Source organism: Tachyglossus aculeatus, chromosome 11, assembly GCF_015852505.1.
Source record: "Tachyglossus aculeatus isolate mTacAcu1 chromosome 11, mTacAcu1.pri, whole genome shotgun sequence".
NCBI classification, from domain to species: domain Eukaryota; kingdom Metazoa; phylum Chordata; class Mammalia; order Monotremata; family Tachyglossidae; genus Tachyglossus; species Tachyglossus aculeatus.
Genome location: NC_052076.1, coordinates 48,511,038 through 48,625,914, shown reverse-complemented (window position 1 = coordinate 48,625,914; position 114,877 = coordinate 48,511,038). Strand labels below are relative to the sequence as shown.

General features: G+C 44.6%; 2 protein-coding genes across 2 annotated transcripts; one reads left to right on the top strand and one right to left on the bottom strand.

The window, feature by feature from the left end:
- The first annotated feature begins 19,849 nt into the window (after positions 1-19,849).
- Positions 19,850-89,846, top strand: FANCA (FA complementation group A). Its single transcript, XM_038754634.1, has 43 exons — positions 19,850-19,918; positions 23,477-23,586; positions 24,410-24,506; positions 26,791-26,933; positions 27,073-27,168; positions 28,241-28,314; positions 29,737-29,849; positions 31,142-31,224; positions 32,033-32,066; positions 34,224-34,287; positions 35,004-35,116; positions 40,227-40,303; positions 40,992-41,133; positions 42,191-42,324; positions 44,872-44,982; positions 47,650-47,745; positions 48,273-48,332; positions 49,524-49,612; positions 50,451-50,511; positions 50,627-50,676; positions 53,522-53,598; positions 55,105-55,212; positions 56,166-56,302; positions 56,595-56,665; positions 57,383-57,482; positions 58,247-58,425; positions 59,077-59,173; positions 60,215-60,391; positions 62,748-62,821; positions 64,795-64,923; positions 70,454-70,538; positions 73,187-73,359; positions 75,466-75,568; positions 79,488-79,547; positions 79,981-80,085; positions 81,260-81,372; positions 82,260-82,401; positions 84,632-84,694; positions 86,097-86,202; positions 86,714-86,789; positions 87,113-87,254; positions 88,497-88,589; positions 89,249-89,846. Exons 1-43 carry the CDS (start codon positions 19,861-19,863, stop codon positions 89,354-89,356), a joined length of 4,323 nt encoding a protein of 1,440 aa, XP_038610562.1. The 5' UTR covers positions 19,850-19,860; the 3' UTR covers positions 89,357-89,846.
- A 110-nt stretch (positions 89,847-89,956) lies between these two features.
- On the bottom strand, positions 89,957-114,124 carry ZNF276 (zinc finger protein 276). Its single transcript, XM_038753920.1, has 10 exons — positions 113,811-114,124; positions 110,373-110,428; positions 109,849-110,250; positions 107,822-107,900; positions 105,483-105,566; positions 101,061-101,171; positions 100,893-100,968; positions 97,175-97,292; positions 91,752-91,851; positions 89,957-90,480 (listed from the first exon to the last, which is right to left on the bottom strand). Exons 1-10 carry the CDS (start codon positions 114,104-114,106, stop codon positions 90,186-90,188), a joined length of 1,617 nt encoding a protein of 538 aa, XP_038609848.1. The 5' UTR covers positions 114,107-114,124; the 3' UTR covers positions 89,957-90,185.
- Between the last annotated feature and the right edge of the window lie 753 nt (positions 114,125-114,877).

The following is a 114,877-nucleotide window of genomic DNA, read 5'->3' as shown; positions in this document are numbered from 1 at the left end:
CTGGGATTAGAACCCAGGTCCTCTGACTCCTAGGCTCCTACTCTTTCCACTAAGCCATGCCGCTGCTTTGCAAGCTGAAAGGAGGAAAATGCACCTTGAAAAGACATGGCAGTAAAAGGGCAGGGCCCTCCAGTTCTGCCTCATCTACAGGACAACGACAGGGACCTATTTGGGGGAAAGAGTTGCCAAAGTTGCTCTTCTGGCATTAATAGTCCTTTCCTGATCTGGCATCTTCAAATAAAAATCCATCTCTAAACAGGAGGGAGTTTGGAAAGAGGGCTGGATACACATAGCAAGAGACAGATTCTTGGATTATTTATAATTAAATCGTTTCAATGTTCTTCAATTTTTTTAATGGTATCTGTTAAGCACTTACCATGTGCCAGGCACTATACTAAGTGCTGATCCATCCTTTCCTCTCCATCCAAACTGCTACCCTGCTCGTTCAAGCTCTCATCCTATCCTGTCTGGATTACTGTATCAGTCTCCTCTCCGATCTCCCATCCTCCTGTCTCTCCCCTCTTCAATCCGTTCTTCACGCCACTGCCCAGATTGTCTTTGTGCAGAAACGCTCTGGGCATGCTACTCCCCTCCTCAAAAATCTCCAGTGGCTACCAATCAACCAACGCATCAGGCAGAAACTCCTCACCCTGGGCTTCAAGGCTGTCCATCACCTCGCCCCTTCCTCCCTCACCTCCCTTCTCTCCTTCTCCAGCCCAGCCCTCACCCTCCGCTCCTCTGCTGCCTATCTCCTCACTGTGCCTCGCTCTCGCCTGTCCCGCCGTCGACCCCCGGCCCACGTCATCCCCCTGGCCTGGAATGCCCTCCCTCCGCACATCCACCAAGCTAGCTCTCTTTCTCCCTTCAAGGCCCTACTGAGAGCTCACCTCCTCCAGGAGGCCTTCCCAGACTGAGCCCCCTCTTTCCTCTCCCCCTCTTCCCCCCTCCATCCTCCCGCCTTACCTCCTTCCCTCCTTCCCTTCCCCACAGCACCTGTATATATGTATATATGTTTGTATGTATTTATTACTCTATTTTATTTGTACATATTTATTCTATTTTATTTTGTTAATATGTTTTGTTGTCTGTCTCCCCCTTCTAGACTGTGAGCCCACTGTTGGGTAGGGATCGTCTCTATATGTTGCCAACTTGTACTTCCCAAGTACTTAGTACAGTGCTCTGCACACAGTAAGCGCTTAATAAATACGATTGAATGAATGAATGAATACAAGCTAATCAGGTTGTAATGTACAGACTTTCTCAATTTCTTTATGCTATCCATTTCCTTTCTCTAAGAGAAAGAGAGAGGAAGTGACATGCTGAAAGTTACCTCCTAAGTAAATGGGAGAACAAATTCCCAATTATGACCTTCTTCAAGAACTTACTCCCATTCTGCTCCCTGGCAGTGAGTCCTATTCATACCCTACAAAAATACCAGAGATCTGTTATTCATTCAATCATATTTATTGAGCGCTTACTGTGTGCAGAGCACTGTACTAAGTGCTTGGAAAGTACAATTCGGCAACAGATAGAGACAATTCCTACCCAACAACGGGTTCACAGTCTAGAAGGGCGAGGCAGACAACAAAACAGGTAAGCAGGCATTAGTAGCATCAAAATAGATCAATAGAATAATAATAATTATTATTATAATGGCATTTGTTAAGCACTAAATGCAAAGCACTGTTCTAATGCTGGGGGGGTACAAGGTGATTAGGTTGTCCCACATGGTGCTCACAGTCTTAATCTCCGTTTTACAGAGAAGTTATTTGATTTGCCCAATGTCACACAGCTGACATGTGAGGGAGCAGGGATTAGAACCCATGACCTCTGACTCCCAAGCACGTGCTCTTTCCAGTGAGCCACACTATATGGGCTGGACTGGAGAGAAGGGAGGTGAGGTAGGAGGGGACGAGGTGATGGAGTGCCTTGAAGCTGAGAGTGAGGACTTTTTGCTTGATATACAAGCAATCACTCTCTCAACCTTCAAGGCCTTATGATATATATACACATCATTAATAAGAAGCCTGGTAGCTAAGATACAAAGCCCAGAAAAGGGGTTTGCAAAGGATGAAGAGGGCTTATTGTTCAGGAGAATTAAAGGATCCATACAATCCATGCAAAAGCACCGAATCTAAAGAGCTTAGGAATTGTATTTATGTGTAAGAGCCTTCAGGCACACCCTGGCAGTAGCAGTGTTTGCAGGAGGTTGGGCCACTGGCTAGACTGAGTCCAGACTCCTTTCAGATTCAGCAGGAATAACATCCCTTCGCTGGGAAACATCTCAAGTCAGATTTGCAAAGCCACATGTGAATCACTTCTCCTGCCACAGATGGCTTCGGCCACGCAGCTGCATCTGGGATGGAGCATAGAAGCTTGTAGAACAGCTGGGTTGGGAGCATCACACAGCTGCTTAAAGAACAGGAATGGAAAAAAAGGTTTGGACACTGCAGGGGGGGAATCTGAGAGGAAGAATGCATTTGTCCCAGTGCTTGGCACCTAGTAAACGCTTAACAAATGCCAGCATTATTATTATTTGTCCTAATTAGGCAGGGGCATCTTTCTTCTTTTGAAAAACACCTCCGGAACCTCAGTGGTGAAGGATTTTGAGATTTCAATTGATAGGACACATAGCAGTAGTTTAAGATTGACTAAAAGACATCTATTTGTTGATTCACATTGTCTGCCATCTCTGAATGTTCTTTAGAGGTCATTTGGGGAATAGAATCATTTTTCATGTCTCTATAGAGCTTCTTTCACCTAATGCCTCAGCGCGCTTTTCAGGGAATGTTCACCAAGCCTCAGGACCTGAGGATATTAATAATTAAAATGACCCTAGAGTCCCACCCTAAGAACTGATGACATGTTTTCCTAGTGATGAGGAGGAGCTTTAGAAAAATGAATCTTTTTAGTTTGCTGTTGCTGTATGAAATGAATCTTCTTTTCCTTAGGCTAACTCGTGTGTTCTGCTGTTTTCCTTGCACCTTTTCAAAACAGGAGCTGGATCAGAGAATAATAATAATAATGATGATGGTATCTGTTCAGCGCTTACTATGTGCCAATCAATCAATCAGTTGTATTTATTGAGCGCTTACTGTGTGCAGAGCACTGTACTAAGCACTTGGGAAGTACAAGCTGGCAACATATAGAGACAGTCCCTACCCAACAGTGGGCTCACAGTCTAGAAGGCGGAGACAGAGAACAAAACCAAACATACTAACAAAATAAAATAAATAGAATAGATAGGTACAAGTAAAATAAATAAATAAATAAATAGAGTAATAAATATGCACAAACATATATACATATATAACAGAGCCAAACACTGTTCTAAGAGCTGGGGTAGGTACAAGGTAATCAGGTTGCCCCATGTGGGGCTTACAGTCAATCCCCATTTTACAGATGAGGTAACTGAGGCACAGAGAAGTTAAGTGGCTTGCCCAAGGTCACAGCTGACAAGTGGCAGAGCCAGGATTAGAACCCAAGTCCTGTAACTACCAAGCCTGTGCTCTTGTCACTAAGCCACGCTGCTTCTCTAAGACCAGAGCAGGGAATCAGTTCATTTTGGCCTGGCGCAGCAGCTGGGAAGAAGCCAGGTGGCTAATATTATTATTTCCACCTTACAAAGTAGGAAACAAGAGAGTGACTTGTAAGTTTCTTCGCACAGTAAGCACTCAATAAATATGACTGACAATGAATGAATGAAAGTCACCCAGTGAAGTATGAGGATGATTTCAGAATTGAGGACTCCAGATTCTCCATCCAGGGCCACCCTGGCCCACTAGATTCTTGGAAAATGCCCAGGTAGATCAGTCTGGGTCTCTCTGGGCTGTATCTGATTCCGAGCGCCACTTTACTTGCTCGTAGCAAGCGAGAACATGCTTAGAGTCTGTTAGGAAAGCCGTGGATGGAAGTAGAGGAGCTCTCACTTCTCACATCCCTCCCCACCCCTCCAGTGTTCATGTTAGGATTTCTCAGGAACAATTCCTGAGCCAGTCCAGTCCTGTTCCCATCCATGATTTTATGACTTTGACAAGCCTCAGCTCTTTTGTCTGAACTCACCCAGTTTAGCAGGTGAGACTGCCAGGGATAGACATTCATTCATTCAGTCGTATTTATTGAGTTCTTACTATGTACAGAGCACTGTACTAAGCACTTGGGAGAGTTCAGTACAACAATATGCATATGCATTCCCTGCCCACAACGAGATTACAGTCTAGAGGAGGAGACAGACATTAACACAAAAATAAATGACAGATATGTACTTAAGTGCAGTGGGGCTGGGAGGGGGAATGAATAAAGGGAGCGAGGCAGAGCAAGGCAGAAGGGAGTGGGAGAAGAGAAAAGGAAGGCTTAGTCAGGGAAAGCCTCTTGGAGGAGATGGGCCTTCAATAAGACTTTGAAATGGGGGAAGAGTCATTGTCGGAGTTGAGGAGGGGGAGGGCATTCCAGGTCAGAGGCAGGATGTGGGCGAGGGGTCGGTGGCAGAGATAGATGAGAATGAGGCACAGTGAGAAGGTTAGCGTTTGAGGAGTGAAGTGTACTGGCTGGGTTATAGTAGGAGACTGTGAAGTGAGGTAGAAGGGAGATAGTTTCAGTAGTTTAGAATAAGTGATCAGATAGCTTTGAATACTTCAGCAGGTAGCTTAGAATAATTCTTGGACCTCACATCAAGGCAGAGTTCATTTTCACCTCCCATCCGCGGGCAGACTAATTTATACAAGCCATATGCCTTTCGTTAAAAATGGGTCATTGTTCTAAGATGGGGTAGGCTGAAGTTTCCTGAAAGTTACTCACTAGGGTAAGTTGATACAAACCCGCATTACATTGCCCAGGGTACAGATCAGATGCCTCTTATTGTTTATTGAGTAAAACAGTATCCTGGAAAAATGCTCTGGGGTTAGCATAACTTATAATGATCCTGGGAACAAGGGAAGAATTAGGACAGTAAAAAGATTTTAGACATTTGAGAATGTAGTGCTAAAACTTAGGATTCAGAGTTGACAGAGTTCCCAGCTTCAACTCATGGGTTGATTAGTTTTAAGCAATAAAGATTGGACCCTTTCTGGAGTTAGGAATATCACATGTAGGAATTCATCAAAAATGCTTTGGGTTAAAAGTCATTATTGTTACAGAAAACAATTTAACATTGTTATCTGCTCCTAAAATGATCTTTCCTTCTATATCAACCTCCCTGTAAATAGAGATTGTGGCACTGTTTTACTGAGAGAAATTCTGGAAATAGCCAATGCAGAGGGTTGTTCGTCCTTGTCAAAGACCTTAAAGGAGAGAAAATAATTCATAACTCTTGCATCATAGGCAGAAATTCACTCAGTTCCCACAGCCCGCTGTTGGGTAGGGATCGTCTCTATATGTTGCCAACTTGTACTTCCCAAGCACTTAGTACAGTGCTCTGCACACAGTAAGTGCTCAATAAATATGATTGAATGAATTAATTTTAAAAAAGCACTACTTTTAGGAATCAGCAACATGAGCAGACAGGGAGATGTGATTAAAAGAGGAAGCATTTCTCAATCATTTAATGGTATTCATCAAATGCTTACTTCATGCAGAGTTGGTAGACAGGTTCCCTCCCCATCACAAGTTTATAGTCCAGAGCGGGAGACAGACATTAATGCAACTAAATAAGTTATTTGTAGTAAGTAAATACGGTATGTATGTGATGGAAAGCTGTAGGTTGAACTGATGCCCCAGGTTGACTATTCTTGGAAGGCACAGATGAATCTGGAGACCAGACCAAAAATAATAACAATAATCATATTTCTTAAGTGCTTGCTATGTGCCAGGCACTGTTCTAAGCACTGGGACGGATACAAGCCAGTCAAGTTGGACACAGTCCCTATCCCCACATGGGGCTCACGGTCTCAATCCTCATTTTACAGCTGAGGTCCAGAGAATTGAAGTGACTTGCCCAAGGTCACACAGGAGACATATGGCAGATGGGGGATTAGAATCCATAACCTTCTGAGTCCCAGGTCCATGCTTTATCCACTATGCATACTGCTTCACTAATTGACTTTATATTACTGGATATCACTGAGGCAATTGGGGAGTTGCTCACGGACCAGGTGTTGAGTTCAAGGCTTGAGTGAGATCATGGTTAAATGAGCTAATTCAGAGTGTGGGGCTCTTGGGTTCCAAGTCAGGGTGAAAGGCATGGGCCCAGAATAAGCTGCCTGGCAGCGATCTACGATAAGATTAAGGGCAACAGCTCTGGGTGGAAAGGGGGTTCAGGTGTAAAGCTAAGTACTTAAGGAAAGCAAAATGGGTTCAGGTTGCTTTTGGCATCAATTGGATGACTATTGCTAGGAAACAGCAGTTTGTGGGGAGCCTCGTATATTTCCTCTACACATAGCATGTAGTAAATGGAACATGATAGTTACGGCTACTTGCCAAAATAGAGGAGTAAGTTACATCTTATTGAAGTCCTTTTCATTCATAGAAAACAAGTCAGGTTCTCTCCAGGGACTCTGCATTCAATTGAGTGCCTGGGCCTTGAGTTATCCTATCAGAAAATCCTCTGAATGCTACCTTTCTGGAAGCTGTGCGTTACTGCTCCCAGGTGTTGGGGAGGGCTGGGAGTTAAGGATCTGAGACGAAAGCCAGATCTGATCCTCAAAAATACCAGGGGGTGTTGCTTTGTTTTTGAAGTTTTCATTCATTCATTCAATTGTATTTATTGAGCGCTTACTTTGTGCAAAGCACTGTAATAAGCATTTGGGAGAGTATAATATAACACCAAACGGCCACATTCCCTGCCCAAAAAGAGCTTACAATCTATAAATTTGAGGATAAGAACAGACGAAATGGAAGAGTAGTTAATCATAAGAGTCGTGCCTAGGCCAAGCACAGTAAGAGTTTGGAAAGGGGCCTGGGGTAAATTTTAGAAAAAGGGTCATGAGAAGCAGTGTGGTCTAGTAGAGGTGCACAGGCCTGGGAATCTGAGGACCTGGGTCCTAATTCCACATATACCAATTGCTTACCGTGTGATTTTGGGCGAGTCACTTAGCTTTCCTGCCCCTCAGTTCTCCCTCCTATTTAAACTGTGAGCCCCATGTGGGACAGGGATTGTGTCCAACTTAATTCACTTGTATCTACCCCAGTGCTTAGAGCAGTGTTTGACACAAAGTGAGGGCTTAATGAATATCATAAAAACAGGCATTTGGGGAATGTGCAATACAGGACAGACATTCCCATCCGCAGTTACTTAAGCGATCCAGCCAGGGTAACGGAGGCAAAAAGTGAAGGAGAGATACCCATGCCAGAAAGTTGGGTGAGAAAGGAGAAATAGACCTACCAATTAATCCATCAATCAATGGTATTTATTGAGAGCTTACAATGCGCAGAGCGCTGTACTGGGTTCTTGGGAAAGTAAAATACAACAGAATTAGCAGATACATTCCTTGCCCATAACAAGATTTCAGTCTAGAGGACCTATGGCTGTGAAGAACCAGGTCTGAGCAAAGGAAAAGGATTTTGGGACCAATTCTAGCTGATTTAATCCTGGGGAATGTGAGTCTCAAGTCTCGCTTCTTCTGTCCCACTTGCAGATTTTCCCTTCCATTCAGGTTCATGGCGGGTAGCTTTTCGCTTGCCCCCAGCTGTCTAGCTGCTCAGCTTTTGGGAAAGGGCCAAAGCGGCTTCCATTCACTTCAAGTAGCACATATGAGAGTTGGCAAGCCTGCCCTAGAACCATTATCTGGACGCCCTTGCTGACTCTGCTACATTCCTTCTCTGGGGTAATGCACTGATGCCATGGAACTGAAAAACAATAGTTCTTCCTATACGCTCTATGTGTTCCAAAGTGGAATGACTGTGCCTTCTTGCCGTAGCAGACAATGTCCAGGCATTTTGATATAATCAAATTCCAAACTCCACATTTTCCCCCTCTTTAGTGCATTTAATGCAATCATTTTGGGAATAGACATGGCTCAGCTTTTTGACTTGTTTAGCTCTAGCTGGGGTGAGTGGGAGACTTGGGAGCAAACATGGCTAAAAGATTACAGTAACCGGCCGGCTCTCCTTTTCATCCCATCTTCCTTTCCTGTTCCGTTGGGATCCATTTGTCCTTTCACAGACTGCTGCATTTAGCCGCAACTTCCTCACCCTCCAGGACTGTGGGATAAAGCACCTTTTAAAGTACAGTACGTGTTTGTCAAGTGGAAGAAAGTCCACCCACTTAATTCCAGAATCAGACTCTTTCGGAGAGTGCTACATCACTTAGGAAATGTTGTTCAGAGGAGCACAGGTGTTGATTAGGTGAGATCTTGACAAAAGGCATTTCAAAATGCTCCGGCACTTCAGTGGGAAGACCTGGCAGACACAGTCTCCAGCGGTGTGGTGTTATAGAAGATGATTTATAGTTGGAATAGTCTTTAGCTAAGCCAGTTCCTCTCATCTGATAACCATTTGAGGAGTGAAGGATCGTTTACTTTTAGACATGTCCTCTTTGTTCACTTCAGACTGGCTGTAGGATCTGGATTAGCCTCTAAAATAAGTGTCAGATTTGGCCCCCAAAACAATGCCCAGTACTTCTTTCTGAAAATGCCGAAGCGTCAAAAAAGCCCCACCAAAACACACAAATTTCACTTTCTGCAAAATAATAATAATGGCATTTGTTATGCGATTGCCAGGTGAAAAGCACTGGGGTAGATACAAGATAATTGAGTTGGACTCAGTCCCTGTCCTACATGGGGCTCACCATCTAAGTAGGAGGGAGAACATGGATTCGATCCCACTTTTACTACTGGGGAAACTGAGGCACAGAGAAGTTAAGTGACTTGCCCAAAGTTACACAGCAGGTAAGTGGCAGAAGCAGGATTTGAACCCAGGTCCTCTGAATCCCTAGTCCATACTGTTTCCATTAGGCTACGCTGCTTCCCACAGAACTGGGTCCTAATTCCAGCTCTGCCACTTGTCTGTTGTGTGACCTTGGGCGAGTCACTTAACTTCTGTGTTTCAGTCACCTCATCGGTAAAATGGGGATTAAGACATGAGCCCCACGAGGGACATGGACTGTGTGCAACCTGATTAGCTTATATCTACCCCAGCACTTAGTACAGTGCCTAGTATATAGTAAGTGCTTTATAAATACTAGAAAAAAACAGCATTTTAATTTCCATTTTACTGAAAGAAAAACTGAGCCATGGAGACCTCCATTGCCTTGTTCATCATAGTGCAATTCAACAATAGAACTCCAAATGGAACCGTGTTTTGGATCCTAGCCTCCTAGTAAGCAGAAGTATTGAGGAGAAAACAGTTGAAAAGTTTGTACAAAGTGTGTTTGAAAAAGAACTAGTGAAATACGAATGAATCTCAAATATATACCACGACATTGCATAAGAGAAGCAGGAAGGCCTAGTGGATAAAGCATGGGCCTGGGAATCGGAAAGACCTGGGTTCTAATTCTGGCTCCGCCACTTGTCTGTTGCGTGACCTTCGGCAAGTTACTTAACTTCTCCATGTCTCAGTTACCTCATCTGTAAAATGGGGATTAACTCGGTCAATCATATTTATTGAGCACTGTACTAAGCATTTGGGATAGTACAGTATAACAATAAACAGAAACATTCCCTGCCCTTGACGAGCTTACAGTCTAGAAGGAAAAACAGAGGATACATTTCACGGACCGGGAATTGAACTCCGGCCACGGTGGTGAAAGCGCCAAATCCTAACCACTAGGGCATGGGCATGGGGGGAAGAAGGACCTGGGTTTGAATGCCAGCTCTGCCACTTGTCTGCGGTGTGACTCTGGGCAAGTCACTTAGCTTCTGTTTGCCTCAGTCACCTCATCTGTAAAACGGGGATTAAGACTGTGAGCCCCCTGTGGGACAGGGACTATGTCCAACCTCATTAGCTTGCATCTCCCTCAGTGCCTGGCACATAATAAGGGCCTAACAAATACCATAAACAACTACAATATTTTGCACCCTACATGTCTCAGTCCACTGGAATTCACCCCTCTCTCTCAAAGCCCACATCACAGAGAGCTTTAACTAAACAATACGTGCAATGTGGTCCGGAGTGAAAGATTTCACTCACAAAAGAAACAGAACAAAAGCAGTGACTGTTTCTGTCCCTGGTTGCTAATGGACTTTAAAGCCTGAAGATGAATTTTTTGTTAAAAGTGGGTCACAAAAATCAGAATCGGATGGGACGTTAAGTGATCTCAGTTTTCTATTCCTGGCCTAGACAGCTGGTACAGACGTTCTTCGTATCCATGCTGTTTATTTTATAACATCCCTTTATCCTAGACTTGTGAAATGATTCAGGATCTTCCAGGAATTTTAAGTTGTTGAGCCTACTCTCCAGGATTTGGCAAGCTGAGCCAGGTAATCCTTTTAAAAGAGCATGAGTGCCTATGATCTCTATAACCAATTAAAACAAGCAGTGCTCCATTGCCCAATCTCCAACAGTGGTTCAGCTAATTAAGAGAAGAGTCTCTCGGGAATCACCTTGAAAAAAAATGGAAATAAAGTTCTCAAAACGGGTCTACAGAACCCTCATTGGTGGAAGCTGCCTGGGGTTCTGGTTTCCACGTCCAGTAATGAAAAATCTGCCATCTTGGCCACTACCAACAGAATTAAATGGCTTTCTCAAAGAGGGTGGGAAATAGTTGTTTTTTTATGGTATTTGTTAAGGGCATACTATGTGCCAGGCACTCTACTAAGATTCTACTCCATCATTCTATGATTCTGAGCCCATCTGGGGCAGGGACTGTGTCCAGCCTGATTATATTATATCTACTCCAGCACAGTGCTTGGCACAAAGTAAGTTCTTAGCAAACAGGAAAGGCTAAAGGAGGCAAAGTGAGCTAGGGATGGAGCGGGCCACATAAGACTGTTGTCCTAAGGAAGGATTGTGATTTCCCTCATTCTTCTGGTCCTCATGCACTCAATTACAGTCCTGGACAAGAGCAAACCAGTGGATTTGTCAATTGTCTGCAAAGGGCTTAGGTATTTTTTTAAATCAAAATTTTTGAAAGTTCATTTCCTTGACCGCTTTTTTATTGTCAGTTCTATGCTATAATCCTGAATCAAAATGTTGTCAAAAGCCACTGTGCCTATAAGCATGGCTTGGACAGTCACACGGCAATAATACATTTGGTAGATAATATAGTACCGGCTTTTGGTTCTTGTTTATTGTTCTCTATGTTTATTATGTACTCTTTCCAAATAATAGATGACCTATACCATAACAAATTATGCTATTGGGTCCCTCCAATTTAGTTCTTGGCCTCCAACAATGGCAAGAAGGAGGCTTGGAGGAATAGGGTAATAGAGGTCAAGTAGAACAACTATCAGTCAATCAATCAATCATACTTTTTGAGCGCTATATGCAGAGCACTGTATTAAGTGCTTGGCAAAGTACAATACAACAGAATTAGCAGACATGTTCCTTGCCCCTAATGAGTTTACAGGCTAGAGGACTGTAACCACTTTCCTAGTTAAGCCTTGCAAATATTTTAACCCTGTAAATAGAATCACAAAGAATGTTAATAAATAACTGCCTCTGTGCTAAGTTGTAGTCTAATGAGTCAGAAGAAGTATATAGGCCAGTAAGGAAAACCCACATTGACAAGCAAGCAGCTAGAGATACCGTAAGGTTAGGTAGTAAAAAGATAGTTGCATAAACTTGGTGATTACTTTTAGGAATTTTCAGAAGTTGCTGCATCTCGAACTTTCAAATCCCGGCTCTGCCAACTGTCAGCTGAGTGACTTTGGGCAAGTCACTTAACTTCTCTGTGCCTCAGTTCCCTCATCTGTAAAATGGGGATTCAGACTGTGAGCCCCCCGTGGGACAACCTGATCACCTTGTGACCTCCCCAGTGCTTAGAACAGTGCTTTGCACATAGTAAGCGCTTAATAAATGCTATTATTATTATTATTATTATGGTGACTGGAAATTCTGGGAAGTAGTGATGACCTTTAAGGACCATCCACTTTCCCAGAGGTATTCATTCCTATTGATTTTTCAATATGGATTCCTTTCCATCTGCCTCTACCGCATCAGGCGTGGCTGTGGTCTAATTATTAATTCAGGAGACTTATTCTTGTCACGGATCCTTGTTTGAACTGGATCAGCGTCAAAGCGGAACTCCCTTTTAACAGTGTTTATTTCCCCACCTCTTAAAATTCCTCTCCATACCAATGATGATTGGTTTACTTGTTGGGTCACCGATCAAGCGTTACACTGCTCAACAGATATAATCCCTCTTCTCCCCTCTCCACTCTACGCAACCTCCTTATTGGGAGAAGAGTGTTCTTGGATATGGTTCCGTTTAAGAGTTCAACTCAAGGGCTGTTTCCGTGCTCATGGGAAAGTCCCCGAGGTGTAAGGATGATTGGAGGTAATCTGCAAAAATAAATACTCTCATCAAACCAAACTCAGATTTTCTGATACAGGTCCACCAATAAAGCAATCACAGTTACAAGGAGAAACACAGATCACAAAACAAATAGCGCAGTGTGGCTCAGTAGGAAAGAGCCCGGGCTTTGGAGTCAGAGGTCATGGGTTCAAACACCGGCTCCGCCAATTGTCAGCTGTGTGACTTTGGGCAAGTTACTTAACTTCTCTGTGCCTCAGTTCCCTCATCTGTAAAATGGGGATGAAGACTGTGAGCCCCCCGTGGGACACCCTGATCACCTTGTAACCTCCCCAGCGCTTAGAACAGTGCTCTGCACATGGTAAGTGCTAAATAAATGCCATCATCATCATCAAGTCAGGGAAGGAGCTTACCAAAGGCAGTGTGGCCTGGGAGTCAGAAGGACGTGAGTTCCAATCCCAGCTCTGACACTTATCTGCTGTGTGGTCTTGGGCAAGTCACTTAACTGCTCTGTGCCTCAGTTACCTCATCTGTAAAGCGGGGATTAAGACTGTGAGACCCATGTGGGACATCATCATCATCATCAATCGCATTTATTGAGCGCTTACTATGTGCAGAGCACTGTACTAAGCGCTTGGGAAGTACAAAATGGCAACATATAGAGACAGTCCCTACCCAACAGTGGGCTCACAGTCTAAAAGGGGGAGACAGAGAACAAAACCAAACATACTAACAAAATAAAATAAATAGAATAGATATGTACAAATAAAATAAATAAATAAATAGAGTAAAAAAATATGTACAAACATATATACATATATACAGGTGCTGTGGGGAAGGGAAGGAGGTAAGATGGGGGGGATGGAGAGGGGGACGAGGGGGAGAGGAAGGAAGGGGCTCAGTCTGGGAAGGCCTCCTGGAGGAGGTGAGCTCTCAGCAGGGCCTTGAAGGGAGGAAGAGAGCTAGCTTGGCGGATGGACATGGATGTTGTCCAACTTGATTAGCTTGTATCTAGCCCAGCACTTAGAACAGTGCCCGGCACATAGTAAGGGCTTAAAAAATGCCATCGAAAAGGAAACAATAAAAGGCTTGGGTCACTGCACTCATAATTATTCCAGAGCCACTCAGCTCAGTGTTTCTAACTTTGTGAAAGCTCTGCTGTTGGTCCAATGGGAAGAGTCCTTTTCTAGGAATCAGGAGACCTGGATTCCAACCCCAGCTCTATCTGTTGTGGGTAGGCTATCAGTAGTGAAGAATTCTGACCAAAGCACTGTCTACAGTGTTTTATGAGGTACATAGGCTCAGCGGGAATTCTGAAAAATAACTAGCTAATGTAAATGGCAAAGGTCATAAATGCTACCAGTACTTAAAACAGTGCTTGGCACATAGTAAGCGCTTAACAAATACCATCATTATTATTACCAAGGAAACCACCCGTCTGGTCACTGCACTACGTGTGGCCTAGTGGAAAGAGTCCAGGATTAGGAGTCGGGAAATCTGAGCGCCAGTGTTGGCCCAATCGCTCGTCTGACGTGTGACTGTGGGCAAGTTACTTCCCTGAGGCTTCATTTTCCCCTCAGTAAATTCGGGGTAAAATAGCAGTCTCCGGAGACTGAGCCCAGTGTGGGTCCAGGAATTGTGTCTTTTGTATTTACCAGAGTGATTGGCAGTGTGTTGTAGTTATTTTGGCTTTAAAGGGATCGTGCAAATAAAAAAAAGCAACCCCATTTGCATCAAAACGTGTGACCCCCGCGTTGCCCACCTACTTGCTTGTTGTACTCCATGTCCCAATGGGAATACAACTGTTAGGGCTGAGAAGGTAAGAGGCATTACACAAACCACTAGCACTACAGTCATATCCGTGTGCAGATTCTTGATCCAGAAGTCTATGGTCCAAGGCTTGTCTGCTGTTCCCAACGGAAGATTTCACCGTGGTAGAATGTTTCAATGAATAATACTGATATTTTGTGTTTATTATATATATATATATTTTTTTTTTTAATTAGTGGCAGAGATCTTCATTCCCAGATGGACAAACTGAAGTGGAAAAACATTCTTGCTGCCTCAGAGCAAAAGAGGCTGTCTTTTCACTTCAGAGAAATGATACAGATCCAGTGATATGCATCAATCATAGTGGTTGGCAGTGTGCTGTAGTTATTTTGGCTTTGGAAGGATTGTATTTTAAAAGGATGGTATTTTTTGAGTACTGATGTGCAGAGCAGTGTACTGAGCACTTGGGAGAGTACAGTACAGAATTAGCGGACACAGTCCCTGCCTATAATGAGCTCACAGTCTACAGATATCGGAGCCAGTGGAGGTGGATATATACATATCTGGATAATAATATTGTAATAAATATAATTGGTATATATGTGCATACATGCATCTATAAATGCAAATATGTCCAATGGCTCCTATTTTATTCATTCATTCAATCGTATTTATTGAGCTCTTACTGTGTGCAGAGCACTGTACTAAGCACTTGGAAAGTACAATTTGGCAACAGTTAGAGACAATCCCTTCCCAACAGTGGGCTCACGGTCTAGAAGGGGGACAGACAACAAAACAAGCAGGCAGGCACTAATAGCATCAAAATAAATAGAATTATAGATATAGACACATAATTAATACAATAAATAGAATAATAAATATGTACGTAGATTCATTCGTTCATTCATTCAATCATATTTATTGAGTGCTTACTCTGTGCAGAGCACTGTACTAAGCGCTTGGGAAGTACAAGTTGGCAACATACAGAGACGGTCCCTACCCAACAATGGGCTCACAGTCTAGAAGAGGGAGACAGAAAACAAAACAAAACATATTAACAAAATAAATAGAATAAATATGTACAAATAAAATAAATAAATAGAGTAATAAACGCGTACAAACGTATATACATATATACAGATGCTGTGGGGAGGGGAAGGAGGTAAGGTGGGGGGGATGGGGAGGGGGACGAGGGGGAGAGGAAGGACGGGGCTCAGTCTGGGAAGGCCTCCTGGAGGAGGTGAGCTCTCAGTAGGACTTTGAAGGGGGGAAGAGAGCTAGTTTATTTTATATAGTGTATATATATAATGTAAAAAGAAAGAAGTAGCTATTGAAGGTGTCAGGAGCAAATTACTGACACCCAACTTAATCGTCTTTTCACCGAAACAAAAAACTCTTCATTTCCAAACTACAATTTGTGGTGTCTGCTCCTCCTCCCTTCCCCATTGCTCCCTCTGCCCTACCCCTTTCTCCTCCCCACAGCACTTGTGTATATTTGTACAGATTTATTACTCTATTTTATTAATGATGTGTATATAGCTATAAGTCTATTTATAGCTCTCTTCCCCTCTTCAAAGCCCTACTGAGAGCTCACCTCCTCCAGGAGGCCTTCCCACACTGAGCCCCCCTTTTCCTCTGCTCCTCCTCTCCTTCCCATCGCCCCGACTCCCTCCCTCTGCTCTACCTCTTTCCCCTCCACACAGCACTTGTGTAATTTGTACATAATTATTACTCTATTTTATTAATGACGTGTATGTAAATATCTATAATTCTATTTATCTATTTTAATGGTATTAACGCCTGTCTTTTTGTCTTGTTGTCTGTCTCCCCCTTCTAGACTGTGAGCCCGTTGCTGGGTAGGGATTGTCTCTGTTGCCGAATTGTACTTTCCAAGCACTTAGTACAGTGCTCTGCACACAGTAAGCGCTCTATCAGATTGATTCATTATTCATTCATTCATTCATTATTCATTATTTATTTTACTTGCACATATTTATTCTATTTATTTTATCTTATTAATATGTTTTGTTTTGTTGTCTGTCACCCCCTTCTAGACTGTGAGCCCATTGTTGGGTAGGGACTGTCTCTAGATGTTGCCAACTTGTACTTACCAAGCGCTTAGTATGGTGCTCTGCACACAGTAAGCGCTCAATAAATGCGATTGATTGATTGAATGAATGAATGAATCGATGATTGGTAACAGACTCTAACAGACTGAATCTGTTTTGATGCTATTGATGCCTGACTACGTGGAGAAGTCTGGAGAAGCAGCATTCATTCATTCATTCATTCAATCGTATTTATTGAGTGCTTACTGTGTGCAGAGCACTGGACTAAGCGCTTGGGAAGTCCAAGTTGGCAACATCTAGAGACGGTCCCTACCCAACGGTGGGCTCACAGTCTAGAAGGGGGAGACAGACAACAAAACAAAACATATTAATAAGATAAAATAAATAGAATAAATATGTACAAGTAAAATAGAGTAATAAATCTGTACAAACATATATACAGGTGCTGTGGGGAAGGGAAGGAGGTAGGGCAGGGGGATGGAGAGAGGGAGGAGGGGGAGAGGAAGTAGGGGGCTGAATGTGGGAAGGCCTCCTGGAGGAGGTGAGCTCTCAATAGGGCCTTGAAGGGAGGAAGAGAGTTAGCTTGGCCGATGTGCAGAGGGGAGGACATTCCAGGCCAGGGGGAGGACGTGGGCCGGGGGTCGACGGCGGGACAGGCGAGAACGAGGCACGGTGAGGAGATTAGCGGCAGAGGGTGCGACCAGAGGTGGTATAGAGGATAGAGCATAGGCCTGGAAGTCCAAAGTGGTGGGTTCTAATTCCGCCTCTGCCACTCATCTGCTGTGTGGCCTTGGGGAAGTCACTTCACTTCTCTGTGCCTCAGTTCCCTCATCTGTAAAATGGGGATTAAGACTGAGCGCCCCACGTGGGACAGCCTGATCACCTTGTATCTCCCCCAGCGCTTAGAACAGTGCTTGGCACCTAGTAAGCACGTAACAAATACCAACAGTATTATTATTACTTGTTTTGCTGTTTGTCTCCCCCTTCTAGACTGTGAGCCCGTTACTGGGTAGGGACTGTTTTTATCTGTGGCTGACTTGGACTGTCCAAGCGCTTAGTCCAGTGCTCTGCCCAGTTAGAGAAGCAGCGTGGCTCAGTGGCGAGAGCTCGGGCTTTGGAGTCAGAGGTCATGGGTTCTAATCCCGGCTCCACCACTTGTCAGCTGGGTGACTTTGGGCAAGTCACTTCAGTTCTCTGTACCTCAGTTCCCTCATCTGTAAAATGGGGATGAAAACTGGGAGCCCCACGTTGGACAACCTTGATTACCTTGTATCCCTCCTCCGCGCTTAGAACAGTGCTCGGCACGTAGTAAGCGCTTAACAAATGCATTCATTCATTCAATTGTATTTATTGAGCGCTTACTGTACTGTACTAAGCACTTGGGAAGTACAAGTCGGCAACATGTAGAGACGATCCCTACCCAATAGCAGGCTCACATATCCCAACATCGTTATTATTATTAGTAAGCGCTCAATAAATACGATTGAATGGCCGTGCAAAGAGCTTTAATCCTATTTGTTCTGACGATTTTGACACCTGTCTCCATGTTTTGTTTTGTTGTCTGTCTCCCCCTTCTAGCCTGTGAGCCCATTGTTGGGTAGGGACCGTCTCTAGATGTTGCCGACTGGTACTTCCCAAGCGCTTAGTCCAGTGCTCTGCACACAGTAAGTGCTCGATAAAAGCAGCGTGGCTCGGTGGAAAGAGCTCAGGCTTTGGAGTCAGAGGTCATGGGTTCAAATCCCGACTCCGCCACATGTCAACTGTGTGACCTTGGGCAAGTCACTTCACTTCTCTGAGCCTCAGTTCCCTCACCTGTAAAATGGGGATTGACTGTGAGCCCCCCGTGGGAAACCTGCTCACCTTGTATCCCCTCCAGCGCTTAGAACAGTGCTTTGCACATAGGAAGCGCTTAAATGCCATTAGTATCTTCTAGACTGTAAGCCCGCTGTTGGGTAGGGACCGTCTCTATATGTTGCCAACTTGTGCTTCCCAAAGCACTTAGTACAGTGCTCTGCACACAGCAAGCCCCTCCCCATCCCCCCGCCTTACCTCCTTCCCCTCCCCACAGCACCTGTATATATGTTTGTACATATTTATTACTCTATTTATTTATTTTACTTATACATATTTATTCTGTTTATTTTATCTTGTTAATATGTTTTGTTTTGTTTTCTGTCACCCCCTTCTAGACTGCGAGCCCACTGTTGGGTAGGGACCGTCTCTAGATGTTGCCAACTTGGACTTCCCAAGCGCTTATTACAGTGCTCTGCACACAGTAAGCCCCTCCCCATCCCCCCGCCTTACCTCCTTCCCCTCCCCACAGCACTTGTATATATATTTATATATGTTTGTACATGTTTACTACTCTATTTATTTTACTTGCACATATTTATTCTATTTATTTTATCTTATTAATATGATTTGTTTTGTTGTCTGTCACCCCCTTCTAGACTGCGAGCCTGTTGTTGGGTAGGGACCGTCTCTAGATGTTGCCAACTTGGACTTCCCAAGCCCTTAGTACGGTGCTCTGCACACAGTAAGCGCTCAATGAATATGATTGAATGAATGAATGAATGAATGAATGAATCAATGATTGAATGAATGACTGATTGATTGAATGAATGAATGAATGATTGAATGAATGATCGAATGAATGAATGATTGAATGAATGAATGATCGAATGAATGATCGAATGAATGAATGATCAAATGAAGGATCGAATGAATGAATGAATGAATGATCGAATGAATGATTGAATGAATGAATGGTCGAATGAATGAATGATTGAATGATTGAATGAATGATCGAATGAATGAATTATTGAATGAACGAATGATCGAATGAATGATCGAATGAAGGATCAAATGAATGAAGGATCGAATGAAGGATCGAATGAATGAATGAATGATCGAATGAATGATCGAATGAATGAATGATCGAATGAATGAATGAGTGAATGAATGGATAATGATTGAATGAATAAATGAATGATTGAATGAATGACCGATTGAATGACAGATTGAATGAAGGAATGAACGAATGAATGATTGATTGATTGATTGATTGAATGAAGGACTGAATGAATGAATGATTGAATGAATGATCGAATGAATGATCGAATGAATGAATGATTGAATGAATGATCAAATGAATGAATGATCGAATGAATGATAGAATGAATGAATGAATTATCGAATGAATGAATGAATAATGATTGAATGATTGATTGAATGAATGATTAATGAATGAATGAATGTTTGAAATGAATGAGTGAATGAATGAATAATGAATAAATGAGTGAATGTTTGAATGAATGAATGAATGATTGAATGAATGAATGTTTGAATGAATGAATGAGTGAATGAATAATGAATGAATGAACGAACGAACGAACGAATGAATGAATGAATGAATGAATGAATGAATGATGTCCCCCACTCGTGCCACTTCCAAGATGGCCGACAGACTCCCCCCCCCACACACACACTCGCTCGAGCCACTACCAAGATGGCCCCCGGGGTTCAACCAATGGCGGAGTCGTATTCTCCCTAGGTGGGCGTGGCTTGGGGATCCTCAGCCAATGGCCGAGCTGGGTTGGCGCTGGCCAATAGGGAGGCAGCGCGGGCTCCCGGGCCTCGGGCCTTCGGCAGGAGGGCCGGGCTGGGCCGCTCGTCATGGCGGCCCGTGAGGTGATCTGTGAGGGAGGGGAAGGGACCCTCAGCGAGCTGCTGGGTAGGTGGGAGCCGAGCCCACCCCCCCCCCGCCCTCCTTCTCTTCACGACTCCTCCCTCTTCAGGTTCTAATCCTACCTCCGCCACTTGTCTATGTATTAGATTAATACAGCTGTGTAATAATAATAATAATAATGGTATTTATTAAGCGCTTACTATGTGCAAAGCACTGTTCTAAGCGCTGGGGAGGTTACCAGGTGATCAGGTTGGCTCGCAGTCTTCATCCCCATTTCACAGATGAGGGAACTGAGGCACAGGGAAGTTGTCACACGGCTGACAATAGTAATAATAATAATAATGGTATTTGTTAAGCGCTTACTATGTGCAAAGCACTGTTCTAAGCGCTGGGGAGGTTACAAGGTGATCAGGTTGGCTCGCAGTCTTCATCCCCATTTTACAGATGAGGGAACTGAGGCACAGGGAAGTTGCCACACAGCTGACAATAGTAATAATAATAATAATGGTATTTGTTAAGCGCTTACTATGTGCAAAGCACTGTTCTAAGCGCTGGGGAGTTTACAAGGTTGTCCCACATCAGGGGCTCCCAGTCTTCATCCCCATTTTACAGATGAGGGAACTGAGGCCCAGAGAATAACAATAATAAAAATGATGATGGTATTTGTTAAGCGCTTACTATGTGCAAAGCACTGTTCTAAGCGCTGGGGAAGTTGCAGGGTGATCAGGTTGGCTCGCAGTCCTCATCCCCATTTTACAGATGAGGGAACTGAGGCATAGAGAAGTTGTCACACAGCTGGCAATAGTAATAATAACAATAATAATGGTATTTGTTAAGTGCTTACTATGTGCAAAGCACTGTTCTAAGCGCTGGGGAGGTTACAAGGTGATCAGGTTGTCCCACAGGGGGTTCACAGGCTTCATCCCCATTTTACAGATGAGGGAACTGAGGCACAGAGAAGTTGTCACACAGCTGACAATAATAATGGTATTTGTTGAGTGCTTACTATGTGCAAAGCACTGTTCTAAGCTCTGGGGAGGTTACAAGGTGATCAGGTTGTCCCATGGGGGGCTCCCAGTCTTCATCCTCATTTTACAGATGAGGGAACTGAGGCACAGAGAAGTTAAGTGACTTTTCCAATATAGCAGCGTGGCTCAATGGGAAGAGCCCGGGCTTGGGAGTCAGAGGTCGTGGGTTCTAATCCCGGCTCTGCCCCTTGTCAGCTGGGTTACTTTGGGCAAGTCACTTCACTTCTCTGGGCCTCAGTTCCCTCATCTGAAAAATGGGGATGAAGATGGTGAGCCCCACGTGGGACAATCTGGTCACCTTGTATTCTCCCCCCGCCCCCCCCGCAGCACTTAGAACAGTGCTTGGCACATAGTAAGTGTTTAACAAATGTCATTATTATTATTACAATTCTATTTATTCTGATGGCATTGACACCTGTTTACTTGTTTTGTTGTCCGTCTCCCCCCTTCTAGCTTGTTTTGTTGTCTGTCTCCTCCCTTCAATAATAACAATAATAATAATAATAATGGCCATTAGTATCTTCTAGACTGTGAGCCCGCTGTTGGGTAGGGACACAATATAGGCCCAGACCCTGTTCCTCAAGGGGCTCATAATCTGAGCTAGGATTTAGTTTTTCCTGCATCTCTGGTGGCTGTCTTATAAAGCGCCTTATTAAATATTTAGGAGAATGGGTATTTTTGAATCATGGCCCTTGCCAGGCAGAAAATCCTCCTATATTATCTCCTCTTTGTAAATCATTTTCTGTCTGGCCTTAATTTTTTCAATTTTTCAGTCTTGCAGATCGATTCTTAATGTATTCATTGTACAGAAAGTCTACCTTCATTCATTCATTCAGTCGTATTTATTGAGCGCTTACTGTGTGCAGAGCACTGGACTAAGCGCTTGGGAAGTCCAAGTTGGCAACAGATAGAGACGGTCCCTACCCAACAGTGGGCTCACAGTCTAGAAGGGGGAGACAGACAACAAAACAAAACATATTAACAAAATAGAATAAATATGTACAAGTAAAATAGTGTAATAAATATTCATTCATTCAATCGTATTTATTGAGCGCTTACTGTGTGCAGAGCACTGTACTAAGTGCTTGGGAAGTACAAGTTCATTCATTCAATCGTATTTATTGAGTGCTTACTTTGTGTGGAGCACTGTACTAAGTGCTTGGGAAGTACAAGTTGGCAACATATAGAGACGGTCCCTACCCAACAGTGGGCACACAGTCTAGAAGGGGGAGACAGACAACAAAACAGAACATATTAACAAAATAAAATAAATAGAATAAATATGTACAAGTAAAATAGTGTAATAAATATTCATTCATTCATTCAATTGTATTTGTTGAGCACTTACTATGTGCAGAGCATTGTACTAAGTGCTTGGGAAGTACAAGTTCATTCATTCATTCATTCAATCGTATTTATTGAGCACTTACTTTGTGCGGAGCACTGTACTAAGCGCTTGAGAAGTACAAGTTGGCAACATATAGAGACGGTCCCTACCCAACAGCGGGCACACAGTCTAGAAGGGGGAGACAGACAACAAAACAAAACATATTAGCAAAATAAAATAAATAGAATAAATATGTACAAGTAAAATAGAGTGATAAATACATATTATATTATTATAACTATTATTATAATATATTATTATAATTATACTATAATATTTTGTATTTTATGATTATTATTATAATATATTATAAATAAACATATATCCAGGTGCTCTGGGGAGGGGAAGGAGGTCACCTTTATGCCACCTGATTTAGTATTTCATTTTGTCTAGTGTTGAGGGGAATGCTAAACTCTGCAAAGTGGTGTGTAAATACAACTCAAGACTAAATGTGTCATCTTCACAAAGTGCTTATCTTCCACTTGAGGGTGGATGTCTGATGCTACCTACTGTGAGATGCCTTCCCAAGTGTGTAAGAAATTATATTTTAGGTGGCAGGCCTGAATGAGCATGGGCATGGGCCTTAGAGTTAAGTGATGGGGTTAGGAGGGGAATGATTTTCTAAAGAGAGAGATCTCTCATTTCTGGGATAGAACAACGGTTCATCTGATCTCCAATGGTAATGGGAGAACAATGTGATAGTTGTTCTTGATATACATCCTAAAGGTTAGGGATGTTTCCTCTATTATCCCTAACTCTTCGTCTTATCACATACCTGTGCCTTATTTTCTTTACCAGGGAAGTGGGGATATCATTATCAGATAACCTCACAGGGGGCTTGCAGTCATTCTTACTTTTAGATAAGCATGTTTATCGCTGGATTCACAAGGGGTTTTTATTTGCGTGAAAATCATTCCAGTGAATTGGGTTAATGCAATATACCAAAGGTCTACTCTATAGGACATGTCCTGAGAGGCATTTTTACTGGGTACCCACAGTTGATCTCTGATGTCCATCTAAAATCAGGAAAGATCACAGATTAGCATTTAATCGGGTTTTAATGAGCTGCATGAGCTGAGGGAGGAGATTTATGTTCACTGAAGATGAGGGAAAAAGTGGATTTGAGATTATTTGTGTAGAAACATAATTGAGGGTTTTGGTTTTTAAATTTACATTGTTTTATCTTAGCGGAAAGGGCCAGCAAACAAAAATGCAAATCTGATAGGAGACGGAAGCTCCAAGAGGCAGCTGTGTACCTGCTAACCCGCCATCAGAACTTGAATGATCTCTTGCTTGAGGTAAGAAAGTTCATTGCTTAGGTAAGCATGTTGGGACAATTTGGGCTTCTCTGAGTCCAGATGAAGCAGCATCCGTTAAATATCTGTGGGAAGACAGAAAAAGACAAAAAAAAAGACAGATTAACTGATAAAGAGGATGAATACAAAGTAAGGGAATAAATAATGCTTGTGTGTCACGCCCTATTTTAAGCACTGCAGAAGATACAAGCTAATCAGGTTGAACACAGTCCCTGTCCCACATGGGGCTCACAGTCTTAATCCTCATTTTACAGATGAGGTAACTGAGGCACAGAGAAGCAAAATAACTTAAATTCCTGATTAATAGTTAAGAAAAGTCCTAGAGATATTTCAGAACAAAACAGACTTAAATTTCAACTGTTTTAAAATATGCTTACCAGCTGTGGATTCTGAAATTTTTAGAAATGGTGTGTTTTGAAGAATTCGATTAAATTTCAGAAACTCCAGTTTACCTGAAGATCAAAATAAGAGTAGGCCCTGGGCAAGAGGGTCAAAAGCCATTGGGGATTATTTCTTTACCTTGAATTATTGTCTGTTAATTGCAATAGGATTGTTGTTTCTCATTTTCATCATTTACCAAGTATTTTGCCATCCTCAGGTTGGTGGGAGCAGAGGGTTAGTATGTAGAGGGTGTAATCTCAGGAGCTCTGTAATGTTTTTCCTCTAGGCCTCAAAAATGACCATAAGGCTTCATGTCTACATTTTTCAAGTATTTGTTCCCTCAAATAACTGGATATCAGAACAGTCGGACATCATGTTTTCATAGCTTGCCTTTAGAAGACTACTTTTTTACATTTTTTTCCAGGGAGAAAGTCCACCATGTAAAAAATCATTATGCCTTAGCAAACTTACTGATGCCAGCAGTCCAGACTCATTAGAAACACCTTCCAAGTCACTTGTAGGTGAGTCTGTCCTATATTTTTTAAGTGTTTAAGGCCCTAAAGTCATGTTTATAGGAGGAAGGTGAACTCAGTTTTTCTAGACCTGCTTCTCTACTTATTGTTTTCCTAGGTTTCCTGGTGTTTATGGTGACTATCATTTGGTTTGTTGATATATTTCTCTCCAATAATTTTCCAGAGTTTGTATTAAGGAGCAAATCCCAAGGTGCTTAATAAATACTATTACTACTACTTAATAAGTATTCACTTGGAAAGTGGAGGGACAAAATGTAAATGCCATTCATAAATGAATACCTAAAGCTCTCCTTTCCTTTACAGCACTGAAGAATCTTACCATTTACTTAATACTATAATATGTGTCATTCTGTAATTTTTATTGATCACCTAATTCTGGGCAGAGCATTGTCCTTAGGAAACAGCAGTCGAAATAAAAGACAGTCTGTGCCCTCCAAGCTTACAGTCTAGTGAAGCAAACAGGCAGAAATAAATTGTTATAAACAGTGGGAGCAGGCGAAAAAATGTAGATTCAAGTGGTAATAGCAAGAGAAAGGGAAAATGAATTAATAAGTGAGGTACATAAATTGATACTACATACAAATAAATGTTGAATGACTGAATGACACTACCCAGGCTCTTTGCTAAGGGTGTTAATTTAGTATAAGATGGAAGGTGGAGAAAAATACGCTTGCTTCTGAACAATAGACTACTTTGAGTCAAAATTTATGGAAGTGATTCAGAGGCGGTAGTGGAATACAGGCCTAAATTGTAGTTCCTGGGGTCAATTCATTCATTGTCGTATTTATTTTCTAATTCTATTTGTTCTGATGACTTGACACCTGTCCACATGCTTTGTTTTGTTGTCTGTCTCCCCCTTCTAGACTGTGAGCCCGTTGTTGGGTAGGGACCGTCTCTATATGTTGCCAACTTGTACTTCCCAAGTGCTTAGTACAGTTCTGTGCACACAGTAAGCGCTCAATGAATGAATGAATTTATTGAGGATTTACTGTGTGCAGAGCACTGTACTAAGTGCTTGGGAGTGTACACTATAACTGAAAGACACATTCCTGCCCACAACGAGCTTAAAGTCTAAATTACCCAGATTTGCAGTCTAAATTGCTCAGGCATTGGCAAAAAAGCCCCTTACCACAGTTATGGTGGGTAATGGCTGCTTCTTCTCTAGCTGCTGGTTTCCCTGGCCTCAGAGTTGAAGCAGGAACCACAAATAACTTTTCTCTTTGCCACCTTCACGGGCATCTTCCTCCAGTCATCATCATCATCATCAATCATATTTATTAAGCACTTACTGTGTGCAGAGCACTGTACTAAGCGCTTGGGAAGTACAAGTTGGCAACATATACAGTCCCTACCCAACAGTGGGCTCACAGTCTAAAAGGGGGAGACAGAGGAAAAAAAACCAAACATACTAACAAAATAAAATAAATAGAATAGATATGTACAAGTAAAATAAATAAATAAATAGAGTAACACTTAAGGACTTACCTTTTAGAATTCTTCTGGGCCACCACACTCAAGATGCTTGCCCCACATTTTTCTGAAACCCAAAGCGGTTATTTTTCTTTGGGCAAAACATTTCTCTAAGCGATGGGGAAAGATTCCAGGAAAATGAAGAAGAAACCATTCCTAGCTGGCTCCGTGTGGGCAGGGAATGTCTGTTGTTTTATTGAACCCTGTACACTGTATTAGCACAGTGCTCTGCACACGGTAAGTGCTCAATAAATACGATGGAATGAATAAATGAATTAACAGGAGCCTGGCAATATAGAAGGCTGCCTTTTTCACTGATGCTGGAGGTAAGTACACCCCAAGGGCAGGAGTAGCTTCCCTGCATGCAAGTAGAAACACTCTTGTGACCGTGTTTTTGCACAGTTACTACTGTGTCTAATTGTGATGCCGTAGCTAAATTAGTGGAATTTATAAAAAAGTGCCGGAGAAATGATCTGGAAGTCCAAGGCTCTAATTAGTTGAACTAGTCGTAATTTTGCCTCTGTTCAGAAGTTAGTGCTAAAGTTATGGAAAAAGACACTTATTTTCGTGAAGCAGAATTATTCAATTCCCTTCTTTCGGCTTTTGAGCTATTCCTCCCCATCAAAATCTAGTTGTTGTTTTTTAAATCAAATGCTTCAGGATATTCTTATTACCAAGTATGTAGAACCGTCTGAATTCTGCCTATTTTATTCGTAGGGTTTTCCCTACAGTTTTCAGAAGAATGAAAACCCAAACACAGGCCTTAAAAGATAGATACCTTTGACTTTGTTTTGCATTTCAGTCTCTGCTTTGCAGGAAGAAGCCTCAAGGTTAGGGGTACCTGTGGGAATCCTATCAGCCAGAACCGCCGCTTCCAGTATTGAGCAGATCTGCCGGGCTTCAGCGAGTTCCAGCCAAATTGCACTGCTGAGCTGGGAGCCAAGGGTGAGGTGACAGTAGAGATGAAAAGGATTGGAAAAAAGAAATGATGGCTTCTAAACTTTTGGGACAATCAGTCATTCTCTTTAATATTCAGTTTATGCTGATTAGGTATCTTCACTACCCATGCTTTTATTCTTTTCAGAAGAAATTATCCGCTTTGTTGGAGACAATACAGAGTTTATTGGTTCAAAATGTATTCTGTCGGCCCCTCTTTTGTCAAGAATTGTGGAAAGTGCAGGTAATCTTTCTGGATGGCTGCTGTGGTCCTCTGTAGGTGGGTGGGAGAATATTTTGGCAATATTTTGTGGGAAGCAGCGTGGCTCAGTGGAAAGAGCCTGGGCTTTGGAGTCAGAGGTCATGGGTTCAAATCCCAGCTCCGCCGCTTGTCAGCTGTGTGACTTTGGGCAAGTCACTTAACTTCTCTGTGCCTCAGTTCCCTCATCTGTAAAATGGGGATTAAGACTGTGAGCCCCACGTGGGACAACCTGATCACTTTGTAACCTCCCCAGCACTTAGAACAGTGCTTTGCACATAGCGCTTTGGAGTACCGTGTTAAGGTTCTGATTACTGCTGAGGGGGTTGATCTGATGGACTGGGAAAAATTTCATGTCTGAAAACTTTCAAGCTATGAAGTTTTTTTATTCTAAAAATAAATTGCAAGCGGCTGTGGGCTAAATATTATTTGAGGACCTCAGGAAATCCTAACATCTCTAAAGGTAAAAGACTAATTTCATAAGCCTTTCAGGCAAGTGTTTGAATTTTGGTTTCATTTTCACATAATGGAAACCCACGTTCATAACCCAGGCATCTGATGCAACAAATGCATTACTTGTATCCACATGTAATTGGAAGATTTGGGGGAGGGCAACGAAATCATTTTTGAAACTTTTATTCTGTTTCACTTTTGTTCAACCTAAGGAAAATAGAAGTAGCATGGCTTCGTGGGTAGAGCATGGGCTTAGGAGTCAGAGGTCATGGCTTCTAATCCTGGCTCTGCCACTTTTCAGCTGTGTGACTTTGGGCAAGTCATTTAACTTCTCTGTGCCTCAGTTACCTCATCTGTAAAATGGAGATTAAAACTGTGAGCCCCATGTGGGGCAACCTGTATCTACCCCAGTGCTTAGAACAGTGCTTGGCACATAGTAAGTGCTTAACAAATACCATCATCAAAATAATGATGAACTAGGTAAAGTGCCCCATTGTTACTTAATTAGGACCTTGTTTTGGATTATTTTTTAAGCTGCTGTAGTTGACTATGTGGAAGGATGAGTAAAGTCCCATGTGCCTGATGGTAGTGTTATTCTCCACAGAGTTCGCTGGTGCTGGAAGCTTTGTGGCATCTTCACACCAGTAATATTGTTGGCCTGGAAGAACTGCTGGATAGGTAATATATGTTTGCTTTGTAAGAGACTAAAACATTCAATAGTAGTGAAAGTATTTATAAGTCTGACAGTATTAGTATTTTGGATTCAGCCCTTCTGGATAAACATTTATTTTGCTGTAAAAGGAAAAAAATGGGGGCTAAATGGAACCTCACAAGTGCTTAGAGGGCCTGGTAACACTTTTTTTGCAAGGAAAAAAAAAACCAAATCACAGTTACCCCTTTAAGAAGTTGCTTCTGATAAACATGGTAATTAGAGTGAGGGACCATACTTAGGAGCCCAAATGTACTAGAATGGAAAGTAACAAGTTTGTGTGGAATAATGGGCTTGGGGGAAATCAGTAATTGAACGTCTTGTTCAGAGCTTGGTTCTCTGACCTGGGAATCATCTCTCAAAGGAACAGGGCAGCTATTAAACAGTTTTAAGGAAAGAAAAAACATATTATTTTACAAATTAGAATTTTTAAATGTTCTTAAATTGGTAGTGGCCCCCGTGGTTAATGTCTTAGGATCCGTTTGCCATTCTTCCCTTGTAGAAGACACTGCAACTTTGAGCACCATTAGTGAGATAGGTATGAAATGAACCAAGTGGGGTGGTTTGTGCCATGCTATCTACAATCTTGTTTTCCTTTATTTTCAAAAGCATACATAGGATGCTGGTGACAGGCATGAAGTTGCAGTAAATGAAAGAATAGTGACAAAAGGAAAGAAAGGAGCCTAGATTGGTGATGCTGACAGAGGGTAGATATCAGTTGAGCATTGCTTCAGGAGGGTGATCCAGTCAGCTCCGAGGAGTTTAGTTTGAAGCTGTGAGAGTCTAGAGGCAAGAAGACCAGAGAAGAAACTGATCCAGTAGCCCAGGGTAATAGCTGATGGGGTGGAGAGGAATGGGCGATTAGGAAAGTCAAGTCACTTCACTTTTCTGGGCCTCAGTTCCCTCATCTGTAAAATGGGGATGAAGACTGAGAGCCCATGTGGGACAACCTGATCACCTTGTATCTACCCCAGCTTAGAACAGTGCTTGGCACATAGTAAGCGCTTAACAAATGCCACCATTGGTATTGTGGGCTTCTGAGACAGGGAGGAAGACTGAGCCCGTTGTTGTTGGGTAGGGACCATCTCTATATGTTGCCGATTTGTACTTCCCAAGCATTTAGTACCATGCTCTGCACATGGTAAGCGCTCAATAAATACGATTGAATGAATGAATGGTAGTGGCAGCAGTGATAGATGGGAAAGTTGGGAGGAAAAGTGATCTAGGAGGGTAGACGAAGAGTTCCATTTTGGATACGTTACGTTTGAGGTGCCAGCGGGACATCCGAGTGGGGATGTCCTGGAGACAAGAGGAAATGTGGGATTGTAGGTTAGACGAGCCATCACGGCTGGTGTCTTTTACGTAGTGGTGAGCCTGTTCTGTGTCCCTAGTCATCCAGATCCCAAAACCCTAGAGATGTGGCTCTCTAGCAACCTGCACCTTCTGTGTCAGCAGACAGAGGAGTCTACTGAAGTTATGGAAGTCACCAGGAACATGCTCTCAGGTAAGCCAAAGTTAACGTGAAAGGTCCCAAAGTCCTTATCATGAGCCGGAAGGTCTTTGTTATTTTGATCTGTCAGAGGAATAACCCGTCACCCAGCCGCAAATCCCCAAAATACAGGCGTAGGTGAATATTTTTGCCTTTATTGAAAATGGTGGATCCCTTATTTTGTATTTTATAGATGACTTAGTCCATATAATTTTATCAATCAGAGGATAAGATAGGGATCCTAGCACTAGCCATTGAGCTGTGGAGCTCTTTTACCCTCCAGCTCTGTCTGAAATCAAATTATTCCGAAGTAGCCTGAATCTGCTCATCTATAGCTTTTAAGAGGACAGTAGCATTCCAAGGGGTTTCACTTGATTAACTCCCCAATTGCTGTTGGACATATAACTAATTTGGCCCTTTATTCAGCCCACTTTTAGGAGCAGGGCTCTCAGCTCCATTTTGGTCCTTTTATCTTTGGGCCCCCAAAAAGTGGATGGGATCAGCAGAAGCCCATCCATAAATTAGATCATAACAAACCACCCCTTTGCCTCACTGATTTCTTCTGAAGCGACTTACGGACAAAGCAGAGAAGTGGTCTGAGCTGGGGTAAGGGAGTGAGACTGATGAATATTTGGGGGCATTGGGATTAATCAATCAATGGTACTGACTGAGTTCTTACAATGTGCAGTACAGTGTACTGAACGCTTTAGAAAGTACAGTATAACAGAGTTAGAGGACAAGTTCCCTGCCCTTTAGGAGAAGCAGTGTGGTCTAGTAGATAGAGCATGGACCTGGCTTCTAATCCTGGCTCTGCCACTTGTCTCTGTGTGACCTTGGGCAAGTCACTTCTCTGTTCCTCAGTTACCTTATGTGTAAAATGGGGATTGGCACTGTGAGCTTCATGTGGGCCATGGATGGTGTCCAACCTGATTAGCTTGTATCTGCCCCAGAGTTCAGAATAGTGTCTGGCACAAAGTAAGGGCATTAAAAAAAAAGAACCTTGCAGTCTAGAGGGAAGGAAGAGGAGGGAGCCATGTACCTTGGACTAGGAAGATAGAGGCAATGTAAAGTCAAACTTCATTTTGTCTCGGTTTTGTTGCAGTTTTCTCTTCCCTTCTCTTTCCCTCTTTCTAGCTTTTAACCACCATTTGGCGAAAATGATTTCACTTTATGGGGCTAACTCATTAAGCGTGCCGTAATAGTTATACACCGTATTTAGTGTTTGCTCCGGAAAGGAGCAGAGTTTCTTCTTTCTGTGGCCGGGAAAAGATTATCCATTTTTTGGTGGGTGGTTTTTATTTCCCCAGATTTTATGAGACTGTTTGTTCAGAGAGGATTTCAGCAGGCTTCCAATCTGGAAAGAAACAACGAACAAGAGAAAACATCCCAGGTGAGAAGAAAAGCAAAATGAAGACCTCCTTTGAGTGCAGGGAATTGGGGCTTTCAAAATCCTTCAGTTTAATGGTGTGAACTAAAAGGTGGTAAACTGGTATTATGAGTCCCCCTGGGTTTTTTTTCTCAAGAAAACAATTCCTAGAAACTGTAATTTTTTTCTGGAATCATCACCAAATAGCTGGATACAATGATGCCATTTGTGTTGAAATTTTATTTTTGCTTGTTCTGAGATACCCACCAAGTACTTAGTGTCTCTCAGGCCCAATAGAGCAAAGAAAATTGAAATAGAAGCCTAGAAATTTCCTGTAATATCAGATCATCTCATCCTTGGTACTGTTGTCAGTTCTGAAAATTCCCAGACCAATTCAGAGCCTGTGGTTTTCAGAATAAAGAGAAATGCAATCCATTACTACAACATGGGTCTAAGATGAGGTGAAGATACTGCAGATAGCCCCTACTGCTTTCTTTGTGTTGCCTTGCTACAAATAGTGCTTTATCTTTTTTCTGGTACTTGTGCAAGGTGAGCCTCTGTAATTATGGGAGATCAGACTATGTGCTGGACCTCTAATCCTTCTAAATCCCTCACTAATTGTCCTAGCTGGGGAGTTTGGGGCTCTCCATTGGTTTCCACCTGGGGTCCTACAACAAAAAGACTGCGCTGTAGAAGCCTGCCATGATTTTGATTTGATCTTTTTAACTGCAGGAGCTCCTCAAATTGCTTCAGTCAGTTTACTTATTTTAAAAGCATTTGAGTGTCTTAAACGTGATTGAATTTTGATCATTTGTTTTTCAAATTTCAATAGGTCTTTGTCGCTGTACTACAGAGAATGCTGACATGTAAGTAATAGCTCTAAGTCCTACTTCATAAAAAACTTACTGGGCTTGTTAGCAATTTTTCCACCAGCAGTTACCCTCGTTCCATTTAATGTATTTCCTCTGTTCCATTTATCTTCCGTCTTCTAATCTTAGAGCTAGGAGGATGTTCTTAATTGTAACTTACCATGAGTTTACTCTCTTTTTCACTGTTTACCTGCCAGCAAATTTTACATCCTTGTTGATCACGGTGACTTATTTTCCAAGGTATTAAGTTGTTGTGGATGAACTACTTATTTTGTGTACAAGTGATCCATAAACAACCGCTAGCATTTAAACACCTTCTACATGTGAGTGACTTTTTTCTGAAAAAATAGATGAACAAATAAAAGGATTATGTTATGTAGTACAATATGGATTTATGTGCTAAGGTACTTGCTGGGGTAACACTATGTGAGGTGGTGAAAATGTGTCTCCCCGGAGAGGGAGTTTCCAGTACTCTACCAGTCTTGACTTTGGGAGGGAGAGTCAAGCAGAGGCCCACCCATTCCTAGCTTGGAGAGTGGCTAGCAAGTGGAAGGCAATCTGATACAAGTCAAAACTCACCCGTGCTGGGCAGCAGCAGCACGGGAGATACTCGAGGGCGGAGACTCAAGTTTACTGTGCGGAAGGAAGCAACGGTAAGGAAGCAACGGTAAACCACTTCCGAAATTTTGCCAAGAAAACTCTATGGATCCACTACCGGAATGATTGCAGATGGAGGTGGGGCATTCTGGGAGAGATGTGTCCATGGTGTCACTATGGGTCAGTAACGACTCGACGGCATAAGGCAAAACAAAAAATTGGTCAGGAGTGCCTTCTGGAAGGAGTTTGATTTATGGGCCCTGTGAAAAGGGCTGTGATTTGTTGATAGTACTTGGAGAAGACTTGTTGGAGTCTCCCCTTTTAGACTCCCCTTTTAGACTGTGAGCCCACTGTTGGGTAGGGACTGTCTCTATATGTTGCTAACTTGTACTTCCCAAGCGCTTAGTACAGTGCTCTGCATGAAGTAAGCGCTTAATAAATACGATTGATGATGATGATGATGATGATAAGGGCTTTGATGGTGGGGAAAGCTATGGTCTGTTAGATTAGAATGGTAAGAGAGTTCCAGCATGAATGATCCTGGCAGCAGTGAAGCAGTGGCAGCAGACTGGGCTAGGAAGAGACAGGAGGCAGGGTGGTCAGCAAGGAGGCTGATGTAATAATCAAGGCAGGTTAGGATAAAATCCAGGATTAACGTAACAGTTTGGGTGGAGAGGAAAGGGTGGATTTTTAACGAAGTTGTGAAGGTTGAACCAAGAGGCTTTTGTGACAGTTTAACAGTATGTTAAGATGAGTTAAGTATCAGAAAAGACTCCAAATCTACAAGTTTCTGGGACCGGAAGGATGGTGGTGCTTTCTACCATGAAGGAAAATGAGGAGGATTAGAAAGAAAGATGAGCTCGGTTTAAATCATATTCAAGTTACCGTTCATATACGAAAAGATATCCTGGAGTCAAGAGGAAACCCTTGAGGTAGGTGAGGTAGATTTGAGAAACCATATCCACCATATGAGGATTAGAAAGAAAGATGAGCTCAGTTTAAATCATATTCAAGTTACAGTTCATATACGAAAAGATATCCTGGAGTCAAGAGGAAACCCAAGTGCAGGTGAAGTAGATTTGAGAAACCATATCCGCCATATGAGTGGATGAGCTCACTGAGAGGGTGAGTTTATCCAAATACAGTTAAAGGTAGTGTTTACTCTGGCTTTGGCAGAGCCACAAGCTATCTTTCAGTCACTCTAGTGACGAGAAATAAAGTAAACTCATTGGGGATTCTTTGGCAGTTAGGTGTTCATTTATTTCAAGTATAGATTATAGCTTTTTAAATTGAATCAGGGCTTTTAGGTTTTAACACTGGGTGTCACTGTGGGAGTTTGCTTCAAAAAGTGAACTTTGAGGAATAGGCCATTTTCTCCCCATTTCCCTAATGGAGTTAGTTACCTTACCTTCTTAAAGGATATACTCAGAAGCTGTTACAGTTGATTTCTCTCTGATGGTAATGGCATGACCCTTTCCATCACTCTTTTGAGCACAATATTACCAGTCCTTATTTGCTGTGACTTTCTTGTTTACCTTTTGCACTTTTGATGATCAGATGTTCTTGATGCTGTTTCTATCGAAGAGCAAGACAAATCTACATCCAAGGCAGTGAAATGTTGGTATGTCTCCATTTGTGGCTGTAATGATGTTTTTTTATCCAAGTTTGAGGTGCAGAGTAGTCACATTTCTAAAGGGTGTTCTGAATTTTGGCATGCATTTCCTTTCATTTGCATAGGCTGGAAAATAGACATTATTATGTATAAATTTTGGTTAGATTTTAGCAATATTTATCTTCCTTCCCATCTCCCCTTATCTGCTGTTCAATGAGAATACTGCTCATTATATAAATCTTAGGTCGTGAGCCCCTTGAGAGACCAGAACTGTGGCTAATTTTCACCTCTGTATACTTTCCTAGCACTTAGTATAGTACTATGCCCACAGCAAGCGCTTAATAAAATACTATTATTACAATTTATCCTTTTTTGGCCCATGTTAATCTTTCCCTTTTCCTGCTTCCCAGTCAGCATCTGTTTCCCTTCCCCTCCATCAATTATCCATGGCTCCTCATTTACTCTGGCCTGTAGTCAACCATTAATTATCCCCTCTTCCTTCCTGAAGTCTTTCGTCCTCTTGTACTAGCCTATTCCACTCCAAATCCTATGCCAGTCATCTTTTTGGGTCTTTCTTCATGTTTCTCTAACTGGAGTTGACTAGAATCTGATTAAAGCTGCATATTTACTGAGTAAGTTTTTCTTCTGAGGCAATACATTTGTGACAAAGAATGCCTAGCAACTTCACCCATCTGAGAATATTTTCTTCTTGATTCTTTTGGCAGGTTAAACGTATACAGTGTTTCCATGTATGGCAGTTTGATTTCTCCAGATTCTTTAAAGAGATTTTTTACTCATACGCTGACTCAGATTTTTATCTACAATCCTGTTCTGAAAGGTTAGTATCAAACAAAGGATAGGGGTTGGTTTCTGGACCAGTTAACATATGCATCCTTTTATCCTGATGAGGAAAAGTCAGTTGGTTTATTAAAATGAGATTACTCATGCCAGGTGGTTAGTATTGATTGCACTATCAATTTCTTTGGGTAATAGTGCAGACAGGCTAGATTTAAATGTGAGGCAAGGGATTGGTAGGATTTTCTCCACATATAATGAGTAGGTATAGTTTAGTTGGGATAGTGCATGCTCTGATATTTGCTCTAAACGGAGGGCTGTCTACGTGAATTTGAATTTGAAAATGCAGACCACAGATTGACTGCTTCAGATCTCAGCTCGTCCCCAGTTTCACCAAAGTGAGCTCAGAGACAGATGTCTACATCCCCAACATCTTGCATCATGCTGTCTTAATAATAATAATAATAATAATGGCATTTATTAAGTGCTTACTATGAGCAAGGCACTGTTCTAAGCGCTGGGGAGGTTACAAGGAGATCAGGTTGTCCCACGGGGGGCTCACAGTCTTAATCCCCATTTTACAGATGAGGGAACTGAGGCACAGAGAAGTTAAGTGACTTGCCCAAAGTCACACAGCTGACATACTGCTATTTTGGGCATTGCTCCAACAGCTCTCAACAAAGATTAACGCCTAGATTCTTTGGGGCGTGTGAAGAAGAGTGAAAGTCAGCAAAACAAATGACACCTGCCTAAATCTGTAGAGCAGTCCCTAGAGCTGACCATATCACTGAACAGAATGACCCACAATACATGATTGCATGTGAGAAGCCTAGACCCAGGGTGGGCATGCTCTACGCAAGGTAAAAAATCATCTGGAGTCTTCATCTGGCCCATCTTCCCAAATGTCGTGTCTTACCTGATGCGGGTGACCTGTCTTTTGAGCAACAGAAGAGCAGTTGCTACGGCAAATTTACAAGTCGGGTGCCCAAGTTTCTTTCTCCAGGGAAGCCGTCCTTTCTCATCTTGACATTTTTTTCCACAACAGACAGATTCCTTTAAAAAATTTTCATAAATGACAAGCTCTTTTAGTCTTCTCATACTGCGGAGTCCAAGAAAAACCACTAGTAATCATCTTTGGGTTACCTCGTAAGGCTCCAAATGCCCTTTTGCATTTACAGAATGCTCTTTCGCAGTTGCTGGAGACAATCAGTAGTATTTATTGAGCATTTACTTTGTGTAGAACCCTGTGCCAAGTGCTTGGGAGAGTACAGTACCCTGCCCACAAGGAGCTTACAGTGTAGAGGGAGAAACACATTAAAATCAGTTGTGGATGGGTACATAAGTGCTCTGAGGCTGAGAGTGGGATGAATATAAAGTTCTTAAAGGGAACAGATCCAAGCGCAGAGGTGATGCAGAAGGGAGAGGGAGGAGGGGAAATGACAACCTCTTGGAAATGTGATTCTTATGGTCCTAAGTGATGATTCCCTGGTCCTAAAATGACACAAGCACATCAGTTGATGTCTTGTATTATTAAAGTGCCTGGCAATTTATTTTGGAAGGGACATTGCACGCATTCAAAGTAAGTCCTACCTGAATACTATGCAAATGAGTCCGGCCAAAATTGCAGTTTGGATAATTATAGCCCAGTCTTTCCCTGCCCCAACTGACAAGTTTTAAGCCTCCCCTGGGAAACAGGTCTTCAAGATGGTCCCGGAACAAAGGGAAGTGGAAAGGCTGGGTACTAATAATGATAATATTTGTTAAGCGCTTACTGTGTGCCAAGCACTGTTCTAAGCGCTTGGGGGGATACAAGGTAATCAGGTTGCCTTCATTCCCATTTTACAGGTGAGGGAACGGAGGCGCAGAGAAGTTAAGTGACTTGCCCAAAGTCACACAGCTGACAAGTGGGGGAGCGGGGATTAGAACCCGTGACCTCTGATTCCCAAGCCCGGGCTCTTTCCATTGAGCCAAGCTGCTTCTCTTAATACACACTCTACATCAGATTTTGCTTTGCTTTAATAAAAGACCCTGATAATTGATTTCTTATGCTTAGGGCCTAGTTCAGGGAAGTATGGATGCATTCTTTAGCTCTACTTGGAAACTCAAAATCACTTGGAAACTGAATCGAGAAATCCTCTGTCAGATTATTGCCCTCCTGCAATTTCCACCACCCATGAGCATGTTGAATCCAAATCCATACCCTATTTAGTAGTATACATCATAAGACAGTTTATGAAGAAGCAGCGTGGCTTAGCGGAAGGGCCCGGGCTTGGGAGTCAGAGGTCGTGGGTTCTAATCCTGGCTCCGCCACTTATCAGCTGTGTGACTTTGGGCAAGTCACTTCACTTCTCTGTGCCTCAGTTACCTCATCTGTAAAATGGGGGTTAAGACTGTGAGCCCCACATGGGACAACCTGATTACCGTGATCTATCCCAGTGCTTAGAACAGTACTTGGCACATAATAAGCGCTTAACAAATACCATCATCATTATTATTATTATTATTATCTGAGGCCACAGACACTTTAGGAATCAGTAGTAGGAGCCCTACTTGGTTCACCAGGCATCTTTTGATGCCAGCTCCTTTTGCCCTTAGTACAGTGCCTGGCACGTAATAAGCGCTTAACAAATGCCATCAACAACAACAACAAAAAGGTGGAGTTCAAGTTATTTGAAAAACTTCATTTTTTAACAGTTAATAGAAGCATTCATTTCGGTCTCTAGGATGAGCAATTTCCAAATTTTGATTCCAGGGACAGCTTGTATGATCTACAAAGATAAAGAAGCATCAGCTCAAGACCCATTTTGCATTCCTTCTGATAGTATTTCTCAAACTGCATATTTTCACTGGTAGGGGTATTACCATCTGTTATATCTAGTTGGAAGAAGGCACTGCCCCCCATACCCAAGATGCTGAAAAGATATAATACTATTATTTGGGTAGAACTAAAGATACTAGGCACTCCCTACGAGTGTTTGTGACTTAAGATGCTAACGAGCCAATTTGTAGCCAAGCATATCATCCTATCTTATTCCATCAGCATTATGCATGACTACCATCTGGCGCGATTTCACAATAGCATGTCAGGCACAGCCTGCTTAGGGCGGTTGGCAGCAAGGAAGCAGGAGGAGGAGGAGGAGGCGTTCAGCTGGGGCCATCCCATGCCTGCCTCCTCCAGCGACTTGGCTTCTTTTGGGTCAGATTCCACTCCTGGGGGCTTCTAGCATTTTGGGGACTGTTTTGCACATTCCTTTCCCTCCCTCCTTCCCCTGTGCCATTGGAAAGTTTTCAGTGCCAGCAGCACTTAGGAGGCAGCTTGGTCTTGGGGAAAGAAGCAGCGTGGCTCAGTGGAAAGAGCCTGGGCTTTGGATTCATCTCATCCCAGCCCTGCCACTTGTCAGCTGGGTGACCTTGGGCAAGTCACTTAACTTCTCTGGGCCTCAGTTACCTCATCTGCAAAATGAGGGTGAAGACTGTGAGCCCCCCATGGGACAACCTGATCACTTTGTAACCTCCCCAGCGCTTAGAACAGAGCTTTGCACATAGTAAGTGCTTAATAAATGCCATTATCATTATTGTAACCTCCCCAGCGCTTAGAGCAGTGCTTTGCACATAGTAAGTGCTTAATAAATGCCATTATTATTATTATTCATTCAATCGTATTTATTGAGCGCTTACTATGTGCAGAGCACTGTACTAAGCGCTTGGACAGTCCAAGTTGGCAACATACAGAGACGGTCCCTATCCAACAAGGAGGCTCACAGTCTAGAAGGGGGAGACAGACAACAAAACAAAACATATTATGATCAAGAGCATGGGCCTGGGCGTTAGGGGAACTAGGTTCTAGTCCTGGCTCTGCCACTTGCCTGCTGTGTGATCTTGGGCAGGTCACGTCACTTCTCTGTTCTTCAGTTTCCTCATCTGCAAAAGAGGAATTCAGTACCTGTCCTCCCTTCCCCTAGGCTTTGGGACTCATGTAGGTCAGGGACTGTGTCTAAACTTATTATTTTGTATCTGTCCCAGTGATGAATACAGTGTCCGGCACATAGTAAGTGCTTAACAATTATTATTATTAGTGACAGTGACACTTTTAACCCAGAGCCAGGAGCCAGACTGTTGGCAGAGGTCTGGGAGGTGAATTCTGTTGCATCTCTCCTTTTATGAACCAAAGGGAAGATAAATTCCTGTGGGTGACTATGTCATGGAAGGGGGCTGGGAAAGAGGGAGAGAATTTCTCTGTTTTATCATTTCCTACCTACTTTTTCCATCCTGTTCCTGGACAGGATTAGAGGGATGCACATTTGGAGAATCAGTGCAGCGTAAGTGGAAAAGAACACGGGTCTGGGGATCAGAGGACCTGGGTTCTAGTCCCAGTTCCACTACTTGCCTGCTGTGTGACCTTGAGCAGGTCACATCACTTCTCTGTTCTTCAGTTTCCTTAGCCCTAAAAAGGGGATTCAGTACCTGTTCTCCCACCTTAGACTGTTAGGCCCTTGCAGGACAGGGACATTGTCCTCTTTGATTAAATTGTAGCTACCCCAGCACTTAGAACAGTGCTTGACACCTAGCGCTCAACAAATACCAAAAAAAAAAAAGGATGCTGTTCCGTAGAAATCCGACCTCCTGACACCGTCATAAATTAATAAAAATAGTTCAATTTGCCAGTTTCATTTCCTTTTCTATTTAATAATAATATATTAAGTTGCTACTTTTATTACAAATAATTTAACGGTGTGGCAAATTATTAATCAAGTGCGGCTTGAATATGAACATTTGGCTGTAGAAGTGGCCTATCTACAGGGATTAGCTTGACAGCCTGGTCTATAACGAGAAGCACAGTTACAGATAATAATCCCTACTTACATGTAACCCCGCACCATACACCTGCTCAAATAACATGGGGTGTTATTTCAGTATTAAGACACTAAATGAATTTTCAGACATCTTTTTAGTTTATCCAGTGAATTGATTTGCCATTTTCTCATTGCACTTGAGTCCTCGGGGTATGAGGTTTCTGGAGAGACTCGATATTCTTGGATGTAATATTTAGTAGTTGAAACAACTCAGTGAAGGGGAGTGTGTTGAACATTTTTCTTTTCAAGCCAGTTGTGACACTTTCTAATAAAAGCCATTTGTCTCTCCTCTGGCTGCAGCATCTGATGCCATTCGAATGCAAAGGGAATGGAGCTTTGCAAGGACCTGTCCTCTGCTCACCATGATCTATCGTGGAGTAAGGCCGTTGAGACCAGGACCTTTCTGATGATTTTGAACTTTTAAGAAACTCTCACGCACTGGAGCAGGGCGGGTGGTGGGGGCTTTCAGAAATTATTAAATATATTTGTCAGGTTTAAGACCACTACTAGGGATTTATTGGAACTTTTCGTATGCTGACTTCAGAAGAAATCTTGTGGCTTAATGGTCACCATGTTAGGAGGCTTGGGTCTGATTCCATGTTCTGGCAATTGGGTGGTCATTTAAACTCCTGAGCCTTCACTTTCTCCTTCTGTTAATCAGAATTTGCAGTGCCTCCAATTAGTATTTGAGACAGCTCTGTATGAAAGGAAATTTCCAGATATTTATACAGCCCTAGGATTTAGGGAGAAGAAGAAACTTAAGGTCATGTTTTGCCCCATATTCCTTTGATGAATTCCTTTTGTAAGAACCCCAGCAACTAACTGTGGCTGAGGGGGAGAAAGAAGTGAAAATCCTTCAGAGTCTCTGATTGTAATTAGTACCAAAGATTAAGCAAGAAATATTCTCATTTCATTGATGGGTAAAATTAGCTTTCGGCTTTGTGGGGAAATTACAGTGATGAATTCAAGAGTTAGCGTTTGCGAAGTTTGTGGTGGATTTTGTTTTGTACTCTAATGGATGAATTTACTTCAGGCACTAAAGAAGAGGATTTGCTTCTCTTCCAGCTGTTTGTCGTATTTAGCCCAAAGGAGCTGGTCTGTCATTTGCAGGAAGTCCTAGAGACATATGAGGTTAATTGGCAGCATATTCTGTCTTGCGTATCTACATTGGTCGTCTGCCTGGCTGAAGCCCAACAACTGGTTAAAGGTGCAAAACTTTAGGAGCATTATTGCTTTGTGGGGGTAACATATCTTGCCTGTCTATTGGAACACATAAAATGGTGCATTTTTAGCTGTGGTGTGAACAACTGGGAGTGAAGTTTTAAAGTGAAGACTAGTGTACTTGGGCTCTGTTTCCTGACTCCCAAAGTCATTATTGGGCAAATATTTCACTGGTTCGTGGCTCAAATTACATTTCATCTCTTTATAAAAGTACATTGTAAGATTTAACAACTAGATGCTATGAAAACCTCTTTTAGAGCTTAATACGAGTGTGTATAAATCATTTTTTTAACTCTTACAATTTTACAATTGGGTGAAAGAGAACAGTCCTTAGGAAAGTGGCCACTGATTTTCAGGAATAGGAAACGTAGCGTTTCGAACAGTAGGATTGATTTTTACCTTATTGTATACTACCTCTTCTTTGTGTCATAGGTCTAAGACTGGGGTGTAGCAGTGTCAGTATCAGTCCCTCGGTAGAAAATTCCACTTGTAACACCAATTATACATTATGAAAATCAAATGGAGTAGCTAAGTCCCTTTCGACACAGTTTAATGTGTACGTATCTAAAAAGCACTTGCAAAACCACTTGGCCTTTCACATACACCCAGTAATTATTTTGGTTATTTTGCCTTATTATTAATCCGTGCATGTGCCACATTATGAATTTTAAGTACAGAAGTAAAAACGGCAGCATTTACTACCTTTTAACTGATTTCAGTAACCAGGTCATGACTCAGTATAGTGTGTATAGCTCTGCTGTTAGAACGGCCCCTTTGATCCCATAATTAATTTTTTTTAAGAGGGAGGTCAAATGGTAGTTTCTCTCTGGCTCTAAAATACATCGAATCTCAATTAGAGGTGTCATTTATTGGACCCTAGTTCAGCTTCCTAAGTATCATCCATCAGCCTGTTCTGTTTTGCTTTAGCAAAGAACTGAAACATCATCTCTATGGAACCTAGAACTGTTGTCTATTTCTAAGATCTGTTTCTGATTCACCTTGCAATTCCCTAACGATTTGTATTTTTAATGACTCTGTCCTAGATTGGTTGGGCTGTTTGATGATCAAAGCATTTGAGACTTACGATTTAGAAAGCATGATCACTGCTTTTCTGATAGTTCGTCAAGCAGCTCAGGAGGGTCCCTCAGTCTTCATATCTTATGCGGAATGGTTTAAGGTAAGGTGAGCACCAAATACAGCGCTTCGAACCTGGTGAGCACTTGATTAAACGTGAAGGGAGGAATGAGAAAATAATCTTCTTTGAAGTTCCCCAAACTATCTTTTGGGAGTAGGTTAGGGTAGGAGTCACACTGGTTCCCGATGCCTAGATGTATGCTTTTCTCTGCACCTGCTTCAAATGAATAAAAAATATATGGCTCTTGAACCACATCAATCAATCAATCAATGGTATTTATTGAGCATTTACTGTGTGCAGAGCACTGTACTAAGCGCTTGGGAAGTACAAGTACAACCACATCTAGATTTTTGTGCTGTGAGGGCAATTCTATTCATTTTTCTGCAGAGCTTACTGGGGAGGAATTATCTTCCTAACCCCTTTAGTTCAGAAAGGGGCTGAGGAAGGAGTCAAGATGGTAGCTTCTGCTGGCAGGATGTGGCCCCGGCCTGGGGAACATTGGCCGGATGGCAGAACAAGCTGGTACCACTCTTTTCTCCTTCTCCCCAATCCCCCGTGCCTTAAACAAGTGGTCAGACCCCAGGGCGAACACTGGCCTTTGGATGAAGTAATCTGGTCCACAGATGTATTTCCCATTCCTGTCTCCCAGTTCGTTCCTATCTTCTCCCCTCTTCTTCTAAATAACTGAGATTCAGCGTGGTATCTGTTGCTGCCGATGCATTCCTCAGAGGGATCTGCTACATTGGTGCACCAAAGGTGTTTGATTATCAAGAAATCCTGCACCTGCATCCCAAGTTTCTGACCATTCAGTATATGTCCTGACAATCCTCTTGAAGGGTGGCAGGACTGAGAAGACAGTTTTTCCTAGGGGAGCATCTGGGAAGGTGGTAAATAGGGAAGAGACACATCAGGGGAAGTTAGAGGAAGGCCAGCGGATCTCTGCCTAGGCCTGTTGTTTCTCTTCCCTGGGCTCTCTTAGGGTCAGGACTCTCCACTGTGTCAGCTGTCACCACTACTCCTGCCTCATATTATGCCACTTGATGAGGGCCTTAGACTGGTCTTTAATGAGTCCAGTGCAACTGCTATCCTGGGTTAAAATGATTATGTAAACAAAATGTGGCTATAGCATTTAAAGCCAGGGGAGAGAGGGGATGGAGATTTCTGGGACTTTATCTTCTCTGATTTACATCATTTGGTTTTTAAAAGACAGCTTATCCCTCATTTTAAGGAGTTCTGTTGTAAATGGAGCCAAAATATTCTCCAACAAGAACTATTCTTCATTTTAATGTGGACATCAATGGCGTTTTCTGGAGTAACACAGGACAGCACAGATCCAACAGTCATCCAGAATTATAAATTATCTGAAAATGCTTGTACCAAATTCAAATTCTATTTTCTGTAGGTTTTTTTTTTTTTTACTATTTTCTCTGCACTCTGATTGAATTAATGTTCGTACCAAGAGAAAGGAATAGTTTAATAGGGGTCATTATTTTGGATTGATGGTAATGAACGTTTCTGTGCTTTGACGGGGGTCATTAGGAAGAAAATAGGAATGTAGATGAAAGAAAAAGGGCTTCAAAAGTCTAGTGTTCATTTAAGTATTTTAAATTAAAAAGCATAAAGTACCCTGTGAGAGGTTAGGATTTAATAATGATGCCCCCACCTCCCTTCTGCCTATTGAAGTAGCCTGTTAGATAACATCAATTAATCAGTCATTCAATCAATCAATCAATCAATGGTATTTATTGAGTGCTTACTGTGTGCGGAGAAGCAGCATGGTGTAGGAGAAGCAGCGTGGCTCAATGGAAAGAGCACGGGCTTGGGAGTCAGAGGTCATGGGTTCAAATCCCAGCTCTGCCAATTGTCAGCTGTGTGACTTTGGGCAAGTCACTTAACTTCTCTGGGCCTCAGTTACCTCATCTGTAAAATGAGGATGAAGACTGTGAACCCCACGTGGGACAATCCGATCACCTTGTATCCTCCCCAGCGCTTAAGACAGGGCTTTGCACATTGTAAGCGCTTAACAAATGCCATCATTATTATTATAGAGCATGGGCCTGGGAATCATAAGGTCATGGGTTCTAATCCTAGCTCCACCTCTTGCCTGCCCTGTGACCTTGGGCAAGTCACTTGGCTTCCCTGAGCCTCAGTTACCTCATCTGTAAAATGGAGATTGAGATTGTGAGCCCTGCCTGGGACAGGGGCTGTATCCAACCCAATTTGATTGTATCCAGCCCGGCGCTTAGTAAAATGCCCGGCACATAGTAAGTGCTAAATGAATACCGCAATTACTATTATTATACTAAGTGCTTGGGAGAGCACAGTTCAATGAAGTTGATAGACATAATTAAGGAGCTAACAGTCTAGTGGGGAAGACAGATATTAAAGTAAATTACAAACAGGGAATGCAGTAGGGAATAAGGATATGTATATAAGTGCTGTGGGATTGAGGTGAACATCCACTTGCGTAGGGGGGACAGGTCATTCGGTGATGTGATGCTAGATTGTGACGGCTGGTGGGATGTCCACTTTTGAATAACAGGCCCCTTTAAAGCCAAAGAGCCACATACATCATCTTTTCTCTTTCAGGCTTCCTTTGGGAGTGCTAGTGGTTACCATAGCAGCAGTAAGAAGGCTTTGGTCTTCCTGTGCAAGTTCCTATCGGATATAGTGCCCTTTGAAGCTCCCCAGTACATGAAGGTAACTTTATCCCATAATCGAGAAGCAGCATGGCCTAGTGGAAAGAGCACAGGCCTGGGGGTCAAAGGACCTGGGTTCTAATCCCAGCTCTACCACTTCATTCATTCATTCAGTCGTATTTATTGAGCGCTTACTGTGTGCAGAGCGCTTGGGAAGTCCAAGTTGGCAACATATAGAGACGGTCCCTACCCAACAGCGGGCTCACAGGCTAGAAGGGGGAGACGGAGAACAAAACAAAACATATTAACAAAATAAAATAAATAGAATAAATATGTACAAATAAAATAAATAGAGTAATAAAATACATACAAACATATATACATATATACAGGTGCTGTGGGGAGGGGAAGGAGGTAAGGCGGGGGGGATAGAGAGGGGAAGGAGGGGGCTCAGTCTGGGGCCCCCACTTGTCTGCTTGTCTGCTGTGTGACCTTGGTCAAGTCACTTTCTTTCTCTGTGCTTCAGTTTCCTCATTTGCAAGATGGGGATTAAGACTGTGAGCCCCATGTGGGCCATGGACCGTGTCCGAACTGATAACCTTGTACTTCCCAAGTGCTTAGTACAGTGCTCTGCACACAGTAAGCGCTCAACAAGTATGATTGAATGAATGAATGAATAACCTTGTATCTACCCCAGTGCTTAGAACAGAGCTTGGCACATAGTAAGGGCTTAACAAATATAATAATAATAATAATGCTATTTGTTAAGCTAGAAGCAGCATGGTATAGTGGATAGAGCACAGGCCTGCCTGGGAGTCAGAAGGTCATGGGTTCCAATCCCGGCTCGGCCACTTGTCTGCTGTGTGACCTTAAGCAAGTCACTTGATTTCTCTGTGCCTCAGTTACCTCATCTGTAAAGTGGGGATTGCAGCTGTGAGCCACTCGTGGGACAGGGACTGTGTCCAACCCGATTTGCTTGTAATAATAATAAGAAAAACGATGGCATTTATTAAACGCTTACTGTGTGCAAAGCACTGTTCTAAGCGCTGGGGAGGTTACAAGGTGATCAGGTTGTGCCAGAGGGGGCTCACAGTCTTAATCCCCATTTTCCAGATGAGGGAGCTGAGGCACAGAGAAGTTAAGTGACTTGCCCAGAGTCACACAGCTGACAATTGGCAGAGCCAGGATTTGAACCCATGACCTCTGACACCAAAGCCTGTGCTCTTTCCACTGAGCCACTCTGCTTCTCCTGTACAGTGTACAGTACAATGCCTGGCACATAGAAAGTGCTTAATAATAATAATAGTGATAAAGGTATTTGTTAAATGCTTACTCTGTGCCAAGCACTGTTCTAAGCACTGGAGTAAATATAAGGTAATCAGGTTGTCCCACGTGGGGCTCACAGTCTCAGTCCCCATTATACAGATGAGGTAACAGGCACAGAGAAGTTAACTGACTTGCCCAAAGTCACACAGCTGACAATTGGAGCCGGAATTTGAACCCTTGACCTCTGACTCCAAAGCCCATGCTCTTTCCACTGAGCCATGCTGCTTCTTCTTGTAACCACCCCAGCTCTTAGTACAGTGCCCGGCACATAGTAAGTGCTTAAAAAATACCACAATAATAATAATAATAATAAGTAAAATATTTAATAATATAATAAGTAAATTATACAATAAGAAGTAAAATCAGCATTCACCACTGCCTGTCTTGGGCACATGCTTATCTTCAGTGCTGCTTTCTGAACTCTAGACCTGATGGTATTGGAAGTGTGATAATATGGCATCTGTAGGCAACAGGCATCGGAAACACCTGACACACTGGCGTTTCTGGTGTTTGGATGCCAGCCTCCAGCTAGCACTGGCAGAACGATTATTATGATTCTTATCCTCTTTTGGAATCCACATCTTCCTTTGGAGGCGATCCCTTGACTGTTGCATTTCTCAGTGCTGTCAGGGTAAAAGATCTGAGATTGCTCCTGTAGCAGCAGATGCTACCAAGTTTTATGGCCTTGAGGATTCCAGTACAGCTACTGGGGGCCAGTGGGCACAATTTATCTTTTGCCTCAAATCCACCGTGGTTCCTTTCCAGCTGTTGTCACAAAGAAGCTGTCTTATTTTATTGAGGATTTCAAGTTGCAAGTTTAATTTTTGTGATCACCTCAACTCACTGTCGTACTCCATACTTCCTCCTAACTACCACTATCTGCCCTCTGTAATAGGACTTTTGTGTCCTTCGCTCAGTCGGTCAGCGGTATGTATTGAGTGCTTACTGTGCAGAGCACCATGCTAAGCCCTTGGAAAAGTACAATACAATAGAGTTGGGAGGCATCATTCCCGCCTGCAAGGAGCTTACAGTTTACAGGCAGAGACAGACATTAAAATAAATTACAGAATAGGTGATTTACATTGGTTTCTACTGAGGCTCTCCCCCAGGTCACTAGTATCCTCCTTCTTGCCAAGGCTGTGTCTGTTTATTGTTATAGTGTACTCTCCTGAGCGCTTAGTACAGCGCTTTGCACACAGTAAGCGCCCAATAAATACAATTGAATAAATGAATGAATGACGGAGTCTACTTAATAATAAAACCCAGGTTTCCTATCTCCGAGTATCATGTTCTTTCAACTAGGCCACACTACCTCTGATGTTAAGACTATTTAAGTCCCTATTCAAAAGCCGAAAACTAACTCATCTCATTTAATAACCCTCTTCTGATCCTTTATTTTCAGGTACATCTCCTTCACCCTCCATTGGTACCCGCCAAATACCGATCACTGCTCTTAGACTACATCACCTTGGCCAAAACCCGGTTGGCTGATCTCAATGTAAGTCAAGGATGTAACTCTTGCTGAACTCCGTATTTAATTTTCAGAATACTAACTACTGTAATGCATCTTTAATGCATTCAGAACAGTGGTTTAAATAAATGCTCGTTATGAGGAAAATCAGCATTTGCGCAGTATTGTTTCAGGGGGTAAAAACGGAATACGTTGTAGTCTAGTCTGGTCTTCAGAAGGTCATGGGTTCTTATCCTGGATCCCCACTTGTCTGCTGTATGACCATGGGCAAGTCACTTCACTTCTCTGTGCCGCAGTTAACTCATCTGTAAAATGGGATTTGAGACTGTGAGCCCCATATGGGACAGGGACTTTGGCCAACCTGATTTGCTTGTTTCCATCCCAGCACTTAGTACAGTGCCTCACACATAGTAAGCGTTGAACAAATACCACAATTATTAGTCTGATCTTCCCCTCTAGACTGTAAGATCGTTGTGGGTAGGGAATGTGTGTGTTTATTGTTATATTGTTGTTTTTGAGGCACTTAACTGTTTTCTTCCTCTAATCCTATAAAGGTTGCTATAGAAGACATGGGCCTATATGAGGATTTATCATCACCAGGAGAACCATTGAAGGTAATTGGTGATCCAGTGTGACCTGGACAGAATCTGCATTTGGGCTGGGCAATTTTCAGTTGTGATGGAAAGCGTGTTTTTCTCAGCGAAAGTTATGAGTAGGCCTGGTTTTGACAGTTTACTGTCTCTTCCCTGCTCTTACTAATTAATCAAAATGCTTTCTTGTTGCGTGGGCACCTTTCAATAGTGTGAGCTGAATTCTGGTTCCAGGAAATCCTGGGGTTGATTTCTTTGAGACAGTTCAAATGATAAAATTAATTAGAAGGAAACATTTTAAATTTGATTCCCCTTTTACCCTTTGGACTAATTAAAACAGCCGAAAGATTGCTATTGCGAAGATAGCAGGAAGTAGAATGTTTTTTAATTGGTAAATGAAATGTGGCTCAAGGAAGAAAGGGACTTAGTATTAGGAATCATGGTTTCAGATAAAGTTTTTGGTGGTGTTCTGGTCTTTGTCAGTAATTACCTGACAGAGTGGCCTAGCCAATCTGAGAAATCCAGAATTGTTGCGGTGTGGGTTACAGGTCAGGGTCAAATTTTACCACTGAAAGGGAAATCCTGCCCCCCATTTTGTGCCTGACGATGGTCCATTTTGTGACTATCTCTTCACTTGTAGGAATGGACTTCTTAGTAATAATGGCATTTGTTAAGTGCTTACTATGTGCGAAGCACTGTTCTAAGCGCTGGGGAGGCTATGAGGTGATCAGGTTGTCCCAAGGGGGGGCTCATAGTCAATCCCCATTTTACAGATGAGGTAACTGAGGCACAGAGAAGTTAAGTGACTTGCCCAAAGTCACACAGCTGACAGTTGGCGGAGCCGGGATTTGAACCCATGACCACTGACTCCAAAGCCCAGACTCTTTTCACTGAGCCATGCCTTCATATCCCACCTAAGAGTAATTCCTAAAGTGATTAAACACTGTAAGCAAACGTAGGATTTAAATCCATTGTTTTGGTTTTCAGTGGTACTTGAGACAGTTCTTGTAATGGATCCAATTTTTATAACTGCGTAATACAATTGAAATATATTTTAGTCGCCTTGCCAATTTCATGTATCTGCCATTTGTATAGCTTGTATAGTTTTACAGAGGTGATATTCATTGCAGAGTGGAAGACAAGTCTTACCTTGTCACGTTTAATGCCGCTGAATCTCTCACTCTTTCATCTTCTTCCATGTGCCTGTATCACCAGCCCCAGTGCCAGGCCTTAAAAGATGTTGAAAAGGCCATTAAGGTTTTTGAACAGACTGGAAAAATCCCTGCCCTTGTATTGGAAGCCAGGTGGGACATCATTTTCAGAACTTTTTTTATGGGCACATCATCAATCAATCCGTCGGTCATTGTCATTTATTGAGCATTTACTGTATGTAGAACACTGTACTAAGAACTTGGCAGAGTACAATACAACAAAGTTGGCAGACAAATTCCCTGCTCACAGTGAGTTTACAGTCTAGTGAAAGAGACATTAACATAAATAAATAATTTATAATATATCATTTAAATAAATTTAAATGTATCTAATTTCAAGATCTGTATGTTTAGTGCTGTGGGGTTGAGGGTGGGGTGAATATCCAATGCCCAAAGGTCATAGATCCAAGTGCATTGAGCACATGAAACTCAAACTCAAGACAATATTATTCTTTATTTAATCAAACTCTAGTATTTAGGGAGTGTCGAGTAAACAGTAGCCAAAAATGGAAAAGCCCGATTGAGACCCTTAAAAAGCAGGTCCAAAGCTGGCAATGAAAATTCGTCCATTAGTATCTTAAGGTGATGTTCAGTAGTATTGTTCAAAGCGTATGTACCCAGCAAAAACCTACTCTCCAGAAGCACCTGAGTCATTTTTTTAATCTGCTGATTTTCTTGCTTCAGATACAGCCAAGATGTGGACAGGGAACGTGTCTACCAACACTATTGTACTCTCTCAAGTGCTTAGTACAGTGCTCTGCACACAGTAAGCATTCAATAAATGCCATTGATTGAGAGAGAAACTCCTTGTCAGTTCCATAAGTTTATCTCTGCTTGATAAATTGGTTGCACTCTCATGTTCTGATCTACAATTTGTAATAATGTCTTGCTCTGTGGCTTTTGCTCATCAATTCTGTTCTCTCCATTCCAGTATATTTAGACGACCTTACTATACTTCCCGCTTCCTCCCAGCTCTGCTGACACCACGAGTGGTTGGTATTGTTTTTGTTTTACCATTTGGCATTGAGTTTGTGGAGGACATGTGTGACTCTTTTTTTTGTTGTTGTTGTTTAGCCTGTCACAGTAACTCCTTTCTTTATTGTACAGCTCCCTGAAGTACCTGATTCCCGGATGACTTTTATAGACTTCCTAAAGAGGTACGAAAATCACCAGAGAAGAATGGGGCAATACATTGTTTTATAATGCCACTCAAACTGGAGAGCCAGTGTTATATCTTGGGAAGGAGAATCTCCCACCTCTTTCTTTTGTTCACAAAGTGTGATAGAACATGGCTGGCCTTTTGTTTAGGGTTTTTTTGTGGGGGGGGGAATTAACTCCCTGTCCTCAGTGGTTTGTATTATTCAGTTTTCTACAGTCCAGAAGCTAGCCCAAATGGCCTCTCAACGTCCCTTTCAGTTCTCTGATTCTGTGATTTCTCTTTAAGAAATCTTAGCTTGACTCCACCCTTAGCATTCTGCATTATTCTGCAGTGAACCTGGGAGATGATTGATCTCTAAGATATAATGGCGTTGTAGGTTGTAAAGGTCAGTTCGCTTGACCACAAAAAGTAGTAGAATGTAAGCAAAGGAAAAAATGAAAAGGAAGCTGATATTCCCCCCCCAAATTCCCGTCAAAAGTGCAGAATCCAGGTGGAAAGGCAAAAGCTGAGAAGAAGAAATTGAAGTTTGCAAAATCATGAAGGATATGTCTTGGTCAAACCAATCCGTCCATTGTATTTATTGTATGCTTACTGTGTGCAGAGCACTGTACTAAGTGCTTGAGGGAGCACACTATAACAGAGTTGGTAGATGTTCCCCACCCACAAGGAGTTTACAGTGTAGAGGGGGAGACATGTATTAAAATAAATGAATAAATTATGGATCTGTGTATAAGTGCTGCGGGGCTGAGAGTGGGGTAAATTAAGGGAGCAAATCCAAATGACAGAGAAGGAAGTGGGAAAGATGAAAAGAGGGCTTAGTTGGGGAAGGCTTCTTGGAGGAGATGTGATTTTAATCAGGCTTTGAAGGTGGGGAGAGTGATTGTTTGTCGGATATGAACAGGGAGGGAATTCCAGGCCAGAGGCAGATTGTGGGCAAAGCGTTGGCAGTGAGAGAGAGGAGATTGAGGTACAATGAATAGTTTGGCATTAGAGGAGTGAAGTGTATGGACAGGGCTAGTAGGAAATCAGAGAGGTAAGGTGGTAGGGGGCAAGGGGATTGAGTGCTTTAAAGCCGATGGTAAGGAGTTTCTGTTTGATGAGGAGGTGGATGGGCAACCACTGGAGGTTCTTGAGGAGGGAGGAAATGTGGACTGAGCATTTCTTTGGAAAAAATGAACAAGGCAGCAGAGTGAAGAATGGACTGAAGCGGGGAGAAACAGAAGGCAGGAAAGTCAGCAAGGAGGCTGATTCAGTAATCAAGGCAAGGTTTGGATATGTGCTTGAATTAAGGAGGTAGGGGTTTAGATGGAGAGGGAAGGGTGGATTTTAGCAAAATGGTGGAAGTAGAACTGATAGGATTTGGTGACAGATTGAATTTGTGGGTTGAGCGAGGGAGGTGAGTCAAGGATAACACCAGGGTCACGGGCTCGTGAGATGTGGAGGATGGTGCTGTCTAGAGTGATGAGAAAGTAATGAGGAGGACAGGGTTTGAGTGGGAAGATGAGGAACTCTGTTGCGGACACATTGAGTTTGAAGTGTCTGTGGGACATCCAAGTACAGATGTCCTGTAAGCAGGAGGAAATATGAGACTGCAGAGAAGGACGAAGATCAGGTCTAGAGCTTCAGATTTGGGAATCATCCCCATAAAAATGGCAGTTGAAGCCATGGGAGTGAATGAGTTCTCCAAGGATGTAGATGGAAATTCGAAGGGAATCCAGAACTGAGCCCTGAGGGACTCCCACAGTTAGGGATTGGGAAGTAGAGGAGGAGCTCCCGGGAAAGAGACTAAGAATGGGTGGCTAGAGAGATAGGGAGAGAACCAGGAGAGGACAGTGTCAGTGAAGCCAAAGTTGGATAATGTTTCCAGGAGAAGGGGGTTGTCCACAGTGTTGAAGACAAAGCTGAGAGGTTGAGGAGGATTAGGATGGATTAGAGGCCGATGGACTTTAGTTTCAAAAACTGCATGGCCTAGTGGAATGAGCATGGGCCTGGGGGATCAGAGGACCTGGGTTCTAATCCTGGCTCTGCCAATTGCTTATTGTGTCACCTTGGGCCAATCACTTCTCTGTGCCTCAACTCTCTTGTTCTCCCACCTGTGACTGTGAGCCCCAATCAATCAATCGTATATATTGAGCGCTTACTGTGTGCAGAGCACTGTACTAAGCGCTTGGGAAGTACAAGTTGGCAACACATAGAGACAGTCCCTACCCAACAGCGGGCTCACAGTCTAGAAGGGGGAGACAGAGAACAAAACCAAACATGCTAACAAAATAAAATAAATAGAATAGATATGTACAAGTAAGATAAATAAATAAGTAGAGTAATAAATATGTACAAAAGTATATACATATATACAGGTGCTGTGGGGAAGGGAAGGAGGTAAGATGGGGGGATGGAGAGGGGGGTGAGGGGGAGAGGAAGGAAGGGGCTCAGTCTGGGAAGGCCTCCTGGAGGAGGTGCACAGTGTCCAACGTAATTAACTTGTGTCTACCCCAGCACTTAGTACAGTGCCTGGCACATAGTAAGCACTTAACAAATACCAGTTTAAAGAATGGAAGAAAGGAGTTAGGCAAAACTTGAAAGATGGGAAGGTCTGCCAAGGGAAGGACTGGTTAAGCCCTTTCCTCTCATGCCCTGGCTTTCTGTAGCAGCTCCAATTTTAATGTTTTTTTAGAGCAAAGTAAAGCCAGTACATCTCTTTAAATGTGACTGCTTAGTCACTGAACGTCAGAAAACAAAACAAGAACTGAACTGTACGCAGGCTTTGGGGATTGTATGCTTTAGAATTATTAGAATCTTGAAAGAAATCATTAATTTGATTTCAATTTTTTTTTCTAATCCAGGTCTGATAAAATTCCAGCAAATCTATATGACAGTTACCACCAAGCATGTTCTATTGCAGAAGAAAGGCAAGATGAAGGTAAAATGAATAAGAATGAGTTTGCATTTTTCATTTGATTTCATTAGCCAAGGTAAAAGGATGGCTTCTTCCCAGGTGATAATGGTTTATCATAGAGCAAAACAGTTCATATTTAAAGTTTCTGATTAATTTTTTAACTATCCAGGGTTTTTTTGGCCTGTAGCTTCTTCCCTACTTCTAGCAAATAGTGTAAATATGTACTATTTTATGAATTGGAAGGTCTGGGGGTAGTTGAGCACACTGGTCATTTGCATAAGCAGCATGACTTAGGGGAAAGAGCCCAGGCTTGGGAGTGAGAGGTCGAGGGTTCTAATCCTGGCTCTGCCACTTATCAGCTGTGTGACTTTAGGCATGTCACTTTACTTCTCTGTGCCTCAGTTCCCTCATCTGTCAAATGGGGATTAAGACTGTGAGCCTCACGTGGGACAACTTGATTTCCTTGTATCTACCCCAGTGCTTAGAACAGTGCTCAGCACATAGTAAGTGCTAAACAAACACCATTATTATTATTATCATCATCTAGTGTACCCAACTACAAATGAGTATGGGAGGGTTATAGTAAGAGAATGCATAAATGTGTAAAAGATGATCTCTCATTGGCCAGGGATTAACATTCTCAGAGCTAACACAATGTTGTCTTGCCGAAATTAGTATGTTGGTTAAAAAAAGTGTTTTGAGGCAGTGAAATTAGGGTGAAAACTCACCCAGGGATGTAACTGATTCCAAATCCTTGGGCAGCTATGATTCAGGGTTTTGTTCCTCACCTGAGAAAGGAATTCTCATCTCCATCAGTTTTGCTTTCAGAATTTTAAAGCTTTTCCTGATATCTTAAATTCATTTTTAATATGTCCATGGACTCTTATGTGTTCCCATTATTTCTTGTGTTTGCTCCATAATGTTCAATGTTGCCTTCTCCTTGGAGCTCTCTGTCATCTCTATTAGTTCCTTAACATGTCCAGTGAATGTTGATTTCTCCTCCCCTACTCTCCAGAATATGGGAATGTTGTCTTGGTTTCTTGCTTTAATACAATTTCCAGAATTGTCGTTTGGAAATTTGTAGTTTTTATTAACTTTCCAGAATGGCCAGAAGTGAAGAACCGGTTGGTTGTCCAGAGTTGTCCATGTAAAATTCCTCCTGTAGCTTATCTTCATTAGGCTGTAAACTCGTTGTGGGCAGGGAATGTGTCTGTTTATTGTGCTGTTGTACTCCCCCAAGCGCTTAACACAGTGCTCTGCCCACAGTAAGCGCTCAATAAATAAAATTGAATGAATTTCCCATTTCATTTGACCAATAAAATAACACATTTCAGAATATCAGAAGGGAAAACGTCCTGTGCTCAGGAATAGATTTCTAGTTATTATGGGGTATACGCTATATTTACCAAGATCAGATGTGAATTTGCTCTTTTCAAATGGACTACACAAAGGAAAAAATCCCTATTGATCGAAATATGAATTCCAGCTTTTTAAAGTGGCTAAATCATTGGAACTTCTCATTTTACCTAGATGCTGCTGTGGAAATGGAGACTGACTCTGCTGAGGGGCCTTTGGATCAATTAAAAGCTGGACTAAAAGATCTGAGAACGTTGATAGTAGACCCCACCGGATATGATGGTGAGATAGAATTACGTTCCTTTAGAAATACGTACTTAGAAAAGATGGATTGTGCTGCAAAAGCAGCCAAGCCGATACCTAATAAACTTGAGTCTTTGTGTTCTGGAAGAACCAAGGGAATGGAACAGGGGAAAAAGAGAAACTTTGGGCCACTGACAGCTTCCAAATTTAGTTATTCTAGAGCTGCTAATGGTTTCTGTGCATCTAATAGAGACCCCATCTCTAAGGAGAGAGGAGTGGTAGCAGCAGCCAGGGTAGTTTCTTTTACTGTACATTCGTCTCTTTTCTCTCCCTCTCTCCTCTGCCCCAAACAGGCTTTTGGACATATTCCCTCTCCCTGAAGCAAGGGATTTCTGTCGTGGGCAGGGAATGCATCAGTTCTTTTGTTACATTGTACTCTCCCAAATGCTTAGTTACAGCGTTCTGCACACAGTAAGCACTCAATAAATATGACTGACCGACTGAATAATGGAGGGTAGGAATGATAAAAGAAGCCTGTGGTCTAGAGACTGTGCTTCAGCAGTCGAGATGAAAGTGATTTCCGTGGTGACTCTTACACCTTACTTAAATTTTCCTGCGTTGGTTGGTTGCAGGGTTCCAACATTCCCGGCTAGTGGGATTCCTGGGGTTCTGCCCTGGTTTGAGAACATCTACATGGAATTCATATCACTTGAACATGGGGAAAGTCAGGAGCAAGAGAGGCGGGCAAAGGGGAGAAGGATGAGGAGAGGAAGAGTAAAAGGTAGAGAGAAAAGGGAATGAATACCCGAATGTTCCAGCTGAAGCTGTCATTTTAAAGGGAAGAAGGGAGTGCGGTGGAAAGTGTTTTTAAACACTGTAATCACCAATAACCATTCTGCCTATTCTTTAGAAGTCCCTATATTTTAACATTTCACGCTCGCACCTCCAGTTCCCCTGTGTTATATTATTTTCATGCTTGTTTTCATCTGCAGCAATGGCAGCTCAGATTGCAGTGATCTCTGAGAAACTGCGAATTGTTCTGGGGCATAGTGAGAGCAACACTGAATGTGAGACTCTGAGGGTTCATCTTAACTTTCATGCTCCAAAACTTGAGCAGCTAGAACAAAGTGTGAGTATGAAATGGCCCGGAATGAGGAATAGGAAGGTGTGGAAGGATGCGGACAACATAAAGTAGCTATTATCCTTTGTCTGTGAAGAATATTAAGTGTATTGGGCTTTAGTATACTGGACAAAGAGTAAATGTTGGGTTCTGACTTCTGAAAGTCTTTGTGGAGACTGGGGATTATTTTGTGCTATGTGTTTCAGCAATCAATAACTGTAAATTTCATGCCTTGGCTTCCTTTTTGAGGTTTGGGGCCTAAATCCCCCAAGTGATTCTAAAAATATACTTTTTGTCCTAGGTCACTGATCTATTACTGTCCTCTTTCTGCCAGTATTTAATGGCTTCTTCAAGTCTCAATCCTCCGGACAGGTATGTTATCAGACTGCATTGCCTTGTAGCTGGCAGTTTTATGATGAAATTATTAGGTCATCTGCCTTTTTTAATCTTGAAAAAATCAGAATAAGACTAATCCTATAGTCATTAACTCTCAGCCATGTTTCTGAAGGTAAGGGATAATAGTTCAGGACCTACTATGGGAATTTACAATAAAATCGGTTTTCTTAGAAATCCAACTATTAAATATTCTTCAGAGCAACACATCATTTTTATTCAGTGAGGATTGCAAAGTTGTCACCGAGGAAATGCCTTTGGTCCTCATCAATGAAACAGTTTAAAGAAGTATTTAATGCTTTTGGTCCTCATCAATTAAACAGCTTAAAGAAGTATTTTCCTGCCTTGGTAGAATTTGGGTAGTTGTAGCTTGAGAATACAATTTTTGAGCCCTCCCAGTCTCCTTTAAGCCCCTCTTCTCCCTCAGTCTTCCTAGATACTGAAAATAAATTGTAGAATTGCATCGCTCGGAGAGTGAGGTAAATGGTAGGTTACATTTATCAACTAATCGATGGTATTTATTGAGAACTTTCTGTGTGCAGAGCACTGCACTAAGCGGTTTGGAGAGCACAATACAACAGAGGTCGTAGACATGTTCCCTGCCCATTTATCTTTAAAACATCCTCTCTACTCCACTGGGGTTAAAAGCAATCTGGACAACCACTTGTCTCACATGATTTCTTGGCTCTGTTGCAGGCAAGGCCCCTGGCCCTCCCTCTTTGTGAAAATGATGTGTGGACACAAGCCTCTCCTTCCTGCTATGATCACCAGACTCTGCCAGCTTATTTACCATCAGGTTAGATTTCCTGACCCCACCTCTCCGACACTACAGGGAAGGACTCACTAAACAATGGCCTGTTTCTTTCCTTACAGTGAGGGTGGGGAATTGTCATTCCTTGAGGAATGTTTGTTCACTCCAGATTCTAACAAGCAGTCCCAAGGCGCACCTTTGCTCGGCTTTTTATTTCCAGGGAGAAGGAGTGAAGGGAAAATCAGCCTTACCTCACTCTAATAACACTCAGCAACTCAGAGATTTCCCATCCATTCCATTTGCTGTTTTCTTCTTCTTGGCAACTGGCATGGATATCGCCCTTTGGGAGATGAGAAAACCTCCAGGTTGCATCAGGACTCGCCGTCCAGATTGCGGGGAGAGGTTTGGGTTGATGCAACGCTTCCAAGCACCCTGTGAAAACACCTCTAATCTGAACCTCTCAGAGGAGTTTGATCAGGGAATAGTAAAAGGACAGGAAACTTCCCTGGAATTCTGAATCAGCAGAATGGCAACTGCTTAAACGGTACAGAATTTTCTTATTTAAGCGACAGAAATTCTTCTAGAATAGGTCAGGAATATCAAGGGCACCGGAAAGGGAGAAAGTTGTTGACTTGAGGAGGGTTCTTCTGCTTTCAGTGGGATTTAGTGAGTTCATTTGGAGGCCCAGTTTCTCCTCTGGCAGTTTTAGCCTGCTGCCACCTGTTATGGTCAGGCTCCATGAAGGATAGCTGCTTGGTGACACGTGCTACATTTCTGTCCTTTCAGCTGTATTTACGTTTTGGTTTCAGGGGCCGAGTCTGAGCGACGCCCATGTTTTAGGGCTGGCTGCCCTGGCAGTTCATCTGAATGAATCCAAGACTTTCTTTCCGGAAGTGGATACCTCCTTTGCAGAGCATCTTTCTGTAGCAGAATACTGGGAGCATCTCCTGACCTGCAGAGCAGGGCTGTCTTTATCCTTTTGCATGCGGTGAGGAACTTTCAGCCAAGGCTCAGTTGCCCTGATTCGTTGGCCAGGGACGGATTGAGGATGAAGCAACAAAAGTGAATTTTCTGTGAGACTTATGAATCTGGAGGGCCCCCAGAACTCCATCCAGTTGCTCTTATTTCTGTTTTAAAGCTAATTTTCTATCTTCTCACGTGACAAGTGTTCTTGTATATGTAAGCAGGCTTCAAATTAGGTCTCTGAGCCGTACAGTCAGTGGCGGGGGGTCTTCCCAGCAGCTCAGGTTTCTCCTCCTAGTCCCTCATCCTGCTACCCTGCTGTGTCCCCGAGGCTGCTTTAGTAGGGGAGTGGAAGGATTGGAGGGCTAGGACCTTCCCCTGCTCTTTCTCCCTCTCCATATTTATTTTTTACGACTCCTAGGACAGCTGGAACCTCAGGGACAGAGGGCAGGGTATTAGAAGGCTCCCCCACTCCTCTTTCACCATCTGTCCGAAAGCTGTCCAACTCCTTATCCTCAATCCACAGGTCCCAGCAGCCTCTTTATCCAAGGGAATGAGGAAGAAATTTTCCCTCAGGTGTCCTTAGTTCATCTTGTGAGGCTGTGAACCAATTGTTTAATTCAGATATTTGTTTAAAATCCTTGCAATTTAATTTGTTTTTTTTTTCCACTTTTAGGTTTTGTACTGCAGCAATTTCTTATTCGTTATGCAAGTTTTCTTCCCACCCATATGATACTCTTTATAGCTGCGTTCCTTCAGGATTCATAAGAAAGGTAGAGGCGTTAATTCCTACATTTCCGTTATCCTTTACTTCACTTCCCTGAAGCCAGCTATGCAGAAGGCAGCATCCCCTTGCTGCTTTGAGCTTTTTTTTATCTTAATGTACAGCCCTCCAATACATTATTTATCAGGGCAATCTCATCAGAATGGCCTCAGCTGTCTCCCCAAGCAGCCATGAAGGAGGCTGTATTGCAAGCTGAATGCTATATTTTGCATCGTGTTCTCTAATTGGAGAGGTGTAGTATTACATTATGTTCTAATTTTTCTGAAGATGAGCTTCATGTGCCTAATTTTGAGGGAGATAATATGGTGCTTATGGGAGGGTACAGAGGATTGTGCAGAACCTGAGGCCTCTTAGAAATATGCTCCTTTGTGCCTCCTAAGAGCACTGTAATTCTTTTGTGTTTTTTTTACCATTTCCTTAAACTCCTAACTTCCATTACTGTCCTTGCTTCAGATCAAATTATTCACTTCCTATGAAAACGAACATCAACCCATCCTGGCATCTGTAAGAAGTTTGGTTTCTTACCTGTCAGTATCCTATGGTGATTTGAAACCTGTAAAAAAGTGTTCCTCCTTCTTGCCCATTATCAAACAAAGACTATCTCTCAGCATTTAGAGTGCTGTGTAATTTTAAATAATAATAATAATAATAATGATGTTGGTATTTGTTAAGCGCTTGCTATGTGCCAAGCACTGTTCTAAGCGCTGGGGTAGATGCAAAGTAATCAGGTTGTCCCACGTGGGGCTCACAGTCTTCATCCCCATTTTACAGATGAGGGAACTGAGGCCCAGAGAAGTGGAGTGACTTACTTTGAAATTCAGATAAATCTTTTTCCCTGAACTACGTGGTCACCACCTAGCCAGTTAGAATTATAATTTACCCTCTCATTTTCCTTGCAGTCCCCTGGGCCATTCTACTCCCTTCTAAACCTCTGTCTTCTCAACTTGCTTGTCACTCTTCTTGCTGGTATTTAAAAGCAACCTAACTCCAGTGGGATTCTTTTCCAACTGCCAGTATGTCTTTATTGTAGTTACAGTTTGTTGTGCCACGGCTGTTGTTAGAAGCTCGCGGAGAGAACTGTCAGAAAGATGAAACCAATCCTCCTTGGAGGCCTCTGTTCTGTCCCTCGGTAAACTGGAAGAGAGCTGCCCTCTGCCTGTGGAAGCACAGACGTTTCCAAGAACTTTCAAAGGAGAAAGGATTTCTGGTAAATCAATCAATCAATTGTATTTATTGAGCGCTTACTGTGTGCAGAGCACTGTACTAAGCGCTTGGGAAGTCCAAGTTGGCAACATATAGAGACAGTCCCTACCCAACAGTGGGCTCACAGTCTCTTAGCCACACCTCTCTACTGTCTCTCACAAATGTCATCACTAATTTGCAAGCGTTTTATGTTATGATTGTCAAGTTTTCTAGAAGGCCAAATAGTTGAGTGTTAATAACTTACTGCCGCTTTGCAAATCAGTACGTACTTGAGGCCTAAGGGAAGTCAGGCAGCGGACCTATGAAAGATAAGCAATTTCTTTTTTATTCTTGGGAAAGTGTACGTATTTAAGGAAATATGCTATAGGTGCCTGTATTTTCTTGGCTTAGTGATATCAATCAGTAGTATTTATTGAGTACCTGCTTATTGTGAAAAAACCAGTATATTGAGTGCTTGGGAGAGTACAATAGAATTAGTAGACATGGTGCCTGTCTTTGAGTTTACAATTCATTCACTCAATCCAGTTTATTGAGCACATACTGTGCGCAAAACTGTACTAAGCACTTGGGAGAGTACAGTGTAACAGACATATTCATGCCCACAGTGAGCTCGCAGTCTAGCGGGGGAGACGGACAATATAAAATCTAACTGGCACTGAAATAAATTACAAATAAGAGGAAATAATAGAGTATAAAGGTTATATTCATAAGACTGTGAGCCCCATGTGGGACAGGGACTATGTATGACCTGATTAACTTGGATCTGCCCCAGCACTTAGAACTGTGCTTGACACGTAGTGAGCACTTAAATACCACAGAAAAGTTATGTGGGGGTTGAAAGTACCCAAGTGCTTATGTGGTACTCAGGTGCCGAGATGGCAGTTGGGGGCATAAGATCGGGGATATTAGAAATCATTCAGGGAAAGACCTTCTAGAGGAGATATAATTTCAGAAGGGCTTTGAAGATAGGGAGAGCAGTAGTCTGTCTAAAGTGAAGGAGGAAGGAGCTCTAAGTGGGAGGGAGGGTGTGAGCAGGGGGTTGATGGCAGAAGAAACTAGAATGAGGCAAAATGAGTCGTTTAGCTTGAGAAGAATAAAGCGTGTGAGTTGTAGTGCATGGAAGAAAGAAGGTGAATGAGTTGGAGGGAGGGAGCTGATCAAGTGCTTTAAGGCCAGTGGTCAAGAATTTCTGCCTACTGAGAAATCAAAGGCTTTTGAGAGGTGGGGAGGTGTTCCCAGGACAATTTTTGAGATGAACAATCGTGGAGCCGAGTGAAGTGTGAACTGGAGAGGGGAGAGAGTCAGGGCTGGAAGATCAGCGAGGAAGCTGATACACTACTCCAGCACGGATATGACAGGTGCCTAGACCAGCTTGGTGGCTGTTTGGAAGAAGAGGAAGGGGTGGATTCTTATGGAAAGAAAATCGACAGGAGGAGTTGGCAACGTGGAATATGGGATTTGTGAGAGTGGGAAAAGTCGAGGATAATGCCAAGGGTATGGGCTAAAAGGACAGGAAAGAGAGTGTCAACACAGTGGGAAAATTAGATGTGAATGTGACAGTCGATATGGTTTTTTTTGGGAGTTAAAGTTTATATTGGGGGGAGTTAAAGGTTTACCTGATACAGTATAAATGGGAGAGTGGATTGAATGAAATAAAGTAAAATCTCTTCTGCTCACAAAATCAGGTTTTTTGATCACCCTTTTCCCCTGTTATTTCCTTCCATGGAAGAGGTTTTTTTCAGTATTTTTTTAGTAGCCAGTCCCTTGAAAAATACCTTCAGTGTGCCTAACTTCTTTTGTTCAGTATTATTTGTTAGGTGTAATTTACATCTAGATACATCAGGAAACCATTTTTAAAGAATTTTAATATACTGTAAGTTGTTACAGAGCAGGTTAGTAGCTTTCATGTATATTTGTTCAGAACCCGCCAATGATCTGGAAGTTTATTTCAGTAAACAGACTTTCTCCTTTAATCAATACGTAGTCTAATAATTGGGTATCTGCTCACAGTAGTACTCTTGCAGATAGGTTTAGCTTTGCATGAATCATAAGTTGCACCTGGTGAGTCTAAAATGAATGTCGTGTGACTTTAATTCTTAATGCTTGGCATAAAATGTGTTGAATCAAATGTAGTTATTAATGGCTCCGAGAAATGGTGTGATTTCTTTTGCTAAGCAAATACTCTTAGAATAGAAATTATTCTCTGGGAATTTGGGGATGGTTGATTTCTTGCACTTTTTGCGTGTCTTTTGATCAGGAAAGGATGTGAATCCTGTTGGTGGGGTGACTGATAATTCTGTGTATCATCTTAGCATTCTGCCTTTCTCATTATTTGATTAAATTGCCTTTTTTTTCCCCAGTTAACTTTCAAGGACTGGTTGCTGTTTGAGCTGGAAGTCCAACCTGGTACTGATATTCTTTCAGATGCAGAAAGGTAAATAATGGCCATGGGGATGGGGCGGTGAAAGGCCAGTGTACATTAAAACGTCAAATGAGGCTTGCGATTTCATAAAAATCAAACGTGCATAGGTGTGTATTCATTCATTCATTCATTCATTCATTCAATCGTATTTATTGAGTGCTTAGTGTGTGCAGAGCACTGTACTAAGCTCTTGGGAAGTACAAGTTGACAACATATAGAGACGGTCCCTACCCAACAACAGGCTCACAGTCTAGAAGGGGGAGACAGACAACAAAACAAAACATGTGGACAGGTGTCAAGTCGACAGAACAAATAGAATTAAAGCTAGATGCACATCATTAACAAAATAAATAGAATATTAAATATGTACAAGTAAATAAAGTAGTACATCTGTACAAACATATATACAGTGTATGAATGTCCTTTTATTGCTCCCACAACTAAACTCTAGAGTTCAGGGTGACTGCTTTCGTTTGAAGTGATTTGAGGAATAAGGAAAACTGCTGGAGGGAATTCTTTAGTTTATTTCTAGAAAAGATAAAGCTTGGCTATCCAGAGGGTAAGATTCCTCTAAATCACCCTTTCTTTCTCTATGGTAAGATTGGCGATGTGAAAGAGCCAGGAAATCCCATACTTTCAGATGGGTGGCCATTGATGAGTACAAATCTAACTGATCGGTAAAGCTTTACTTGGCATTATTTCAATGATGTCTGCGTAGACCCAGTGAATGTTTAGTTTTCATCCCTGCCCCCAGTAAGGTGTAGTTTGTAAAGCACAAAAGAAAGGTAAAAAAACCCAACCTGACCTAATCAGAAAGTGCTTTCAGTGGAAGAGGTCTTCTATAGTAAAGTTGGCTTTGGCCATAAAGCCTTGAGAGATGGGATTGATGAAATTTGAATTTTTACAAAGTGGAGAAAGATGATTTGCATTTAAAGGGGGGTCTAGATGCTAATTAGGCTGAAGAACAGGAGTTGTGCTCTTGGCTGGCCTGAGCAGACTCTTGCCGACTCCTGCTCAAAGCCCATTTTGCTGTCTCCTAGTGAGGGAAGATGGCAGGGAGATCTTGGGAAATCAGGCATGGGCATTTCCTCGGAGCCTCGGCGTTCGGACCATCCAAGTGTATCATTGCCAAGAGGCGCAGGCAAGGATAAGCAAGAGTAAAGGAGTCAGGGGACAGAAGACTGAGATGGAGACGGAGGGATGAGTTAAGCAAAAGGAGGCAGGAATTGAAAGAGAACCAAGATGTTCCCAACCCCTCTTTTCCTGCACGTTTCCCGTACTGTCAGCTGCAAATAGGTCACAGACTCCCAGCATGTTTCATGCCGGCAACACTATAGTTCAGTCCAGTGAGACTGCTTTGAGGTCCCTCAACTAAAGAACTTGAATCAAAAACTCCGTTTCCTGTGACCCCCATGAACTGCCTAGTCCCCTCTAAGTTGATTTCAGTATTAGATTCCGGGTGGAGAATTTGCACACACCAACAGGAAAGAGAGAAGAGCTGTCTCTGAAATGAGTTACTGTTTTTCCCCTCGATTCTGCAAGCTTTGCCTAAACAGAGGTTATGCCAACTGTGGTTTTTCGTCATATTCTCTTCCTTTTCTTCCACCACTCTTATTTGGAAATCCTGAAGGAGAAATCCACAAGTAATCATTCCTGACACCCATCTCTGAATCCTACAGACTCCTTGAAAGCTTTGGAGTGAAATGGGAGCCTGATTTGAGGAGGCTTCCAAGCTAACACGTTTAATCGCAGATATATGCAATCCATCTCTTCTCTCTTTCTCGGGATACGCTATCATCAGTCACCCTTCTCGTATTTCCCACCTGTTCCTTTACAAAGCTCTCTTTTCATACGTTTAGCTTTAGTATTCAAGATGCGGCCCTCTCCATTTTGATTTACCTTAAAAGGTACCTCCTTGCTGCTTTAAAGAGGCTAAACTGAAGTGTTGTGACAAGAGGCTAATCTTTTGTGGTTTAATTTTGCAGGAAGGACTTTCATCAGTGGGCTCTGTACCAGTGGTATGTCCCTGAATCCTCCGCCGCCGGGGGCTGTGATGGCGACATGGAAAGAGCGTGTACGCTTCTCGTCAGTACACTCATGGATTTCTGCCAACGGTATTCCCACTTGTTCGTAATACTTGCCCTAGAGAAGTATTTTGGGTGTATCTGTGAACCTACGTCACGGTTGGTCCAGAGGAAACCAACAGGTTCCCACTGACAACACAAAAGCTGATGCACAGCTGAAGAAGCATGATCTGTATGGTACCCATCAGCTTCCATTCTTTAGCATGCAAATTCCTGGGTCTTTAATTTCCCATCCTGTTGCTTAGTTCCAACCTCAAGTGGGTGTTTAATGTGGATTAATTGATCACGCTATTTCCTCAGTATTGCTACGGCGCCTAGCACTGGAGTATGTAGGTCAGACAGTAGCAACCTTTTCTTGTTGTGTGAGGGAGGGAGCAGGACACCTACTGGATCCGTAGTAGTGCTTGCCTGCCATCACCTACACTGTTGCTCCAGAGTCCTACATCACTATTTTGAAGTTGTGGACTTTCCCTGGATGTTCTTGTAGACCAAGCAGAGGGGAGAATGAGGGCACCGACTTTTCATTATAATTATGGGGGTGTGATTTTAGAGCTTTGGTGGGAGGCGAGCGGGTTGCTAATGCTATCAAACCATACCACTCTCCTCCGCCCTTGCTAGAGTTCTCAGGGGCTCTGCAGTGCTCCCTGGTCCTAACTTCCCGAGCCTTGGGCCTTCTCTCAAACCAAGGCCGTTCCCTGACCCCTCTTTACCAACTTGGAGGATCCAGGCCCTCCCCTTCTCCTGCCCACCACACTCACTCAAGCTCTGTCATCAGCCCACTGCTATTTTTCCTTCTTCTCTCTTATGTCACTGCTTCCATCAAAGCAAAGCATCTCCAAAGCATCCATCAAAGATGATGGTGGTCCCAGCCCTTTGGAACATAAACTATTTTAGACTATGGGGTGGGGGTGACATAATACTTTCACTCCATGTTTTGGATATTGATGTAAAAATGCATAATTCAGAAGGTAATATCGGGTTATTTAATTTAGATAGGCAGCCAGTCTGTTTACATTCCAAAAATGTGTGTTTGGGGGATTTTATTCATGTACAATAACATCTGCATGGCCAGTATTTCTTCATTGATAATACTCCTTTCTAGTGTTTGCAAGAGGCTAAACAAATGCCCAACACCACATTGATGTACGTGGAGAAGCAATGTGGCCTGGTGGAATGACTGTGAGAATCCTGGCTCCGCCACATACCTGCTGTGTGACCTTGGGCAAGTCGTGTAACTTCTCTGTGCTTCTGTTTCCTCATCTGTAAAATGGGGGTTAAATCCCTGGTCTCCCTTTACTTAGGCTTTAAGCCTCATATGGGACAGGGACTGTGTCCTACTTGGTTAACTTGTTATGTACCCCAGTGTTTAGAACAGTGCTTGACACTAAGTGCTTAGCAAATACCATTAGTAGTAGTATTGCAATTTAGCTTAAATTGGGATATGTATGTCCAAGGCAATAGCAAAACCTAAACTCAAAACCAATTACCCCAGTTAATTTCCAGGAAAAAGGGGGAAATTTCTTAGAAATAAAGCATTCGGCATTTAAAAATAACCACATCTTCCAGATAAAGCATTCCAAAATCCTTGTCAATTTCATTAACAATGAAGGTAGTGACAGTTCATCACACCAGTGTGCTACACCAGCTGAAGTCAATCTGGCGGAATTAGGATCAATTTGTAAAGTGCCAAGTACATTTTGGCAGTGAAATTAGTACGAAGAGCTTTACAAAACTGTTTTGAAATCTGCCCTCTGATTTAACCCTAAATTGTAAAAGTCAATTTAGAGAAACTAAGTCAGGTAACAACCTAAAAATCCATATTTATCCCTTACCTTTGGACTATGGGAGTGATCTTCCCTAGGAATGTGCTGCTGGGGGATCAGTTTCTAGAGGAGAAAATTAAGGTACTCTGGGATAGTGGCAGGATCAGCTGACACAAGCCTTCATTCATTCAATCGCGTTTATTGAGCGCTTACTGTGTGCAGAAAGCGTACTTGCTGGTCCAACTACTCTCTGGCACGTGGGCCAGAAGTTTCCAATTCCTGATCATGATTTTAAATCATTTAAGGCCCATTACCTTGCATTGGGTGGTTTTTTATGGTATTTACTAAGCACTTACCTCTATGTCCAAGAACCGTTCTAACCACTGGAATAGATACAGCTAATCAGGTTGGACACCGTCTCTGTTCCGCATGGGGATCACGGTCTAATTAGAAGGGAGAACAGTTGAGGAAATAGGCACAGAGAAATTAAGCTATTTCTCCAAGGTCACCCAGCAAACAATGAGCAGAATCAGAATTAGAACCCAGATGCTCTGATTCTCAGGCCCTTGCTCTTTCCACTAGGCCAAGCAGCTTCTCTTCTTTCTCTATTTACTGGTGTGCGCTTTCTACATATGCTTCCGACTGACACCCAGATAGCATATCTTCTTCTTCAGTTCAGAAATGCATCGTTTACTCACTGGGCTGCTTGTGTTTCCTCGAGCAAATGGAGGATAGAAGTTATATGTGACCAGTTGCGTCTGTTGGATCTTTGGCTATCGTGATCGTAAAGTAAAACCTCAAATCTAATTTAGTTGAGGGAATGATTTTTGCACCGATTTGGTTTATATTGTTAAACACCAACAGATGTTCAGTCAGTCTGGTAACAAGATGAGCTGGGTAGGGGTTACCTTGTTTGGGACAACCTCAAGGAATCTTTATTATATATATATAGTATTTATGTATATATAAATATTAAGTATTATATAAGTATTTATATATATATAGTATTTATATATAAATATAAATGCTATATACAGAACTATACTGTATACAGAACTATACTATACTATATACTATACTATATCTATATCTATAGTATAGTATAATACATAGTATAGTAGATATAGTTTAGTATAGTAGATATAGTATAGTAGATATACTATATCTATATCTATAGTATAGTATAATGCATAGTATAGTAGATATAGTTTAGTATAGTAGATATAGTATAGTATATAGTATAGTATAGTTCTGTATACAGTATAGTTCTGTATATAGTATTTATATATATAAATATTAAGTATTATATAAGTATTTATATATATATAGTATTTATATATAAATATAAATACTATATACAGAACTATACTGTATACAGAACTATACTATACTATATACTATACTATATCTACTGTACTATACTATATCTACTATACTATGTATTATACTATACTATATATACATATACTATACTATATACAGAACTATAAACAGAAGCAGCATGGCTCAGTGGAAAGAGCACGGGCTCTGGAGTCAGAGGTCATGGGTTCATATCCTGGCTCCGCCAGTTGCCAGCTGTGTGACTTTAGGCAAGTCACTTAACTTCTCTGGGCCTCAGTTACCTCATCTGTAAAATGGGGATGAAGACTGTGAGCCCCCCGTGGGACAACCTGATCACCTTGTAACCTCCCCAGCGCTCAGAACAGTGCTTTGCACATAGTAAGTGCTTAATAAATGCCATCATGATTGTTATTACTATAGTATATAACATATACTTTTAGGTATTTATATGTTATGTATTATATATATATATATATATATATAGTATTTGCTAAGCACTTACTATGTACCAGGAACTGTACTAAGTGCTAGGGTAGATACAAGCTAATCAGGAATCAGGTTGAACACAGTCTTTGTTCAACTTGGGACTTACAGTTTTAATCCTCATATTTCAGATGAGGTAACTAAGGCAGAGAGGAGTTAAGTGACTTGCCCAAGGTCACCCAGCGGACACTGGCAGAGCCAGGATTAGAACCCAGGTCCTTCCAACTCCCAAGCCCGTGCTCTATCCATTAAGTCACTTCTGAATGCTAGACAAAAGGCCACCTGAATTTCCTGTTGCCATCAATCAATTGTATTGAGTGCTTACTCTGTGCAGAGCACTGTACTAACTGCTTGGGAGAGTCAATATAACAGACTTGGTAGAGACACTCCCTGCCCACAACGGTTCAGTATCATCCTGCCATCCGGCAGTTCTAAGTGTAAGCTCCTTATGGGCAGGGAACACGTCTTGAGCTTCTGTTGTACTCTCCCAAGTAGTTCGTACAGTGTATTGCACACTGTAGGTGTTCAGTAAATGCCATTAGTACTCCTACTATTACTGCTATATCCTGCTTTTGTAGATGTTACATAAAGTTGTCAAACTCATCTCTCCTGAGTGGTATGGCCAGAGATTTCTGCAATCTGCAGAAGCTCATATCATTCCCTTTTACTGAGTGATTTAGTTTTCTGCATTCATTCATTCAATCATATTTATTGAGGGCTTACCTTGTGCAGAGCACTCTACTAAGCACTTGGGAGAGTACAATACAACAATAAACAGACACATTCCCATGCAGCATACTTCTAAAACCAGAAGGATTATAGCTTGGAACCAGAAGTGAACAGGGTGGAGAGTTGAATGGTGTGGAATAGGCCTGGGCAACCTCAGAAGGCATTTATTTGTAATTTATGCTTTTCCAAAGTGGGTGAGGACCACCCCCGTTGGGGTATATCACCCGGGACATTACCAGTTCCCAGAATCCTTGGAATCACCCTTGGAAGATCTCCCATTGGCCTGGCAAAACGGGAATTTACCTGGCCTGCTAAGTGGAAGTAGAGTTTACTCCCTGCTCTCCTCCCATTCTATTTCTCAGCCTCCAGATTCATGCATTCCTTCAATCGTATTTATTGAGCGCTTACTGTGTGCAAAGCACTGTACTGAGCGCTTGGGAGAGTACAATAGAGCAACACATTCCCTGCCCACATGGAGCTCACAGTTTAGAGGGGCAGGCAGACATTAATATGAATATGTAAATAAATGACAACGCTGTACAGACATCAAACATTTAAGCCAACTACACGGTGTTGGGTTGAGCCCTGCTTCTTTTTTCTCCCTCTCCTTCTCTTTATCTTCTCAGTGCCTGCAAACCAACACTCACTCTCATGTGTATACCGAAATACGATCACCGTTACCTCATATCCTCTCCCCTCTCCAAAGAAGGCTTATTAAACGACTAGTCTGTTCAGTGACGTTTTGGCCCCACTCTCCAGGGCCGTATGGAGAAAGAAGAGGAGAGAGTGTTGCAATTTATGCCATTTTTCCCTACCCCACTCTTCACCTGTGTGTCACCCTGGTAGCCGTCTTCCTCTTGGAGGGAGGGGTAATCTGAGGGTAAGGCTGTGAGCAACAATGCTATTGCCATTTTCGCTGATGCCTCCCCCTAACCTGTGTGACCCCCACATTTTCAATCAGGAGGCTTAAGGAGGGAGAACTGAGTTGCCAGCAATCCTACGGAAATGCCACGGTGGCAAGCTCTGGGATTGTCTTGGACTCTTGATCATCCACTCGGGCCAAATTAGACTGCAGGGTGAAAAAATGGAGAGCCCGGATTTGGCCACAGTGGTTATAAACTATTTGCTACCTACTCTGTTCTACCGCACTCCCCGAAGCGCTTATTGCTCTGCACGCAGTAAGATGTGTAAGTAAGTTGATGGATTGATTGATAAGATCATTTTTGCTCCCTTTAAATTTCCAGATCACACTTGGACACACACTTGGAAAAGTCTGGGTTGTCTCTTTATGACACAGTGGGAAATCGTGACATCCTTTCCAGATTACAGGTGGGTTCTGATGGCATCTTAAATCTAGCGTGCTCTCTAATAATAGTACTAATGGTGGTATTTGTTAAGCGCTTACTGGGTGCCAAGCACCATTGTAAGGACTGGAGTAGATATAAGGTGATCAGGTTGTCCCGTGTGGGGCTCACAGACTTAATCCCCATTTTACAGATGAGGGAACTGAGGCACAGGTAAGTAATAATAATAATAATAATAATGGCATTTATTAAGCGCTTACTATGTGCAAAGCACTGTAAGTGAGGTGACTTGACCAAAGTCATACAGCTGATAAGTGGAGGAGCTGGGATGAGAACCCACGACCTCTGACTCCCAAGCCCGGGCTCTTTCCACTAAGCCACGCTGCTTCTCTGCATTTTAGCTTTCCTGTTTGGCTCAGACCAAGGGGAAAATTCTGTCCCTCCGCTTCCTGCCCTTTAGGCCTCCAAGCAGGTATTCATTGTGGCAATTCCCTAACCCTGAAAATGTCCAAGACTTGGTTCATAGCGGGCACAAAAGCAGAGCCGTGAGAAGAAGAGTGAGCACAGAGCCTAGAGGCTTGGGACTTCTGGAAGTCGTACCAGCTTATTCAGAGAACATAAGAAGCCTTGGTAATAAGAAATGATGTCTAGACCTTTCTCTTTGCGTAGCCCTCAATCCTTAAGCGAATACTTACATGTCTGTCTCTGAGAAGGAAAATCTTTCATCTAACTAGTCTAGGAGCCCTAAGGGATCTGAGTACTACAGATGGCCGTTTATTTATAACCGGTGCTAATTGGATTGTAAGAAACTGTAAGTTACTTTGCTTCAAGAAACTCTCGTAAAGGTGTGACATTATTTTCTGTCTGAGAACGTCAAGTATATTTTTTCCATTTGAGTCTCAAATTGAAAACCCCCTCCCTGTCTATCCAGAGATCAGTTGGAAGCTAAATATAGCCAGCCTGCCGAGAGGAATATCCACACTTACTTCCTTCTTACCCACAGAGGGAATCACAGCAAAACTTCCCAGAAATTTCTCCCAGGAAGGCAGATTTAATAATTGTGTAATTAGCTCCCTCACTTTAAGGAATCATGAGGATAGGGGCAGATTTTCTTGTTTAAGAATAATAATAATAATAATAATAATAATAATAATGTTGGCATTTGTTAAGCGCTTACTATGTGCAAAGCACTGTTCTAAGCGCTGGGGGGGGATACAAAGTGATCAGGTTGTCCCATGTGGGGTTCACAGTCTTAATACCCATTTTACAGATGAGATAACTGAGGCTCAGAGAAGTTAAGTGACTTGCCCAAGGTCACACAGCAGACATGTGGTGGAGTCGGGATTCGAACCCATGACCTCTGACTCCAAAGCCCGGGTTCTTTCCATTGAGCCACGCTGCTTCTCAAGCAGCTTCTCAAATGAAACAATGCTTGTTTCATTTATGTGGGATAAATCTTGCATTTCTAGTGTTTATGCTGTTGCAATAAATAGAATAACCTCATTTAGAGTGACCAGATTTAAACTTTGGGAAGAAAACACATAGGTGTAGTTTCTGGAATGCTGAGCAAAAGTATTTTAAAATTAGCATAATCACTCTTTTCTTCTCCCTCTCTTCCCCGCCGTTTCCCCCCCCTGCCAAAAAATAAAAGAAGAAAAGGACTTCTGGAAACCTAAGACCATGAATGTAAGGAACAAGCACATTCGTAAACACCATTTTAAAATGGAAAGAATGAGGGAAAAGATTGAGTGAGCGAAAACTGGCTAAAAGAAGCAGCATTGAATAGGGGGAAGAGCGTGGGCCCGGGAATCAAGGGATCTGAATTGTAATCCCGGCTCCTTACCTTGCCTGCTCTGTGACCTGTGCTTGTCACGTAACTTCTCTGTGCCTTTGTTTCCTCATCTGTAAAATGGGAATTAAAAACCTCTTTTCCCGCTCTCTTAGACTGTAACTCTCATGTGGAATGGCGACTGTGTCTGACGTGATTATCTTGAATCTATCACAGTGGTTAGTACAGTGCTTGGCACGTAGCGTTTAATGTCTCCCCCTTCTAGACTGTGAGCCCGTTGTTGGGTAGAGACCGTCTCTATATGTTGCCGACTTGGACTTCCCAAGCGCTTAGAACAGTGCTTTGCACACAGTAAGCGCTCAATAAATATGATTGAATGAATGAATGAACAAATACTGCAATTATTATTAATAATATAATGAAAAGGTAATTATATTTGTAAATTATGATTATACAATGATTAATAAATTGTTCATAGTAATAGTAGAAATTTAATAGAAATGAAAGGTGCTAAGTATTAAGGGAAATTTTTTTTGCCCATTTCGGGACTCAAGGTAGGGGTATTGTTGGTAGGGGAAATCCAACTTTACCTCTCCAGGACTCCTGCTTATAATAATAATAATGATAATAATATTAATAATAATGGTATTTGTTAAGCGCTTACCATGTGCCAAGCACTGTTGTTTTACCCCAACAACCCCATCAATCTGTAGTCATTAGACAGTTACCAAGGATCACATCAAAGAGTCCCAAAGAAAGGGCTGGATTCTTTCTGTTCCTGTCCCCTTTATTGCAAAAAAAAATTGTTTTGTCTCCTAAAAATTGGCTGTCCCCTCCATGCTAAAGACTGTAAGAGGAGTCACGGTATTTTCTCTCTTCTAAAGGAAATGGTACTGGAGCTGGAACTGGAGCACAGGAGGACTTCAAGTGTTGTCAGGCCACGTGGCAAAGGACATTTCCTGTTCAGTGTTTTCAAAGAAAGGTTACAGACCCTGGGAAGTGGTTCGTCTGTGACTGAGCAACTTATCAGACAGCGGGAGATTCTTGTGCACAAAAGGTAATAATAATAATAATAATAATAATAACGGTATTTGCTAAGCGCTTACTATGTGCAAAGCACTGTTCTATGCACTGGGGGGGATACAAGGTGATCAGATTGTCCCTCGTGGGGCTCACAGTCTTAATCCTCATTTTACAGATGAGGGAACTGAGGAACAGAGAAGTTAAGTGGCTTGCCCAAGGTCACACAGCTAAGCGGTGGAGTCGGGATTCGAACCCATGACCTCTGACTCCCAAGCCTGTGCTCTTTCCACTGAGCCACGCTGAGATCGACCAACGGCTACCTATTACTGCACAGTTCATTTTACTTCCATGCTTATGAATGGAATGTAAAAGAATGATTAATATACTTCAGTTTTGACTCTTTCCCGCTAGCTTGGAAATTCCTTGAGAGAAAGAGATCAGGTCTACTAACTCTGTTATGCTCTCCCAAGTGCTTAGGACGGTGCTCTTCCCGGAGTAAATGCTCAGTAAATACTAATAATAATAGTAGTTATTATTATGATGTTTGTTAAGTGTTCACTCTGTGCCAGGCACTGTTCTAAGCACTGGGGTAGATGCAAGTTCATTCATTCAGTCATTCAATCGTATTTATTGAGCGCTTACTGTGTGCAGAGCACTGTTGATCAGTTAACAGTTAATCAGGTTGGACACAGTCCTTGTCCCATGTGGAGCTCACACTCTTATCCCCATTTTACAAATGAGGTATTTGAGACTCAGAGGAGTTAAGTGACTTGTCCAAGGTCACACATCAGACATGTGGCGGAGCCAGGATTCGAACCCAGGTCCTTCTGACTCCAGGCCCGTGCTCTATCCACTGAGCCATGCTGCTTCTCTGAGGCTGATTTTAGGGGCAATTCTCCTACAGCCTTTTCCTTCAGGGACCCCCGTACGTTGCCTATTTTCCACCTCTCACTTTCGCCATTCTCATCTGACAGTTGCTGTGGGAGACGAATAGGGAACATTTCTTTCTCTTTCCTGATTTAATTTTCATCTTCCTAGGTCAGATCCTCCCAACATACGTAGCTCCACAGATCGATATATGTACTCCACTATTTAAGCACTTATTTGTCGATCCTCCCATTCTCTCTTTCCTCCCAGCTGTAAATAATTTTGGGTCTCTCGCCCGAATTTGATTGTCAACTCCTAGAGAGCAGCTCTGTACTCTCCCAAGCATTTAGTACAGAGCTCTGCACATAGGCGCTCAGTAAATAGTACTGATTATCAACTAAATTTCAAATGTACTGAAACAGTTTGTATTTTCACTCCATTGTAATTTTTCAACCTATGCAAATAAAAATGTTCCAAAGCTTTGGATCATCATCAATCATATTTATTGAGCACTTACTATGTGCAGAGCACTGTACTAAGCGCTTGGATAGTGGTCTAAGTGTCCCACTGACAAAACGCCAACCTACTAGTGAGCTATGCACTATTTTACTCAAACTGTGATTCTGACATTACGGTCTGTAGACTCTCAAGTGATTTATTTAAAGTGGTATTATTACTAATTATTGTTACTAATATGAGGAGAAGTAGCAAGGCATAGTGGATAGAGCACGGTCTTGGGAGTCAGAAGGTCAGGGGCTCCAATCCCGGCTGGCTCAGTGGAAGGAGCACGGACTTTGCAGTCAGAGGTCATGGGTTCGAGTCCCGGCTCCGCCACATCTGCTGTGTGACCTTGGACAAGTCACTTCACTTCTCGGAGCCTCAGTTACCTCATCTGGAAAATGGGGATGGTGACTGTGAGCCCCACGTGGGACAACCTGATCACCTTGTAACCCCCCAGTGCTTAGAACAGTGCTTTGCACATAGTAAGCGCTTAACAAATGCCATCATTATTATTATTACCACTTGTCTGCTGTGTGACCTAGGGCAAGTCACTTCACTTCTCTGTGCCTGTTACCTCATCTGTAAAATGGGGATTGAGACTGTGAGCTCTTGGCGGGACAGGGGCTGTGCCCAACCCAATTTGCTTGTATCCACTCCGGCGTTTAGTAAAATGCCTAGCACGTAGTAGTGCATAACAAGTGCCACAATCACAATTATTATTGCTAATTATTATTGTTATTATTATCAGAAGTAATTTTACTATTCCCTCTAGAATCATCCTGAGCCTTCCTCCTTCGGTTCTCATCAAACGCCAAGAAGGACAACAAGTTGCCTTGGACTGTGAAGACTTCTTTCACTTTGTCAACACAGAACTGGTGTGTATGATATTCTGAGTTTAGCACTGCGAGGCTGTCGACTTTATCAGTGGCAAACTCAGTATCCCGACCCCGGGTCATAGTGAGTTTAAATGGGTTTGGGTTATGATTATTATGATGGTATTTGTTAAGCGCTTACTATGTGCCAAGCACTGTTCTAAGCGCTGGTTATCTCAGCTAAGCACTATAGGCTACTGTGAAGAAACCTGTAGAAATCAGCACATACTTGCAGAACTCTAGAAATCACCACGGTTTTATAATAATAATAATAATAATGGCATTTGTTAAGCGCTTACTATGTGCAGAGCACTGTTCTAAGCGCTGGGGGGGGGATACAAGGTGATTAAGTTGTCCCACATGGGGCTCACAGTCTTAATCTCCATTTTAATAATAATAATAATGATGGCATTAGTTAAGCGCTTACTATGTGCAGAGCACTGTTCTAAGTGCTGGGGAGGGATACAAGGTGATTAAGTTGTCCCATGTGGGGCTCACAGTCTTAATCTCCATTTTAATAATAATAATAATGATGGCATTTGTTAAGTGCTTACTATGTGCAGAGCACTGTTCTAAGCGCTGGGGAGGGATACAAGGTGATTAAGTTGTCCCACATGGGGCTCACAGTCTTAATCTCTATTTTAATAATAATAATAATGATGGCATTTGTTAAGCGCTTACTATGTGCAGAGCACTGTTCTAAGCGCTGGGGAGGGATACAAGGTGATTAAGTTGTCCCACGTGGGGCTCACAGTCTTAATCTCCATTTTAATAATAATAATAATAATAATAATGGCATTTGTTAAGCGCTTACTATGTGCAGAGCACTGTTCTAAGCGCTGGGGAGGGATACAAGGTGATTAAGTTGTCCCACGTGGGGCTCACAGTCTTAATCTCCATTTTAATAATAATAATAATAATAATGATGGCATTTGTTAAGCGCTTACTATGTGCAGAGCACTGTTCTAAGCGCTGGGGAGGGATACAAGGTGATTAAGTTGTCCCACATGGGGCTCACAGTCTTAATCTCCATTTTAATAATAATAATAATAATAATAATGATGGCATCTGTTAAGCGCTTACTATGTGCAGAGCACTGTTCTAAGCGCTGGGGAGGGATACAAGGTGATTAAGTTGTCCCACATGGGGCTCACAGTCTTAATCTCCATTTTAATAATAATAATAATGATGGCATTTGTTAAGCGCTCACTATGTGCAGAGCACTGTTCCAAGCGCTGGAGGGGGATACAAGCTCATCGTTGGCAGGGAACTGTCTGTTTTACTGTTCCATTGTCTTCTCCCAATTCATTCATTCAATCCTATTTATTGAGCACTTATGTGCTCAATAATGCTTAGGAGAGTATAATAAGTGCTCAATGAATATGACCGAGTGAAGAACTCCTCTCCAGCCCCGCCGAGGGAAAAAGCTCTTCAAACATAGAAACCATGTGTTTTATTCTTCAGTTGTACCTGAGTGTGTATCGATGCAGCGCCCTGAGCATTGTAGGTGCTCTGATTTGGGGGCAGACGTTTGCCTGGTTCTAGTTGTGCCTCGGTGGAAAGGCTGATCCAACTAGCCAGCATCGGGCGGAGCCGCATCATCATCATCATCAATTGTATTTGTTGAGCGCTTACTATGTGCAGAGCACTGTACTAAGCGCTTGGGAAGTACAAATTGGCAACATATAGAGACAGTCCCTACCCAATAGTGGGCTCACAGTCTGAAAGGGGGAGAATCAGCCGCATCTGATCTATTTGGGAGCCAGGGGACAATCACACAAACCTCAGTTGGACGAGTATCTCCGGGGATGTGGTGCAAAAAGAGCCCCTCGGTTTGGGACCCTTCTTTCTACCGAAGCAGCGTGGCTCAGTGGAAAGAGCCCGGGCTTGGGAGTCAGAGGACGTGGGTTCTAATCCCGGCTCTGCCATTTGTCTGCTGTGTGATTTTGGGCAGGTCACTTAACTTCTCTGTGCCTCAGTAACCTCATCTGTAAAATGGGGATTAGGACTGTGAGCCCCACTTGGGGCAACCTGATTACCTTGTATCTACTCCAGCGCTTAGAACAGTGCTTAGCACATAGTAAGCGCTTAACAAATACCATAATTATTATTACTGGAGAGGAACTCGACCTCTGAAGCCCATCGCCTCTGCAGTATACTGTCTCTATATGTTGCCAATTTGTACTTCCCAAGCGCTTAGTACAGTGCTCTGCACATAGTAAGCGCTCAATAAATACGATTGATGATGATGATGATGATGATGCAGTAGTCCAGTAGGTCATCTCTTTTTGACACGCGTTGTTCTTTCGCTAATTGGGCTGAGCGATGAACCCAGTATGCTTGTTGTGATGAACTAACTCACTTTTGGAATTGCGCTGTTGATATAGTGTTTATAAAGGGACATGCTTTCAAAGCCCACCTCAAAAATCTCGCTTTTCAACAGTAGTCCTCACATTGCCTGGTAGGATGCAGTCCCAGAATATTCTGTCTGCCTCTCCCTCAAGGACATTTGCACCTTCCCAAATTTCAATTGTTATTTTTAAACCCGAGAGGGGACTGGAAGAAGAGGGAGTTGGGATTATTTGAAGCCTTTTGAAAAACAGTTTATTGGTTAAAGATTAGGGACTGGAACTCTCCACTTTAAAATGCATTCCCAAAGTAGGAAATGAGTTCAGCAGAGGAGGGACTAGGGATGATACAGGCGAAAAAGAAAAGGGTGAGCGAAGGTTTCTGTCACTTAGGGATTGACAAAGGGTCAGAGAGGAATCGGGGTGCTAATTTTTCTTTGTAGGTGTTGGGGTGAGCCTGGAGAGTTCCCATCTCTTCCCCCTGCATTTCTCAGTGGGAGGGTGAGAAGTTCGGAGCTTGGGGCGGGCTGGGGCTGGGCCCCAGAACCCATCAGAGGCAAAAAAAAAAAAATAACAGAGAAGCATTGTGGCCCAGTGGGTAGATCTTGTGCCTGGCAGTCAGAAGGAACTGAGTTCAAATCCTGACTCTGCCACTTGAAAAGGATATTACTGCCAGGAGGATGTTAGGCGGGTAGTTCTGACACGGACCAGGCTTGGCTGCGGACTCCTTAGCGGCTGGCGCTTGTTTGCAGAAAAATAGATATTCCCTAGTTCCCATGAACGTCAGGGTTTTATTCCAGCCTTGCAGGTAAGAATTTATATAGTCTACTAGTTTTTATAAGACTCACTGATGCTGTAAGAATTGATTTGCAAGACTGGAGTAAACTTCACTTTTCAGTCGAGTAATACTTGATTTCAACTTTCAAATGGATTATGTCCAGCCTGATTAGCTGCAGAGAAGCAGCGTGGCTCAGTGGAAAGAGCATGGGCTTTGGAGTCAGAGGTCATGGGTTCGAATTCCAGCTCTGTCACTTATCAGCTGTGTGACTTTGGGCAAGTCACTTGACTTTCCTGTGCCTCAGTTCCCTCATCTGTACAATGGGGATTAAGACTGTGAGCCCCCCCGTGGGACAACCTGATCACCTTGTAACCTTCCCAGCGCTTAGAACAGTGCTTTGCACATAGTAAGCACTTAATAAATGCTATATAAAAAAAAAAAAAAACAGTGCGTGGCACATAGTAAGCACTTAATAAATGTCATTAATAATAATAAATGGTCCTGGGACTTCTTGTGTGATGACATTCTAAATGTTAATGAGCTCCTCCAGGCTGCTAGAAACAAAAAGCTGCTGGATAATTAAGTGTTTGTCTTTCTCTTTCATCTCTGACTTTCTCTTTTGATCTTCCTTTCTTCACCCTTGTTTCTCCAGTATGGAAGTCTGAGGTAATAGGAAGGAAGAGTGTTTTTTTTTCTTCTTTTTATTCAAGGAAATGAATACATTTGACTTGAAGGGACTACGCAGTGTTGAAAAATGATTCGTTACTGAATCCTCATCTGTATTTTGTTGTTGCAGAGGAACTTTTGTGCCAGAGGATATGCCCTCACCCATGACATCACTGCCCACTTCTTCAGGGTAACTATCTCTTTTCCCGGAGGATCTCTCTCTTCCACTGCTCACTCTGAAAGCAGTTTTGCTGCCGATTTATCGGACTGAATCGCATGAGCTGTGATAAATAGAATGGTCCGTATTTCTAAGAGTCCACGATTAATCCATGATTTCCAGAGGTTTTAGTCTGTTCTGTACATATCCAGGGTGAAAGGGATAGGAGTGATTCACAGAAATCATACCCTATTCTGCAGCTATCCTAATAGCTAATTAGCTAATTGCTAGCCTAATCTTCAGCATTGTCACAGGGGCAACAAGCTACCATTTGAAGGGAGGAAATAAAAGCCGTTTCTGGCAAATCTGTTCTGTTGTCATGGCTACTTCTATATTCCCCATTTTGGATTTCGTTTCTTTATGCCTCTGGCCTTGAATCTGTGGTCTTTTTTATTTTCCATTCCAGGGTCTCCTGAGTGCCTGTTTAAGTTGCAAAGATCCAGCCCTAGAGGTTAACTCAGTTCTGACTGCCTGTCAAACCAAATGTCCAATTATCCTCATCTCTGCCGTGGTAAGAGAGTAAGCTTTCTCGTATTTTTTCTTTTTACGCCAAAACAAAAATAAGGGAAAACGTTTTTATTTCATGCCTTAATCTGAACCCGTATAGTTAGTGGCGCTTTTGCTCTGGCTCAGGTTCGGGAATCCACGTCCGACTGTTTCAGAAAGGGCCACTGCGTCCCGTCCTTAGCCGACAATCTGCTCTTCCAGTTTCCATTGTCTGTTTCTGTTTTTTAGAGCAATTGGTCTACCCTTTGCTGATATAGGTCTTTTATATTACCCTTTCGTATTCAGAGAAACCACTCACGGTGAAATCCACCTCTGACAGCTTATGTGGCTGAAAGGGCCAAATGCAGGTCCACAGCCTCAGTCACCTTGGGCACACAAAAAGGTTGTCCCTTGTGGTGTAGTTGTGCTTAATTTTGGCAGCCCTTGCCTCCCTATTTGAAGCTCTTACTCAAAGAGCACATTTCAAGGGACATTTTGCCTTAGAACAAAGTGGGGAATTGGATTTGACACGGAATATTAGGAGAACTTCCCTAGAGTGAAAAAAAAATCTGTTGACCTGCAAAATTTTCAAAAGACCTGTTTTCAGCCAGTCTCCTGGTCAGTCGACTCAGACCTTCTCTTCCCCAGGTAGAACTACCAGGGCTGTCTGTCTTGTAAAACAGGCAAAATGACTCCAAATGGAGCCAAGAGTCCCGGAAGCCTTCCAAGTGCCTGATTTCCTCTAAGCTCACCTTGGTCAGGTCTGAAATTGGTCAGATTTTTTAAAGGTGGAGATGGAGAGGGTTCCGGGACACAAAATCACACACAAAATCCCAGGACACCTTACCACATGAATATTGGGAGTGGCAATGACTCATCGTCGGTAAAAGACCAAGAAATTTGGCCTAACAGGCCAGAAGAGCGATGTAACTGGGTAGGGTGGAATTCTTCCCATCCTAGTGAGCTGCATTTTAGAGACCACTTCTGAAAGAGGGAGGGGTACACTGCTAACCCTTCCTCACCAGTCTTCTTCCCGTACTAGCCATTAGAGGCCCGGATGATGGGACTTGGAGACTAGATGCCAACTATCCAGTCGCCCAAATGGAAGATCTGAGGCAATTTGACATCAACTGCCTTTCATCCAAAACTGGCTTTTCAGTGGCTAAATCTGATAGGGGGGGACCTCACGTTCTTTGTAGCTATGGTGGCCAAGACTCGAGCCGGTGCTTACCTGCCAGTGGAAGAGGAACTCTGAGTTTCCACTACCTCAGAAACTGCAAAATCTGGTGGTGGGCCAGCAGTCTGCTTGGAGGTGAGTATGGAGGCCTGGGATCGGGGTTTCGGAAGAGGACAAGGTTTGGGGAACAGAAAGAGTTATTTCCAGATGATTACTGTTTTGGGGTCAAAGGAGAACGGAAAAAGCAAGGTCTCTGTGAAGAAATAAATCCATGCCAGAGTACCAATAATAATGAATAATGATGGTATTTGTTAAGTATGTGCCAAGCACTGTTCTAAGCACTGGAGTAGATACAAGGTAATCAGGTAACCATAGACAATTCAAGTGGGGCTCACAGTCCCAATCCCCATTTTACAGATGAGGTAACCGAGGCACAGAGAAGTGAAGTGGCTTGTCCAAGGTCACCCAGCAGACAAGTGAAGAGTCAGGATTAGAACCCATGACCTCTGACTCCCAAGCCTGTGCTCTTTCCACTAAGCCATGCTGATTTGGTTGAGGGGGGAGGGGGGGATGCTATATCTACCCATTGATCTGGAGGGGTTATTTCCCCCTTCCCACCCCCCAACACACTCCCATCCCTTTCCCTTCCATCTCCTATGGAATTTTCTTGCTTTCTCATCCTGACAGAGAAGTGCTGAACTCAGGCAATTTCACGTCATGTCAGAAAGCTTGTGTTATTCAGTGAGCAGATCCCAAAACACTGTGCCTTTGTAGATACTTGTAGGTCCCAGAATTGAGTTTGAGTCTGTAATGAGCCAACAAGCGGATATTATCCTTCATTGACAAAAGATGGAAGCATAAACTGGCCGTGAAAGTTGTCTGAAGGAAACAGAGGTGGATTCTGCTAGTGGATTCATTCATTCAATCATATTTATTGAGCGTTTACTGTGTGCAGAGCACTGTTCTAAGTGCATTTTGTCAAAGCTGCCTTAATAAGTTTCTCTTTGATTTTCTCTTTCCAGCTTCCTCTCTCCTGATGTGGTTTCCCCCACCTCTGACCCAGTCTGGATTCCTGCTGCTTTTCTCTATTTTGCAATTCACCAACAAGTAGCCCCGGAAAGAATGGTCAATGCCCTGAAGAAGCTGGGAAAGGATAGAGAGCAGGTAGACACGACAGTTTTTCTTCCCCACTCTTGTCTTCCCCTGGAAAAAAATGTTTTTTGTAACCCAGGTTTCTACTGATTTCTTACATCAACCTAATTTTCTAAAGACAAAGAGAAGTGTCTATAGCTCTATCTTTTTCCTAGTATTGTCATACTGATTATGACTGTATTGGCTTTTCAGCAGCCGCTTCAATTGCCCATTGCCAGACTTTACCTTCAGGAGCAACATAGCTTTCGGCCGTTTCTAGTTTAGAAAGCTAGATGATTTAATTAAGTGTACTTGGGGAAAATGGACAGCATGTCCCCAGAGAGGGGAAGAAGTTTCAGAGGGTAATGGCCGAATTTGCAGGAAGTTACCATTAGTTATGCTCAGCTGGATGGCAGGTAGTGCCTGGAGAGGAGACAAAGTAGGGGACAGCCTGCAAAATAGTATGTATATATGTACGTATTTATTACTCTATCTATTTATTTACTTGTACATATCTATTCTATTTTATTTTGTTAGTATGTTTGGTTTTGTTCTCTGTCTCCCCCTTTTAGACTGTGAGCCCACTGTTGGGTAGGGACTGTCTCTAGATGTTGCCAACTTGTACTTCCCAAGCGCTTAGTACAGTGCTCTGCACACAGTAAGCGCTCAATAAATACGATTGATGATGATGATGTCCCGGAAAACCCAGACCATGGGGCAGGCTGGGAGGGTCCTAGGAGTCATCCCCCAGCCCCCAAAACAAACAAATGAACACACACACACCCCTCCACCTCCACCCCCCCATATCTCTCCTCTACCTCCCCTCTCTCCCATCTTTCCCTTTGGGAACTACTGCTAAAGCCCCATGCCTGAGGTAGAGGAATGCTGCCTTATTCTACCTCTTGATGGGATCCATCATTGGACTGAGAAAGAGACAGAAAGAGGGGAGGGCCTCCCAAATGGTCTTCAGCTCCCCCTAAAAAAGCTACTACTCCCTTAGGAGTCACCACTGACTTCCAAGTTGAGCCCCATCCCTCCTACCCTCACTCCCATGCCCACTAGCAATTCCTGCTCTGGAACCGCCTTGAGCCTTGGAGAGGCGAGCAAAGTACGGTCTCAAGTTAGAACCTGCTGAAAGCCCAGTTTTGCGTTTTCAGCAGAAAAACAGTTCAAACTGGGTGGAAAATGTAGAACTCAAGGGAAGGGGGGAAGAGTGGAGGACTCCTGGGGATGGGGGACCTGCTGAGTGACTCCACCCCAGGCATCACCTGCCTAACTTTCCCCGCCTTATATATCCGAAGAGTTTTTAGCACAAATTCTTAAGGCGACTTTTGAGTGGGTGGTTTTTCTCACTCGGTTATTTATGACGGATTTAAGGTTGGAAGATAAAATAAGCTGATGTACTTTCCGAAGGTGGAAAGCATTAGTCTCCAAATGTATTTTTTTTTTTTGGTACGAAGGGGGGTTGAAAATGTTCCTGAAGTACCAAACCAGAATGAAGAATTCGAAAGATTTGAAATCCTATACAGTAAGGGGGCTCTCAGAGAAACTCTGATTGGCACTCCTCATTCATTCATTCATTCAGTCGTATTTATTGAGCGCTTACTGTGTGCAGAGCACTGTACTAAGCGCTTGATAAGTGCTCCTTTTAGATAAGTGAGAAAAACGGAGCCTGGTGCAAACGTTTCATTTTCCTCCATTTTCAGTTTGATTTTGGCAGGGGTGTTGGAGCTCTGGTTTGATATAGAACATGATCTTGAAAATGTGCCTCCGGGACGTTAAACCCTTGAGCCAGTGGGACACCCGAAACCTTTTCAGCTTTAACTAGATAACCCCTCCACTGGTGCCTGCGGGAAGCCAGAATTCCAGTCACTGCACCCCGGAATTCTGGTAGTTAATAGCAGTGTTGTCTCCTTCATGGGTGAGCCTTGTTGGCACCAAATTCATTCATTCAATTGTATTTATTGAGCGCTTACTGTGTGCAGAGCACTGGACTAAGCGCTTGGGAAGTACAAGTCGGCAACATCTAGAGACGGTCCCTGCCCGACAGCGGGCTCACAGTCTAGAAGGGGGAGACAGACCACAAAACAAAACATGTAGACAGGTGTCAAAATCGTCAGAACAAATAGAATTAAAGCTATAATAGAATGATCAAATAGGCATCTGGGCACTAGTCTTGGGAAAATGAATGTGGCAAGAGAAGCATGTGGGAGTTTTTTGTATTTTAAATGTAAATATCATATGCAAATGTTTATGTTTGTAGCTCTTGGTTTCCCTTTTCTTCTTTTCCTTGATGGGACTCATCTCATCACATCTGGCACCACAGGTAAGTAAAGCCGTGTTGGTTTTGGTTTCTTCTTGCCTGGAAGAAGAAACGCTTAGTGCAGTGCTCTGCACACAGTAAGCGCTCAATAAATACGATTGATGATGATGGAAGACTCTTTTTGAAACTACTTCAGGTGAGAAATACCCCAGTAGATGTGCTTTTCCAATGTTCATTGGTAACCGAGCTCTTGCTTCCCCTCTCAGAAGAAACTGAAACTAAAGTCCCGACCCTTTGAAAACAGCAAGATCCCCAGGGACATTCTGGAAGTGCCAGAATTCTTGCTGTTTGTTCTTGAGCTTCCGCATTTGAAACTACCGATGTTTTATGTTTCAAAACCTGGCAGGGCTTTAAAGAAAAAGGAAGAAAAAAATTGTGGCCTGGAATCAGTAGACCTGGGTTCTAATCCCGGCTCCGCCACTTGTCTTCTGTGTGATCTTGGGCAAATCACGTCTCTGTACCTCAGTTCCCTCATCTGTAAAATGGGGATTCAAAACATGTTAGACTGTGAGCCCACTCTTTTAGACTGTGTGCCCACTGTTGGGTAGGGACTGTCTAAATATGTTGCCAATTTGTACTTCCCAAGCGCTTAGTACAGTGCTCTGCATATAGTAAGCGCTCAATAAATACGATTGATGATGATGATGTTCTTCCCCACTACGCAGACTGTGAGCCCCACATGGAGCCTGATTATCTTGTATTTACCCCAGAGCCTGGCACGTAATAGCAGCATAACAGATACCGCAATTATTACAATGATTGTGGGCTGCTTCCCCTCACCCAGGTGCTTTTCCCATTACTAGACCTCCTCTCCCATCAAAAAGTGGCATTAGGTCTGAGGCTGTTTAATGCTACTCAATTTAAACTATGGGATAGGGATGTCTCTGCAGCCTCTTTTGTCAAAACTCTAAATTTATATAAATGGATATCATTATGCCATTCAGAAGGCTCAATATTTTGCATGTACTCAATTTAATATCTTAGATATTTATAGCCCTATAGAGATCTCATGCTTCCCGGAAGATTCTGCAGCTTAGGCTGGTAACAGCCGCTCTTCACCTCATTTCTCTGAGAAGAAAACTGAAGCCGAAAGGAGCAAAAACTAGAGGCAGACTGAAAGCTTGCTGTGGGCAGGGAACTCTCCCAAGTGCTTAGTACAGGCTCTGCAAACAATAATTACCATTGATCGATTGGTATTGGAACTAAACCGCAGGTCAAGTGTCCTTAACTACCCCTTAACTCAGTCCATTGCGAGTCACTACGGAGATCATCAATCATATTTATTGAGCGCTTACTATGTGCAGAGCACTGTACTAAGCGCTTAGCACTGTACTAAGCGCTTAGCACTGTACTAAGCACGGAGATGTGGAATGCTTTCAATATCGCTCTTCTGTGGAACATGCAGGAAGGAGGAGATTTCCCGAAAACATTAGATATGTGTTCAGAGATCCTGGGGTGTTTGGAGAGGAGGAGAATGTCCTGGCTAATTCTCTTCCAGTCAACAAAGAAAGGTAAGAAGTTAAGTCTTGTCTTGTAAGTGTTTTTAACACTAGGGCCCAGCCAGTGATGAGTTATTTGGCTTTTGGATGGGTGTCTGTCCGACCATAGATTCCGAGTTATACCGTTCTGGTTCCCCCCCCAGCCAGGGTAACTCCTTTGGCTGTCAAATCCCAAGTCTTTCATAAGCCACCAGCTTTGAGCAACTACTTTATTTTGAAGCAGGAGCCTCTGCACTGAGAATAATTCTCCAACCCCTTGCCTGCAGGAATCTAACACCCACTGGAAATCAGCTGAATAAATATTGGGGGGCTAAGGGGACCTTTTCCTTTGCAGGACACCCTGGGGAATAATAGTAATAATTGAAATGATGCATTTGTTAAGTGCTTACTGTGCGCCGAACACCATTCTAAGCGCTGGGGCAGTTATAAAATGTTCCCCTCCTCTCCCACTGGAATTCTGCAACTCCCAACATCCGTGCCCCCTGGTGCCGTGTTACTTCCTTAGACCCTCTTGTCATTCCAGGGACTGGCATCTATCAAAGCCTACTCAGCTCAGCTTCAGACCAGTACATCAGATTACTGCCTCTTGCCTTCTACAGGTAAGGACGGTTAACTCATTTCATCGTAATGGGCCACCACCGACGGACAGGAGTGCACGATAATCAGTTTAGCGTTCCACATTCTGCTCGGGAATTCATGTCCGGACTTGTCCGGGTCAGACGTCTGAATATCCAGGACGCTTTCTTTGTCTCATTTGGGCACGGGGTAATCAGATGTGTGAGGGGGGGAGGAATGGAAAGAAAGCAACTTGGCACAGTTCATCGTGCTAACTTCCTTATTGTTCTTCCCTCCCAATTTAAGAGGGCAGTGAACAGAGCTAAATTTCATCCCCACTTTGATTTTAATATCTCTTACGTCTCAGCCTCAGTGCCTGTTTCGATCAAGAGCTCTTTACTAGAGAGGAGGCGTTTTTATACGTGGCTACCGACATGTATCTCAAGTTGGTGCAGCTCTTTGTGGGAGGAGAGACTTCTGCGGCCTCAACTCGGGAACCCTGGAAGCAGGTAAGGGATGGTGGATGGTGAATCCTGATGGAATTCGCTCAGCCAAGGAACAGGGCATTTCCTCCAGCCGTCTGGGATGTGTCTAAGCACATTCCCGACACATCCGTCCCCGGATCAGGTTTACAGTCCGCTAGGACTGGTTTGCACGCTTGGTAAGGTGATCTCTTTTGCGGCCTAAAGTGTGTCAACAAGATGGCTGAGACTTATGGCATTTGTTCTACTACTAAAATAATAATAATACTAATGATGGTATTCATTAAGCGCTTACCTTGTTCCAGGCACTGTTCTAAGTGCTGGGGTAGATGATGATGATGATGATGGCATTTGTTAAGCGCTTACTATGTGCAAAGCACTGTTCTAAGCGCTGGGGGAGGTTACAAGGTGATCAAGTTAATAATAATACTAATGATGGTATTCATTAAGCACTTACCTTGTTCCAGGCACTGTTCTAAGTGCTGGGGTAGATGATGATGATGATGATGGCATTTGTTAAGTGCTTACTATGTGCAAAGCACTGTTCTAAGCGCTGGGGGAGGTTACAAGGTGATCAAGTTAATAATAATACGAATGATGGTATTCATTAAGCGCTTACCTTGTTCCAGGCACTGTTCTAAGTGCTGGGGTAGATGATGATGATGATGATGATGATGGCATTTGTTAAGCGCTTACTATGTGCAAAGCACTGTTCTAAGCGCTGGGGGAGGTTACAAGGTGATCAAGTTGTCCCACAGGGGGCTCACAGCTTTAATCCCCATTTCACAGATGAAGTAACTGAGGCACAGAGAAGTGACTTGCCCAAAGTCACACAGCTGACAGACAGCTGGCAGAGCCGGGATTTGAACCCATGATCTCTGACTCCAAAGCCCCGTGCTCTTTCCACTGAGCCATGCTGCTTCAAGGCAGTTAGGCTGGACACAATCCGTGTCCCACGTGAGGCTTACATTCTTAATCCCCATTTTACAGATGAAGGGATTGAGGCACAGACTTGCCCGAGGTCACACAGCAGACAAGCGGCAGAGCTGGGGTTAGAACCCAGGTCCTTCTGACCGGCGTCGCAAACCGACCCGGCTGTTGTGTCAAGGGGAACCTCCAAACCCTGAGTGGAGAGGAACCTTTACTACACCCCTACTTAATACGCTGTAAGAAACCCACACGTCCGGCTTTGAAGTCGCTTTACGTTTCATTGAAAAACTGTTTTACTTCCCACCTCCCTTGCCCTCTGCCTATTTATTGTCTTCCTAGGTCGATTCCATAGGATTGCTAAGAAAAGCTCGTCTGCTTCTGTTTCGTGCGATACCCCGGTGCCCAAAAAGGAGCTTCTCAAATGTAACGGAGGTAACGTAAGGATTCTCTTTTAGGACGGTCCTAGTTATTTTAACCTGCGAAAGTTCAACGTCGAAACGTTTCGCTAGTAAGTGGGATGGAGTTCCTCTAGCGCTCCACGGCAAAAAACTGCAGCAGGCACCCCCGAGCCCAGGGGCCTGGTGTTTTCATTCAGTCGTATTTATTGAGCGCTTACTGTGGGCAGAGCGCTGTACTAAGCGCTTGGGAAGTACAAGTTGGCTGGCATGAAGGGCTCCGGTGGTGGCTTCCACACCACCCCAGTGTGAGCGTGGGTGCCCACCGTCTCCAGCAAAACAAAGGTTACAAACACCTCATCCACCTAGATCTACGTCCCTAGTTGTAGTGACAGCATCCTCTGCTCCTCACCTCATTCTGTAGAGTTGACAGCTCGGTGCTTCAAGTAGTTTTATCCGTCAGTGGTATTTATTGGGTGCTTACCGTGTGCAGCGCACTGTACTGAGCGCTTGGGAGAGTCGGTAGATCCGTTCTCCACCCCCAGACGAGCTATTGGATATTCAGGACAAGCAGCAATAAGCTATTAGCCTTTCCCATGGGCACGGGGCTGTGGGAAGGTGGTTCCGTGACCTCGGGCGAGCGCCGCTCCTCTCCGGTCGCTATCGGCGGGTGGCAAAACCTCCGTTTTCTCTTAGTTACTGGCCGCTTGTGAAGACCGTGACCCGGAGATGAAAGCTGCCCTTCTGGCCGGCCAACGGCCTCCTGAAGATGCGGACTTATACAGCGAACCGCTGCTCTTCTGAATGACACCCTGGGACCGGTCCCGAGATCCAAGCCTAGCCTCCGCCCTCTCGGGGGGCCGACTGAAGCGGCACGCCACGGCAGCCCGGCCTACTTCGTAAATAATTTATTTTAAAGCATAACCGCGGAGCTTTCGTTACACTAAAAAGTGGATTACAAATACCTTCTGCTCGGATGGGGTGGGAGGAAGTCGGTTATTTCAAATGGGCCGTCCCCGGGAAAACGAACCGCTGCCGTACGGGGGGGTTGGAGGATGAGCCTGAGGAGCAGGGAGAGTTAGGTGTGCGGGGAGAGCCGACTTCCTACCAACCCAGGGCAGGGTCGGGATGGGCAGGGGAGGAGGGCAGCACGCAGACGGACGCCTCCCCCCATGCCGCAGGCTAGAACGAGGCCGTCTCGTGAAACACCGCTGTGTGAGACACACAGACTGTGAGCCCACTGTTGGGTAGGGACTGTCTCTATTATGTTGCCAACTTGTACTTCCCAAGCGCTTCGTCCAGTGCTCTGCAATCAATCAATCAATCAATCAATCGTATTTATTGAGCGCTTACTATGTGCAGAGCACTGTACTGAGCGCTTGGGAAGTACAAATTGGCATCACAAGTTTCAGTGAGCGCTCAATAAATACGATTGATGATGCACGAGGGCCGCGTGGAGTGGGGGGGGGAGGCGAGAGAATTACAGCCCGGTAAGCTTTTCGTTTGAGCAAGCTGAAGCAACCGCCGCAGTCCGTTTGAAGAACGATTAAAACGTCATTTTAAAACCCCATCTGAACAGCTGGTTTGTACAAGGCCGACGGGCGGCACCTCCTCCCCGCCGCCTCCCAGGCTCTCAGGTGGGCTCCGGGTGCGCCACCAGTTCCGGTTTGACCGCGGGGCTCTGGGTGGTCCCCGAGGGGGGTGGGAGGTGGGGCGCCTGCTCGCCCTCCGGGGGCTTGGCCTTGTCCTTGTCCTGGTTCTGGGTCAGGGGGTGCACCATGGACATGTGGACGTTCAGGTTATGGGCCTTCTCGAAGCGCCGCCCGCACTGGTCGCAGGCAAATTCGAGTTCCGTCTCAGCTTTGTGCTTGGTCATGTGGTACTTGAGCGACGCCCGCTGCCTGCACTGGAACCCGCAGATTTCACATCTGAGAGGAGGCAAGGAAAGATAAGGAAATTCAACCAGGGCACGGTCCCCGGGCAGATTGTCAAGACGTTACGCGCCCCTGGGTAACATTTCGGCCGCAAGTACAGAGGTCACATTAGGATCAAACGTACCTGTGCATCAGGCTTGGTGTCACAGCGGGCCTTGGGCCTGGAGGGATCCTCCCCCATTTTCCCTACTGTGAGCTCACCTCCTCCAGGAGGCCTTCCCACACTGAGCCCCCCTCCCCATCCCCCCCTTATCTCCTTCCCCTCCCCACAGCACCTGTATATATGTATATATTTGTACGTATTACTCTATTTTATTTGTACATATTTATTCTATTTTATTTTGTTAATATGTTTTGTTTTGTTCTCTGTCTCCCCCTTCTAGACTGTGAGCCCACTATTGGGTAGGGACCGTCTCTATATGTTGCCAAATTGGACTTCCCAAGCGCTTAGTACAGTGCTCCGCACACAGTAAGTGCCCAATAAATACAATTGAATGAATCCCCCCCCTTACCTCCTTCCCCTCCCCACAGCACCTGTGTATATGTATATATGTACGTATTTACTACTCTATTTTATTTGTACATATTTATTTTATTTTGTTAATATGTTTTGTTTTGTTCTCTCCCTCTTCTAGACTGTGAGCCCACTGTTCTGTAGGGACCATCTCTATATGTTAACTTGGACTTCCCAAGCGCTTAGTCCAGTGCTCTGCACACAGTAAACGCTCAATAAATACGATTGAATGAATCCCCCACCTTACCTCCTTCCCCTCCCCCGGCACCTGTATATATGTTTGTATGTATTTATTACTCTATTTTGTTTGTACATATTCTATTTATTTTGTTAATATGTTTTGTTTTGTTTGTCTCCCCTTTCTAGACTGTGAGCCCGCTGTTGGGTAAGGGACCGTCTCTATATGTTGCCAACTTGGACTTCCCAAGCGCTTAGTCCAGTGCTCTGCACACAGTAAGCGCTCAATAAATACAATTGAATGGGTGAATGAATGAATGACAGATAATGTCACAAGAGCATGAGACGGACGCTGATACCTCCCCAGAGGGGAAAACAAGGGGCAGTTGTTTTCCAAGCCCTCCCAACCTCCCCCGTGTTTGTTTGTTTTTTTTGCTTGGGAAGCACCAAAGCTAATTTTACATCAATCAATCAATCAATCAGTCATATTTATTGAGCGCTTACTGTGTGCAGAGCACTGTACTAAGTCACATCAGTGTAACCCTTCCCTTAGAGTGGGCCAGGTACAACTTACTGGAGGGGTTTGGCTCCTGAGTGGCGCATCTGGTGAACTGAAAGATGTTTCCGCTGTTTGAACGTCTGCCCGCACTCATCGCAGATGTAATTTCGTACCTCTGCGAGAAGGGAGAAAAGGGTGCGATGTTGAAACTCATTTTCCTTTTGAAAGTTTGTTCCAACCCAAATGGACCATAGTTACGGTTTCGGTCCCAATGTCCAGCCCCCTTAAACATCTCCGGGAGACAGCGTTTCAGACAACGCCGCTTTGGACAGACCACCCGCCATGGCGTGAAGTCCGATCAGCAGCATGGCTGAGGGCGTTGAATCAACGTGGCCCTCATCTCGCGGCCCGTGGAAGTTTTCAACCAAAGCAATGGGCAAAAAGCAGCATGGCCTGGTGGTAAATCAATCAATCAATCAATCGTATTTATTGAGCGCTTACTATGTGCAGAGCACTGTACTAAGCGCTTGGGAAGTACAAATTGGCAACACATAGAGACAGTCCCTACCCAACAATGGGCTCACAGTCTAAAAGGGGGAGACAGAGAACAGAACCAAACACACCAACAAAATAAAATAAATAGGATAGAAATGTACAAGTAAAATAAATAAATAAATAGAGTAATAAATATGTACAACCATATATACATATATACAGGTGCTGTGGGGAAGGGAAGGAGGTAAGATGGGGGGATGGAGAGGGGGACGAGGGGGAGAGGAAGGAAGGGGCTCAGTCTGGGAAGGCCTCCTGGAGGAGGTGAGCTCTCAGCAGGGCCTTGAAGGGAGGAAGAGAGCTAGCTTGGCGGAGGGGCAGAGGGAGGGCATTCCAGGCCCGGGGGGTGACGTGGGCCGGGGGTAAAGACCACAGGCCTGGGGATCGGAGAACTTGGGGTGAAACCCTGGCTCCACCCATGTCTGCTGTGTGACCTTGGGCAATAATAATAATAATAATAATAATGGCATTTATCATCATCAATCATCATCATCAATCGTATTGAGCGCTTACTATGTGCAGAGCACTGTACTAAGCGCTTGGGAAGTACAAACTGGCAACATATAGAGACAGTCCCTACCCAACAGTGGGCTCACAGTCTAAAAGGTGGGCTCACAGTCTAATTTATCAAGCGCTTACTATGTGCAAAGCACTGTTCTAAGCGCTGGGGAGGTTACAGGGTGATCAGGTTATCCCACAGGAGGCTCACAGTCTTAACCCCCACTTTCCAGATGAAGGAACTGAGGCCCAGAGAAGTGAAGCGACTCGCCCAAAGTCACACAGCAGGCAGTTGGCAGTGCCAGGATTTGAACCCGTGACCTCTGACTCCAAAGCCCGGGCTCTTTCCACTGAGCCACGCTGCTTCTCTAATAATAGACTTTTAGACTGTGAGCCCACTGTTGGGTAGGGACTGTCCCTATATGTTGCCAACTTGTACTTCCCAAGCGCTTAGTACAGTGCTCTGCACACAGTAAGCGCTCAATAAATACGATTGATTATAATAATAATAATAATAACAGTGGCATTTGTTCAATGCTTACGATGTGTCAGGTGCCGTTCTAAGCCCTGGGATGGACACAAATGGGGCTCACAATCTTAATCCCTGTTTTAAAGTTTAAGGTAACTGAGGCACAGTAGTGAAGTGACTTGGTCTAGGTCACACAGCAAACAGATGGCAGAGTCTGGATTGGTAACCAGGTCCTTTTCACTCCCAGGCCTGTGCTCTAGCCATGAGGCACTTCTCTGTGCCTCAGTTACCTCACCTGTAAAATGGGGATTATAATAATAACAATAATGGCATTTATTAAGCGCTTACTCTGTGCAAAGCACTGTTCTAAGCACTGGGGAGATTACAAGGTGATCAGGTTGTCCCACGGGGGGCTCACAGTCTTAATCCCCCTTTTACAGATGAGGGAACTGAGGCCCAGAGAAGTGACTTGCCTAAAGACACACAGCTGACAATGGGCAGAGCCGGGATTTGAACCCATGACCTCCGACTCCAAAGCCCGGGCTCTTTCCACTGAGCCACGCTGCTTCTCCAAGACTGTGAGTCCTATATGGGAAATGGGACTGTGTCCAACCTGCTCATCTTGCACCTACCCCAGCGCTTAGTACAGGGGCTGGCACATAGTGCTTAGTAAATACCATTTAAATAACCGGAGGTGGACACAGGGAATTTGTACTTCCCAAGCGCTTAGTCCAGTGCTCTGCACATAGTAAGCACTCAATAAATACGATTGATGATGATGATGATGAGGCAGACAACCACACACCTGCCTGAGAAGGCGGAATCGTGAAAAACTGCTGGAGCCCCTGAACCCCACTCAGCATGGCAGAGAGCTCAGGCCAGGAGGAACCGTCCCAGCTCCGGCAGCCAATCAATCAATCAATCAATCGTATTTATTGAGCGCTTACTGTGTGCAGAGCACTGTACTAAGCGCTTGGGAAGTCCAAGTTGGCAACATCTAGAGGCGGTCCCTACCCAACGGCGGGCTCACAGTCTAGAAGGGGAAGACAGAGAACAAAACCAAACATACTAACAAAATACAATTCACTCATTCATTCATTCAATTGTATTTATTGAGCGCTTACTGTGCGCAGAGCACTGTACTAAGCGCTTGAGAAGTATAAGTTGGCAACATATAGAGATGGTCCCTACCCAACGGCGGGCTCACAGTCTAGAAGGGGGAGACAGAGAACAAAACCAAACATACTAACAAAATACAATTCACTCATTCATTCATTCATTCGATCGTATTTATTGAGCGCTTACTGTGTGCAGAGCACTGTACTAAGCGCTTGGGAAGCATAAGTTGGCAACATATAGAGACGGTCCCTACCCAATGGAAGGCTCACAGTCTAGAAGGGGGAGACAGATGACAAAACATATTAACAAAACTAATTCATTCATAATTCATTATTACGAAAGTACTCAATCACCTTGACCCCTCCTATCAATCAGTCGTATTTAGCGAGCGCTTACTGTGTTCAGAGCACTGTACTGAGCGCTTGGGAGAAGACAATAAAACAGAGTAGGTGAACATTCGTTCATTAGTGGAAAGACCCCAGGCTTGGGAGTCAGAGGGCCTGGGTTCCAATCCTGGCTCCACCACTTGTCAGCTGGGTGACTTTGGGCGAGTCACTTCCCTTCTCTGGGCCTCTAAGAATAGATATGTACAAGTAAGATAAATAAATACAGTGCTCTGCACATAGTAAGCGCTCAATAAATACGACTGATTGATAAATAAATTAACCAGGCGACCTCCTTCCTGAGAGGGGCAGGGAGGAGTCCCCATCACACCCGTCACCTCCACCTTGGACTTCCCAAGCGCTTAGTCCAGTGCTCTGCACACAGGAAGCGCTCAATAAATACGATCGATGATGATGATGATCTGAGCTCATGACAATAAATGGAAACAACCCAAGCCTGTTATTTAACGGCTGGCGTGCTCCAACTCCCGCTCCATCCCTGGAAGGAGTCGAACGGCGGCAGCAGCAGAAGTAGAAACCGTCTTCCTCCGCTCCCCTCACGGTCACCCTCCGGGGCCCGTCGGCCTGAGAAAGGCTGCCCGCTTTCTCTATATGTTGCCGACTTGTACTTCCCAAGCGCTTAGTACAGTGCTCTGCACACAGGAAGCGCTCAATAAATACAACTGATTGACTGATTGATTGATGTACAATCACTTGGAGAAGCAGCGTGGCTTAGTGAAAAGAGCACAGGGTTGAGAGTCAGAGGTCGTGAGTTCTAATCCCCCGCCTCTGCCTCTCGTCAGCCGTGTGACTTTGGGCAAATCACTTTTTCTCTGTGCCTCAGCAACCTCATTTGTAAAATGGGAATGAAGGCAGCGGCAGAAGTAGAAACCGCCTTCCTCCGCTCCCCTCCCGGTCACCCTCCGGGGCCCGTCGGCCTGAGGAAGGCTGCCCGCTGTTGGGTAGGGACCGTCTCTATATGTTGCTGACTTGGACTTCCCAAGCGCTTAGTACAGTGCTCTGCACACAGTAAGCGCTCAATAAATACGATTGATTGACATTGATTGATGTACAATCACTTGGAGAAGCAAGTAGTGGAAAGAGCACGGGGTTGAGAGTCAGAGGTCGCGAGTTCTAATCCCCCCCTCTGCCTCTCGTCAGCCGTGTGACTTTGGGCAAATCCCTTCTCTGTGCCTCAGCAACCTCATTTGTAAAATGGGAATGAAGGCAGCGGCAGAAGTAGAAACCGTCTTCCTCCGCTCCCCTCACGGTCAACCTCCAGGGCCCATCGGCCTGAGGAAGGCTGATGTACAGTCACTTGGAGAAGCAGTGTGGCTTAGTGGAAAGGGCACGGGGTTGAGAGTCAGAGGTCGTGAGTTCTAATCCCGCCTCTGCCTCTCGTCAGCTGTGCGACTTTGGGCAAATCCCTTCTCTGTGCCTCAGCAAGCTCATTTGTAAAATGGGAATGAAGCCTTTGAGCCTTACGTGGGACAACCTGATTACCTTATAGCTATCCCAGCGCATAGATAGTACGGGCTTAACAAATACCATCAGCGTGGCTCGGTGGAAAGAGCATGGGCTTCGGAGTCAAAGGTCATGGGTTCAAATCCCCACTCTGCCGCTTGTCGGCTGTGTGACTTTGGGCAAGTCACTTTAACGTCTCTGTGCCTCAGTTACCTCATCTGAAAAATGGAGATTAAGATTGTGAGCCCCCCGTGGGACAACCTAATCACCTTGTGTCCTCCCCGGTGCTTAGAACAGTGCTTTGCACATAGCAAGCACTTAACAAATACCAAAATTTTTATTATTGTCCCTGGGCTTCCCACCGGCTCGCGCTCCATCCCGGGCCCGTGTGGCCGTCTCAACTTCTAGGACGTTGGAAAGGTGGCCGTTGTAGACGCTGTTGGTCTGAGCCACAGACCAACAGGAAGGTCGTCTTCCTTGCCCCTTATATTTTAGCATCTCCGCCGTTCCTTATGTGTCTGTTGCCACATCCCTCCCTCTTCATTTCTATCCTATTTCTATCCTATTTCTATTCCATTTCTATTCCATTTCTATCCTATTTATTTTATTTTGTTGGTATGTTGTTGGTATGTTTGGTTCTGTTCTCTGTCTCCCCCTTTTAGACTGTGAGCCCACTGTTGGGTAGGGACTGTCTCTATGTGTTGCCAATTTGTACTTCCCAAGCGCTTAGTACAGTGCTCTGCACACAGTAAGCGCTCAATAAATACGATTGATTGATTGATTCATTCATTCATTCTTAGGCCGTGACCCTGCTGAGGGCCAGAGACTATCCATACCTCAGTGTGCAAAGCACAGCGCTTTGCGAGGAGCGAGCACTTAATCCACTACTGCTGTTACTCCTTTTTTGGAAGAAGACCCAAACTAAGAGATGAATTCACGCCTTGGGTATTATACCAAGACAGATTCCATCACTGAGGAGTGGAATAAAGAGCGCTGGGCATGGCCGAGCTTACCTGTGTGAATGAGTTTCACGTGGCGCTGTAGGTAGCGGTCAATCATGAACACCTTGTTACAGCCAGGATGCGGGCAGGGCCGCTCTCGTACCTCCTCGTGATGCTCCTTTATGTGTTTCTACAAGGAGGAAGGTGACAAAGCTCTCTTCATCATCAACATCATCAATCCTATTTATTGAGCGCTTACTGTGTGCACAGCACTGTACTAAGCGCTTGGGAAGTACAAGTTGGCAACATATAGAGACGGTCCCTACCCAACGGTGGGCTCACAATCTAAAAGACTCAATCTTGGGTGGATCCCCACGGCTGGCCCTAACACTTCGCTCTTTGTATCCCGCTGTAGACTATAAGCTCGTTGCGGGCAGGGAATGTGTCCGCTAACTCTGTTGTGCTATACTCTCCCAAGCACTCAGTACAGTGCTCTGCACATAGTAAGCGCTCGATTCTCTCTCAATCGTGTTTATTGAGCGCTTACTGTGTGCAGAGCACTGTACTAAGCGCTTGGCAACATATCGTGACAGTCCCTACCCAACACTGGGCTCACAGTCTAAGAGGGGGAGACAGAGAACAAAACCAAACATACTAACAAAATAAAATAAATAGAATCGATATGTACAGGTAAAATAGAGTAATAAATATGTACAAACATATATACATATATACAGGTGCTGTGGGGAAGGGAAGGAGGTAAGATGGGGGGATCAATCAATCAATCAATCATATTTATTGAGCGCTCACTGTGTGCAGAGCACTGTACTAAGCGCTTGGGAAGTACAAGTTGGCAACATATAGAGACGGTCCCTACCCAACAGTGGGCTCACAGTCTAAAAGGGGGAGACACAGAACAAAACCCAACATACTAACAAAATAAAATAGAATAGATATGTACAAGTAAAATAATAAATAGAGTAATAAATATGTACAAACATATATACATATATACAGGTGCTGTGGGGAAGGGAAGGAGGTAAGATGAGGAGGATCAATCAATCAGTCGTATTTATTGAGCACTCACTGTGTGCACAGCACTGTACTAAGCGCTTGGGAAGTCCAAGTTTGCAACACATAGAGATGGTCCCTACCCAACAGTGGGGTCACAGTCTAAAAGGGGGGGACGGAGAACAAAACCAAACATACTAACAAAATAAAATAAATAGAATAGATATGTACAAGTAAAATAGAGTAATAAATATGTACAAACATATATATAGGTGCTGTGGGGAAGGGAAGGAGGTAAGATGAGGGGGATGGAGAGGGGGACGAGGGGGAGAGGAAGGAAGGGGCTCAGTCTGGGAAGGCCTCCTGGAGGAGGTGAGCTCTCAGTAGGGCCTTGAAAGGAGGACGAGAATAAATACCGCTGATCGATTTCAGCTGTTTAATCTGTAAGCAGAAGCTGACCGTTCTGCCTAAAAGTCTTTGCCGCTATGGGCGTGCTGACCAAAGGCACGAGATGATCCTATGTTGGGGGCTTGCTCTTTGGACCATAACTGAATCACCTCTCAATAATCTCCAAGACTTCTCAGGGATCTTCCTGGATCTAAACGTCCTCTTAATGATCCAGTGATGGACGGGGGCTTTCTGGCTTCTCCCCGTTCTTTGAGTGGATTCCCGTTTCTGCCTTGGTCTGCCTATGGGCTCTGGCCGTCCCAGCTTTAAGCATTCCTTCCCCCTACCACACCTCTGGTCCTGCTCCCACCGAAAAGGCCCAAATCAATCTCCGGATTAGCCTGGACGGTCCTGGGAAACACTGGGCCTCCAGAGGAACTGCACAGGCATTTCCACACTTCCCCTTCTGAGATGCAGAGAGGGGGCATTAGGTAGAACGGGGGGCTCACCGCATCACAGCAGCTCAAGTGCGGCCGCAATTACTTCATAGCTATTGGTCTCTGGAGGCTGCCGACATTATAATTCCCTGCCATCCATCGGGACCAATCAATCAATCATTAAATCGTATTTATTGAGCGCTTACTGTGTGCAGAGCACTGTACTAAGCACTTGGGAAGTACAAGTTGGCAACATATACTTACACCTATCCTCTAGACTGTAAGATCGTTGTGGGCGGGGAACGTGTCGGTTTATTGTATTGTTCTTTCCCAAGTGCTCCGCACACAGTAAGCGCTCAATAAATGTGACTCAATGAATGAATCCAGTTAATCAATCAATCAATCGCATTTATTGAGCGCTTACTGTGTGCAGAGCACTGTACTAAGCACTTGGGAAGTACAAGTTGGCAAGATATACCTACACCTATCCTCTAGACTGTAAGATCGCTGTGGGCAGGGAACGTGTCGGTTTATTGTATTGTACTTTCCCAAGTGCTCCACACACAGTAAGCACTCAATTAATGTGACTGAATGAATGAATCCGTTTAATCAATCAATCGCATTTATTGAGTGCTTACTGTGTGCAGAGCACTGTACTAAGCACTTGGGAAGTATAAGTTGGCAACATAAACCTACACCTATCCTCTAGACTGTAAGATCGTTGTGGGCGGGGAACATGTCGGTTTATGGTACTGTACTTTCCCAAGTGCTCTGCATACAGTAAGCGCTCAATAAATGTGACTGAATGAATGAATCCGGTTAATCAATCAATCGCATTTATTGAGCGCTTACTGTGTGCAGAGCACTGTACTAAACGCTTGGGAAGTACAAGATCGCAACATATACCTACACCTATCCTCTAGACTGTAAGATCATTGTGGGAGGGGAACGTGTCGGTTTCTTGTATTGTACTTTCCCAAGTGCTCCGCACACAGTAAGCGCTCAATAAGTGTGACTGAATGAATGAATCCGGTTAATCAATCTATCAATCACATTTATTGAGCGCTTACTGTGTGCAGAGCACTGGACTAAGTGCTTGGGAAGTACAAGTTGGCAACATATACTTACACCTATCCTCTAGACTGTAAGATCGTTGTGGGCGGGGAACGTGTCGGTTTATTGTATTGCACTTTCCCAAGTGCTCCGCACACAGTAAGCGCTCAATAAATGTGACTGAATGAATGAATCCGGTTAATCAATCAATCGCATTTATTGAGCGCTTACTGTGCAGAGCACTGGACTAAGCGCTTGGGAAGTACAAGTTGGCAACATATAGAGCCGGTCCCTACCCAACAGTGGGCTCACAGTCTAAAAGGGGGAGACGGAGAACAAAACCAAACATACTAACAAAATAAAATAAATAGAACAGATATGTACAAGTAAAATAAATAGAGTAATAAATATGTACAAACATATCATCATCATCATCATCATTTGTATTTATTGAGCGCTTACTGTGTGAAGAGCACTGTACTAAGCGCTTGGGAAGTCCAAGCTGGCAACATATTTTGACAGTCCCTACCTAACAGTGGGCTCACAGTCTAAAAGGGTGAGACAGAGAACAAAACCAAACATACTAACATAATAAAATAAGTAGAATAGATATGTACAAGTAAAATAAATAAATAAATAGAGTAACAAATATGTACAAACATATATACATATATACAGGTGCTGTGGAGAAGGGAAGGAGGTAAGATGGGGGGGATGGAGAGGGGGACCGACACACATTTCTATTTTGGAGCCAGAGTCCTTGGAGCTCAGGTTAAATCCGGGCCACAAGAGGAACCAGGGCAGGAGGTTTTCGTCGCGGGGCTCCATCAACACTTCCTATCCACGGCAAGGCGGTCATTAATAAACCCCAGTGACAAAACCAAAGACGACGCTGTCCTTACCTTCATGCCATCCGCCCCTCGATATACAGCCGTGCAACCCTGGTAAGGACACTTGTAGATGGTGGGCAGCTCTTCCCTGCAATTTGGAGAAATTCCACACGTCAGCCCCCTTCCCACCCCTGTGGGCAGCAATCACACGGCTGTCCACAACCCCACGGCCTGGCCAACCTTTCACATTTGATCTTCTTTTTCCAGCCTGGTTTGGGTCCCGGCTTCTTGCGAATTTTGGGTCCCTCTGATTTCTTGGCTTCTTTGCTTTCGCTCTTCTTAGCAGACACTCTGAAGCACAGAAAAACTGAGATATCGACCTTGCTGGGGAGTTTGATTTGGCATTTCACGTTTTACCCATTTTCCATTGACATCCTATCTGCCAACTTTTCCCTCTTTGATTCTTAAATTACGCGGTGTACTTTACAAACTCATTCAGCCCCGCCACTCTCTCCTCCCGCTGAGATTTCCTATCACAATGTCTGGACTCTCTCCTAGAACCTTCTCATTCAATTTTATTTCCTGAGCCCACAGAGCACTGCAGCAAGTAGCGTGAGAAATTACAAGAAAGTAGAAAGACACAGGTCTCTCCCCATCTTTGCTCTTTTTTAATGTGCCGAGTCTGCTGATCAGACTGGCATAGGGTGGCAGTGACTTCTAATTTTTCCATTAGAGATCTGAAGAACCATATCTGGGCACGGTTCTCTCTCCACTAAATGATTTGGATTTCTGATTTCCTACTTTCAATGAAGATGATGATGATGATGGCATTTATTAAGCGCTTACTACGCGCCAAGCACTGTTCTAAGCGCTGGGGAGGTTACAAGGTGATCAGGTGGTCCCACGGGGGGCTCACAGTCTTCATCCCCATTTTACAGATGAGGGAACTGAGGCCCACAGAAGTGACTGGCCCAAAGTCACACAGCTGACAAGTGGCGGAGCCGGGATTTGAACCCGGGACCTCTGACTCCAAAGCCCGGGCTCTTTTCACTGAGCCACGCTGCTCCTCCAAGACACACGAGCCTCCGTGATGTGGGGAAAGAAATCTGATAGAGTGAGGAAAATCTACAGGCTAGTAGGCAGGTTTGAGTATTGGTCGGCAGGACTCCATTTTTGAGGTGTGGGGACAGCGGGGGTGTCCCCACCAGTGATTATATAAGCTTTATATTTTGCTCTCCACATTCCAAGGCAAGTTTCTTTAGCTTCCCTGGCTTAATTCAGGAGGGTCCCCAGGGCGATTTTTCTTTGCTGAGCGAGGTGGGGCCCCTTAATGTCTGTGCCATTCTCAAGGATGCTGGCTCTGAAACCACAGCAACGGGCAGCTGTGGCCGCCCGGTCAGCGCACGTTCAACCATCGGACTGACGTGGACAACCCCCTCACTCCAACATTATTTCGAGTCGGCGGCGACAGCCCCAGGGACTCCGGGTAGGTACCATGACCAGGAATTTGTAAACCGCCTGCACTCTCCCACAGCGCTCTCACGCCGATGTTCTCGTTCTAGCTTCATCACAACCGTGAGAGGCAGGGGCTGTTCTCCCCACTGGACTGAGGAGGAAACGGCGACTCGGTGAGGTTAAGTCACACAGTAGGCCAGCCATCGACCCCCGGCCCACGTCATCCCCCGGGCCTGGAATGCCCTCCCTCTGCCCATCCGCCAAGCTCGCTCTCTTCCTCCCTTCAAGGCCCTGCTGAGAGCTCACCTTCTCCAGGAGGCCTTCCCACACTGAGCCCCTTCCTTCCTCTCCCCCTCGTCTCCCTCTCCATCCCCCCCACCTTACCTCCTTCCCTTCCCCACAGCACCTGTATATATGTATATATGGTTGTACATACGTATTACTCTATTTATTTATTTATTTTACTTGTACATATCTATCCTATTTATTTTATTTTGTTAGTATGTTTGGTTTTGTTCTCTGTCTCCCCATCTTAGACTATGAGCCCACTGTTGGGTAGGGACCGTCTCTATATGTTGCCAATTTGTACTTCCCAAGCGCTTAGCACAGTGCTCTGCACATAGTAAGCGCTCAATAAATACGATTGATGATGATGATGATGATGATGATGAGTAGGCCAGAGCCAGGATCCTTGACACTAAACAACAAAGGTTATGGAGTCCACCGGGATCAAAGTGTTCCCTTCTACCATAGCAACCCACTCCCTGCTACCTGGAGCAGAGGGCCGGGCGCGGGCCGCTGGGCGACGGGAGTGGAACCACCTTGCTTGGTGTAGCCGTTTGGCATCAGGCTGAGTCGAGCCCTCACCGGAGGATGCCGGAGGATTCCGGGCCTGGAATGCCCTCCCTCTGCCCATCCGCCAAGCTGGCTCTCTTCCTCCCTTCAAGGCCCTGCTGAGAGCTCACCTCCTCCAGGAGGCCTTCCCACACTGAGCCCCTTCCTTCCTCTCCCTCTCGTCCCCCTCTCCATCCCCCCATCTTACCTCCTTCCCTTCCCCACAGCACCTGTATATATGTATATAGGTTTGTACATATTTATTACTCTATTTTACTTGTACGTATCTATTCTATTTATTTTATTTTGTCAGTATGTTTGGTTTTGTTCTCTGTCTCCCCCTTTTAGACTGTCGGGTAGGGACTGTCTCTATATGTTGCCAATTTGTACTTCCCAAGCGCTTAGTACAGTGCTCTGCGCATAGGAAGCGCTCAATAAATACGATTGATGATGATGATGATGCCCTAGGAGGCTGCAGTTGTTCAGGACAGTAGACAGGAGTGTCTATCTGCTTAAGGTCCCTCCACAAGCTGGCCTTGGGTCTTGTGGGAAGCCACGAGAAACAATCTGCCAACGGCAACCTAGTAGAAAAGACCGAGCTACCTTGTCACTGTCTCCCATAACCTAATCCTGCCTTTCCCCTTCTCTGCTCTGCCCCGCCCTAATCCCGGTCCACCCCTTATCCGCTCAGCAATTTCTTCTTCTCCTCCTTTCCCCTATTTATTTATTTTGCTTGTACCTATCTATTCTATTTATTTTATTTTGTTAGTGTGTTTGGTTTTGTTCTCGGTCTCCCCCTTCTAGACTGTGAGCCCACTGCTGGGTAGGGACTGTCTCTATACGTTGCCAGCTTGTACTTCCCAAGCGCTTAGTAAGCGCTCAATAAATACGATTGAATGAATGAATCCCCATTCATCCTCCTCCCCATCCCCCTGCCTTACCTCCTTCCCCTCCCCACAGCACCTGTATATATGTATATATGTTTGTATGTATTTATTACTCTATTTTATTTGTACATATTTATTTATTTTATTTTGTTAATATGTTTTGTTGTCTGTCTCCCCCTTTTAGACTGTGAGCCCACTGTTGGGTAGGGACTGTCTCTATATGTTGCCGACTTGTACTTCCCAAGCGCTTAGTACAGTGCTCTGCACACAGTAAGCGCTCAATAAATGCGATTGAATGAATGAATTGATTGATTTCCCATCCCTGCTGTCATCACCTTTCTACTTTCCCCGGAGAATGCGCAAAATCTCCATCAACACTATGATCGGCAAGCAATTCCCACTCTGGCGCTCTCTCGGGTTTTGTTCCCTGGCGGGTTTTGCCCCGAACTCCTTACTACCAGGGTAGGGATCGGGGCTTTTAGCACCCTCCTGGGAGGAGAGGCTAAGGACGACGGGAGGGTGTCTTTAGCCCAAAGCAGCCCCGTGGTATTTGTTAAGGGATTACAATGAGCCAGGCACTGTACTAAGTGCTGGGGTGCATACAAATAAACTCCCTCCTCTCCCCTTCCCACTGCATTTATATATTATACCTGTAATTTTATTTATATGGCTGTCCGATTATTTGTATTGATGTTCGTCTCTCCCTTCCCCTACAGCTGTGAGCTAGTTGTGGTCAGGGACTGTTACTCTTTATTGCTGCATTGTACTTTCCCAAGCGCTTAGTACAGTGCTGTGCACACAGTGAGCGCCTACTACGATCGAATGACTTGAATCCCGATGAAGGAGATTTGGGAAGCCACAGGGTGTCTGATTATTTGCATTGATGTTTGTCTCTCCCTTCCCCTCCAGCTGTGAGCTCACTGTGGTCAGGGATTGTTACTCTTTATTGCTGTATTGTACTTTCCCAAGAGCTTAGTACAGTGCTCTGCACACAGTTAGCGCCTAATACGATCGAATGACTTGAATCCCTTGTTTCTCCATGAAGGAGATTTGGGAAGCCACAGGGTCTCTGATTATTTGCATTGATGTTTGTCTCTCCCGTCCCCTCCAGCTGTGAGCTCACTGTGGTCAGGGATTGTTACTCTTTATTGCTGTATTGCACTTTCCCAAGCGCTTAGTACAGTGCTCTGCACACAGTAAGCGCTCAATAAATATGACTGAATGAATGAATGAACATGGGTACCAGGAACGGCAGAAACCAGAGCTGTACACCCACAGGCTCACCGTCCCCAGCTATGAGACCCCCTAAACTTCTCCCGGTAGCATACACACAACTTACTGGTGGGAGGAGAGGGAAAGTGTTGGGGGGGAGAGAGAAAGAGAGAGAGAGCGCATGTGTGCATGTTTTGGAGAAAAAGGGGGAGTGGAGGATGGTGGCAAAGCCAGGATGCCGCCCCGTCTTGATTTCCAAACACAAACCCCTTACTTCTTTTCCGGATAAGGCTCAAAGGACTCATCCGAGGACTGGGCATTCCGCTTCTCATCGTTTTCGTCTTCGGTCAAGAAGTCTCTAGGAAAGAGGAGAGCGCCTTGAGCAAAGCAATCGCTGTGGAAAATCCCGGCTTCCAGCCAAATGCAGGCCTCGGACCCTTCCCTTCTTCACCGCTGGGAGGGACATTGAAAGAGACCAAGTGCGTGAAGGCCAATTAATAATAATAATAGTAATAATAATGATGGTGGTATCTGTTAAGCGCTTACTATGTGCAAAGCACTGTTCTAAGCGCCGGGGGATACAAGGTGATCAGGTTGTCCCACTCGGGGCTCACAGTCTTCATCCCCATTTTACAGATGAGGTCACTAAGGCACAGAGAAGTGAAGTGACTTGCCCAAGGTCACACAGCTGACAAGTGGCGGAGTCAGGACTCAAACCCATGGCCTCTGACTCCCAAGCCCGTGCTCCTGCCACTGAGCCACGCTGCTTCTCTACCAGAGAGGCCAGGGAGTAGTTACCTAGAGGGATTAGGCCCATATTGGCGATCATAAGGTGGAAACTGCTGAGATGTTTGGGTCCCTGAGGGAGGGAATGAAAACTTCTGCCCTTCCAACCCTCCGTTACAAGGCCGGAGGCTGCCCGGAAGCCACAGGGCTTGAGGGCTTGATGGGTGGCTCTTTCCGGGGCCCAGGGTCTGCTACTCGACGAAGCAGGCGGGCCCAAGTCTTAAAAGTTTCCCTGATCGGTCACAGGGTGCCGCGAGTGACGGGAATTTCAGGGCACCGGGCCTTCTGCATCACTCAAATGGGTTCTCGGGAGCCCAGCTAGGGCAGACTTTGCTTTAACTGGGTTAAAGTCTGCAGCTTCAAACTACAAGGCAGAATGAGGCTGTTGACCCGTGCCCTTTGCCCGCCACGCGCTGAACCTTGAAGTGTTGAAGTGTACACAGGTAAGATGGGAAGTTTAAGGACCGGAGGGCTAGACAGAGGCCCGGGCTTGGTTACTGAGGTCGGGACCGTTGTTGCCGCAAGAAAGCTGAAAAGCAACGCGCCGGGCGGCCTGACCAACCCGGCCCCCGTCAGTCGGAGATTCAGAAATGCCCTGTTACCCTGAGCACCTCAGGTCTTTCCGCAGAACCCGTGTATCCCAAGGAATCCTGCTCCTCCATCTCGGAATTCCCCTAACCCCACGGAGATGCCCCATACCGCTCCCACCATTACAGGGTGCCGCCCCAGGGGCCATTTATTCCCTCCCGTCACTTCTACAACTGAGTCAATCAAATGACCGATCAAAAGGACGGCTTTTTCTTTAAGCGGGGGTTTTCTCTTTCTTTAAGTCGGCTTCTTCCTCTTTCGCCTGCCGGCGCCAAGACCCGGAACGAAGCTGAGACCTCGAGTAAATCCCTGAGGCAGGAGGGGGCCCGGCAGTGGCTTCCATGGTTCTGTGGGGCCAATTAAATGGAGGAGCCCCAGCCACAAGAAAAGACTGTTCAATGAGCTGGGCTCCAAAGTCAAGGCTCTATACTTCCCAAACGCTTAGTACAGTGCTCTGCACACAGTAAGCGCTCAATAAATACGATTGATTGATTGATTGATTTGGGCCAAACGGCCCCTGGAGGCCCTCCTGAGGTAAAAACCAGAGCCGGACAGGCTCCCAGCTTCGTGCCAACCAAGAGAAATAATAACAACAATAATGGTATTTGTTAAGCACTTAGTACGTGTCAAGCACCGTTCTAAGCGCTGGGGTAGCTACAAGTCAATCGGGTCGGACCCAGTCCCTGCCCCACACGGGGCTCACAGTCTAAGCAGAAAGGAAAACAAGGAGCGAGTCCCCGCTTTACAAATGAGGAAACTGAGGCAGAGGGAAGATAAGTGGCTTGCCCTAGGTCACGTTTATATTAGTGCACCTCCCCCTCTAAAAGTAAACTCAATGTGGGGAGGGAACACGGATACCAACTCTCCTGTTACTCTCCCAAGCACTTAGGACGGTGCTTTGCACATGGTAAGTGTTCAATAAACGCCACGGATGACGATGATGATGACGAAGGGATGGAGCTGGGATTAGAACCCAGGACTTTGGACTCCCAGGCCCACACTCTTTCCATTAGGCCGCACTGCTTCGACACCAGGATTTCCCCACGGCACGATGCCCAGCCCAAACCGCCCCCAGGTCCAATCCCATCTCCACCTTCCGGGCCTCCGGGAGCCTGGGGGTGGGTCGGGGGGCAGGGGGAGGGCTACAGAGGGCGGCTCGGGGCTTCCAGTCTGAGAGGGCTGGCTGGGCTTGGGTGCGAAGGAGAAACGTTAAGCTACTTAAACCCACTCTTCTCTCACCCCTCAGAAAGGTCACTGAACTCGTCTTTTACCCGATCATCCGAGATTGACGACGGAACCTGCTTCCCACTCAAATGCCCTGGGAAACACAAGAAGAAAAAAAAACCGCGCATGAGCACCCAGGGGAATGAAGGATTTCTCCCCCCGCATCCTCCTCGCCCCCACCACTTCCCAAGACCTATACAGTCCAGATTTCCCTAACTAGAGATGTATAGATTTCTCCCCCCGCATCCTCCTCGCCCCCACCACTTCCCAAGACCTATACAGTCCAGATTTCCCTAACTAGAGATGTATCCGCGCATCTCTGCACGGAAACGAAATGACTGGGTTAGCAACTGAATAGGCCCTTCGATTGGTTCCCGGTGGTTCCCTTTTAGACTGTGAGCCCACTGTTGGGCAGGGACCGTCTCTATGCGTTGCCAACTTGTCCTTCCCAAGCGCTTAGTACAGTGCTCTGCACACAGTAAGTGCTCAATAAATACGATTGATTGGGTCGCTGAACCAATCCGTGTCCACCGCTCTCCCACTCAGGCCGATCCTCTTCAGTCTTCCCAGTGTTCGGCGTTCCCGGTTGCCCCGGGTTGGCCTAGCTGGAAAACCCTCTCCCTCACACCAGAGGCTTCCGGCAATTTTCTTCCCCTCTAGACCGCATGCTCGCCGTGGGCAGGGAACAAGTCTATCAGTTCAGTCCAATAAGCGTTCAATACCCCTGATTGACTGATTTAATTGACGACTAAGGGGCCTAGGTCCCACTGCAGCTGCCCCGACAATCTACCCCGAAATCTTGTTCCCTGGGCCCCCTCACCATCTTAGCATAACCTGGCAGATGGATCTAGCTCCCTTATTCAGGCTCAGAGCTCTTCGGGGATGCTGGCCTCGTGTGACCAGCCTGAGTTTCCCTTTCTCCCCGACAACAAGAAGGCTAATTCTTTCCTCTCTCGATTTACTCAGCCCATGAAATGGGGCTGTGCTCTCTGGACAAGGTGTTGGGGGGGGGAATGGAAGACTGGATGGGAAAGAAGGGTCTCGAGAGGAAATCAGTCGTATAAAGTTCGGGTTACAAAGGAGATTCTAGAGAAAGGGCACTAACGACGACGATAATATTAAAAACAACGATACCTATGGTATTTGCTGAGCACTTTCCACGTGCCATGCTGCGGTTGAGCCAATATAAGCAGATCGCACTGTCCCTGTCCCACGTGGGGCTCACACGGAGGGAGAACGGGCGCTTTAATCCCCCATTTTACAGCTGGGGCCCAGAGAAGCGAAGGGACTTGCCCAAGGTCACACCAGCGGGCGAGAAACGGAGCTGGGATCGGAACCCAGGCCAGGCCCATGCTCTTGACGACAGGCCAGGCGGCAAAATATTTATTTTATTTTGTTACTATGTTTGGTTTTGTTCTCTGTCTCCCCCTTCTAGACTGCGAACCCACTGTTGGGTAGGGACCGTCTCTAGATGTTGCCAACTTGGACTTCCCAAGCGCTTAGTCCGGTGCTCTGCACACAGTAAGCGCTCAATAAATACGATTGAATGAATCCCCCCCTTACCTCCTTCCCCTCCCCACAGCACTTGTATATGTATATATATTTGTACGTATTTATCACTCTATTTTATTTGTCCATATTTATTTTATTTTGTTACTACGTTTGGTTCTGTTCTCCGTCTCCCCCTTCTAGACTGTGAGCCCACTGTTGGGTAGGGACCGTCTCTATATGTTGCCAACTTGTACTTCCCAAGCGCTTAGTCCACAGTAAGGGCTCAATAAATACGACTGAGTGAGTGAATGAACCCGAGCGAACCACGCTGGTTTTGGCAGAAATCCGCAGAGGCCGGCCCGTCGGAGCCGCCCAAGACGGCGGAGGGGACGCGCTCAGGAGACCGGATTCGTCCAGGGGCGCGGGGCCGCCCCTTGGAGTGGCGAGGACGAGCTGTCGGTGGCCCCGGGAAGGGCGGGAAGACGTAGGGGACTGGAGCGGGACTCTCCAGGTGACGTCCCGCGGCGCCTCGGAGCAGGCCGGAGTCTTACCTGGAGTCCCGCTCTGGGGCGGGCCGGCCCGGGGCGGCGGGTTCGGCTCGGGTCCCGAGCGGCTGCCGTCGGCGGGGAGCTGTGCGGCATCCCTGGCGGGCGGCGGGCGGTTCTCCGGGCCGGCGGGCGCCGGGGCCCCGGCTTCCCCGTTGCCGGCGAGCCGCCGGGCCGCCTCCCGCTTGACGGCCAGGGCGCCGTCCAGCAGCGAGGAGCCGCAGTCGGGGTCCGCGTTCATGACGTAGTCGTGGCCTCGGCCGCAGCCCCACACGGCCCGGATGATGCCGCGGTACTCCGAGGACAGCACGCTCTGGAGGCTGGGCACCGCCCCGCAGCTGGCCGCGTGCCCGTGCGCCCACCCCACCAGCCCGTGCAGGCACTTGGGGCTGGAGGAGATGGGGTCCGCTGCGCAAAGCCAACAGAAGACGCCCGGGGCGGTCCCCGGCCGGGGTTAGGAGAGCGGGCGCCCGGCCCCGGGGCCGAAGAAGCCCCCACCCGTCCCGCGGGCCCGGCCCGAACCCACTTACCTAGGCAGGCTCCCTCTTTGGGCCCGGAGCCCGGCTGATGATCGTCGCTGCTGCCCCTGCAAAGGGAACCGGCATCGGAAGGTCATTTCATCCACTCACTCACTCCATCGCATTTAGTGAGCGCTTCCTGGGTGCACAGCACTGGACTAAGCGCTGGGAAAGTACGATTCAGCAATTAAGAGAGACGATCCCTGACCACAGAGGGCCTACAATCTGCGGGGGGCGGGGGGAGACAGAAATAACAATAATAATAATGATGATGATGATGATAATAATGGCATTTACTAAGCGCTTACTATGTGCAAAGCACTGTTCTAAGCGCTGGGGAGGTTGCAAGGTGAGCAGGTTGTCCCACGGGACGCTCACAGTCTTAACCCCCATTTTCCAGATGAAGGAACTGGGGCCCAGAGGAGTGAAGCGACTCGCCCAAAGTCACCCGGCAGGCAGTTGGTGGTGTCAGGATTTGAACCCGTGACCTCTGACTCCAAAGCCCGGGCTCTTTCCACTGAGGCACGCTGCTTCTCTAATAATAATAATAATAATAATAACAGTGGCACTTGTTCGATGCTTACGACGTGTCAGGTGCCGTTCTAAGCACTGGGATGGACACAAATGGGGCTTACAATCTTAATCCCTGTTTTAAAGTTTAAGGTAACTGAGGCACAGTAGTGAAGTGACTCGCTCTAGGTCACACAGCAAACAGATGGCAGAGCCTGGATTGGAAACCAGGTCCTTTTGACTCTCAGGCCTGTGCTCTAGCCACGAGGCATTTCTCTGTGCCTCAGTTTCCTCACCTGTAAAATGGGGATAATAATAATAATAATCATAATAATAATGGCATTTATTAAGCGCTTACTCTGTGCAAAGCACTGTTCTAAGCGCTGGGGAGATTACAAGGTGATCAGGTTGTCCCACGGGGGGCTCACAGTCTTAATCCCCCTTTTACAGAAATCAAAACGAGTAAACAGGCCTCGACGTAAACAGAATTACAGATATAATAGTAATAAAAATGGCATTTGCTAAGCGTTTACTACGTGCCAAGCGCTGTCCTAAGCGCTGGGGGAGATGCAAGGTAATGAGGTCGTCCCACGTGAGGCTCACAGTCTTCACCCCCATCCTACAGATAGGGTAACTGAGGCACGGAGAAGTGGAGTGACCCAAGCTACACGGCGGACGAGGGGCAGAATCGGGATTAGAACCCACGACCGGGTTCTCACCACTGAGACCCACGGCTTCTGTAGGTATATGGATGGATATACGTCCGTGTATACGCCTACGTAGAGCTCACCCTGGCCCAGCTGAATAATTATCATTCTGGTATTTATTAAGCGATTACAAAGTGCCAAGCACTACGGTAAATACAAGATAATCGGGTCGGATGCCATCCCTTTCCACCTGGGGTCTCAGGGTTTTAGCGGGAGGGAGAAGCAGAATGGAATCTCCATTTTCCAAGGGAGGAAAGCGAGGCAGAGGGAAGTCACCCAGCGGACAAGGATTAGAACCCAGGTCCCCTGACTCCCATTCATTCATTCATTCATTCATTTATTCATTCATATTTATTGAGTGCTTACTTATGCAGAGCACTGTACCCGTGGCTCAGTGGAAAAAGCCCGGGCTTTGGAGGCAGAGAGAACTCACCCAGCGGACAAGGATTAGAACCCAGATCCTCTGACTCCCATTCATTCATTCATTCATTTATTCATTCATTCACTCAATCGTATTTATTGAGTGCTTACTTGGGCAGAGCACTGTACCCGTGGCTCAGTGGAAAGAGCCTGGGCTTTGGAGGCAGAGAGAAGTCACCCAGCGGACAAGGATTGGAACCCAGGTCCTCTAACTCCCATTCATTCATTCATTCATTTATTCATTCATTCACTCAATCGTATTTATTGAGTGCTTACTTGTGCAGAGCGCTGTACCCGGGGCTCAGTGGACAGAGCCCGGGCTTTGGAGGCAGAGAGAAGTCACCCAGCGGACAAGGATTAGAACCCAGGTCCCCTGACTCCCATTCATTCATTCATTCATTCATCCACTCAATCGTATTTATTGAGTGCTCACTTGTGCAGAGCACTGTACCCGTGGCTCAGTGGAAAGAGCCCGGGCTTTGGAGTCAGAGGTCATGGGTTCGAATCCCATCTCTGCCACATGTCTGCTGTGTGACCTTGGGCAAGTCACTTAACTTCTCTGAGCCTCAGTTCCCTCCTCTGTAAAATGAGGATTAAGACTGTGAGCCCCACGTGGGACAACTTGATCCCACTGTATCCCCCCAGCGCTTAAAACAGCGCTTTGCACATAGTAAGCGCTTAACAAATGCCATCGTTATTATTATTATTATTACTAAGAGCTTGGGAAGTCCAAGTTGGCAACATCTAGGGACGGTCCCTACCCAGCGGTGGGCTCACAGTCTAGAAGGGGGACACAGACAACAAAACAAAATATATTAACAACGTGGCTCAGTGGAAAAGAGCCCGGACTTTGGAGTCAGAGGTCATGGGTTCGAATCTCGGCTCTGCCGATTGTCAGCTTTGTGACTTTGGACGAGTCACTTAACTTCTCTGAGCCTCAGTTACCTCATCCGTAAAATGAGGATTAAGACTGTGAGCCCCACGTGGGACAACTTGATCCCACTGTATCCCCCCCAGTGCTTAAAATAGTGCTTTGCACATAGTAAGCGCTTAACAAATGCCATCATTATTATTATTACTAAGCACTTGGGAAGTACAAGTTGGCAACATATAGGGACGGTCCCTACCCAGCAGTGGACTCACAGTCTAGAAGGGGGAGACAAAAGAGAACAAAACAAAATATATTAACAACGTGGCTCAGTGGAAAACAGCCCGGGCTTTGGAGTCCAAGGTCACGGGTTCAAAATCCCGGCTCCGCCAACTGTCAGCTGTGTGACTTTGGGCGAGTCACGTCACTTCGCCGTGCCTCAGTTCCCTCGTCTGTAAAATGAGGATCAAGACTGTGAGCCCCCCGTGGGACAACCTGATCACCCGTGGGCTCACAGTCTACAGGGGGGAGACAGAGAACAAAACAAAATATATTAACAACGTGGCTCAGTGGAAAAGAGCCCGGGCTTTGGAGTCCGAGGTCACGGGTGCAAAATCCCGGCTCTGCCAACCGTCAGCTGTGTGACTTTGGGCGAGTCACGTCACTTCTCCGTGCCTCAGTTCCCTCGTCTGTAAAATGGGGATGAAGACTGCGAGCCCCCCCACTGTGGGACAAGCTGATGACCTTGTGTCCCCCCAGTGCTTCGAATGTAGTAAGCGCTTAACAAATACCATCATCATCATCATCAATAAAATAAATAGAGGCCCGGGCCGGTCCCACGGGGCCACGGGACGGGGTCTGGCTCCCGAACCGCCTCGCTAAGGAGCCCCGGAGGCGAGCGAGGCCTCGGGGTCCGGCCTCCCGGCCCCCCGGGGAGCCGCCTACTTTCGGCGGGCCTTGCGGAGGCCCCCGGGCGAAGCGTTGACCCTCTGGATGAAGGTCCTGAGGACGCCGCGGCACTTGTAGAACTGAGCGTGGCAGTTCTTGCAGACGAACTGGGGCAGGGCGGGGTCCCGGCGGAGCGGGACCCCCAGCAGGCGCTGGAAGTCCAGGAAGAACAGCGGCTCCGCCCGCCGCTGGCTCTCCGCGCTCTCCCCGGGCCCGGGCCCGGCCGCCTTCCCGAAGGCGTGACGCAGGTTCCGCGAGGAAAACTTCCCGTGGCAGAGGCGGCAGTATCCCATGCTAAGAGGGCGGCCGGTTCCTGCGCGGGACAACGAAATCGATCAGTCGCATGGATGGAGCGCTCACTGCGTGCGGGGCGCTGGGCTAAGCGCTTGGGAAGGCCAAGCTGGCAACATCGAGAGACGGTCCCTGCCCGACAGCGGGCTCACCGTCTAAAAGGGGGAGACGGAGAACAAAACCAAACGTACTAACAAAATAAAATAAATAGCATAGATAGGTACAAGTAAAATAAATAAAGAGTAATAAATATGTACAAACGTATATACATATATACAGGTGCTGTGGGGAAGGGAAGGAGGTAAGATGGGGGGGGGGGATGGAGAGGGGGACGGGGATGGGAGGTGAATAAGATGCCCCAGGATGATCTTTTCGGGCAGCGAGTGACCTGGGCGCAGGACGAGTTGGTGGAGTTGGAGGATGATTTTCCACGGTCACACCCGGCCCCACCGAACAAGAGGCCCTTCCACCCCACAAACCCCTATCACACGATAAATAAAATTTATTTTATTTCGTTAGTATGTTTGGTTTTGTTCTCTGTCTCCCCCTTTTAGACTGTGAGCCCACTGCTGGGTAGGGACTGTCTCTAGATGTTGCCAATTTGGACTTCCCAAGCGCTTAGTCCAGTGCTCTGCACACAGTGAGCGCTCAATAAATACGATTGATGATGATGATGATGATGATGATGAGTAATAAAGAAGCCAGGCATGGGAGGGGCTGCATGCCATTCCGCTCCAAGCATGTCTTGCTACATCATTATTATTATTACAGAA

What these genes read in the sequence shown, in the direction of transcription:
- FANCA (XM_038754634.1), top strand. Translation starts at nt 19,861, where the DNA reads ATGGCGGCCCGTGAGGTGATCTGTGAGGGAGGGGAAGGGACCCTCAGC. An exon ending in TGAATGATCTCTTGCTTGAG is followed by an intron (nt 23,587 to 24,409) that starts GTAAGAAAGTTC and finishes ATTTTTTTCCAG; the next exon opens with GGAGAAAGTCCACCATGTAA. An exon ending in AGCCCAACAACTGGTTAAAG is followed by an intron (nt 41,134 to 42,190) that starts GTGCAAAACTTT and finishes ACTCTGTCCTAG; the next exon opens with ATTGGTTGGGCTGTTTGATG.
- ZNF276 (XM_038753920.1), bottom strand. Translation starts at nt 114,106, where the DNA reads ATGGGATACTGCCGCCTCTGCCACGGGAAGTTTTCCTCGCGGAACCTG. An exon ending in CAAAGAGGGAGCCTGCCTAG is followed by an intron (nt 110,251 to 110,372) that starts GTAAGTGGGTTC and finishes GGCTTTGCGCAG; the next exon opens with CGGACCCCATCTCCTCCAGC. An exon ending in GAGGGGCGGATGGCATGAAG is followed by an intron (nt 97,293 to 100,892) that starts GTAAGGACAGCG and finishes TCCTCCTTGTAG; the next exon opens with AAACACATAAAGGAGCATCA.